Source organism: Solanum lycopersicum, chromosome 1 (genome assembly GCF_036512215.1).
Source record: "Solanum lycopersicum chromosome 1, SLM_r2.1".
Classification (NCBI taxonomy): Eukaryota; Viridiplantae; Streptophyta; class Magnoliopsida; order Solanales; family Solanaceae; genus Solanum; species Solanum lycopersicum.
The window spans coordinates 81683717-81823212 of NC_090800.1; the positions used below are offsets into that span (position 1 = coordinate 81683717).

Consider the following 139496-nt stretch of genomic DNA (forward strand, 5'->3'; position numbering starts at 1 on the left):
AAGCATCCACGTGTACAAAGTATGGATCAGCTTCAGGCATTACGACTGAGTTTGAACTCGGTGTTGCTGGTTCACCAGTGACAGGAAGCAACCAACATGAATATAAAGAGTGGAAAATTGGCCAACCATACACAGAAGATTTCTTGCAAGGATCAGACACGTCTAGCTCCAACGCCATGGAAGATTCATCTGAATCAGCATTGCAACTTCTTTTGGATTTCCCTAGTAACAATGACATGAGCTTTCTTGGACATAGTGATTCCTATAGTTTGTATCCCTTTTTGAGTGAAAGCTCATGATCTGCCCTTCACCAGAATATGCAGTGTGCTTCTTTCTCTGATATCAGTAGCTCCGAAACGTCGATTTTCAAAAAAATTCTGCTGGTTATTTTTGTAGCTCCAGCTGTGGAAAGAACACATATTCTAACTCTACTATATATTAATGTCATATTAATAGGGCTATCTCAGTTCCATCAGAGGAAAAGACAAATGCAGTTTCCCTCTATATTTTGTAATAGCAACAGTACTATAATGCATGATATTTTCTAATAGAAATTCAGGACTATGTTTTCTTTCTATATAAGTCATGCTTACATATTACAGTTCTTATTTTTTTGGCCAACCTGAATAGCAGCAAGCAAACAGTAGAAACTTCATGACACAAACTAGGAACACAAAGTGATTCTTGAAAACATTTCAAGATTGTAGTTTCCAGACATTTTATACATAATCTCAGATACAGTATGAAGTATTAGTAGAAACTTCATGACACTTGAAACTTTTCATGAGTGCTTTTCTTACACGAACTAGAAAAACTTGATATGTTTGAAACACCGAATAAAGAGCAACAAGCATGAAAATTCACAAAAGAGAATGATACATTTCATGGCTTTAACATCCAAGGCATCCAATCTTCTTAGGGGCTTGTCCCGTAGCACGATACTTGGCAGCTATCTCCTCTGCTTTAAGAAGTTCTTCTCCTCGTCTCGCTTCAACCATAGCTCTCTTTTCCTCTGCCTCCATGTGAACTGCAGCTACTTTATTTTTAATCTTCTCTGCATATTCTGCCTTCTTTTGCTCTAGTTGTTCCTGCAAAATTTGTAGGAGGTTATCAACAATCACTAAATATTTTCTTAGACAATGATAGATGTCGCATCCAATGCATTACCCATATTTTGGTCAGCATTGGATGACAAAAAACAGTTTCTAAAGTCACAAGCTACTACTAACGTTTCTCGATATGATAAAGGAAATAAGAGTCTTTAGATGACAACCTAGCTTGCAGCCAGAATGTGGAGTATCTCATAAAAGAATATCACAGAATAGTTCAAAATGAGTCATCTTCTACAATATATCATGTTTTGAAGTATTTCCCTGTTCAAAATTATTGAAGAAGCATGTATACTAGATTTCTAGCCAGGTTACCTCAAGTTTCTTCAGTTTAGCTTCAATATTTGCTTTCTTGGTGTTCTCCCATGTTCCAACTGACGAGAGCTTCTTCTCGGCCCTATTCAATAATAAAGTAAGGTTATGACTTAGGTTATTGAATTGGCAAAAGGTTTTCGAGTATAGATATATCAATGTCGGGCACAAAATTTAGAAGATTTCGTACATTTCATTCCATTAGTAAATGAATATCTATACAAATGCTTGCATTTTGAACCAAAAACGGTGGACAAGACCATAAGAACATGTTTAAGATAACAATAAAAATGATAGAGGATGCATAAAGTATCCGCAAACAAATGTTGTGCAACTTCAAAAGTGACGATATCCATATAGGGAATGAAGTTTTTGTCTGTACATTTCTCTTGAATAACACAGCAAGTTAGAAATCTTACTTGTTATTCACCTTGCTTTTCTCACTTTCTTCCCATGCCTTGATATAGGAATTCCTTTTCTCTTCTTCAAGGTGTGCGAGAGCAACATCTGGCGGAAAAAAATGAATGAACTTGTTAACTGCTGAGAGTAAGATGTGACCGACTCTAATAAACACAATCTTTTGCGGTACTTTGTCACATAACAGGATAAGCTCCAACTAAAGTCACCTAAGCCAGCTATTAAATGTAATCTTCATGAAATATTTCAAGATGCAACATAAGCACATTCCTATATACTTAGAAAAGTTTCAAGAACTAATATTGGTGCATACCTCTGTCGAAGGATCCCTTTGAACTTTTCTTTGTTGAAGAGTCAGGCTCTGCCAAAATCAGTAAATGAGAATATATCATCAGTCACAGAATATTTCCCTCGACACACAAGAAGTTCATATATGTGCTTTCTCTACAACTTTTCAATCAGAAATTAGTTACAAAAATCACAGAACATCAAGAATGTGATCAGCCAAGTTAACACCAATGATGCCCACAAGACCTAGCTCGAGTGGCAAAAGGTGGAGGATTTGCAGCTTAGGTGGGAGGTTCAAGCCCCACATCACGCAAAGCTAAACCTGATATTTAAGTGGAGAAGGGTAGAGGGGCGGGCCCGTTACCCACCGAGTTTAAAAAACTGTGATTCCGAAGGGCGGGTACAAACAGATTTCTCGGTTATAAAAAAAAAAACAAGTTAACACCAATGATCTGTTTGAAATGCATCAAATTTTCATCATAACAAGTATCAGAGATACTATTATCAACTTTCTATTTAAATGAAGGTTAGTGTCCGAATTCGTTTGTGTGCACCTCGATAATTCTATGTGGTACCTGCTACCTCCTACAAGTGCCGGTACCAAGTGACTCTACAGTAGGTATCACCTACCCGCCTTCACTACAATCATTATCTACCAACGATTCCCAGAGTACTAATTCTATTGATCAAGGTAAACCAGAGTGGCCATCCACTAATTCAATTGATTAAAGTTTAAACAAGAGTGGCCATCCACTAATTAAGCAAATATTGATTTATTTTTGCCAAAAAGTAAAGGAGAGATGTTGGACCTATTAATGATCTTTAAAAAACAGTATACCAAGTCTTTCCAATAATTCAAAAGTTGTTAGGAGTATAAAGGCATCAAAATTAATTGAGTCCAGCCAGATAGGAACAATACTAGAATTAGATACCTCAACTGAAAATAGATCAATTAATAAAGACAAACAAAAAACAACTCCATCTTCAAGAATTTCAAATAAAACGAAAAAATTTACTTGTAAATTGTAATAATATGTAGTAGCTATATATGGGATCAAAATTCAAATCTATGATTTCTAAAAATTTGACTGCATGTCTGAGGTAAATTAGTTGAGTTAGATGATTTTTCTAGTTTTTTAGAAATTGCAGAGGTATAAACCATATTTTAAAATAAAAAAGTATTAACGTCTAAATATTCTTTGCAAAAAGTATGGCAAAGCGAACTTCTAACTCCAACTACAACTTTGAAAATTCCAAATAAAGTGAAATACTTTTATTTACATATAGGCTATAACTCTATCATTTAATCATATGATTAATCAATGTTATATTTTAACCTTGATATATTACCTAACCAACCATGTTTAACTGATTATGTCTGCTGAAAAATTGACCTAAAACAGAATTGGGCAGTAAAAAAGTTTTATCTTTGGATGCTTTGTGGTCTTCATATATTCAAACAGAAACTTCAACCTTGTCCTTACTATCAAACTTCTCTAAGCATAATACATAATATTAAGTTAATATAAAGGTTTGAATAAAAAAAATTAAAAAAATCTTAGCAGTTCAATTGATTAGATACAAAAATTTAAAAAAATCTTAATAGTTCAGTTAGTTGGCTACAAGTTAGATTCTCCGCACCGTTTCCAATATAGTGTGTTAGACCAAAGATTTAACAATGAATAAACGAAATAAAAGATATCAATAGGGATATATACTACTTAGGGGATGGGAACCAACGATTAATTACCCTAAAACAATTTATACCACCGTAATTTATCTCAATCAGTATGATATAGTATAAATAATGGAATAAATTATCTCAAACATAACAATCAAACGAAACATCAATTTTTATCGCGGTCATACCAATATTTAACAGGCACAAACATCAACAATTTCGAATAATAACATACAAAAATTGAAAACCTTCATCCTCTGAATTAAAACAGAGTTTTTGAAATTTAAAGGAATAATTACTTGTTGGGGGAAGAGTAGCAATAGCTTTAGAGTCATCAGATTTGGCCATGGGAGGAGGAGTTGTTGATTCTGGTTGAGGTTGAGCTGCAACTGCAGTAGCTTCTGCCATTGTTATTGTTGAAATTAAATGTATGTATATAGTGAAAGAAGAAGGAATCAATGAACAAAAAAGCAAAATGGAAATTAGTTGTATAATATCTGGAGATTCTGTTTATGAAACTTTTTGTTGGTTAAAAAGAACGGAAGAGAAGAGTAGTAGCGAAGAAAATTGGATAATTTTGGTATCAAATGGACTCAACGGAGACAGTGTTGGGGACGTGTCCACATGTGGGACTGTCGGCAGACTTCCCTATCAATTTAAATTTCTTTAATTTAACGTATCACGTAGAGCTATCAATATGGGTTTGATTTATTCTATTTGAGTTAATTTATATAAATTTTAAAATTTTATGAATCAAATTAGGGTTAGCCTATTTTTTATGAGTCGAAAAATGATTGGTCTAGTCTATAATTACATGAGTTACAGGCTGATCGGGTTAGTTTTTTTATTTAAAAGTATTTTTTATATATTTTTAAAATTAAATTATAATTTAGAAGTATTATCATAAATATTGAAAAGACAATATTACATGATGTTTTAGTGTTATTTCTTTTTAATCAAATTCATAAATTAATTTTTTAAAAAATATTTATTAAGTTTGATTTTAAGTAAAAACCATAAATAACTAGATAGAAATATTAACATAATTGTTTTCAGATGATCATAGCAAAACACAAAAAATTATGATAATATTTCATAGGTTACGGGCTTATGGCCGATGTAATGCATATTTTATAAACGTAAATTGTATTGAAATTGTAATCATTCAAACTTTAAATTGATTTTGAGTTAAGACTCTTGTTATTTTTAATATTCTATTTTACTTTAATTTTTAATTAATTTTTATTTGGCTCACAGGCTAGCTCTATCCACATCTCTTAAGTCTCATAAATCGACAGAGTTATTCAGGTTGAGCTAAAAAATCCTTTTTCAATTGGACTTAGAAAATTATAGTTCACTCTAATCAAATTACGGGTTAGGCCAGGCTGGCCCAACGAATCTAGCACATATTGGTGACTCTATCTATTTTCATATGATCCTTGCTAAAAATAAATGCAAAAAGATCAATACATAAATAACAAACATTTCTTTTAATTTTACCTTGAGAGTTACTATTAGCTTTGAAAAATAAATTTAAACAACATAGAAAAACTAAATATAGTAATTAAATTATGTTCATTAGTTAATTTAATTAAATTTCAAATAAATTAATTTATGTTCATTTTATTGAAAATTTAATTTTAAGAGGATATGAAATAAAATAAAGTAATAAATTTATCTAAATTCCTCTAGAATTAATTACTCAGAGACACTATAGCTTACAATATTGAATATTTTATCAAATTTTGGTGTATTAAGATACATCCAAATGCATATATTACATGATATGGGTCAAATTCGTTCTAGTTACATTATATCCAAGTAGATACGCATGTATATTAAATGCGTAACAAATCCCGCTCACTCTCTCGGCTTTCTCACATCTCGTTCGTCACTCTCCTATGTATCTGATATTTCAGATACATGTGAATCACATTATATACATGCAAACACACATATTTAGTATGATTCTTTTCTATCTGCAATACATAACAAAATTTTCTCGCTTCCCTCCCTATTTTTAGCGTATCTAATTGAAAAACACATGTACTTTATTGTATAGTTCTCAATATATGATAGAAAATTCTTAATTAATGATAAGATGTATAGTATTTTGAAAATCTAAATAACAACAACAATATATATATATATATATATATATATATATATATATATATTGGCGCAGTTTAATTTTGAAAATAAAGAATAAATAAAATGGATACAGTTCTTTTTAAACTAATTATTGTATGAAACAAGGAAAAACAACAAAATTAAGTTGGACCCGATACTTTTACTTTATTAGAACACATAATCATTATTAAGTACCCTATATAGTAATTGTAATCATATTAATTTGACCAAACTGTCTACATATATATAGATTGAACCTACAAATTAGTAGGTAGACTCAGCTAATCAGTATACCCTATTATAGTGGTTAATTACTTTCATAATAAAATTAATTGTCATATTTTACATTTTGAAAATCAACGTTTTATTTTTAAAAGCTACTTTTTAAATAATTCACATAAACAAAAATAAAATGAGGTTAAATATTCAAAATCATTGAGTTATAAGCTTGGTAGACAACCTTCTTTATCGATTGGTGAAGATCAATTTTTGTTTGTCCTGATACAACATATCTTTGTGGTAATTGATTTTTAACTTTCAACGAAGTTTTTTATAAAAGTTTTCATGTTTAGTGCGTATTTTAGTTTTATATTAAAAGAACTTGTTAAATTCTAGAATATTAATTCTCGTATATTTGTGTTGTATGTATACTTTATGTTTGTTAGTACATTTTTTTTTTTAAAAAAAGAAGAAATAAAATAAAAATTGTGCAAAATATAAGAACTTCAAAATTTGAAGACTAAGCTAAATAAGTCACATAATTCATATAAAAGAAAATCTGAACATTAAAGATACAAACAATAAAAAAAAAGAGCAAAAGAGAATGAAAAATTATTAAAAGTGAAACAAAGGTTTTGCACAACTTAAAAGAAAAGTTAATTGAAAAAACTAATATAAAAAGAATATTTCTTTATCCCAAAAAATATTTTGAGCATTTTAAAGAACAAAACATTATAATAAATTGATAATAGACCAAAGTAAAAAAATATGAAAAATTTCGATGGAAACTAAAGAAAAGTAGAAGACAAAAGAGATTTGTAATGTCACAACTGAAGAATAAAAGTACTAACTCTTTGGAATACAAATTATGTAATTAAAATATTATTATTTAATTAGATATTTAATCATTTCAATTTAAGTGGAAGCGTTAAATAATAATTTAGTTTTGAGATAAGGAGCTCTTCATTTTTAATAATAGTAATAAATATAATATAAATGATGATATAATATATTTATGTTTATAAATAATATTTTGACACGTTTCAAGCTACGAAAAAAAAGAGGAGAGAGAATAAACATAAAGTGATATTTGAAGAAGTTTTAAATTTTCAAAAAATACCTAAACTATGCATGTGTCCTATTACCTTCCTTAATAATTCTGAACTGATATTATTGCATCATTTTTTGTCCATCCGGAATGAAGAGTGTATGCACTCTCTTAAAGAGTGTGAACAAACTAAAAAATAAAATTAATTTTATTTTTACAAAAAATTTTGTTGTAAAATATATTTTCTTATTTTTTATTATTATTTAAATTTTTCTCCTTATTGTGTTTTTTTCTTTTTTCTTTCTTCCTTCTTCTTCAAAATTTCATTGTCGTATTTATTAAAACTTCTCACTTTCAATGTCATTTTTTATTATAATTTCACCTCCCTTTTTTACTTACTATTATTTTATGTCCTTCAAATTTTAAGCTTATTTTGTTTATTTATGCTGATAGTTTAACATTGAATTTGTTTATTCATGTAGCTATAGTGTTGCCACCAATTGATTTTTGTACATTAAATAATTTAACAAAGTGTGGTCGTCGTTGTCAAATCATGAAGAATCCATCATTTTCTTTAATTTACTCTTTCTTTTCCCCCATTTCGCTTTAGAAAGAAAAACTATGCTAATTTTTTCAGCGTACTTTAGTCAGATTTTAATATCGATGTTCAAATAAAAAAAAGGATAGTCTTTATTTATATTATAATTAAAAATAACTTTTAGCGATAATAAATAGACACATTAATAAAGAGTGTTAAATTTTTTACCGATATTAGTTAAGTGTCATTAAATTCAACGTACTTTAGAGACATACAAAAAATGTTAATTGTCAATAAAAATATATATTTAACGACAATTAAACTATTATCATCAATTAAATGTCACTAAAAATTATTTGAGCAAAATTAATAATAGGTTGTTATAGAAGTAGGGGCCAGGGTCGGTATTTTAATTCACAATATCACCACAGCCAATGGAACATCTTTCAGTTGGGATTTATTGAAACATTATATCCATGTCATTTAAAATATTCGAAGAATTTTGTGTGTGTTTTTGAGCTCAACGAAGGGCTAGTCTGAGGGATAAATTTATGACGAAAAAACAATCGTTTACTTTTTAGATTTTTAAACTGACAAACTTCTAAAAAAACGTACACAACTATTATTTAATTTGATACGCTTCAATCTTCTCTGCCTATTGTATTGGTATACTCCAATAAATATCGTTGATACACATGCATGAATTTACCAATTACTCATATAATGTACATTATATCTATATTCTTCATGTGGAAACTGGAATTATAGAAGAAAATCTTTCACTAATTATTGATATTTTTATTTGATCAAAGACGAAAGAAGGATTTGTCATATAGTCTTAGCATTATGGGCAAAAATATCTTAAATATATTATTGGTTTGGACACTCTAAAATTCTATTATTGCCATACTACATTCAAGGGGCTTTTTCATACCATTTTCAACCCATAACATCATTCCGAAGAATTAATCTAAATAGTTGTTCCAACCCTTTAAACTATAAATTATGGTCGGATTTTGATGTATGTACAAAAATATGTATAACAACGTATATACTCGATATATAGTATATTTATACTAACTAGAAAAAATAAACAGTAAAATTGAATGTCTTTCCAACCCTTTAAACTATAAGTTATGGTCGAATGTTTGATATATGTATAATAATGAATATACTCGGTATATAGTATATCTATATCAACTAGAAAAAATAAACAGTAGATTTAATCAGTAAAGGTCCCAAAGCAAAATTCAAGTAGACCTTGTTGGGCCAAAAGTTGATTTGTGAATTTTGCAAGTTGCAATTTTGGAGTTTGAAAGTGTACATGAACATGGGCCCTATTTGAAACAGAGTTTGACATTATAAGCCCATAGAATTATTAATGTTGCGTATATTCGTGTAGTTTAAAATTGTATGGTTGTTATCATCGCCCCATCGGACTACCTTTTTGGTTCTCTAGTCAACCTTCTTACATTGCATTGTTCTGGAAGATTCCATCAGAGTGAATTTTTATAATGCGTTTCTTATGATGGAAAGTATTTTTCTAAAATGTTGGGTAAGTTTGTATTCAATAAGTAAGAAAAGAAATATCATATGAAGAGTATTTATAGGTAATCTAATAAAACACTATGTGATGCGGGATTATATAAGGGGTGAGGGTTCGGTGGGTGATAGGGTTGAGATGGTCAAGGGGTGGGGATTGCGAATGTCGGGTGAGTGGGAAGAGAAAATGAATATGGAATGTGACTAATGAATTTTTTTTTTTTTTTACTTTCATTAGAAAAGTCATTTTTTATTAGAAAAGTTATTTTCCTCATTTTAAAGAATTTTTACGGTATTTTGATTTTTAACCAATCAATGGATTATACATGTGAAAGGATGTTATAAATATTGTGATGTTGCTTAATGACAAACTTTGCATAGAATGACTTTGTCAAAGTCAAATTCTTAATTAATTTTATCTGGAGGCTTAATCACATGTTTATAGTTAAGTTTCACATTAATTGAATTGCTTAGTTTTCACTAAAAGTTAAACAGGCTAATCGGCTTCCAAATTACTTCACACAAAATCCTCCTAAATCCTAAATGGCCCTTTTAAGTAACTTCTAAATATATTGACTAAGTCCTTAATCCTCCACTTGGCTATATTTGCAATAAAATAATACTACACACATATATATTTTAATTCGAGAAGCAAATGGTTTAACATCTGTTATACATATACATTAAAAAATAATTTCGACATCGACTGTGATCCATCCCATTCACAAGTTACAACATTCTACTACATGAAACTTGCTTTTGGTTCACAATTATTTCACTTGTTTTTAAAGGATGTGCATTTTGCATTTTCATTCAATTATTTAGGTTAAAAATCGTGCTTATAATACTCACCTTCACTACAAGCATGAGTAAAAATGTAACGTTAATCACACAAAAAATTCATGGGCATTTATAATTGTGCTTTGAGGTATAATTGTCACTATGATTAATTTGAAGTTTGTAGCTTCGTTGATTAATTACTCTGATCCCCCCCGAGTATCGACCCCTAGCCTAACCAATCTTTATATCAAAAATCATACTAATTTTATCATAGTTAAGTAAAGTTAGGTGCAAAATATGTATTAATTAATTAACTATGGTTTAGTGATGGTAAAAATAAACTATGTAAAAACATGCTTCATGTACTCACAAGTCACAACGTTAATATAAACTGACCACATATAAGTAATCCCGCAAAAGAAAAATTATATATATATATATATTATATCTTGAAATCCTAAATGAAATTAAAAGAAAAATGCTAAGTTACCTTCTTTCAAAATGTATAATTTTGATGTAATAGATGAGGTTGCTCATCTCGAGCTTTTGAATGTGAAAAAATTCTTACTAGAGAGTAGGGAGCACTTCTCTCGAATGAAGCCTTATACGGTATGAATTTTCAAATATAATCAAACTATAATGTTAATATCTAACCGAGGATAGAAAAATAAAATAAAAATATATATGATTCTAATAAGGGAACTGGAACATCAAAATTTGTCAAAACATTAATTAATTACTGTTATTGTACTTTAGGCCTCATATATAATAGGGGAAGATAACTGGCCTAATTATAAGGATTGTACCAAGTGGGTAAAAATAATTACTATGGGATTTATATTATTAGTACTTATTAGTGTTCAGATTGGAGAAAAATGAAAATAAGAATTTTCAAAAGTAGCTTAATTAGTCTCCAATTTTAATTATCTTCTTTAAAAAAAAAAAAAACAGTGGCAATTAAATACATTTAATTTTCCCTTTAGAATAATAAGTAGGTCTATTGCCAAAAATTGGACTCAGTCAGATTTGGACGTATACTTCACTTCACAATCAAGACTTTTCTTAATTACTCTGTTAGCTAGGCCCTAGCAAGCACATTTTCTTTAAAGTTTGGCGTGGAATTTTCTTTTTAAATTAAAAGACGAACCTAGTAGTTAAGTAGATTTTGCTCAAATAATATATTTGTGTTAAAAAGCTTATTAAGTATATATAAAATATCAAATCTAGAATCTAGTTATTAATTGGGATATTGACGCTCATGTCGTAAAAAAATTAGAGCGCGCATATATGTCCTTCATTCTTACGAAAAACTAATTAGGAACACGTGATTCATTTGGTTCTTTTTATTCTTGCTCGAGCTGGATGATTTAAAATTATCATGTCCAGTTCCCTCGGGGGATGGATCTATAAGAATTCACCTATCCCAATAACAAAAAAAACCTGACTTGAATGATCCTGTATTAAGAGCTAAATTGGCTAAGGGTATGGGTCATAATTATTATGGCGAGCCCGCATAGCCCAATGATCTTTTATATATTTTTTCAGTAGTAATTCTAGGTACTATTGCATGTAATGTAGGTTATCCGTAGATATAATTTTCATTAAATGTTAAATCTGTGGATAAAATTATGACACACGTACGTCCGTTGATATAAATGGTATATATGCTCTAGTTTTTAGATCGCAGGACATCTTTATCCTAGAAATATGATGGAGAGTATTACATACCGTTTACGATAATTTAGGGCTATATTTATTCTTTTTTTCCTTATTTATATCATATAAAATTTAAAACCCATAAAATTAAAATTCTGACTTCGACTCTAATTGGTTACATACAATTGCAAGGAAATTAGCATAAATAAATTTGTGGGTGCTAAATAATGTGTTTGCCTTAGGTCTTCTTTCGACACTTTAAGAAAATCCAAGCTTAATTATCCAACATCCATATAATATTTGTCAGTTTCAACTTATCACAAAATTAAGTAACCCCATAACACATGTGAGGGACTAATACTTTATTCTCTCATTAATTATTGTTATTATTATTATTATTATAATTTCTCTTAGCTTGATGAATATTCCTTCAAACAAAAGCCATTAATTTTGGTAACTTACTTACTATATATTAATACATACTGATTCACTTCTCTTGTGAAGAAAACCTACACCTCTTCTCTTTTACACCTCCAAAAAAAAAAAAAAAAGTCACCCAAATTAAAAAAAAACTTATATTATATTATTAAGTGCATTGCAAATATATATATAAGTTGTGGCAAAAATCATGAAAGAAAAGAATGAATTCTGGCTAAGGCCAGCATTTCAAAACAATTCACCAAAATGGAAATATTTCAAGAAGAAAACTACAACAAAATTAACGAAATCGTTGACTATATTCTTCTTTCTGCTCGTAGTTTCTCTCTTATTTTTCGCGGGATGGTTTGATCGCGTAAGTTTCCATTCTCCTTTTCATATATGTTTTTACTTCTTTTTTTTCGTAAATATTTTTTAGATCAACTTGCGCGTACCTTCACTTTGTTTTGTTTAGTACTTTCTCCTTTTATTACCTTAAATGTCATTTTAATGCATTTGAAATAAATTGCGTTAAAAGACATGTAAGCAACTTAATAGCTACCTTCTAGTCAAGTTAATGAGTTTGATATTGAACCTCTGCCTCATACTCTCTTCGTCTCTATTTAGTTGTCAAAATTTAGAAATGACATACACATTAAGATAATAATAATTAGCATAGTAAAGTTACAATTTTACCCTTATTAATTATGGTCTCAAAAAGGATGAATTAAAATTTGAAAATTTTCAAGAAGTTTAAATGAGGGTATAATAGAAATTTTTTTTGTCCTTTCTTAATTTGTCAAAATAGACAAGTAAATAAAGACAACTAAAAGAGAAAATCTGAACAATTAAATAGGGTCAGTGGGAGTTTTTTTTTTCTATTTTAAAAATATATTAAATTTTGGAGAAAGGACTTGATAATTGATTACCTTTGATATACATAAAAAGTATGATGCAAGTCGGTCTATAAGTTCGATAAAATTCAGTAACTCTAGCTCAAATAAATAATTTATCAAGAATTCAATAACTTATCTTTTTTTCTGAAATTGTGAACTCATAAATTCAAACTCATTGACTATATCCTTTGACAAATTTAAGAATGAATTAAGCAACCTTTTTTTTCTTTTTTGTTTATGGAAATAAATGCATGACAACTCTTTTTATTTCTGCCTTTTTGTGCTTCTTTTAAGTTACATTCTTAGAGCCTGTTTGGCTCAGCTTAAAAGCTGGTCAAACTGACTTAAAAGCTGGTTTTTGACTTATTTAACTGTTTGGCAATACTCAAAATAGCTATTTTAAATTTAAAAAAACCTTATTTTAAGCCAAAAGTTAAAAGCTGGGGTAGGGGTGCTTTTTTTTTTTTAGCTTATAAGCTGTTTTAAGTTGACCACATTTTTATGTTTTTCCCCTTAATATTTTTATACAATCTCTAAATTACTCATATAATTCTAACATCTCTTTCTTCTATTTTTCCCTTTTCACGTTTGGCATAACAACTTCAGCACTTTTATCCAAACGCATAATTGCTTATTTTAAAAATAAGTTTCAACACTTTCAAAAGTACTTTTTTAAAGCTGTTTTTATTAAGCCCATCCAAACGGACCTTTAATTATAGAAATGTAGTGTTGAGTTCATTCAACTAGTTTATCAACATGACTGAAATATACACATCATATACATTTTGTTAAACTAGTTGACCAATCGAAGTGTTTAGGATCGTAATTATCCTATTTAAAATTCCCAATGAGTTTTATTAATTATTATTTCTTTAAATTTGTGCAGGCAAAATACACTAATCATTTCTACAAAAAATTAGCAACCCCAACAATCCAACCTCAAATTCTTGAATTCCCTTTGGATTGTAATGCATGGAATCAAACCAATAAATGTCCAATAAATTACCCTACTTCTTATAAACCCTTAAAACCTAATACCTCAACATGTCCTGAGTATTTTAGATGGATTCATGAAGATTTAAAGCCATGGAAAGAGACAGGAATAACTAGAGAAATGTTGGAGAAAGGGAAAAAAAATGCACATTTTAGGTTAATTATATTAGATGGAAAAATTTATGTTGAAAAATATAACACAAAGAAATTTATACAAACTAGACATTTGTACACTATGTATGGAATTGTACAACTACTAAGGTGGTACCCTGGAAAATTACCTAATTTGGAGATCATGTTTGATACCGATGACCGGCCGGTCGTCCGATCGAAAGACTACCGGAAACCTAACTCCGGCCCACCACCGCTGTTCCGATATTGTTCAGATTGGCATAGTTTAGATATTGTCTTCCCGGATTGGTCGTTCTGGGGCTGGTACTTAATTACTATCTTTCTTTATTTTTAACTATACTGAAGTTCGTTATTTTTATCTGTCTTTTAAGATTTTACACATAATTTGAATCTTTTTTTCCTTTTTTTCTTTAAAAAAAGATACGCATATTTCATGAAATTGTTTTTTTGGTCTTGCTAGAGAAATAAGACAAAACATTGTAGTGTGTTTGACGTAAACGATTGAATTTTTGGTTGAGTCTTTCGAAGTACTACTCTTTTCGTTTAAAAAAAAAGACCTAGTTTAACTTAGAAACAAATTTAAGCAAAAAAAAAAAAGAAGATTTTTTGATCTTGTGATTCTAAATTAAAGTCATAAAAAATGTACCAAAATGTCCTTTAATCTCATGGACTTAAATATGTCACATGAAAAGTTAAAGTTAAAATTTTGCCAAACAAAGAATTTGAAACACACTAAAAAGGAAATAAAGTCATTCTTTTCTGAAATTAATTATGTTTTCTATTGTCCTAACTTTGCTGGCAAAATTAATTATAAATATAAAACTCATATAGTACAAGAAATTAAACGTTGACTATTGAGGCTCTGATTAAAAAATTGTTGACTCATTAGGACATGATTATCATTATTTATGGTTAATTATTATTTTTGTAGGGCTGAGACAAATATAAGGCCATGGAGAAGTGTGATTAAGGAGATAAAAGAAGGTAACAAAAGAACAAAATGGAAGGATAGGGTACCCTTTGCTTATTGGAAGGGAAATCCACATGTTACACCCATTAGAAAAGATCTCATCAAGTGTAATATTACTGACAAACAAAACTTTAATACTCTCTTATATGTCCAGGTTTGTACTCTCAATTTGACTTCTCAAAATTTGCATCTATCGTAAAAGTTAGTCTCTGAAAATATAATTTATCTAATATCGAGTTTGGATGGATCATCATTTATTTGATTATTTATCAATTCAATGCATCTAAATATGTTTAATTAAAAGTTATGTTAATCTGGACCAGATATAAATTCCAAAAAGATCATAAGAAATCTTTGTCAAAAAATTTAAATGAAAAATCTTTTTTGTTGAAGTATTGACCAAACTAAGTCATTATATAAAACAATTCACCAAAATAATATCGTATTTCACAATATCGTTTTAGGGTATATTTTATTTTTTAAAAGCTGACGGCGTTAGGTTGATATACGTTACTCATAGTAACGTTTTACTCCTAAAACGTTACTGTGAGTAACGTTTTAGAAGTAAAACGTTACTCAAAAAAATGTTTTAGGAGTAAAACGTTACTCACAGTAACGTATATCAATCTAACGCCATTAGTTTTTTAAAAATGAAATATACCCTAAAACGTTACCGTAAATACGTGTATACTAGTTTTGTAAAATTTTAAAAAAAACATATTATCTTAATAAATTATTTTATATAATGACTTAGTTTGATAAAAAAAATCTTTTTTTTTGTTACTTCGATATGTTATATAAACTATAATAAAGAAAAATATTTTAAATTATTAGTTTTTTTTAATTAAGTAAATTTAGAAAACGACTTGAATGTATTTGGACTTGACCCATTATTTTGTCTATCTTGACGTTACTTTCAACTCATGAACTAATTTTCTAGGAATTGGACAATGACTCATTTGTTGATTCAATCCATCTTACTCTCTCCAATATTAGCCCTTAGCGACCCATTTATCAATTATTAATTTTTATTTCTTCTCTTTCTTTTTGTTTTTTATACGAAAAATAAAATAATAGATGGTGGTCTATTCTAAATCAATTTTATTACTTTTGATTCATAACTTATAATACTGAAATCTTAAATATAGTTTAACTAGTTATCTACATAAATTTTCACGTTAGCTCGATTTTCCACCTTATAATCAACCGTTCAATAACAAATCCTCAGGACTGGAATGATCAATCCAAAAAGGGTTTCAAGGAATCAGATCTTGCAAATCAATGCACCCATAGGTATTGCCATATTTCTATTTTATAGTCTCCTTTAATTAAAACAAAAAAAAAAATAGCTTTGAATTTTGTTGGGGTGTAGATTGTTATAATTGAAATATTTGTTGTGGGTTGATTGCAGATATAAAATATATGTGGAAGGATGGGCATGGTCAGTAAGTGAAAAATACATTTTGGCTTGTGATTCACCAACATTGTACATAAAACCTCGTTACCATGATTTTTTCATGAGAGGAATGATTCCTCAAAAACATTATTGGCCCATTAGAGAAAATAATAAATGTGGTTCCCTCAACTTTGCTGTTCAATGGGGCAACAATCACACTCACAAGGTACAATTACTTATTTATACTCACTTACATTATTAAATACATGTATATCGTCAGTCGATAAGACTTGAAGGGGAGCCTTGCAGCAACAATAGAGTTACATTATCTCCGAGTGACCTAGGTCACATGTTCGGACCGTAGAACAAGCAACTACTAATTATGTTTGTATTAGGATAGAGTGTCTTGCATCATACATTTTTGTTCACCAGGCTGTCCGTAGTCGATAAAACCTAAGTTCATTGAGTAAATGACTCATTCTTTTAACAAATTTTTAAAATATTATTATGTTGTCAGGCAGAGGCAATTGGAAAAGCAGGAAGTGATTTCATTCATGAAGATATGAAGATGGAATATGTATTTGATTACATATTCCATTTGTTAAATGAATATGCAAAGTTGCAAAAATTTGAACCAAAAATTCCATTAGAGGCAGTTGAAATATGTTCAGAATCATTGGCATGTACTTCACAAGGTATATGGAGAAAATTCATGGAAGAAGGGTTAGAGAAATCTCCTAGTTATACAAATCCATGTACACTTCCTCCACCTTATGAACCTCAAGAAATCAAATCATTTGTTGAACAAAAGATAAAAGCCACACAACAAGTGGAGGCATGGGAAAATGACTTTTGGAGTAACCAAAACAACAAGCAATTGTTATAGCTAGGGACCTTTTATGCAACTTATAAATACATAATATATGTTAGTTATGTTGTACTTGTATTTTAGAAAAAATATTAACTTAATGTATTGATAATTTGTTACTGTAGATCTTTTTCTACCTAGCTCTCATCTTAATAATTTATAAACTTCCAAGTAGAGTTTAGTTAGTAGCTCTCTCTCTATATATACACATACAAGCTGTGTGTGTTACATTTTCAAATATTGGTCGATTCGGATATTTTGTTCATTTTCATTTGATTCGTTTTTTATATGTTCATATTTAACTCATTATAATAAAAATAAATTTATTGGCAATAAATATGCATATTAATCAAGAGTGTTAAAATCTTTATAAGCATTAGTTAATTATTGCCACTAGATTCAATATTGACATTTACAAAGAATATTAACGGTCACTCACTACAACAAAAATAACATTTAATTAGTGGCAATAAATAGACACATTAATAAAGAGTGTTAAAGCATTTACCATCATTAGTTAAGTGTCATATACAAAAAGTGTAAGTTGAACGCTAAAGATACATATTTAGTGGCAGTTGAGTTATTGTCGTTAATTAATAGTCACTAAAGATCATTTTTTATGTAGTGACTGAAGATACATATTTAGTGACGATTAAGATGTTGTCATTAATAAATTGTCACTAAAGATCATTTTTGATATAGTGACTTGACGTGCACGTGTTTCTTTAGACTATACGTTTACGTGATTATTATTATTTTTTTTAAAAAAATAAAATTAAATTAAAAAAATCTCCAATATTTCTAAGAAATTCGAAGCAACACAATTAATTAAGAGAATCCTTATTATTCTTTTCCACCAAATGTTGCTCTTTTAATGGAGCAAACAATTATATACCTCATATTTAATTTGAAGAAATCAAGATTCACCCCACATGGGAACAAAATGCTAAAATTTCTCAACCATTAATAAAGTTTATGCAACAAGAGGGCATGTAGATATATATAGAAAAAAAACACAATCATATTTTGTTTACTAAATATAAACATTTAAGGATTGATATATCATATATATATATACACTTTTGATCTTGCTTGAATATATGAATATGAAGAATTCATATAAAGCTAAAATACTATTATTTAAAGATTTTATCTTTTTACATCCCAAACAATTAAGAATGTTTACCAGGCAGCGTATCACTTCTTCAATTAAAACAACTATTGGATTCTGTATAATTCTTTTATCCATTTTAGCTCTGACAATTCAATGGATGAATATAGTAAGTATCATCATAACTCGAACGTGTATAACGTGACACTGTTATAGTGGATAAAATTCAGTGATAGTGAAATTAACAGTGTTTTTTTTTAAAAAATTCTTTTTCAGTCTGTGGAAACAGGATCCTTGGAAAAGAGTAATAAAGTTAATATTTTCCCTGAAGTTTCTTGCTCTATAAAATGTCCGCGAGTTTCACCAAGGAAGCCTAAGTTTATGTCATCATCTGAGTCGTGCCCTGAGTATTTTAGATGGATTCATGAAGATTTAAGGCCATGGAAAGAGACAGGGATAACGCGTAAAATGGTAGAAAAAGCACGAGAAGTAGCTCATTTTAGAGTAGTTGTAGTAAATGGAAGAGTGTATTTTGAGAAGTATAAAGCAACTTTTCAAAAAAGGGATATAGTTACATTGTGGGGGATATTGCAGCTTCTTAGTTTTTATCCAGGCATGTTACCTGATTTAGATTTAGTTTTCGAGTGTGGTGATCAACCAGTAACACAAAGAAGTGATTATGGAAAATCAAAGGAATCAGTTCCACCACCATTGTTTCATTACTGTGGAAATCGATCGAGTTTTGATATTGTTTTCCCTGATTGGTCCTTTTGGGGTTGGTAAACAACATATACTTATATCTATTTCAAGTTTTTGTTTTTGAATTAGTATGTGTTGAATTGTATAAGAAATGGTTTTGTTTTTTGGTACTTGTGTAGGCCTGAACTCTCCATAAGGCCATGGGATAAGTTGGAAAAAGATTTGCAGCATAGCAATGAGATGATTAAGTGGACAGAAAGGGAGCCTTATGCTTATTGGAAAGGGAACGCAGTGTTAGGCGAAGCTAGACGTGACCTTATGAAGTGTAACGTCTCTGGGAAGCAGGACTGGAATGCTCGAATTTATGGCTTGGTAAGTGTTAACTCTGTGCATTTCATTTCAACATGCTGAAACTTGCAAGTTTAGGTTCTACGATGCTGAAAAGTCGAACATTATTTCATACTATGCTATGTTTGATAAGTTGATAATGATCTTTTTTTCAGCAATGGGCTCTCGAACGCAAACAAGGCTATAAAACCTCAGATTTGGCCGCTCAATGCACTCATAGGTATGCTGGCAATCTCTCAGAAAGATTGTTTTTTTTTCTGAATCTTTCGTTATCTTTGAGGTTTTGAATTGTTCTCAACTCATTTCTGTTGGACTAATTTTGACATGATGAAACAGATATAAGATTTATGTTGAAGGGCTAGCATGGTCAGTAAGTCAAAAGTACATTTTAGCCTGTGATTCTGTGGCTCTGCTCATAAATCCCCACTACTATGATTTCTACACAAGGAGTTTGCTGCCAACAGTCCATTATTGGCCAATAAATGAGAAAGACAAATGCAAATCCATCAAGTTTGCAGTAGACTGGGGCAATAAGAATGCAAAAAAGGTGACATTCTCTACCAATCTTGTATTACAATCATTTGATGATAATCTAACGCGTTCAAGTGCACCGACTTGCAACAGGCACAAGAAATAGGAAAAACAGGCAGCAAATTTGTACATGAGGAGCTACAAATGAAGTACATTTACGACTATATGTTTCATCTTTTAACTGAATACTCCAAGCTTTTGAAATATAAGCCCACTATACCTAAAGATGCTGTTGAAGTATGTTCCGATACATTGATTTGCTCAACGAAAGGAATAAGAAAGAAGTTTAGGGTACATTCCAGGATTAATAATGTTTCATCTTCAGAGCCATGCACCATGCCCCCTTCCTGGAGTCCTGCAGATCTCCAAAATTTTATCGATAGAAAACAGAATCTCACAAAACAAGTTGAACTATGGGAAGCAGCTCAAAGTATTTGAAACTTTCCACATCAAGGACATAGTTTTTGCTTAAGCTATCTTCCTTCCCATGTTGAAAAGTATATACTTATGAAGAAGCACTGTAAATCAGCTATCCTCAAGATATGTATGGCAGAAAATCTTTGTTCTTTATCGTCCATCTATATAGAAAAATGTTCATTTGTTACATAGATATTGTGCAATCAAAGTTCGATTAGAGTATCTGCAACTATACTAATCCTGCTACGAAGTAGTATCCCCTAATTCAATAAGAAATTGGCAAACGCTGGAGAAACATCTTTTAGTGCACCAGCACTCATCAAGTACATCACACATTTGTACCTAATCCAAGTTATAAGATTAAGCTTATCTACTCAAATCAATTATCTAGCTTTAATTTTGAGATAACAGTTATATGTTTTGAGTCTTGATCTTTATATAAATGTTCTTTGTCCTTCTGGAATACAAATCAGATAAAACGTTGAGTTGAATATTCAAAATGATTCACACTAAACAGTCTCCACCCTGGTTTCCGATATTATTTACATAATCAAAGAAGAACAAAACTTTCTTGTGATTAGTATCAACTTTACATAACCTGCACTTGGTTTAGTGAAATGAATCTTGATTAGCTCGTGAAAACGGGGTATTGTGGGAGAGCAATACAAGCGTTAGTTTCTTGAATAAAATAAATTTTGGTTTTCTGATCTCAGCTACTTTAGAACTTCCAAAACAGGATCAATGTGAAGCTTTATGCCTTAACCAATCTAGAGGAAACTTGTTTTCGATTTTTTTTTACATAATAACAAATATTTAAGAGTTTGCAGAAGCAAAAACAACACGGAAAAGGAAAGAAAAAAACATGAACAAAAATTGAACTGAATATAATTAGAAATCAGGATTACATGTCATTGTCACACATGATCATATCTATAGTGTACAAACAAAAATCTTAAACAAACGTCTTAGACAAGAAAGCGTAAATGAACAAAAATTACTCAAACCCCATCAAGAAAAAGGGCCTATAACATATGTTTTTTTTAACTAGTGCGTTGATAATAGGCCCCAACAGTGTAGAAAGAATTCAGAGAGCTCTGCAAATGAAGGTATCCAAGCTCATTTCACTTGGATCAGTAGCCTGCAACTCAACCTGAACACCATCGAATTCCCTCCTGAATCTGTCTTTCGAGCTTGCATACAACATCTTACTTCTTACCCTTGCTGTTTCTGGTGACCTACATCCTCAATAATATGTCAAATCACATCAACAAAAATTTGAAAACCATTAGTATTATCGAAAAAGAATAATAGTCGAGTAGGGGTACCAAGCAATGAAGAAGATCTTGCTCTTCTGGACATTTTCATTAGTAGTGAAATCATAGTCAAAAACAGCATAGCGGCATTCATTGGGAGGCAAGCTATTAGCAAGATCATCATGAGTTTCTGCCTGTCCACCAACCTTCTCAACAACAACTTGCTGACCATCAATCTTGAACACTATGTATCTATGGTTCCTTTTTGCTTTCAACTCCATGAATTTCAGCTTGCACTCATCACTCACTGCTATCCCTGATGCCGAATTCGCCTAATACATCCAACAGTTCACATGCACACACATCCAACCAAACACAGATTAAACCTTCATTAGTCTAACCATATACACTTCAATTTCCACATTATTCGTTCAAACAAACATTAGGCATACACTTTTTGAAAATAGATTGTAAAATTCGTATCTTGCATAGTTTACGCGATAAAATGTAACAGGACACATAGCAGCTAACCTCCCCTACTTTTCTGATCACAGTTTATAAAAATAATTTGATCATACTATTCCCTTTCAAACAATATAGTAAGTCTCATATGTTTTTGTTTGTCTGTGAAAGATTATTTGTTTCATCTCATGGGATTGTATCATAAGTCTCAACCAGTGGTGTACGCAGAATTTTTTTGTTAGCTTTATAGATTTGGACACACAAACTACAGCCTAAGGAATTCCAGAGTCAAACCAATTCAGGTACATGCAACTTTGGTTTTAGCGATGTCACCTTACATTATATATCCTAAAAAAAAATTCGACAAAGCAGTGTCACGTAACGCTTGAGCCTTCCTAAATCTGCCACAAGATGCAACATGAAATCACCACATTCAGTATTTGATCATAATATTGGATTTATCTGAAAGAGGGAGCTTTGACATAATTGTTAAAGTTGATGTCATGTGACCGACCACAAGGTCACAGATTTGAGCTGTGGAAACAGAAGAGCTTAATGCATCAGACTGTACTTTTCAGTATTGATTTTATCTTTAAATAAAAAATGAGAATAGTGATCATATCATATATGTTACAAAAAAAAATTGCATAAAATTATTAAAACAACAACAAGAGATACATATTAAATTGTGCAAAACATACCATTTTGGATAAGTGGCGAACAATGAAGCTTCAAAAACAAATGAAAAAAAAAAAGAAACAAACTTAAGATAAAAAGAGAGAAGTAGATCTGTATGGAGATAGATGTTTTGATTTGGGGAAAAAAAGCAAATGTAGAAATGTTCAAAGGGCTGAGAGCTCTTCTAGGACAATAACACAAGTGTTTGTTCTTTCTTATATTCATCCTATAATTTTGGATTAACAAATAATATACTCATAGTCGTAGAGCCAGAAATTTGTTTCGCTCACTAAAAACAATATCACATTTACTATATAAACTTATGTTAAGAATATTCAATAGTATGTATAAAATTATTTTATTTTTACTCTTTTCATATTGCATCATTTTACGCCAATGGAAATTATTGAACCTGCTACATAATTTAGAATTTTAGACTATTAATATATTTGGAATAATGGTTTTGTCATAAAAGGCTAACATCGTCTCGAACTCACCTCTATTTTACTCTCCATTTTTTTATATTTGAAGAGTAAATAGAAAATGCTCTCTCCAATCCTTCTTCATATTACTCTATATACTCCATATAGAGAGAGAGAACTACTATTTACACTCTTTATTCTATTTTATTATTATTTCCATTACTTTTCAATTAACATATTATTTTAAATATAATTTCATTAATTAAATATCTAATATTAATGATTTTTTTAAATGTAATACTATTTTAAAAAATATATTATCTAATATATACTATTTTAATTTCAACTAATATCTTTTTAATAATTTTCACCAGTAATAAAAATTTTATTTTACTATTAATTTTCCTTATAAAGAATACACAATTGAAATGATAAGATGAAAAAATTAATTTAAATACAAATAACAATACAATACATAACATAATAATTTAAATACAAAATAAAATACAATACATAACATAATAACTGATTCGCAATGAAACAAGAATCATGTCGAAAAGATGTGAAACCTGCATTCGGAGTTTTGCAATTATTGCAAGACCGTCATATTTTTGGAGAAAGGAAGTGTTAACATGATATAATGACTATGTATATTATATTACACAACGTGATAATTGAGGACGTGATCTTAATGCACTAATTCAAGATGTCGTAGAGGCTTCAACTGCAATAACAGAAATGGTGGTAGATGAAAATCTCCGATTTGAGACATAATAAAATTAAGGACAAAATGTTCATTTTGAACTCCGTAATAAATTAATAGAGCATTTATGGGAACATCGTAATAATTCAAAAATTGAGTGCTTATGTAATCGTATTTTACTTTTATTTGAATTTATTCATTAATTTATATATTATATAATATTTTTGTGCAATTAATGATATTTTAAAATTTAGAATAAAATATAATTTATATTAAATAAAAAAATTTAAAAATTCAAAATCTTATCACATGATATTAAGAAGAGAGAGAAAAATTCCTTTTTAGAGAGTAAAATAGAAAATTGAATTAGAGTTAGTTGTTGAAAAAATAGAAAAATCTATAATTGGAGAGTAAAATAGAGCGTAAAGTTTGAAGTGCCAATAATGTAATAACTCTGTATTTTTAGGGTTAAAAGTGGAACGCGACAATCTGTCACATCCTTTAAGCGACCAGACATTTGTCATTTTCAGTCAAATGGACCACTCAGGGCCCGTTTGGATGGGTTTAATAAAAGCAATTTTAAAAAAGTACTTTTAAAAGTGTTGAAACTTATTTTTAAAATAAAGCAGTTATGCGTTTGGATAAAAGTGTTGAAGTTGTTATGTCAAACGTGAAAAGGGGAAAATGGAAGAATGAAATGTTAGGGTTAATATGAGTAATTTGGAGATTGTATAAAAATATTAAGAGCAAAAAGATAAAAATGTGGTCAACTTAAAAGATCTTATAAGCTTAAAAAAAAAAATACCCCTACCCGAGCTTTTAACTTTTGGCTTAAAATAAGTTTTTTTTAACTTAAAATGAGTTACTTTGAGTATTGCCAAACAGCTAAATAAGTCAAAAACCAGCTTTTAAGCTGAGCCAAACAGGCTCTGAGTTAGGCCGATGCTACGTATTCCTTCTATTTTAATTTGTCTATTTTAATTTATGTGATATATTTCTTATTTAATAATATTATTTTCATTTTAAATTGACATATTTATTAAAAAAAATATCAATTAACATTGTCAGTTTATTATTTTATTTCTATTAATTAAGAAATAGATAAATTAAAAATAGATAAATAAAAAAAATAGATAAATAATTAATACTAAAATGACTTTAATAAGAATAATTTAATAAATATAACAATTTTATTTATTTTCTAAATTTTGTATTATGTAAATTAGGACGAAGGTCCAAGGAAATAACAGTAGTATGACTTTTTATTATTTGAAGGTTGCCCTGCCATCAAATTTCCAGAAGCGAATTAATTGTATTGCAATACGAGAAATTAGTTGCTATTATAAATATGATTAAAAGCTTCTTAAATATAAATTAGAAAATATCATTATCATTATAAGAGAAGAATAAACGATGAAATATTGAAATGAAATAAAGATATTGAAGATAAAGCTGATTATAAAATATTAGTCACATTATAAGTGTGTATTAAAGAAAAATTCTATAATTAAGCAGATATTTGACATTTCAAAATCTACTCTTAAAATTTATAACGAAATGTATCCTAAAATATCTAGATATATTATTGTCTATCCAATTATCACCATTTTAAAAAAAAAAATTGAGATTAATATAAAAATTTGTAATCCCCTCTGAATATTTATTTATTTATTGTTCTTAAATCTTATTTATGAAAAAACACATTTAATTGGTGAAAATATAGAAAACCATCAAAACCAAACCACTACTCTGAACAAACTTAAAAAGACTACTCTGTTGGTATTTCCTTCTTTTAAATTAATAAGTACTCTCCTTTTTTTTTATATGATTTTATTTAATTTGATATAAAAATTTAAAAAAAATTAAAAAAAAATATTTTTTAAAATAAATTATATATATTTTTGTGATCATTAATCACCTAGTAAAAATAAAATAAAAATTTAAAATTTTGTTATTATTAATATAAAATAAAATAAATAAGATCGACTAAAATATATATATATATAAAATTCCTTGGCAGGCCAGTCAGTCAAAATGAATGCTTTTATTTATTTAAGACATTAAATCAAGTCCACCCGCAGGATTATTAAAAATGGGGTAAGTGAACTGCTTAATTTGCCATGCGTTTCATAATAAAATCTGTCTAATCATCCTTATTTTTAGAAAATAAATAGAATAAAAAATCCCTTCAAATTTGTATATGTTAAAAAAAAGTTTGGTAAACCTTAACTCAAATGATACTACACGTACCTTATCTCAAATGATACTACATGTATTGTTTGATACAAAGATTAATAATATTAAAAATAGCAATATAAAAATTTGTAATGTAGAAATTAATAATGCGAAATTTATTTTTATAAAGTGTTCGGTTCATTATATTTTGTGATGGATTAAAATTAAATTAATTTTTTTTTATTATACCCTTGAATCGATTATTTAAGAAAATACACAAGTACCCCCTCAATCTATGTGTATCGAAATCTCAGACACACATTTATATTATACTAAGGTCCTATTACCCCCTCAATTTATTTTATAACTATTTTTCTACCCCATTTCGACCTACGAGACACTAACTTTAAAAAAAAATCAACCAGCGTTGGACCCACAAGATAGTGTCACATAGGCTCAAAAAGAATAGAAATTTATTAATAAAATAAATTTAAGGGTGATATGATATTAAGTTTGAAGGTAATCATGGATTAGTGTGGTTGAGAAAGATTATTACTAGAATTTATCTCAATTTATTATTGATATAATAACAATATGATTTAATTAAGATAAACACTCAAATCTCAATAAGTACTTGTTTGATTTGATATCTAGTGGTCGGTGTTTTACCAGGAAAAAAATTGTCCATTTTCGTTCTAACCGCGTTGACGCAAAAAAATGGAAAAGCTACAAAAAAAAAAAGATATGATTATGTTAAACACTCATATAATATGATATGATAATATGACTTAGAGCATGTTTGACACGGTGCTAAAAACGGTTTAAAAAAGTGTTTTTTTATAAAAAATAATTTGCATTTGATTAATTTATTTAAAAAAATGTTTTCATAAATAAATTATGTTCGATTAATTTCTTAAAAAATGTTTATGAGAGATAACTTACGAAAAATAACAAGTATTAATGTGCTTTTAAGATTATTTTAAATATCTTATTATAAAAATTTTAATAAAATTTTATTTTATTGAATTAAAATGTTAATATTTAAATTTTCAATCAATATTATACATTGATGAATAAAAAATATATTGCTATAATATTAACATAATGATTTAAATATAGTTAAAAATATTAAAAAATATAAATTTAAAAATCATTTCACAAACTAAATAACTGCGTACGAAGAACTCAACACAAAAATAAATAAATATAAGAAATATATTAATATATAATATGACAAGGATATTTTGATTCTACTCCCATAGTTTTTTTTCAAGAAATATAAATTTTTAGCATTTTTCTAACAATAAAAAAATTGACTTCAAACTTTACTAATCAGCCGCACACCTTATTTTATCAAAATAAGTATTTCATAAATATTTTTTTTTGTATTTTAAATTCAAGCGCATACATTCTGTACAATGAAAATTATTTACTTACAAGTTACACCCTCTTAGGAGATGTGTATCCGAAAGTAAATATATTATTAAAATATAATTATTAAAGAAAAATTACAACTTTTTATTAATAAAACATTTATTGTTCATGCATTTGATTTTTATTTTTTTTTACAAAAAAAAAACTGTTTTTGGACATTTATTGTTTGAAACTCCAAAGAAGAAATGAACAAAAAATATTTAATAAGATATAGTACGAATTGGTAACTACTAGCAATAATTTCTTGCCCCTTAAATACGTTTTTATTTAACTATATAATGTTTATCTCTTTTTTTATTATTATTATTATTATTATTATTTATCTTTCTTAGTTTAAGACTTCAGTTTTTATTTAGTCTTTCGCTTTAAATTAAATATATGAAATTTTATTTGTATAAAATGTGTCAATACTTTTTAGAAAAGTAGGAATAACATTAATTGAGGTGTAACCATGTAAAGTAAAGAATTTTCCTAATATGAGAGATATGCACACTTTTGAGCGGATGATTTTTTATCATTTGTTTTAATGTATTTACGGGCGTAGCTATATGATTTTTTTTATAAATTGGACATTATTGATATAAATTATTTCACGTATATAAATAAAATTATATATAAAGTGATTAAATAATATAATGTACACGTCTTTAACACAACAAGATGTTGCAATTTAGTGATTTAAAATGTCTTGAAAGAGCCAAATCTTTAAACGTTTGTAAGTTCAGATCTCGCTAGATTTTTTTCATGTATATTACGTAATTTAATTTTAAAATTAAGCTACAAATTATAGCTACTACGAAGAGATAGGATAAAAAATAAAATATAATTATTAAATAATAAATAAAAAAAAGAAGTTGGTAATAATGACTAAATAAGTTATTATTATATTATTGTAAAATGGTGGACCATTCATACTGCTTCATCACCTTTTACATACTTGTCCTTTTGCTTAAAGGCCTTTTGTACTTCTATTATTTATTAATATTTTTCTAATTTTGCTGGACGCTGACAGCTACACTAATATTTTTTTAATTTTCTTCCTAATACACTCAATTTTTTTTTATCTATTTTATTTAATTTTAACTATGTTTAAAATATCTTTATTTTACGGTAAATGATTAAAAAGAAGGGAAAAAAATATATACTTCTCAACTTTGTCATTAATAACTTATATATCCTTTATTATAAAAGTGATTCATATCATATATACTCTTACTTATAAACAAATGGCTCACATATATACTTTTCCTCTAACGAAAATGAATAATTTTAATCTAAATTTTTATTATTTTTTTCTAAAAAATATAATCCCATATGAATAAATATAATCCTTGTCAAACATATTTCTTTTGACTTTTTTTTGTTTCAATGACTAATTTAATCAAATTTATTTATGTTTCACTAATATTCTTGTAAAACTTATTATAGATGATTAAATTTTTTCTTTGAATACGAAATTAAATTACAATACACAAAAAAAGTTTAATTTTTTCTTTAAACTAAGGAATGAAAGAAAAAACAAAATAAAAATAAGAAACTCAAATAATTATAACAAAAGAAGTCAAAAAATAATTTATTTATGAAAAAAATTAAAATATACCTTGAATTTTGATAGAAAAATCATATATACCCCTGAATATTATTTTTTTAAAATTAGAAGTAATAAATATAAATTTAAGACATATATAAGATATAAGTTATTTAATAGCGACAGAAATATATGTAAGCCGTTTCTATAACGGGAAAAACATATATATGACCTTTTTCTCTAAAAAGAACAGTAATAAATTCAGACATAAAAGTTTTTAAAATAAAATTTAATACATTTATTAGTGTCTCATTTTCCACGACTCTGAAATATACATAATCTTTGTCTCTTTTTTCCTCTCTTTCCTTGTATCATCTTCAACCATTCCCTTCATTTTCTTCATCTCTTCCTTTTTTTTTTTTTCCATCATATAAATAAAAGGGTCTTTTATTAAGCTGAAAACCAAAGATTTTGAGAACCCATTTCAAAAGAAGATTCAGTTGAGAAGGAAAAAGGTAATTTTTTTTTTCAAAAAAGATTCTTCCTTTTGTTTTCCTGTTAAGTATTGTTCTGCTAGGATGTTTTACTATCTAATATTTTGATTTATAATTTTTTTTTTGTGGGTTTTGACTTGTTTGTGCTTACTAATATATTTGTCATACTACTGTATCTTTTCTTCTTGATAAAGATTATATTGTTGAAATTAGTGAAAAATCATATGGATTATGATGTTGTTGCTTTTGGGTTTTCAGTTCAACTTTTTGTGAGTTTGTGTCGATTAGTGTTTAGTTATACAAAAAGGGTGTCAGCTTAGTTGTCTACTTTTTAATTATTATTTTTAAATGTAAATTGAGTTATTATTTTTAATTTATGCTTGTGGGTGTTTTTTTATTCTTCAGAAAAAAATCAGTAGTTTTGTGAAACACCTTTGTGTTGTGTTTTTCAAATTCTTGAAAATTTTGTAGTTCAACTTCAAGTTGAATCCGGAAAAAAGTGAAAAAATTTCATGGCCAAAAGCCTCCTTTTAAGATTAGTATCTGTCAAAGATTCTGCATAATTCAGATTCTTTTTGTTTTTCAATCTTGAGTTTGCCTTTGTCTCTTTACTTCAAGGATATTCTGTGACATTTTCAGGAAAAGAAAAGTGTCTTTTGATACTTTTTAAGTTTATTCTATATTATCAAAGATTCCTCTGTCTAATTTTCTCCTTCAAAGATGTTAGATGTTTGATTTTCTTGCTTTGACTCTTAATTGCTTTTTTCTCTATATTACTTTTGAACGTTTAGATAAAAGATGAAAATTACAAAAGGTGAACTTCTTGACCCCTTTTAGCTTCTTGTGTTTTTACACATGTGTCTACTAAAAGGTAAAGCTTGAATGCTTTTCCGGTTGTCAAGATGCCAATCATCTCTCGTTTCTACGAACACTTGTATTATTACTGTTTTTTAGTATTACTACAGAATCTCGAATTGGTTTGCGATAAAGAGTGTCTTTTCTCTCTATCTCATGTTCCGTTGATTGGTCTGACATCCTCAAGAAAACTGTGTCATTCACAGTGGTTTATCTTTCTTTATTCATGTTATTTGGTAAAAAGGGAACTTTTTTAAAAATGTTCTGGATTTTCCCTGATGTTATCTCTGATACAAGTGCCTAAAAGTAATGTCAGGTGTTTTCTTCTAAGAAAAAGCATTAATGATTTGGCCTATGCTCCATTTGCATCTTCATTTTGCGACTGAATGGCAGTATTTATGTAGTAGTTTCTCGAAGTTGGATATGTAGTGTTCCACTGTGAGAATATTCCTTTATGATGACATTAATGTTGTTTTGCAGTTTTCACCTGCTTGCCGGATTTGCTGAATCTGTCCTATTGAATTGACTCAGAACTATACCAATCATACGCCATGAGTAACCTCAAGCTTGGGGTTGAAGTTGTTGGTGCGCATAATCTTTTGTCTAAAGATGGCCAAGGTTCATCTAGTCCCTTTGTAGAGCTTCACTTTGATGGCCAAAAATTCCGCACCACAATCAAAGAAAAAGATCTGGACCCTGCTTGGAATGAGACTTTCTATTTCAACGTTTCTGATCCTAATGACTTGTCCAGCCTCACACTTGAAGCTCTAGTTTTCAACAATAACAAATCAAGCCAATCTAAATCATCTCTTGGGAAGGTCAAGATCAATGGATCATCCTTTGTTCCATACTCTGATGCTGTTGTTTTGCATTACCCTTTGGAAAAGGCAGGTGTTTTCTCACGTGCTAGGGGAGAGCTTGGCCTGAAAGTATTTATAACTGATGATCCATCTGTTAGGGTATCAAACTCATTTCCTGCAACAGATTCTTCATCACATATTGGTTCCCTTTCAAGCCTAAATGATGAACCTACGCAACGAGTTCCGGGATTCATCTCTGAACCAGTCGCTAATGGTAAAAAAGGGACTAGACGCACATTCCACCACCTGCCAAACGTGAAGCACCAGCAACAAGAGCCTTATTCTTCCTTTGCAGAATCCAGTCAACCGATAAGATTTGGGCCTGATCAGATGAAATCTACCTCCCAGGGGCCGAAAGTAGTGCGGATGTACTCAGGTTCATCTTCACAGCCAGCTGAATATTCATTGAAAGAGACAAGCCCTGTCCTTGGAGGAGGGCGTGTAGTAGGGGGTCGAGTTGTTCGAGGTGGCAGAAAGTCCAGCACATATGACCTTGTTGAGCCTATGCAATTCCTGTTTGTAAGAGTTGTAAAAGCACAGGATTTGCCTTCTAAAGATATCACAGGAAGTCTTGACCCTTATGTTGAAGTAAGAGTTGGGAACTACAAAGGAGTCACACAACACTTTGAGAAAAATCAAAGTCCAGAATGGAATACTGTATTTGCTTTTTCCAAAGAAAGAATGCAGTCTTCTGTTTTGGATGTTGTGGTTAAGGATAAGGATATGTTGAAAGATGATTTTGTTGGGATTGTTCGAGTTGATCTGCATGATGTTCCAACCCGAGTTGCTCCAGATAGTCCATTGGCTCCAGAGTGGTACCGCCTGGAAAACAAGAAAGGGGAGAAAAAGAAGGGGGAACTGATGCTAGCTGTGTGGATTGGTACACAAGCTGACGAAGCATTTCCTGATGCTTTCCATACAGATGTAGCTAGTCCTATAGATATGTCAGTGCCGTCCACCCAAATCCGCGGAAAAGTGTACCATTCTCCTAGGCTGTGGTATGTTCGTGTCAATGTTATTGAAGCACAAGACTTGGTTGTGTCAGAGAAAAATCGTATTCCTGATGTCTTTGTAAAGGTTCGGATTGGTAGCCAGTTGCTGAGGACTAAACCAATTAGATCTCAAACTATGAATGCTATGTGGAATGAGGATCTGATGTTCGTTGCTGCTGAGCCTTTTGAAGAACATCTGATACTTTCAGTTGAAGATCATGTTGCTTCCAACAAAGATGAGGCCCTGGGAGTGGTCATTATACCATTATCCACTGTTGAAAAGCGTGCGGATGATCGATTTGTTCGATCAAGATGGTACAACCTCCAAGAACCAGGTTCAGCTGAGATTGAAGAGCCAAAGAAGAAAGAAAAGTTTTCCAGTAGGATCCATCTTCGTGTAACACTTGATGGAGGATACCATGTACTTGATGAGTCAACTCATTATAGTAGTGATCTTCGACCTACGGCGAAGCAGCTGTGGAAGCCATCAATTGGTATACTGGAATTAGGTATCCTGAATGTTGATGGACTTCACCCATCAAAAACAAGAGATGGAAGGGGTACAACAGATACATATTGTGTGGCGAAGTATGGTCATAAGTGGGTGCGGACCAGGACGGTTATCGACAGCTTAAATCCGAAGTTCAATGAGCAATACACTTGGGAAGTCTATGACCCAGCAACCGTTCTGACAGTTGGGGTGTTTGACAATGGACAGCTTGAAGAAAAAGGTTCAAATGGCAAAAGAGACATGAGAATTGGGAAGGTTCGTATACGGGTCTCAACACTTGAAACTGGTCGAGTATACACACATTCTTATCCATTGCTCATCCTTCATCCCTCGGGTGTGAAGAAGATGGGAGAATTGCATCTCGCCATACGATTTTCATGTGCATCAATGGTCAACATGATGTTTCTCTACTCTAGACCGCTATTACCAAAAATGCATTATGTGAAGCCATTGTCTGTAACACAGCAAGATATGCTGCGATATCAAGCTGTAAATATTGTGGCTGCAAGGCTAAGCCGTGCAGAACCTCCTCTCAGAAAAGAAGTGGTTGAATACATGAGTGACGCAGATGCACACCTCTGGAGCATGAGACGCAGCAAAGCAAACTTTTTCAGACTAATGTCTGTCTTTAGTGGATTATTCTCTGTTGGGAAATGGTTCGGAGATGTATGCATGTGGAAGAATCCTATCACGACATCATTAGTACATGTTCTCTTCCTTATGCTTGTCTGTTTCCCAGAATTAATCCTCCCAACAGTGTTTCTGTACATGTGTCTAATAGGTCTTTGGAACTATCAGTACCGGCCAAGGTACCCTCCTCATATGAACACAAGAATATCACATGCTGATTTAACACATCCTGATGAGCTTGATGAGGAATTCGACACCTTTCCTACATCACGGAGTTCAGATCTTGTTAGGATGCGGTATGACCGTCTTAGAAGTTTAGCTGGTCGAATTCAGACAGTAGTAGGAGATGTGGCGACACAAGGTGAGCGAATCCTGGCATTGCTTAGTTGGCGAGACCCGCGTGCCACTGTACTATTCATTATATTCTGCCTGCTTGCCGCCATTGTGTTGTATTCTACACCTTTTCAGTTGTTTGCCGGCCTGTTTGGCTTTTACGCAATGAGGCATCCCAGGTTCCGCCACAAATTGCCATCTGCACCCCTGAATTTCTTTCGCCGACTTCCAGCTCAGACTGATAGTATGCTATAGGTTGCTGGTGTTATGTTGAAAGTTTTCTGTGATATTTTCTGAAATCCGATTTCAATCATTGTCCTCAAGGAAAATTTTGTCATATTGTCATTTGTCAAGGAGTTGGAACAAAGCTCAGGGACCTGATAAATAAGACCAGGAAACCAAAGAAATGTTCAAAAGTTTGATTTGTTTCTGTATGTTGTGCAGCAACTTATTTGCATTCTTAGCACATTTTGCAGATTTGCCATGGTTCATGGAATCTAAAATGGATCAGGCAAAGATGCTGAGAACTATCTGTGTGTGTATATCAGATGTGTACTGTTTATTTTCTACAAAGTGCATAAAATCCAGTTGACATATATATAATATCTTTTTTCTGTACTTGGTGTTTAATAACATCTGATTGTTAACCATCCTGCGGTATCAAAATCAGAAATTACTGATTGTAATAAATTGAAAATATTTTTTGACCATTTGGAAGGTTGCAAACTTTCATTAAATCACAAGAAATTTTTTCATGCCTTGAGCAGAAAATTGACATTTTGTATGATCAAAACACTACATAAACTAGTTAAATCATCCCAGTCTCCATAAAACCAACAATTGGAAACAAAAAACACACAAGAGAAGTATTGATAGTATCATTTTGCATAGGATGGTCCTATTCATACTCAGATTATGTGGCACACATACTACTAATTTCTCATGTTTGTATTTGTAAAATTACAATATAATGAAATTCTCTTCATATCGACTTCTGAAATGATGGTAATATGAAATCCATGCAAATGAAAGAGACATAAAACAACTTTGTTCAGTAACTAATCTAAACCTACTACAAGTTTACCAAGATCAAGCAATAGACTAACTAGTCCTCCATCTCAAATTAGTTGCCATCAACTATATAAAATCTTTGTTTCTATCTTTAAAGCGTCATATTTTACAAACACCTTCTGAATTCGAGTATGAAGCCTATTCTACTTTATACATGCACATATTTAACTTACCTGAAGAAAAAAAACAATTGCTAATTTTTAGCATAATAATTTATACATTATAAATAATTCTTCACGAGACAAATAGAATTTAAATTATTGATTTCAGATGAAATAATGTAAAATAATTTTTTTTTTGCCTCTGTTCATGAGTCATCATAAATTATAAAGTTGAGAGAGGTAATATTTACCTTTTTTCCCCCCTAAAAGTTAATGCCTTTATTCATTTTTACTTCTCCATAATGCATTTTCCCTTTTCCTTAAACATAACAAAAGAAATATATATTTTACTAGAATATCCATTTAGTATATAGATTTAAGTCTTGTAATATAATTTGATGATTTAGTAATTCGTATTAAGATTCTTTTGTTTCCCATCCAATGCACGTGGTTCATATTGAAGCTCTAATTAAATCTTATTTCGAAATGTTACTTTCAATAAAATTTTCTCCAATTAATATTAAGATTAAAAAATATGAACAAGGATATTTTTCTTTTTGTAAACTAAAGTAATAAGTAAAAGTGAAAGTTCCTTAGGTTGGAAGAACAAGTTATTTCAGGGTTAACTATTTTGAGATTAGTCATTCCAAAATTATTATTTTAGGATTTAGAATAAAAAATGAGCAACTTACGAAAATGACTATATTTATAGAGTTATTAAAGTTCAATAGCTATAAGTATGTTATTTACGATAAATGACTATATTTATATTTTTTTATGCTGTATTTTTATATACATTTTTTATTTTTCTAGTTATACAATAATACATTTTTAAATGTAATAAACTAAAGAAGAAATTGACTCTAAATATAACCCATTATTCTTATTTACATCCATACAATGAGCAACTTCCATTATCAACATTAAAACTAATAATTACTTATTCAAAGACATACAATCGTATTCTTATCCGTTTAAATACTCAATTCTCTTGTTGACTCTATAGCAATACTAATATACATAAATATAGTTAAATAAGATACAACGAATATGCATAGAGAAATATAGTTAAAGACTAATATACATAAATACAATCAAATGAAATACAACGAATATATATACAAAAATATAATTGTATACGAATATACATAAAAATAGTTAAATAAGATACAAAGAACATGCATACAAATTGAAGCATGTCAACATTCTTAATTGCCCAGAAAGAAATTCACTCATTCATTAATTAAAATACTTTAAGCCGAACTAATTAGGCATGAAAAGAGAAAAAATTGATGATGGTAATATTAGGAAAAGATCAAGTAAAATGTATCTGTCATAATTAATTAGGCATTCAATAATAAAATTAACTTTGCTATTTATTATATAATTATATCTATATATTATGAAAAAAATAAAATATAGCTATTTTTCTTGAATATATAGAGATGTTTGTCATATTCTATAGTTTTTTTTTCCATAATAGACCACTATAATCTCAATTAAACAAATAAAAAATTTATTCTAAAATTAGTCATCTCTGATACGAGCTAAAATTAATAATCTCTTATCTATCGTATCTGACATAATTTTTTTCTTAAGTGTAGCTATTTTAATTTTTGGGCAACCACATTGGCTACTTATACTTGCTTATTATTATTATTACTCCGTACAAAGTTAACAAACAAATCGTCTTTTGTATCACTTCTCTACCGTAACCTAACCACAAACCCTTCTTCTGCTTCAATTCCGACGAAATCCTCCGTTTGATTTTAGGGCTTTGTTGAGAATGGTGGAAAAGTCGACTCGAATAGCAAGCAGGAAAAGACCGAAAATGGATCCTTTGTCTGTTTATGAATTCACTGATGATGATTTATCAGTAGAAGTTACTTCTGACTCTGTCGATTCCAAGTTGAATTCAACCTCTAAATCTGCTCCGATAAACTCCAGCGGAAGAAGGACTCGATCTCAGATGACTCCCGATGGAGCAATTGTGGGTACTGAATCTAATGCGATGAAATCCCCTAGAACGAAAGGTGAATTTTCTGGAAAAAGGAAGGATGTTAATGCTGCTGGGAAAAATAAGGGTAAATCTGTACAGGGGGATGAAGTTGTTACATCAAAAAAGAGAAAGGTGTATGATGGACTATACGAAGAAGAGCATCCAAGCTCCTCCAATTTGAAGGTACTTTTTCAACCTTTTACACTTGGAATTGTGGTGTTTAATGTGTACCGTACAATGTATACAAGCATTATATACTGTATATGAAGTGTGTGGGTGTGTTATATTGTATACAGTACAGGTGCATACACAACTATTACAGTATATATTCATTGTTCAATCAAACTTCTCTATAACACCTAGTTTGCCTGGACCTGTTGTTGTTGCCGTTTTAGAGAGATTGTTTTGATCTTCTTTTGGGTGGTTATAGATCAAAAAGACCCAAAACACACACAAAAAAAAATCAGTTTCTTTTGTTATAAAAGATAATAAAATGGTTGAAATATTCATCTCTTTAATTATAAGTTAGCTAGGCTAGATTTTAGGAAGTCCCCAACTTCATCTTAACAAGAGACTTTGACATTCCAGATTCTCATTAAAACTTAGAAAGATTATATTTCTTATAAAACAGTACTTATTACTAGATTGATTTTATATACAAGGGTTTGATTGTCCATATAAAGGGTCTGGCGTATAGAGAGGTTTGATTGTATATACAATGTTCACAATAATGAGTATATAGGCAGTACTTGATGAATGTTATAGTTTTTCGCTAACATCAATATCTTTTGAGAATGCAGACTTGGGATTTCTACATCCCACCAAACAAACATTTCCACACACGTGTAAGTTCGCACACAAATTGTAATGCTGTTACATTGTTGAAAAGCAAGTTGGATGATAGACAGCTCCAAATATTCAGGGGAACCACATTCGGATACTTTCTAGATTTGCCTCATGTAGTTGTACAGAATCAGCTTATACATGCCCTATTGCTCAGGCAGGTGGTCCCGGAAAGAGAGGATGAATTGTGGTTTAAAGTGAACGGGACCAAGTTGCGTTTCAGTCTGGCAGAATTGGGGATTATTACTGGCTTGCGATGTTGTGGTGATGCTGATAAGGGTTATGAATCTAGTGATACCAATAGGTTGATGGATATGTACTTTCCTGGACTTGAAAAGGTACCCAAGCAATCACTGATTGACTGCTTCCTCCAAAAGAAATGGAGGTCGGATGAGGATGCGGTCAAGATTGCTGTGTTGTATTTCATACACACATTCTTGATCTCAACTGCTAGTATTAACACATTCATCACAAAGGCTGATTTTTGTATTGTTGAGAGCGGGGATTATGAGACATTCCCTTGGGGTATACTTGTATTTAGAGCCATGATGGAGTCCATAAACAATAGGTTGCGTGTGGGTCTGAAGATGTATAGGCTTGGGGGTTTACCTTTGGCTTTGCAGTGTTGGTTCTACGAGTGCTGCAGTAATGCTGATGGTAAGTTGGCTCACCAGGTTGACAACAAAGTGCCTCGTATTCTTAATTGGAAAATTGAGAAGCAACCGACCTTGAATGAGTTGTCTGGTGGGTTATTCAAGATCAGAAGTGACAAGGTGAATTGCAAAGTCAATATACAATATAGATAATAATGTATACATGCAGTGTATGCAGCATGTTAACATAAATTTTTATTGTAAAAAATTAAAATTTTATGGGGCTGTTTTCGTCTTTCATCTCTACTCATTTGATTTACTTTTTATGTAGTTGAAGTTCAAGAATATTTCTCCCACGGAGTTTGAGCAACTTCACTTGGATTTGCCTGAATCATCTGGAAATCCAAATGATAACGAGGTGGCATACAGAGATCTTCCTGAAGTTCATCCTAGTGATGATGACTTTAGCTCTCCTCCTATAACAAGCAAAACTCAGCCCAAAACCAAATCGGATCCCCCAGTAAACAATTTGGAGAGGAGTGCCGAGCTCAAACGACTTTCTGATGAACAGTCAGAGTTGAAGAGTAATATTCGAGAGGTATGGGCAGTTGCAGATCTCTGTATATGTCTAGTTTAACATTTCAGTTTATCTAAACACAAACAGTTGTTTCATTTTATATTTTTTTGGGCTTTGTTAGGTCTTCAAAGCAACTGAGTTGCTCAAGAAACAAATGATGGTGTCATTTGCAGATGTCTTTAAAGCGATCGAGTCATTGTCGAAGAAACAATCAGAAAAGGATAATTCAGAAGCATTGCATGTAAAATTCCCGGCACTATTTTTTTTTTGCAGTTTCTGCATATTATTGTAATTTATGTTCCATTGTTCGACAGATTGATGGAAGAGATGGCCACCTTGACAGACATGGTGATGGTGATTCCAATGGTTTTGACGCTAACAATGGCCATGGTAGTGATGGCCCAGATTGTGGCAAGGACTCCCTTGGTGACAAGGAGAATAGCGAGAAAGTCAATATTGGAGCCTTGAGTGGAATTACAAACACATAGGGAAAATCATTTTTTCCCTGTCCTACATTTTATGAGGTTAGAATTTCCTGACTAATTTTTTGTTTAATAAATGAAGTAGTCATCTTGTTGCTTTAAAATTTTTTGTACTCTAATGGTTTGGTTTGGGACTTACTTAATGGAAGTCTCAAGTTTGAAACCTCTTACCTGCGACAACAGGGAGTTGACCTTATGGGTCTCGTATCATGGGGCTTGCCTAGTGCGAATATCTCTCCGGTGTAGTTTGTGAGCTATTGCACATGAGCGGGGTTAACCATATGTGCACCAGTTTGCAAGCTATTGCATGGGAGCCGGGTTTCCCTATGTGCACTCAAAGGGTGGCAATTGTGGGTTTCCTTGTCATAAAAAATGGAAGAATACAATATTATTTCCTTGAGTGGTTGCTCTCATGTTCCTCTATTCACTTCAATTGTCATAACTTATATTCAGCCGTAGGAATTAAATTGATTTCTCATAGCACTCCTGTCCATATCAAAAGTCAAGCCAAAAATTCTGATTGTACCTTGAATTTGTGGCCATTTTTCCTAGTAAGGTTTGTCTTCACGACACCAGATCAGTTTGGTGATGATTTGACTGAAGGTAATAACAGGTACTCCAGGTTGCAGAAACTGTTGCAGGGTTGACAAAGCAAGATAGAGTAGGCAAAGCAAGCTGTTGTATGTTCGAGTGTCTGTCTAGTTTCGGATTTTCACAATACAGTTCAAGATGAATTTGGAATCAGCAAGGAGGATGAGGTCTTCTTCCCTACTCAATCCACAAGTGTTGACTATTTCAACTGGGTGGTGTAATAGACATGTACTCAATGAGAGTGACAACCGCGGGGTGCTGATTGGCCTCCATGACCAGCTAATGTGGTTGCTGCCTCAAAGCTGTCTGTTTCCTTTCGTCAAGTTTGTTATAACTTGGTCTAAGAACTTGCTTATGTAATTTATAGTCCCCATCATTTCGATCACAACAGCATTTCTGGAGTGTATATGTGAAATTTATTGGATTCAATTCTATGCAATCATAATATTTTCATAGTAACTAGGGATGAATATAAGCTCTTCGACACTGTAATTTCTACTTATTTATATAATTGAAAAGATGATTGCTAGAAATCCAGGTTTTCATGTTTAGCGACCAGATGAAACAAGTCTGTTCTTCTCATCTAAATATCTACGGAAAGATACAAACTTGTATTCACCACTCCAATCTAGATATCTACTGATTATAGAAAAAATGGCGTGATCGTCAAGGAAAGTACAATATAGTATGTGATATGTCCATTCAATCACAAGTAGGAGTAATCTATTTGACTGCTAAACTCAGTAGTTGTATTCCTTGTTAAAAGAAAACTTCCTTGCATTGAGCAGAATATTGGCATTTTGTCTGACCAGAAATACTATATAAACCAGTTTGATCATCGCAATCTCCACACAAATAACATTTCAAAACAACACCTAACTAGAAAACAGGAACAAAAACCATGAAGTCTACTGTAGGAACATCACTTTTGGTTTTGCTGGTTTTTGCCACTCTTACTTACTGCTTAGATGCAAGACTACAGGCTTGCCAGCCGAGTGGCAAAATCAGAGGCATAAAGCCACCTCCAGGACAATGTAACACCGAAAACGACTCAGATTGTTGCAAAAAAGGCAAGATGTACACCACTTACAAACGTTTCTCTTCTATTTTTCTATCTCCTATCTATTCACCTCCAGTGACTGGTAATACCAAAGCTGTTTTAACCCTGAATAGCTTCCAAAAGGGTGGAGATGGCGGTGGACCATCAGAATGTGATAACCAATACCACTCTGATGACACTCCAGTTGTTGCTCTTTCAACAGGATGGTACAGCGTGGAGATAGATGTCTCAACTATATCACCATAAGTGCTAATGGAAGAAGTGTGAAAGCTAAAGTTGTAGATGAGTGTGATTCTACCATGGGATGTGATGACGAACACGATTATCAGCCTCCATGCTCCAATAACATTGTTGATGCCTCTAAAGCAGTGTGGGAAGCCCTGGGTATACCTAAAGATGATTGGGGAGATTATGACATTACATGGTCTGATGCTTAGTGCATCATATATAGTACTTATGGTATCTGTTTGCATATAATGGTTGTCTTTGTACTCAGATTATGTCATCTAGTTTCTCATGTGATTTGTTGTTGTAAAATTACAGTATAATTAATGAAATTCTGTTCATGACTACTTTTGAACTGATCATAATATGAAATTCATGCCAATGAAAGAGAAGAGACATTCTCTCTATCAGTGAAAGCTAAAACAGGACTTGGCTGTGTAGCTAAACTAACCTACTACAGTTAATAAAAAAAACATTTGATGATTTAAAGTTAAAAATAAGGTGGAATTCATCAGTCCCAAATGCAGTATGTTTTAACTCTAGGAGTTGTATTTCTTTGTGTTATGTTTGGTAGTTAGTTTTAATTGTAATCATTGATTTTGATAACAACAATGAAAATAAGCTCATTGAACAATATAACGTACTAATACTTCATGTGTTCATATTAGTACCCTTGAAACCTCCTTATAAACCTATGGTTCCAACTAGTACACTAATCCATTTATGAGAGAAGTTGCAAAATTAGTCAGGTGGAAAATCATAAAACAGATCAAAAACGATTTCTGATAGTTCATGAACTATCGAAATTTAATGAATTGAAGGCGTAATTCTTATGTTACTGCAGCAAATGTTCTCTTCCAACAGGCAAATGGAGCAGTATGGATGGAGAACATTAGTTGATCATTCTCACCTTTAAATTAGTCTTAGTCTCCTATATCGACCGACTATCATAACTGATGTCACATGGGAGGATGTGACAACATACACAGTTTAATCCCACAAGTGGGGTCGGAAAAGGATGATCATAACAAAATGAAGACTTTAGTCATACAGATGCTAGAATACTTCATAGTAACTTGATGAAACAATCTGTTGTTCCATGTCTATAGAAAAATACAAAACTGTTTTCAGAAACAAGAGAATCCAAGACAATAAACTAATCCATCAAGTTGACACACAAAAATCTAATTTACACATCTATGTAGAGAAAACAAATGCTTTTACCATCAAGGGAAGTAAAGCAATTATTGTCACAAATTATAAAAATACACTCATTAATCCATTTGACTGCTAAACTTCATAACATATATATACTTAATAATAAGACAATTGTCATGCCTTGAACAGAAAATTGGCATTTTGTGTGACCAATACACTATATAAACCAGCTTGATCATCTCAGTATCCACAACCAACATTACAACAACAGAATCACAAGAACAAGAACCATGAAGAACTCTATCATGGGAACATCTCTTCTAGTTTTGCTGGTTTTTGCCACTCTTACTTACTGCTTAGATGCAAGATTACAGGGTTGCCAGCCGAGTGGAAAAATCAAAGGCATAAAGCCACCTCCAGGACAATGTAACCCTGAAAATGACTCGGATTGCTGCAAACAAGGCAAGATGTACACTACTTACACATGTTCACCTCCTGTGACCGGTAATACCAAGGCTGTTTTAACTCTAAATAGCTTCCAAAAGGGTGGAGATGGTGGTGGACCATCGGAATGTGATAACCAATACCATTCTGATGACACTCCAGTTGTTGCTCTTTCAACAGGATGGTATAGTGGAGGAGATAGGTGCCTTAACTATATCACCATAAGCGCTAATGGAAGAAGTGTGAAGGCTAAAGTTGTAGATGAGTGTGACTCTACCATGGGATGTGATGACGAGCACGATTATCAGCCTCCATGCCCCAATAACATTGTTGATGCCTCTAAAGCAGTGTGGGAATCCTTGGGTATACCTGAAGGTGATTGGGGCGATTATGACATTACCTGGTCTGATGCTTAGTGCATCATATATTCATATATAGTACTTATTGTACCATTCCACATCATGTATTTGTTACTTGTAAAATTACAGTACAATGAAATTCTGTTCACATCGACTTTTCAAATATAGTAATATCAAATTCATTCCTATGAAAGAGACATGATTCGTGAAATCTAAAACAGGACTTGGTTCAGTAGCTAATCTAAACCCACTACAATTTGACCACGATCTATCAATCAACAACTAGGCCCCGATCTCAAATCAGTTGAGGTCGGGTATATACACCTACCTGGATTAGAAGCTTTAGTAGATGATGTCTACTATTACAATATTTCATCTTAGTAGGGCAGCAAAAGAGTAATCATACAGTGAAAATGAATGTGTTTGAGGTACAACAAATTCACAAATACTCAAGACAATATCTTAGGTAGCATCCTATGGGAAGTACATGGTATACAACCTCTTTTTTCCAGTTAAACTAGGTCTTAATGATACTACAGAGCAGGCTTGACGCTTATATGAGAGAAGGTAATGAGAATTTTCTTGAAGCTGCATGATCTTTCACAAGGAACAAGTAAGACATGAGCAGCTGCCACTGCAAGTTGCCGTAGTGTGTGTAGTACTTGTCCAATTTGGAATTGGCAATTACGTTTTAGGGCGATGTCTAAATCAATAACTTCTTTAGCATAAGGTTTACCTCCTACTACTGAATCATAAGCATCTAAACTTTTTTATGAACATAAACGGTGAAATCTTTGAGAGTTGCTTCCTGAATCTTAACTAAAAAGTGTAGCATACCTCATTCTAATTGGGATTCACAACGGTGGAGGAACAGAATCTGACAAAGAAGTATTCTAGCTTCAAAGAAACATGAGAGTCTACTAGATATATTTTTTAATTTTCTCTTGTTTTGTCGTAGCTTCTTCTATCCTAGCTAGTGGAGCTATGTGATGATCAAAATAAGCTAATGATAGTAATATTGACGATAATGTTTACATTCATCATGGACTTTTGCTTATGTTTCATACCTTGAGTTTCATTGTGAGCTATCAAGGTCATTTGCCATTTTTAACCAGCCTTACTAACACTTCAAGTTTACTTTATAAATGCGGAATTAGAGTCTATTTCCCCTCTCCTACATTTGATGAGGTTAAGTTGGCATGTCTTGCCTCATCTTAATTTTTTATATTTTTGCTCATTAATAAACTAAGTCATCATCTAGTTGTTTTAAGATTAAAAGAATATTGGTGCTGCTACTGAACAACAAAAATACAAAATTGTATTCAGCAACTAAAGAATCCAAGACAATAACATACTCCAAGTCAAGTTCTTGCCATATTATGTTGCTGTAGAATGCCTTTCTACAACAGGATACAGAAAATTCTAAATTAGTTATCCGCTGATAGAAACCTTCACAAGGTAAATAAACTTTAATCAAGTATGTCCAAATTTACTATAGCAAAATACTAATTAAAAGGATAAAGAAGCATTCCAACAGACAATATTGACTGCTAAAACTTAATAATTGTATATTTTATTAGAAGAAACTTTTCTTGCTTTGAGAAAAATATTGGCCATTTGTGTGACCAAAGCACTATATAAACCAGTTAGATTATCCCATCTCCACACAACCAACATTTTAAAACAAAAACCACAAAAGAAAACAGTAAGAAAAATCATGAAGAACTCTAGCTTGGGAAAATCACTTTTGGTGTTGCTGGTTTTTGCCTTTCTTACTTACTGCTTAGATGCAAGATTACAAGGTTGTCAGCCGAGTGGAAAAATCAGAGGCATAAAGCCACCTCCAGGACAATGTAACCCTGAAAATGATTCGGATTGCTGCAAACAAGGCAAGTTGTACACTACTTACACATGTTCACCTCCTGTGACCGGTAATACCAAGGCTGTTTTAACCTTAAATAGCTTCCAAAAGGGTGGAGATGGTGGTGGACCATCGGAATGTGACAACCAATACCATTCTGATGATACTCCAGTTGTTGCACTTTCAACTGGATGGTACAGTGGAGGAGATAGGTGCCTTAACTATATCACAGTAAGTGCTAATGGAAGAAGTGTGAAGGCTAAAGTTGTAGATGAGTGTGACTCTACCATGGGATGTGATGACGAGCACGATTATCAGCCTCCATGCCCAAATAACATTGTTGATGCCTCTAAAGCAGTGTGGGAAGCCTTAGGTATACCTGAAGGTGATTGGGGTGATTATGACATTACATGGTCTGATGCTTAGTGCATTATATATAGTACTTATGTACCCTTTCCAATGTACTGATTATGTGCTTACACACATCATGTGTAATATGTAGCTATAATACTAAGTACTAAATTCTCATGTTTTTTGCTTGTGAAATTACAGCATAATGAAATTCTGTTCATATCGAATTTTGAAATGTCATAACATCAAACTCATACAATGAAAGAGACATAATTCGTGAAAAAAACTAAAACAGGACTTGGTTCACTAACTCATCTAAACCTACTACAATTTGACCGACATCTATATATCAATCAATCAACTAGGCCCCGATCTTAAACTAGTTGAGGTCAGGTAGATAAGAAGCTTTAGTGAAGGATGTGTACTGTCACAGTATTGCAGCTACAGTAGACATGAATGTCTTTGAGGATGAAGTCTAAAGCGATAGAGAAGGAAGTTCTGTATTTTTCTTCTTCAGCATAAGATTTCTCCTATAACATAATCATAAACATCTAGATCTTGTTATTAATATAAACGACGAGATCTCTTATAGTTGTTTTACCAAATGAGTAAATCAAGTATGGAAATGATCAACTAATTTTTGACCCTTTGAGTGATATATCTTACTATTGCGGGGACGCGAAGGAAGGAAAAAATATTTAATTTAGACAAGAAGTATTCAAGAATACACATTGAGAGCCTCTACTGCTTTAATCATTTTGTTTCTGCTTACTCTGAAGATCATGTTGCTCCTACTTCTATCTGTTTATATTGCAAGTGGAAATGTAAGAATTATATCATACCACGAGATGAGCTATTTTGTTATTGAGCAAGGAAGAGCTGAGATGACTGGAAAACAAAATTTGAAGTCCATGGTGGGTAATATTTTGATAGGATACTCATTAAGAAGATAATAATCATAAAAAATGTTGATGAAATTATTCTAAATAATCTATATCATGTATTTGTGATCCAGCATCATTAAGGATCATGCACAAGAGAAACATTGTAGTCCACTAAATATTACTTTTGTTTTGTACTATCATCTTAATAGAGTTTCAAGCAAACCAAATCTTCTATCCTAGAGATAGTTGTCTTGATGAAAATTCAATATTTGACAAGGTTATGTTTATGTATCTGCTTCATCCTTCATCTTCTTTTTATATTTTGAAATTTCCACTGATTAAATAAACTAACCATCTAGCTGTTTTAGATAATAAGAAAACTACTATACTACAATAATACAAAATTATTTTCAGCAACTAATGAGTCCACATCAAGTCAAGTTGTGAAAATGCCTTTCTACTAAATTATTTATCCTCTGATAGAAACCTTAAAGAAAAATAAGTAAACTATAACCAAGTGTGTCCAAATTTACTATAGCAAAACACCTGTTAAAAGAAAGGATAAAGAAGCATTCCAATAGACAATTTGACTGCTCTGTTATAAAGTACTTAATTATAAGAAACTATCATACCTTGAGCAGAATATTGTCATTTTGTGTGACCAGAAGATTATACAAACCAGTTAGATCATCCAGTCTAGTCCACACAACCAACATTTGAAAACTACACAGAGAACAGAAACCATGAAGAACTCTACCTTGGGAAAATTAATTGGGGTGTTGCTGATTTTCGCCACTCTAACTTACTGCATAGATGCAAGATTACAGGCTTGTCAGCCGAGTGGCAGTATCAGAGGCATAAAGCCACCACCAGGACAATGTAACCCTGAAAACGACTCAGATTGTTGCAAACAAGGCAAGATTTACACCACATACAAATGCTCACCTCCTGTGACCGGTAATACCAAGGCTGTTTTAACCTTAAATAGCTTCCAAAAGGGTGGAGATGGTGGTGGACCATCGGAATGTGATAACCAATACCATTCTGATGACACTCCAGTTGTTGCTCTTTCAACTGGATGGTACAGTGGAGGAGATAGGTGCCTTAACTATATCACCATAAGTGCAAATGGAAGAAGTGTGAAGGCTAAAGTTGTAGATGAGTGTGACTCTACCATGGGATGTGATGACGAACACGACTATCAGCCTCCATGTCCCAATAACATTGTTGATGCTTCTAAAGCAGTGTGGAAAGCCTTGGGTATACCAGATGGTGATTGGGGCGATTATGCCATTACATGGTCTGATGCTTAGCACATCATTATAATATTGATGGTATCATATCGAATTTATTGATGGTGTGATTATATGTAGTATGTGGGCATGTGATGGGCATAGATATATACTACTGGTAAATTTGCATGTATACTATTCTGAAATTACAGTTAATGAAATTCTGTTCATAATAGACAGTAGATTAAATTTCATGCCTATCTTTCAGAATTAATAAAATCTGAAACTGGTTAATCTAGACGTTCAACATTTAACCAAGATCTATCAGTCAACTAGACCCCAACCTCAATTTAGTAAAGACTGCATCAACTAGACTACTTTTACACCGACTCCTTGTTTATCCGAGCTAGGAACTAGCTATACTTTTAACATATTCAGAGTTGAGAATTGGCCTCAAATAGAAGAGGAAGCCAAACCAGTTGATCTCTTGGTTTTCAAGTTCAATAACAGGAAACCGCAATGTCCCTGGCTGCCCTACATGCCTATTTGTTAACTACAGCATCTCAATAGGACAGTTTTGCAAAAAAAAATAAAAATCGTGTGAGTTATTTTAAGTCCACATCCCTGTGAAGTCACTGTATATAGTGTTGTCCAGTGTCAATCGATCAACTGACCTTATGTGTTCTAGATTAAATTGTGTTGTGAAATAGGTACTGTAAGTTCCAATAATCTTCATTGTCTGACATACATTATCAGGAACTAAGTTAATTCAGCATGTCAATAACTTTTCGCGAATATCTGAATTATTGAAGTTATGTACTTTTCATTCAAGATGAGATAGCAAACTTATATCTATTTGCATAGTTTGTTGTTTTTTTCAATGGAATGGTTTAAAAAACACATCCAAGAAACTCCAAGCATAGAATAATTACAGAGGATCATGTTACAAAATCAGGCAGAGATATTAGTCCAATGACCTCAAGAAATTATAAAAATATGTCATCCACAAAAAGATGAAGAAAAAATTAGCTACATTGATGGAACAGTCGGCAACTGGAAGACAAAACCACAATATGTTACACGCACAGACTAAAGCCTACAGCATAAATTGAACTACTACTGAGTGGAAAAGCAGATTCATGTTAAAGTTAAACTGCAAGAGAACTCCTATATCACTACAATCTAAGATGATTGCTGATGATTGTGAGAACGTGGTTTATGTCAAGATGGTAGGACTGGAGATATCAGAACACAATATATACAGTGCTCACTTGTCAACCTACATTTGACATAGTCATCCTCGCATTAAATCAATGTCAATATGGCCAGTTTGCAGATCTATCTGCCTAGAACTAGGCCATACTCCCATTGAAGAGGATGGTGCAAGATTCTGGTTCGAAAGAGCATCAGCTGGATTAACGGAATTGTCAGTGGTCTGAAGATCTGAAGTTCCTGCACTCTGTACACTTTCTGCTGCTCTTTTCTTTGCCTTTGAACTTGAGCATAAGAAGCTTCCCACTATTACCTAAAATTATTTCACTTTCAGTTAAAGGCTTTGAACAGGTAAGTGAAAAGTCAAGGTTCTGAATGTGCCACAAGGTAAGAAGGCCTGGCCTCCATGTCATCAAGTGAGCAAGCAGTTTTTTAAGAAGGCCAATTTTGTCATGATTTAACAATGACCACACAACTATATAAATCTAAAACCAGCCTAAGTTTTTTGAGATTCAAAGGTGCATGAAGATTAAAATGAAAACAACCTTACAAAAAATTTCATACTAATTTGCAAATGAGTTCATGATAGTATCATATGATGAAGACAGCCCAATACCGAATGGTTTCCATTCAAAGACATAAATGGAGATTTCAATAAGATGGAAGGATTAAAAACGATACCTGAATTGGACTTGCAGCAACTAGAACACCTCCAACACCACCACCTATCACGCGACCATCTGGACTAGCAAGAGAAACACTTAGACTACCAATCCTACCTCGAGATCCACCACTTTCATTGACCAAGAATGAGCCCGATAGACATAATATCTCAAACCGTCCCTGTATGGAATAAGAACATATGCTTCGAAGTTCATTTTTGCAGAAGAGGCATGGAAAATGAGGGGGTAAATTAGGTTAAATGCAATAACATACTTAAATCAGTACCTAACTAGATTACAAGCTCCTTACATAGAGAAAACTTTATCCACTTCAATAAGTGGTTCCCCCTCCCCTAGCCATCTAGATCCCCAGAAACTATACCAAGAACTGATTCATCATATGGTATACAACAGTGTAGAAGAAAACTGAGAAAAGATTAGTCAACAAATTTGTAAGAATTACAGGCACAATCCCAGAATTTGTAATTATATATAGGGATAAGAAATGTCTAGTTTCCTCACTTTTGCAATTTGAATGTCAAACCAACGAAAAATGACTAGTGAATTATAACATTTATACATGAGAATCAAGAAAACAACCTTAAAAGTCTAGGCCTCAAAACAATTAACCTATATGTTCAAATATTTTCCAATTAAGTATTAAGGACATCAGAAACTAAGTCGCAAAGTTATTTCAGGGTTACTAACAGATCCATCATCCATGTAAAGTTACTAGACCAAACAATATTGAAAACACTAATAATTTTATTTTCCTATCCATTCTGAAACAGCTCAATTTCACCATTGTGCCTCAAGAAAAGATAACTTCCTGCAGATCAGTCTAAGCTGTAGACATTTATGCTCTCCATTTAGGAGGAAGCAACTTACTGTTATCAGCCTGAAAAATTATATTTTTTGAAATTTAATGTTAGTCTTCAGACCTCATATGTAACAGTGCCACCAGAAGTTGATGGCTGACGAAGAGTTACAGTGGAGATGACACCAGTTGCCGATAAAATACATATTGATCTAGGTCCCTGTTGCGAAAACGACATTATTTTTGTAGTAATGTCCTGCAGAAAATGCAAACAAACCCTCTATTAATATTGTTAGTGGCACAATTAAAACTAAAATAGAGAAGTAATTGAATGGCTGAAAGAGTACTAATTAAAGGTAAGGCAGATGCATTTTTTCCAAATTAAAGTTGTAACAATGTTCTGTTGCGCTCAAAGGCCTTCTGTTTTATACAAATAATTTGAGAGCACCTAGCTGCCTGTAAGGAAATGGTGATAAGAGAATTTAAAAGGTCAAAACTGCTTCTAGATCAAGAATGGAATCACCTTTTATTTGTCAATCCCAAACATAATATGACTTTTCACATTCGAATTTCATCTATTAAGAGGAACCTCCTAAGCTTAACTGACTGCACATTCTCCACATATACTCAATTCATTAAGCCAACTCTAGCTAAGAAGGCACACATAAACTTATCAACATATTAAAATTGCAACCCTATAAAGAAGGATCTTGAGTTGTTTTAGTTTTTTTTGATAACCAAAAGCAAGTTTAAATTTAATTGGTTCTAGTTAATGATAAGTAAGTTCCTGTGCAATAATTAAGCATACAAGACGTGTCAACAGTTTTCTCTCTTGTCTTCCCCTTCCACAAGCAAACTCACTCCACTCCTATCACAACCCAGAAAGGATCCATCTGATTGCATATACTCACAGGTAATAATCAGTCTAAGGTCCCTAAGATTTCTTGGACCAAAACTAAATGATTATTTTCCATAGAGTACATTATGTTACTTCTTGCTCAAGTTTCTTGAAAGCCTAACTTGGAAAATAAACAGGGTGGGGGTTGGGGGAGAGAGAGAGTTCATTCCCATGCTCTAACAAATTTAATGTGTATAAGTGACCAATAAAGCTGTAATTTGCCAGCATGATAGAAGTGAGGAAAATAGATGCAATAGCAGTTTCAGTCATGCTATCTAGGAGATGCTATACAATTTAACACACTCTAAAACATGTGAATCCCATACTTCTCCTACAGCAATCATGATGACATGCGGGGTAAAACCAATTCCAGCTGTATTGGACAACCATCCACCTAGCAAAAGAATCAACCAATTACATGAAATCATATATAAGTCACAATCACAGCAAGTCAGCCACCAAAAAGCATGGCAAAGAAACATCATGGTGCAGGAAATTCGCAGAATGCTCAATGGATGAAAAGGATACTCACATTAATGATAACAATGACACTTAATAAAGGAATAGTAGAATTATCTGAAATTTCAACCTTGACTACCACATGAAGAAAGCAAGTTCAGATGCTAAAAATATCGCAACTTCTGAAGTACTTGTTTTTGGTAAATCCTGGAGAAAATTTTTATGTACTTATGGTTAAAATATTACAGTAACTAATTTGACCCAAAACTTGTACCCTTGAGGAAGGAAGTCCCAAATATTTCTCAAACCAGAGAGGAGGTCCACTAAGTTTTGTTAAACTAGAGAGAAGAAGAAACTGATCCAAAAAATAAAACAAGATGGTTCGTCCTTTTTCATTTTAAGTGTTGGTTGTCACTTAAGATGAGCACGAAGGATGCAATATTGAAAAAGTTTTGTTACAACTCCAATATTGCCTTAGCATTATTTGACCAAATTTGATATGTGAGGTCATCCTAATCCCCACATAAAACAGTGGTGGCCTAAATTGCAGCACTATGAAACCAAAATATATAGTTCTGAGGTTTTATAAACCATTTAACATGTCGTATACATTATTAAAATGCTTGAAATCTTCTTTGTATTACATGAAATAGTAGCATATTTTACTTCCTATGTGACTTTAATATGCTTTAGTGTATTTGTCAGAACAATATCTATATATCTATATGATGTATCTTTCTTGCAAGAAAAATTCATTCACCATTGAGGACGATACACGATGATAAACAACATCATCATGATGGAGATAGCCAGGTGCAAGAAAGGAACATGCTGTGGCTTAAGAGGACTGCACCGAAGTAAGTTGGTAAAACTTCGTCCATCAGATTAAGTTCTTTATAAAACAAAGAACTTAACAAACAACAACTAAGAGTAAAAGGAAACACATTAGGTCACCAACATCAAACCACTCCAATTGTCCAGGATATATACAAATGCAAATTGAAGGGAAAAATTACCAAAGGAAGTGAGTTGCTGCTTTCGTCCAGACCCTGGTGGCCTTCCTCTACCTCTCTTCTGAGTTGGGTTTAATGACAATGCCTGAGTAGATGGAGGTGGAGTCAGAGCCAACGACATCGCCCCTTGAGCTCCATACTTCCGTGGCCTACCCCTCTTTCTGCGCACAGGTTCACCTTGTGGCATTGCTGATGATGCACCAATACTACCTCTAGGTGATAAAGTTGATGAAGGATCCATTACTAGTGTTTGTGGAATCGAAGCGCCACTGCCACTAGATTGAAAGGCAATATTATTAGGAGTTAATGAAGGATTAATGCTTGGTGATCCCTGTAAACCAGGGGCATTCCCACTCCCACTCCCACTCATCCCTCTCTGCATATAGTAAGGAGAGGATCCAGGTAACATCATAGCTTCCCTTCGATCCATACATTCATTTATTTTTTCAGAACTCCGCAAACAATATATCCCCTTCGAACAATGATTTAAATCTCTAAGGAAGGGAATCAAAGTCACAACTCTTTATTCGTAAACATGGAAAGTGATCTTCACAACATCAAAACCAGTAAAAGTTGTAGCCTTTGATTAGAACATGGCACAAAAAGACTGAACTTCTTTAAATTCTCAAGGGAACTCTATTATGCACATTCAAAATCTCTTTAGAATCCAAGAATGTACTTAGCTGTGAATTTCACTTCCCAATTAGCACAAAGAATAATAACAGAAAGCTCCTTCAAGAACAAAGCCTCCCAATAAATGCAAAATCTGAAAGATTTTAAGAGTACTGTCAGTGAATGACACAAAAGTAAGTTAAGAAATAAAGTAACAAACTCAGCAAAATAGATGGGTAAAACACATTATAGTAGGAGGAGGAAAGGAAAAGAGCTCAGAGTTAAAAAGATCCACAGAAAAGCAAAACAGGAGCCTAAGATATGTTCATAGGAAGAGAAATGCAAGTTCAAAGCAAAAGGGCTAAGATTAAAGAACAAGCAAGAGTACCATAGCTTTTAACAGCTTGCTAAAACTATTTGAAAAGGAGAAGGGCTTTACAATGAAGACAAATGCAGAACAAACAGAGACTGAACCTGATCCATTACCATTCAAAACAAACCCTTAAAACACTAAATTTCTGTACATTCAACAGAAAGAGCCAAACCCCAACAGAGAAATCAATGCCATTACATCAAGAACAAGAACCCCAGTCATGAACACTTAATAAAAATCAATTCTTGCTTTGCAAACTCAATAAAGATCACACCTTTATACTATTTTTTATTAAGAAACAGACACCATATGGATTAAAATGCAAAACAGAGGTGACCCTTTTGGGAAAAAAAGAAAGTTAAAAGCTTAGAGAGGGAAAATGGTGAAGTTACTATAACCTGTGACAAGTCCTTATCTGAAATGAAAATGGAAATGTGGGGCAGAGAGAGTTGTTTCTGTTTCAGAACTAGTAGATATGTATTGTGTCATTGTGTGGTATGTGAGAGAGAAATTGAGTGATGCCAATTTGTTTGAGCAAACAGATTCAGAAGATTGAATTGAAGAGAAAAGCTAAGCACACTCTTAAACCTGAAAAAGGGCGCTGAATGGATAATGCCAATATTTATTGCGCTCAAAAATTAATTTAATAACAATTTCTCAAGCTCTGTTCATTACCACGCGCAGCTTGTCAAGCTTTGACAACCCCTTTTTTCTGTCCTCAAATAATTTGCACTTTTGACCCTAAAAGATCCTCAACATCCCACTTACATGTGCTTTGGTTTAGAAATAATTATCAAAACAACGATAACATATTTAGTAAAAAAATAGAATTTTTATAATTATCTAGAAAGGTTGAGTGATTCAAAAATAGCTATAAATAAATAATTGTAATGTAAAATTATATTTTCTATAACGACAGAATACATCATAGTATATCTTAACTTTGTCAGTAAATTTTATTTTGATACTTGAATAATGATATGTTATAATTGAGCAATTGAACACATGATAAAATATGTTTCCTTATTCCCTCTATTTAATTTATTTAGTTGTTTGAATTTTTATTTAACATGAAATTTAAAATATTAACAAAGACTTTTGAATTATATGACCTTAAATTAAAGATATATAAAATATATCAGAAATGTATAATTTTGAACATGTCATATATAAATCGGAAAATAAAGAGTAATCAAAAATAAAAAGAGACAACTTTTTTATAGATTAAGAAAAAATAAAACAGATAAATTAAAATTGATAAAGTACTAAACTCTTTTACTCAAAATTTGAAAAAATTATTGTGCGTGTTCTCGTGCTTCAAGTATGTATATAAGTTAAACTATTTAAAACATATCATTTTCTTAATTATATGCATTAGCCTCAATAAATCTCGACTTATTTGAATCAAATAATAAAATTTGCTAACAAGTTGAGCTAGAGGGCAATACGGAAAAGTGAGGCGCGTAGGGAGGTTTAGAAGGTAGGGCCTCTGGGTTGTGAAAGGGACAATTGAGATGACCACACACAGCAGCCTTCATTTTGGACTCCAAATTTCTCCTCAAACAACTTGGATTGTGCTATCGCCTATCGTACTCGTGTTTTGAAATCTTTAATAAATAAATTTTTTTCACATGAAATTATATATAGCGTAAATTTAAAATAGTCAAAACTTCAATATGAATATCTGGAAAAAAAATCAATATATATATATGGGATGGGATATATCAGGAATAAAAGAAGAGTTTTAAGATAACTTCGCCTTTACTTAAATAGATCCGTTAAGATTGTAGTGAAAGAGCGAAAGAACGTTTTCAGGCGGTTCAAAAGTATCGTGAAAACTCTCTAATATGTCTCAAAAAGCCTTTGAACATCTACCCAACCAAGATTGGCTAGCAATGGGGAATCCAAGAGAAGATAAAACACAACATAAAATAATCTTGCATTTCTTATCCTAATTATCCTTTTATCCCTCGTACCAACCTATCAGGGGTCGTTTGGTTGGGAACAAGACTTATCCTAACATGTATATGGAATAACTTATCTCATCACTGTGATATAAATAGTGGAATAAGTTATCTCAAACATGGTAACCAAAAAAGATATAAAAATTTCATTCCATCACTATTTTGTTATCTCATCTCTATTTATTTTTATCTCTCATAAGAAACGACCCCTAAATACCAAAAGGGCAAGCAAAGAAACTTATGTGTAGCATAATGCTCTAGATATTACACCAGAATTAAAACCATACATAGGCATGTAGCTACTCCAAGAAAAACATCCACAACAAAGTACAAGGTTACAAGGGTCTTCGCAGCTCCAACATAACAATATAAGCTTAAGTCATAACTAACACAAACACATTATTAAACTACAGCTACTTGGACTATCTGTTCAGGGATTCAGTGAACTTTCACAACACAGATAAATAGCTAAAACTAGAGAAGCTCACAAGTCACAACACAGTGCACAAATCTCTACTCCCTCTGCTGCCTCCTTACCCATCCTTTTTTGCAGGAACAGACCTATTTCCAGGCTCCAGCTGTGATTACCCCAAAAAAGATGTACCATTTTGAAATCAAGTAGACCACAATTACCTCTTTAGTGGACAATAAACTGCGAGAGCAAATGCTGTAATCGTTCTCTCCTTCATGTACTTACAAAGCAATGCACTGCTTGTAACATATCCAGACCAGTAACAGTTTTGTAATGCCCATAGCTAAGATCTTATTACAAGCTCTCCTGGCCTGAAAATCTAACTAGACTTGATTAAGGTATGACAACAACAACATATCCAGTGCAAACCCACAAATGGTGTCTGGGAGGGTAGAGTGCAGGCAGACCTTACCATAGATATGTGGCAAGAAAATCTAGTCTACTAATGAAAAATCTTTCTTTCTAACTGATGATTTGCAGTACAGCAACTCCGTGGTGCTTTTCAGTAACAAAAACAACTTACTCGATTTCGAAAAAGATAACATCTTTGTGAACTCATAACTGGGCAGTAATGCTTTCAAATATCAAATGACAGTAATTGATTCCTATCATTGTAAACAGAGTATAAGTTTGCTCAGGATATGAACATATCCATTGTTGTCTCCGTGTTGAACTACTCAAACTCAGTTAAACATGGTAACGCCAAGACCCAAAACAATGCAGAGTGAAAGATTAAAAGCATAAGAACACAACAAAGAAATCGCTAGCAACATGAAACATGATCAAATAGTAAGTCTTTTTTTCGCAAATTGCAGAAGAAAGACGTAAACAGCTTCAATTTCAGTTACCAAATACACCTGAATACATTACAGCAAAAATCTTATTTTTCAATCTCCATTGCTTGTGCAGCTTTAGCTTTGGCTAATGGAGTCATCCTCGTCTTCAATTTTTTCTTCCCAACTTGAAATCCATTACCACCTTTCTTCTTCTTGTCCTTACCATCCACCTAAACCACGACATCATCCAAATTACAATTGAAAAAAATCAAAGATTACCAATAAAAATCATAACTTTTCTTAACAAATTAGTGAATACAAGAGAGAAACAATCGCATAATCAGCCATTAAAGAGGGAAAATACCTTCATCTTGTTCTTTTTTGCTTGTAGCTTCTTCGCTAGTTTTTCTTTCTCTTCTTTCTCCCCTGTAATTTCAACATCAATCAAAAATTAGTATCATATCGAGACTGTAGCAACGCATAACATTCAAGAGAAAGAATTATACTCCGAAGATTGAACTCGTGCTGTTTTTTCCGGCGACCCAAATCGTTTTTCTTCGACATTCTGGCGACGGTGGCTGCTCTTTCCGATTTTTCTTCCTTCTTCTACCAACAAACAATACCTCAAACCCTAGGGACCGTTTGGTTTAGAGTGTTCTTCTACAAAATTGTGGGTCTCTTTTATTATCTCCCTTGTCCTTAGTTGGTGTAGCGCCTTTAATTAGTTTGTAATATATTAGGTTAAATCTTAGTGGACGTTTGATTTAATAAAAAAATATATTTAAATTAGTTATGATAAGATAAATTATATTGAGATTATATATTGATTGTTTAGTTTGTTATATTTAAAAAATATTTATGATATAAATTTTAAGAATAAGTTGTTTTTTTATAAAAAAAATTCTGCATTTTATTTAGTTTTTTAATAATTCTTTTTATAAATTTTAGTTATTCAATCTTAAAAATAAAAATTTCTATTATTTTGTATAGTATTTTTGTATGTGTTCTCATAATTATGTTTTGTGTTTTTAAATATAAAACATTCATCTTATTTATCTTAAATATAAAATGTTCATCTTAAATTTGATAAAATAAAATAGATTTTACTTTTCATTTCACTTCATATAAGCATATACCACTAATCATATATTGTAAAATCTTAAAGTTTTCTTCATTTTAATGATATACAAGATGCATATTTTCACGTGATTAAAAATCCACTTAATTTAAAATATGTAACTGCATAGTGATGTGAACATACAATATATTCATAAATAAAATTATATTTATATAGTGTAATTTGTTAAAAAAATATATAATCATAAAAATAACAAGTAATGAAGGTTGTGAATGTTATTATAAATGGTATTAAATATTATTTTAATATAATATATTTAAAAGTGAGGTATAATAGAGATTTAAGTGGATACTTTTGTTATTTTTATTTTTATCTCGAAATAAGTCATCTCATAATTAATATTTCATCCATAAGTAAAAAAAACTTATCTCAATCAAAATAATAAATCCTATGATAAATTATTTTATACTTTGCAACCAAACAAAGAATAAAGGAGTACTAAAAATTTATCTCAAAATTTTTTTATCTATCAAACTGAACGACCCTTAGAGTTATGCAGATATTAGTAGAAAAAGTTTATAGATTTAAATTCAAATGAGGCAACTAGCGAAAAATCCATCTAAGTTATCTTTTTTTTTTTTAATTGAAAGTATACATAAATTAATAATAATTTGAAAATGATACATTAATGGTGTGTGTGATAAATTCTTTTTTATTTATTTTTTAAAAGATCTTGTCACATGATACTTCTTATGAACAAAATATTTCACCTCACCATAAGATAAATAAACTATAAGTATTAGTTAAAAATTAAAGAGTAAAATACTACTCTCTCCAAAGAAAGATATTATTTTTTAAAATAAATTAAATTATTATTCTTATTGATCATTCATTTAATTAACAATGTAATTATGTGAAATCAAAACAAAATCTGATTGGCCGAAGCAAAACATGTTCGTAGTGAATCCCACAAATTTTGATTGGGCGAATGGAAACATGTTCCTATCACAACTTCTTTATTCACAAACTACAAAGTAGGGGTCTTCATAGTTTTAAAAAAAATACTAGAATTTTAAAAAGAAGCTAGAGAAAGTTTGATGATCAGAAAATCGTATATTTAATCACGATATTTTTAATTTATTTGGATGATTGAAGGTTATTTTTTCGAAATTTCATATAAATTTTTTATATTAAAAAAATATTTACTATTTATAACAATAATATTTTCTATTGGACTATAATATAATTTTAGTATATAGAGAACATTAATAATATATTGTGTCAATTTCTTGACAAACAAACCTAGTAAATTTTAAAACACTTATAATATATTTATATTTAATACATAATTTAATTTTAATATATATTAATATACTTTTTTATAATATTACAACGTATAATATACCTGATAAATAATATTGTTAAAATCAATAATATTAAAAATAAGATTTTTTGAACCTTTTTTCCTTCGTTATATGCAAACCGCAAAATGTTGAATTATTACTTTGCAGGGAAAAGAGTTCTATATCCCGGCCATCTCCTCCCGTCGGTACAGTACGACCTCCGGCGTCGGCAGAAGAAGTAACTCTCTTACGCGGCCTCTGTAAGGCATGCCGGGTCCAACAATGGAATCAGAATTTCCAGTGGAGCCACAATCGCTGAAGAAGCTAAGCTTCAAGTCCCTTAAACGATCTCTTGACTTATTTTCACCTATCCATGGCCATTTCCCTCTTCCTGACCCTGAAAGGTATTCCTTAAAATCTAATTGAAAGTACAATGTCAATTACCCTTTTTTGTTCTCTAGTCCCGCCGCTGTTTGGAATCCCTAATTAGTTGGGGTTGCCCTAATTTTCGTTTTCTTCAATATAATTGCTTTATCTGATTATTTACTTTTTTTTAATCCCTTTGTGCAGCAAGAAAGTTCGAACGAGCTATAAGGTCAGTAGTCATGCTGATTTTTTGTAAAGATTGTAATTTCCCTGCTAGGTTGATAAGAAAGGAAGAAGTTCAATACTAGATTAGTGGGCTTGCTTTACAAGTTGTAGGGCATTTTGTTATTCTTCAGTATCTTCTATCTTATTTCTTTTGGGATTCAAACCAAACTGACCAAACTGATGGGTTTTGAATGTTACAGCTAAATGTCGAGTATGGAGGTATAAAAGGCTCAGCGGCTGAACCTAATGCCAAAGCGGGTGTGCAGCATCAGGCTCAACCAGCTTCTGCACCTTCCAATACCCTTGCTCTTCCAGGTATTCCATATATCCAAAATACTTTCTTGTCACAGATTGAATAGGAGAGCTAACCCAAAAAACTGACTATTTGATGGGTGAGTCATTCAGTCTATAAGACCTTCAATTCATTCATTATACTTCCATCGTGACACACTTATCATCAAGAATTTTCACAATGACCTGCAATCCTCTTTTACCTTCCATATTGTGAATGGATTACTGAAATTCTTCCTGTAATTAACCTGCTTGCCAGTTTCTTCGAGTAGAAGGGAGAAATAGAAATCATGAAGGAAAATGTATAATTGTAGCAATATATGTGCAAAACTTGATCAGCAGTATCTTCTCGTGAAAATTCTCACGAGTTCACATTGTGCATTGCTACTTGTTAGCATTATGAATTTGTAGTTGAGTAAAGAAAGATTGCTAGAATTATTAAAGTATGCATTTTGGAGCGTGTTAACGAGAGAGAAACATATTATGAGAAACCACAACTTTGAACTTTGGGGCATCATCATAGCTTTGGTTTGTTGAGGACTATTTGATCTGAGATTGAATGGGTTGGTGTGAATTTCTGCAAATTGACAATATAGTCTTTGTTTTCTAATGGACAAATAATGCTGGAATTTTGAACCTGCCATAGTGAATTATATTTCTGAATTATCGGTTTCTTTTCCCTCTCAGTTGTGATATACATTTAGCTTTTCTTGCCAGGTCCTGAAAATACAAGAGACGAGAAAACCGGAAATGAACTGGCTCTTGGTCCATCCATACCAGGGAATGGCCCGTAAGTACTTTATGTTCCTTCTTTAGACACTCACATGCAACCCACATAAATCTTGGTGGGTTTTTTCATTTGGAGGATATGATGTTGGCAGGGACGGATTGGCTTTTCAATACTTAATTTATGCTTGCAATATTATGGGATTGTTTTGCAGGACTGATGTTAGGTTCTCAGGGAAAAGCAATGCTGTTGTTCCTTCTCACAGTTCATCTGAAAGGTAGTTAAGCATGTCTTTCTTTAGTATTATATTTCTCTATATTAAATGAAATATTGGCTGTTTTTTTAAATGTCATAGCTATTTTTGTGGTGTAATGACTTTGTCTACTAGGCCTTTTTTCACATCACCCCCCAACATAGGACTCTGGTAGTTTACAAATTTGGGTAATAAACTTGGACATGGTATAATATAGCCCTCTTGGGAACTTATTCGGACCCTGTAAATAGCTATGGGGAAGTGTTTAGAAACCACTCAATTAGTTATTTTGCTATTTCCTGTGCCAAAGCAAGAGACTAGGAGTATCAAGATTCAATACGAGAGTGGATGTAGTAAACATGATATGATTTTGTTTGTTATTTAGCTCTATTGGCTTTTTCTCTTTCAGAAAAGTAGCATTCTTTTGTAATTTATTCAGATATGGTGCATCTTAAACGCAATATTCTGTGAAGTGGATAAACTTCTGCCATGGGTATTTACAAGGCTTCATGTTTTAAGCTCAGACCCCTCCAAAAAGAAGGCTTCAAACTTATAAGCAATCTTATAGAGTTTACCCATAAACTTGAGTTCAGGGGTTAGTTTCATGTGATGTCCGGCTATCGTCATTAATAATTAGTCGTCATGTTATGAGATGTTATAGACACTTAAGTGGTGCCCTGTAACTATCTGATGTTGTGCTTATAATATTTTAGGATGGCCAATTTCCAGTATAAAGTATCATTTCAAAACATATTATGTATGAATATATGGTCATGCCCGAATAATGTGTTTGTCGAAATACTAGAGGAAGAGAACTACATAAAACTAGATGAATGAATGTGTCAAACGTTAACAGTGCCTCAACAACATCCATGCATGTGTTTTTTCTTTTTCTTTTTCTTTTCTTAACAAAGTCGGCTCTCTAATCAATCAACCAAGACCACACCCTTGGTTGTGTGTTTTTTCTTCTTAACAAAATTGGCTTTCTAATCAATCTACCAAGTCAAAACTGCAAAAGATTTTTTTTTTGAGAATTAACTGCAAAAGAATTTTCTTCCTAAAGCCAATCATATGCAGTGCTTATGCAATGAATTCTTTACTTTTGATTCCCTCCAGAAATTTGTCAACTGCTGCAATCATGGAAAGAATTCCAAGCAGATGGCCTCGTCCAATATGGCGTGCTCCATGGAAAAATTACCGGGTAAGACAATTCTGTTGTTTTAGTAACTCGGCATTATTGTACACCGAATAAAGCCTAGGGCTGTGTGTCTATGTTTTGGTTTCTAGTAAATTTATTATCATTCCAAGTTTTCATGTAGTGGTTTCAATTATTCTTTAGCACCTGACTCCAGTTAATATAATCTCCCCCTCTGAGAAGGTCAGTGTGTGTGGATCAATTTTACCTTCTTACTATTATCATTTAGTTATTGTTTTAGACTTTTAGTCCTCAAATATGGTTGTAACCATGTCAAATATCTAGTGGAGGGTATGAAGCTACACTTAACATCTTAAATTTTACCTCCCTTACGTTTTGTACTTATGACCTGCTTTTAGATTACAAAATTTCTTCGCTTATAAGTTCAATATTTTTACTTTTCTGTAAATTTTGAGTGTTTAAAACTGTAGAGCCTCTTTACTGGGATTAATTTGTCAACTTATTAAATGTTGATCTCTAGGAAGATTTGTCTTCCAGGTTCCGATACTCTGCAGTCTGGTCAAAAGAGCAAGATAGTGGGTGGCTTCATAACAATTAAACATATATTAATTTAAATCACGAGACCTCTTTTTATGTACTAGTCCCATAAAGGATAAACTCTACATATGGGTTTATTTCATTCAAAAGACTGTCAATAATTCATTTTATTATTTTATACTTCACCTGGACTATTTTTGTTGTTCAGTCTTCAATGTGTCATGGCATATCATAGGTCTAACTTCTAACTTCTAACTTCTAATGCATGACTTTTTAAAATTGTGTAGGTTATCAGTGGCCATTTGGGATGGGTGAGGTCTGTCGCAGTGGATCCTAGTAATACTTGGTTTTGTACAGGATCAGCAGATCGCACTATCAAGGTATAACATTGTATCCGGAAAATTCTATTACCAAAAAGGGAATAAACCTGTTAGTGTGTCTTTGGAAGTGTCTTTCTTTTTTGGGTGTGTGTGTGGGTGGGTGGGTGGAAGTGGTCAAGAATCCAGTTTTTGCAGATATGAAACTATTCTCTTTTTTTTTCCTGTGGACCATAATTTTTAATTTAAAAGCTGCTGTAATATTGGATTTAAGGTGTATATGCCAGAACATACTGCTGATATTTTGAACTGTTGGAAGGGGGTGGGGGGGCAAGACCCGAAACAGATGGTGTCTGTAGTGTGTCTGGTGGGCTATTTGGAGATAAAGGAAGCTCAGGTGTCATGAGAATATTATTAACACTATTCAGAAAGTTGAACAAAATTGCATTAACATGTTGCATTTTTTGGTGTAAAGAAACTGATATAGAAAAAGTAGAACAGTTGGTATATTCCTAGGATCTATGTAATTATGGATATAGCTTGTAACTTTTTGGAGGTAGCCAGCATACCCTTAATGCTTTATAATACAACTTTATCTTTATCAAAAAAATAATAATATTGGATTTAAGGTGTAATGGCTCCTGGATTGTAGCCCACACCATTTCAGCTTGTGCACCTTTGACTAGTTCTAGTTCTACCAGCTCCAATCTAAAATAGAAAAAGAAAATTGAAACATTATTGCTGGTACCAGAATTTTATTCTGAGAGTGATAACTGTACTGTTTGTTCTCTCCAAGTTCAGGTGAAACTTAATGTATATTTATGCAGTTTTTATTTGAATGCGGCCTGGATTTTGACTTTGCATAAAAAAGAATTATGGTATGCACAGCCAGCAATGAAGATGATTTAGTTGTGATTATATACTATCTACCTATTACTACCATTTCTGATCACGAGTCTTGAAAATCTTGGAGGTTAGTTGGAATATCTGTGTGTGACTTGATATAAGGCTCTAGAGTTGGTACTCGAGCCAAAGTTGCATTACTACAGTCCTATGTTATTGAAAGCATTAATTTAGTTAAATAATGGCAGTTGATGAGAACACCTCTGCTCTTTGCCTGTGTCTTTGTTAGAGTGGTGGAAATTTTGTACCAGTTTTCATTTTCATATATAGATGGCTACGCATACATTAGGCATTTGTAATCGGTTGTCCATCATGCACTAAGTATATCTTCTTTTTTTCTGCGATGGTACAAGATATGGGATTTAGCAAGTGGAAGACTGAAGCTCACTTTAACAGGGCACATTGAACAAGTCCGAGGTTTGTTGTCCAGAACTTCTATTTGTTCAGAAATATGATCAAATATTATAACATGCCTGAGGATTTGAGTTCTAACCTAAGATATAGACCAGTGACCATAGGAGTCTCCTTGCAGGCCTTGCTGTTAGTAATAAACACACATACATGTTCTCTGCTGGTGATGATAAGCTAGTTAAATGCTGGGACCTGGAACAAAATAAGGTAATTATGACAGTGCTGAATGCCATTCACAACTCAGGTCAATGTTTCTTTTTGGGTACATTTGGCTTATCTGTATTTTCAGGTGATCCGCTCCTATCATGGCCACCTCAGCGGTGTTTATTGCTTGGCTCTTCATCCAACCATTGACATCTTGTTCACCGGGGGTCGTGATTCTGTCTGCCGGGTACAATATTGATGCATTTTCTCTTGAGGAATAGCAGATCCTAGTACTGAAGCTTTTAGTAGTTTTCTCATTTTGTACTTCCTATGTCAACACTGGTTTACTTCTGACTTCTATTAAAATTTTATCACGATTTCAGGTTTGGGATATTCGTAGCAAAATGCAAATTCATGCTTTATCTGGACATGACAATACTGTTTGTTCTGTTTTTACCAGGCCGATGGTAAGGATTCCTTTACAGTTGGGTCTAATGTTAACTCTGTCTTATTATTTTAAGCATGAGATAATACTGCTTCTTAAGAGGTACAATAGTGTGGAGATTAATTCACGACTGGAAGCTTAAAAAATCTAGATGTAGTAGCAATTTGATCCTGATTTGAAACCATAGTTTGGTTAAAGAAAATCCTAAATTAGTGGAGTCTTATCTAAAGATTGGACTACCAGACAATCTGATCAAAAAGTAAAAAAAATGGATTACCAGATTACTACTCTACTCACACACTCACTAGTGGATCAATTGACTGACTAGACTGAGACAATAACAATAACTAAAGGAAGTAGCACAAATCACAAGAGTGAACTTCATACAACATTGGAAAATAGAACTCAAAGCTCCTACCAGTGCAGGAACCAATCATACTCAAAGAGGAGCTTGATTCTAGTATTTGGGTATTTAGGTCATTTGCCAAAAATATTTGTCAAATAATGACAAATTGTATGGACAAATACTATTTGCCAAATTTTACTGGGGAAATCTATGGCCAAATGGGTCCTAAGTTGTCTACACCACTACCTAATGTTTTTCTTATAAGAGAACATCTCATTAACTTTTTGTTTGAAGAAAAAATAAAGAGATTAAATTTGTGTTGTCTAAAAATGGGGAAAAAGGAGGGTAGGGCTGCAATTTGTAAAATCCAAGGGAAACATATAGAAGTTAAAAACACTTTGGCTGACCTTTTGTTGGAAACAAAAAAACATGTCTTGGGTTGTTATTTTTTTTTGGTGCTATTTAAACAATAAAACAATATGGGTTTCTGGATCAAAATACTTTGTTTGAAAATAAAAAATGCTCAACTGTAATGGTGGTGGGCTGTTAATCATATGGAATGTCTGAAGTGTTTCATTAAAAGATTTATGTGATTTTATGCTAAAATCTGTACGAGTACAAGATTCAAATGACCTATTCTGGATACTTTCTATTTTAACCCCTAATTTGGCAGCCGAATATTTCTTGATATGGAGATTCACATAGTATTAACAGGGTACAGACTGCCCATGCAAATGGATGCACCTTCATGAGACAGTTAAACCTTAGCAACTACTACTGCATCCATGTATCTGTTCTTTGTAGAAGTGGTTTTTGTATGATTAGAACAATTAGGGTATGAAGCAAAGAACTCCCGGGTCTACTAAAAACATTACACAAGGTGTCTCATTTTTATGATGTCTTAATCATATGTTAACAACTCTTTCATAGTTGCATTATTGCCTATACTTAACAATCAGATTTCATGATGGGGAATTTTGTTTCAGGATCCACAGGTTATAACTGGCTCTCATGACAGTACCATTAAGTTCTGGGACCTTAGATATGGTAACGAGGATTTCTTTACTGGATTTTATGGTCTATTTATTATTACAATGGTTTCAGTTTCTAATTTCCTATGATTATTAATTTTCCTTGTCTGGCAGGTAAGACAATGGCAACTCTCACACATCACAAGAAATCTGTTCGAGCTATGGCTCAGCATCCTACAGAGTATGTTTACACGACAGATGCTCTGTTATTTTCTTGATTCCCTAACTTCTCCTCGGAGTACACTATTAATTGTTACTTTCATTTTCTTGCAGGGATTGTTTTGCTTCTGCATCAGCAGACAACATAAAAAAGTTCAGTCTTCCAAAAGGAGAATTTATGCACAACATGCTGTAAGTCTCATGATATGCCATAAAACCTTGACATCATCCACATCTTAATATATCTTTAATCATATTGAGTTATACCATTTTCATAGTAAATTTGAATCTAAAGTAATGTCGACATATTTTTCCCAGTTCCCAACAGAAAACCATAGTCAACGCGATGGCAATTAATAATGACGGTGTAATGGTCACTGGAGGTGAGAAGTAGTTAATGTCACCACCCCATTCACCCATTCCACTCATTTTTTGTTCTGCCTCTTCTCCACTTCCCTCCCTTTTGTTCTTAAGCTGGAGGTCAATGATGTACTGCTGATGCATTGTGCATCTCCTTGTGTAGGTGACAATGGAAGCATGTGGTTTTGGGATTGGAAAAGCGGTCACAATTTCCAGCAATCTCAAACTATTGTTCAACCTGGTATGTGTATTGATAAGTTGATGTTTACTTTTACCAAGAGGAGCAAAAGGTTTATTCTATTCCTTGCTATGTTTCAGGGTCACTGGACAGTGAGGCTGGCATTTATGCCCTCACCTACGATGTAACCGGCTCAAGGCTGATCAGCTGTGAAGCTGATAAGACCATCAAGATGTGGAAAGAAGACGAAACTGCTACCCCAGAAACTCATCCTCTTCACTTTAAGCCTCCAAAAGACATTAGGCGTTTCTAGTTGTAATCGTAATTCAGAAAGCAACCCTTTGTAATACATACAAATCGAACTTCTTCTGTGCGTCGTTTCGGAGTAAGACTGACCCGATAAAAGCACCATGTCCAGAGTAGTTCACTTGCCTCTTTGTATCCATCATTTACTTGTGTTTTTTATTTAGTGAAGGAGATTGATCTTTGATCCGCTTTGGCTGCTTTGCAAAGAGGTAACTCTTTATCCTTTTTCCTAATCAAAATACTTTTCTTTTTCGAAAAACAAAAATTATTTTTCTCGCATAAAAGGGAAAAAATTCAACATATTTTTCCAAAGTGATAAACTTAATATTTGTAAGTTTCCTTATTGTTTAATTACAAAAATAAAATGATATTTAACTCTATATAATATTTAATTCTTCGAATTTACCATAAATAGAAGGTTCTATTTTTTTCTTTAATATTTTGAATTTGAATTATTTGATAAGTAAGCTAATCAGGTAAGTTTTAGATTATACAAATCCTTTTTTGTTTCCAAAAAAAAACTATTTTTCTTACGTAGAAGGAAAAAGAATTTTTTTTTCAAAATCTCTATAAGTTACCAAAATTGGTAAGCTTAATATTCCATTTCCATGCAGGATACAAATTAGGATTATGACTATTATCAACCTATTTTTATCGATTTCTATCTTATACAACTTAATTAGTTACTAGAACATTCTTTTAACTCGATTTCCTTTCATAAAAGGGTAGAACAAAAAAATCAAAATATCTCTGCCATTATAATATCAAATTCTTTTATCGATCATACATTACTAGGGTTTTTCTTTCAGCTTGATCCATCCATTATTATACTTAATTGTTAAAATATAATGGTTGTTCTTGATCATCATCAACGTAAGAGGCAATCAGACTATTGTTTTTACCCAAATGAGAGGGAGGTTCTCAAGTATCTAGTTGGTTTTGTGACAGACGAGCCACTTCCTGGGCAACATCGATACATGCAGCGAGTTGATCTTTATGCGGAGAAGGAACCATGGGAGATTCTTGAGGGCAGTAACACCAACACAGGTTACTTCATTACACCATTGAAGAAAGAGAAGTCTCATCATACAAGATTTAAGAGAATTGTTGGGGAGGGTGGTACATGGAAGATACAAGACCCAGCCAAGAAAGTGTTGGATGAAAAAGGTAGACTTATGGGGTACGTACACCGTATGAAGTACACTCCAGCCACTAACAAAAAGGCAATAATCAAGGAGTTATTCGGGGAGTGGTTGATGATGGAATACTCTTTATATGATCGGTACGTTACTAATATGAAGAAGAAAGTTGTACATAAGGATTTCGTAATTTGTATGATTAAGAAGAAGAAGAAGAAGAAGAAGAAACAAGGATGTGATGATGGTAAGAAAAAAGATGAGAATATCATGAATGAGGTTGAAGTTAATGAATTAATCGATTCGGTTATGGAAGAACTAGAAGAGATTGATGATGATAATAGAGAGGTGGATGTTGGGGATGATTTTCTTGCTGCATTGGAGGATGACCGTTTGAATTCAGAAGAAAATGAAATATCAAAGATTGATGCAAACAATATCAATCTTGATGAATATGACTTTGTGATATAGTTAGCTACTTAAAATTTTTTGATACAGTACTCTTATATGATAGTTTATAATCAAGCACTATGTGACATTTTATATTTCTCTCTCAAATTGTGCTAGCTTGTTAAATAAGATCTTTTAGCTCATAACTTTTTTTCAATTGTTGGATGTACAAAATTTATTTATTTTGGTGAAATAGTCTGGTGGACTCTTATACTTGTATCAGTTCGTATTTTGAATCCTTATACTTACCCTTTTGTCATCTGGGCCCTTAAACTCATTAAACCACAATTTAACAAATCGCTCTAAAAAAATTGTTCACTCGCCTTAAGGTGTGTGAAGCCACACACCTTCGTCATCTTAAAGACACATAAGTTTGGTCAATGGTCAGGGAGATTTGTTAAATTGTGATTTATTGAGTTAAGGGTCCAAATGACAAAAGGGGTAAGTAAAAAGATTCAGAATACAAACGGATACAAGTGCAAAGGTTCACTAGACACTGGGTGTGAACCTTGAAAGCATTGCATGATTGTGTTCCAATATTCACGAGTTCATAAACTCTTACTACAATTTAAAAAGAAAAGAATTAAAACTGAAACCAGTGTTTGAATGAACCTAATAACTTTTTCGTAGATCATGTATTTATATTAGAAAATTAAATAAATATACGTATATTAACTTGTGAATGCACTAACAAAATTGAATGATGGCTTAGTGATAACCTGTAAGGAAGGGGTTGTGGAGTTGTGGTTTCAAACTCCACTATCATCAAATTTTGTTGTGATTTGTACTGCACATAACCATGTTAGGTTACCTGGTTCAAGAGGTAAAGGATGAAAGAATAAAACATGAGAAAAAATGATAATGTATATATATTAATAAAAGATAATTATGCACAAAATTTACAAACTTAATAGCATCTTCAAAGCCACAAGCAAAACAAGAGCAGTTTGCATATCATGGGTATTCTGGGCACATCACCATTATGTCCTCTTTCATGAATATGAACTAACAGAAATAGTGTATCAATGTATAGACTACACCCCACAGAAACCAAGGCAACCATGATTCTTTCTCTTCCAGTTTTGAAGACAGAGAACAAAGATACCGAACAAGAAGAGGTATTCGGTATTCATATCACCACTTTTGGTTGCTGAAAAGCACAACTGACACAGATCATACAGAGATATTTGTCTGTTAAGATATTTGCAATGCTAATGTGATAGTTTCCTGCTACAACATATGTAATGTCAAAGAACCATGAAAAGTAAAATGCAAATTTGAATAACGGAATCACATAAATTTAAAAAATGAAATCGCAAAACGGAATCTATTTGGCAAACCAGACATTAAACAAAATAACAGAAAGAACTATAATTTTCTAATGTACCTTGATAGTTTGATGACATAATGTCAAAGTTCTCCAACACACATTGCTCTTGTAATGAGGGAAAATCTGCAACTGGGCAATGTCAGGATAAGTCTTTTTCTTCTGAAGAGGCTAAGTTGTTGGGGAGAAGGAAGAAGAGGGACATTTCGGGTTGTAGGTGTGGCAGCTTTAGACTCTTCTATGGATTCTCTGAACTTGCAACCTCAAGAACAGTGGATTCTTGGATATTAAAGTATAACTTAGTTACGCTATTTGAAAATCCACAAACATTATCTCAACTTCAGCTTCAGCTTCAAATGATCTTTTCATTTGACTCAAATATTGTCCATCATTTTCCCAAATATTTGAGTCAAGGAAGGAACTGTCAAAGCAATCATAAAACAAAGCCCTTTGGTCTTTCTCGCCGGAGTTTGTGCATGTGTAGTAACATTCCCTCATCTCAGGAGATATTAGAAGGCATGGTTCTTCAGTAGGGATTAGAGAGAAGTGTAATTTTTGTTGGTTCTTTCAAATTCCTGATTTGGAACTTGATGAACTCATTGAAAATGGTGCTTGGATCCACCATTTGTGACACCTTAGTTAAAGTACTGGATTAGCAATTAACAAGTTCATCACATGATCAAACGGAAGTGGAGATCATAATGCAGACATCTTTATTGTCAATTGAAATGCAACAACGGAAAGCAACATTATGTGTTTATCTTAAACATTTTCTAAAAAAACTTGAATGGATAAGACTCTAGTACAAAGCACAGTTAGTTCTACAACGTTGATAAGAGAAGCTTGATCTCACCATGGACCTTTCAGTATAGTTTGAAGTGGCATGAATAAAGTAGGACCGGTTCAGAAATCTAGTTCCCTCATTTAGGTGCAGGAATATAACTTTGATATGCTTGTAGACTTGTTGCAGCTTTCAGTGATAAGTGGAAAATAACCTTGTATGATCACCATCATCATAAAATCTTCCATCAACTTAGAAATATCCTTCCAGAAGAATACTTTCTCCTAAGTTCCTCGATGTTAAATTCTTCAGCTTTCGGTTTTGCTGCATATATTTGAAAGCCTCTTTATAACCTGCACCTAAAATTGGCAACACTTCCACAATAACCTTCTGAAACAAATTTTGTTCAAAACCCTCTTGCAGGATTTCCTCAAATTCTGCAGAGTTTCCTCTCAAATCCAGCATCACATTGCACAGTCCTTGACGCTTGCAATGTTCAAGGATAGCTGTTAAATTCATCCTATCGAAAACTACTGTCTCTATTCCTCTTTGACTTGCTTCAAGCTCCATAACAATATCCTCATCACTAAAGATTATAGTTTTAGATGATATCGCTGTAACGGCAGGGAGTTGTAGTGAACCTGAACTTTTTGCTAATACTATCTGAAGAGGTTGCTTTGCTCCTGGTTCTTTAGATGAAAGAACAGAATGCTTTGTTGACAGCAAGAAAGAAGAAACCACAACTGCATCATATTCTTGTAACAATTTTGAATAGTATCCACCAGACTCCGTGACTTCTGCACCCAGCTGATCCGAGAGACCACCATCAACTGAAAGAGAGTACCTGTTGTTAAAGATTAATTATTGGGTAATCGAGAAACTGATATACACACACTGAATGATGTGATCCTGAATCATGGTGTCACAATTTGCAATATTTGTGGAAAGATCAAATTTATACCTGAGTGTGACAAATGGCTTTCCGGTCAACATTTGATGTATATAAGCTTCATTAAGCTTCCTGCAGAGTTCTTCTTCAACACCTGTGATCACTTCAATACCTGCATCTCTTAATCTACTTACACCAGTTGAAGCTACAATAGGATTTGGATCCACCATCCCGACAACCACCTTTTTCACTTTGGCCTTGATTAATGCCTCAGTGCAAGGTGGAGTTCTTCCATAATGATTACATGGCTCCAAGCTCACAAAGGCTGTTGCTTTTTCTGCTAAATCACCAGCATCTCGGAGTGCATAAACCTACATTTACACTTCGTGTTTTAAGCATTTAGCACAATAAATTTTGCATACTCACTATATACAGCTCCTCATCAAACTAAAGTTACTTATAAAAGAGTTCCAACTCTTAGAAAACTCAGCACAGAAAAACTGCCAAGCTCCCTTCCCACTTCATGGGATCGAAGACGTGCCTTGTCACATATACATATTAATTTAATACTCTAATATTCAGGTTAAATATATTTGTTACCTCAAATCCCTAGTCTAATCGTTTATGTTCTTTGTGTTGTCAATTTGTATTTAAAGAATCTTAGTGATTTTAACAACCAGAATATGAAAAAACAGAAAGAAGATCAAGCCCACTGAATGCACAGTGTCCCTCTCTAGTATTCGAGGCTCCCATGATAGAATGATCTCAATCACCAGTGTATTGATACCTAAAACACTGGTGTCAGCGAGCCACTCAACGGCAATAAAGTACACTTAGAATACTAGATTTAGTAATAGCAGAAGAAGTCCAGAAATTGGTTCCTATTTAAAAATGAGAGGAAATCCCTCATTTTTATTGTGCCTTACCGGAAAGGTCACAAACCTTTAGAAAAGTCACAATCTTTCGGAAAGATCACAACCTTTCGTAAAAGATACAATTTCTCATAAAAGTCGCAACTCTTCATTTTTGATTCACACCTTTTAAAACCCAACACTTTCCTTATTAGAAAATTTACAACGAAATGGAGAAAGGCCAAAATATTGAGCTTAACTTGCAATCTAAGAGTAGTTGAACCATTTGAATTGTGCTTCCAAACCAAGAATTTTAACTTCAAAACTACTACCCAAACATGATTATAGTTGTCTCAGTTATATAATAAGTCATAAGCGCAAAATATCAATTCAAGAATGAAATCGAACAATAGCCAAATGAACCTCATTGTCAACTCACCTCAGCATGTGGCTGGCCAGCCTTAGGGTGAAAACCTTCACCTACAATCTTCCCATCCTTAACAATTACACACCCAACCATAGGATTAGGACTGGTATGCCCAACTGCTTTCCTTGCAATCTCCACACACCTTCTTATATAAAACCCATCATCATGCTCCACAGCCAACTCTCCACACCTGACATTAACCAAACGATCACCATTTCCCGAACTAGTCAGTGAAATAGACACCCTTTTGGTTGCAAGACGGAACCCATAATTTAGTCTCGAAGTAGTAACCGATTGCTCTGATTCATTTCCCAAATTAATTAGAGATATGGACAGCCTTTTGCTTGCATTACAAATCCCAAAATATGTCGCTGAAGGAGAAAGAAAATGAGCAGTTGAATAAGGTCTCTGTTTTGAAGGTGAGAGTGGGCAGCAGTACATTTTCACAAAAAAAAAATACCCAATTGGACAGTGATGCTTCTCAGTTGATAGAAGGAGGGACACTATACTCAAATCTGTATAAACAAATCACAAATATGACTTTTGAATCTTAGATTCTCAATGGCTCATACAAAGCAAACTGACCGTAAGTCCACTGGCAGCAATTGGCTGCAAAATCTGCTCCGGCGACTGGAGGAGTGAAGAAGCCACACAGATTCAGTCAAGAAAGAGAAATCCTCTCTGAGACATAAAATTCAATAAAGTAAACACATATCTATCATATTTTATGTGTATTATTACGATTATTACATGTAGAACATATGATTATATATTTATTTGAGTTTTATATAAATTTAAATATTTATTTATATGTATTTGAAGTTAAATAACATAAATATCTGATAAAATTAAGTTAAAAGACACATATACCATATCTATTATATCAATAATATAAAATAAAAGAGGCACGGTATAATATTAAAATTTTAATATCGTAATTTTGTTACAGATATACGTATCTATTATATCAAAAATATAAAATAAAAGAGGCACGAAGAAGTAGGGGTAGGCATGGTACAATATTAAAATTTTTAATTTCGATATTTTATAATATTATATTCGATAACCATAATTTGTTTGACTTCAACTTACCTAAATTTACAACTCTTCATGCAATTTATTTAGGCAAAAGAAAATGTCTGAGCCCGGGTTCGAACCGGGGACCTCTAGTGTGTGAGACTAGCGTGATAACCGACTACACCACCCAGACCTGCTTGTCAATATACAAATTTTTACTGTATATACTTTGTATTAAATAATGTGCTGCAAAATCAAAATTTTGCAAAGTCGATTTTTATTTTTGTATTTTGCTTTCCAATTTAAATACTTCCTCCGTTTAAAAAAGAATGACCTTATTTTTTTTTTTAGTCTGTTTAAAAAAGAATGATTCTTTTTGTTTTTGGCAACACTTTAACTTTAACTTTTCACGTGACATGTTTAATACCACAAGATCAAAGGATATTTTGGTACATTTGACATAACTTTAATTTAGAAGCACAAGATAAAAAAATCTTTTTTCTTTTTTTAAACTCCATTCCTAATCAAATTAGATCATGCTTTTCTAAACGGAAGGAATATCAAAGTTTGTTCACAACAAATTTGCGACTTGTAACGTGCTTAAAAGGGTGTGACATTGCAATTAATAAAGTGGATGTAAGATTTCCCAAAGTAAAAAAAATATAGTAAATATTAAATATATTTCTTTTATTTATATAACTTGTATATCGTTGATATGTATAGTAATAGATGAGATGAATATGATGATATGTTCTATTATTAACTTTGATCTCAAATTATCATAATGCATAAATAGACACTTTAACTATTCTATCTTTCAATAAATAAACATGCGATTTTGGAGCCAAGTTGTGTGAAATGCAAACATTTCCATGTGTATTAGTGAGCCAATCAGTGGCTGCCAACTAATTAAACATTTTACACGTATTTTTTTATAAAAAAATATCTTATACGTCATTATTGAAACTAAAAAAATTTAAAATTAATTTTAATTAATATAAAAGATATTCACTAAGGGTAAAATTGTCATTCAATATTTTTTTACCCACTGTGGGCCTCAAAAATTACCCCACTCGCGCAGAATGCGTGCATTTCACGCATTTTGCCAGGTAAAAATCACGTGTTTATTTATCGAAAAATAGGATAATTAAAGTACCTATTTATGTACTATAAAAGTTTGAGGTCAAGTTTAGAATTATATATATTATGTCATTATTATTTCTGTTTATTCTAACATCTGCTTATGCAAGAACATCATCAATTGATCATCATCATGTGTGAAATTTATTCAAAGACAAATAAATTTTTTGGTTTTAAATTAGTTTAAACTCAATTCAAATCTTCACAAAATTTATTGAGGTTTGAATTGTGATAACTTAAAATTTCGTACAAAGTGATGGTCGCTTTAAAAAAAAAAAAAGATAAGAGCAACAGAGTTATTGTAATTCGAATGAATTATTTCTTTTTTCAATTCAATTGATGGTTAAACATCTCGTTAAGAATATGGTAATATTAAAAAATATTTAAAAGGTATCCTCAACTTCTTTTCAAATTTTCAAACTTCCCCAATTTTCCGCTCCTCCAGTTCTTCACCGGGACAACCATCACCACCGCCGGAAAACACACGAACACCAATACTGTGAGTTATGCAAACGAGTCAAGATGAAATGCTGAGTCAACCTCAGCAGCAAATTCTAGAGCGAAACGATTACGTGTCGGAGCTGGAAGAAATAGAGGAAGAAGTGAACCAAATGGCCGAGAGAATAGCGGAGTACCGGGGAACAATTTCGGTTCAGCTCAAAACTACTGTCTCTTCCGTTCTTACCGCTCAAAGACCCGTTTTGGGCACCCATTTTGACGATGGGTCCGAATCTCAATCTGGGTCCTCCGGCGATCTAAGCTCCGGTACGTTTCTTGGGTTTTCTCATTTATTTTCTTTTCAATTGATCAGATGCATAATGTTTTAACTCCATATATTTGCGCTGGAATGTTGGAAAAGGTGTCTCCTGTTCCTGGAACAGAGTTAGTATAGAAAAGAACGGTGCCCAATTTGATTGATTAATATTTTGACTAAACCCAAGAACATAAATTTCTGATTTCAAGTCATTTTGTGATGTTTGAATGGATATAAATTTGGTGAATATTATGCATTCAACTATGATAAGTGAAGGTGTCAGAAGAAGGTAGACCGAAAGTTATGTCTCTGAACATCTATAATTTCTTGGATTCCATGAAGACTTGGCAAAAAAATAAGACAAAATGATCTATACAGACCGCTCAGCCACTCTATTCTTCTCCACTTATATATCAGGTTTTTATCTGTTGCAGAGTTCGAGCTAAGAGTTGTTCCATGAGTGTTTAATATTTGACATTAGTAGAAGCATCAAACCACAGTGTACAAAGTTTTATCGCGACAGTCCATAGATAGTCTACCACCATATGTTACAGGAACCTTTTGTTTTGTTTGAAATTGTTACCTTGATCTCTTTATAGATGTTGAAGGTCCAATTGAATCTGGTCATATTGCCATTTTAGCTGGAGAGGAGCAAAAAGAACAGCTCCTTAAACAGAAGATTTCGGAGAATGCCTCTGCCATACCTGTTGTATTGACTAGGATGAAGGAATGTATGAAAAGGATTGATAAATTACAATCGTGCAACGGAGTCATCCATCCTGCCTTTAAAAGAAAACGAACTTATTGAGAGTTGTCAGTAAGATATTGTAGATGTAGCCTAGGTTATGCTAAACAGGGCAGACGATGGCAAAGTTCACACTTAGTCCATGTAAGTTTCATGAAGCAAAGTCGTAATAAAACAGATTGCAGTATATTTGATTGATTGTGATATTCATGAAGCTCATCACAGTCTGTAGCTCTGCTAAATGCTACAAAGTTAATGTCACCAGTCAGATTCTTTCAGTCAATAGCTAAAGCATTTTAGAGAAGAAGTATGATACAAGTGGAGATATAATTACCCACCATATCTGAATGCTCTAAATGGAAATTCTACAGTATGTGTACAAGGTATGAAATCATTGAATACAAAAATACTAACGGATTTTGCTTGTATAATCCCAACCATGACGCCAGCTGAATAGGAACCCTTTGAACCATACGCAAAACAGATGTGTCACTGACGGTAGTAAAGGACATTAACAAGTCACAGCAAGCTGTTACACTTTGATATTCCCACACTTAGATTGTGATTGCTTTACAACTTATTACATCATCATCAGATATTGACTTTGGAATGGAAGTGCTCACTAACACACCATTCATGTTCCTTGCGTTTTCAACATTAAAAACGACGGTGCTAAGGCCCTTTCCAATAATGAAGATATTGTTCCCCACGGCCACAAGCCGACAGGGAGGCTTTGTCAATAGGGGTGACAATCTCCCAACTGCCACCCATTCCCTAATATCCTTTTGCCACATCATCAACCTGGTACCTGAAGACTGATCTAACACATAAAGCGTTCCATCTACGACAACTGCTGGACCATACCAACCTGATACTAACTCAGAAGCTGCCGGCTGCCATGTGCTGCTTGATGGTTCATAAACAAATGCAGACACTGAAGAAGATTGAGGCGAAGAACCCCCACGAATGTAAATCTTCCCACCCAAGACTATAGAATCTTCAATATCAGGGAAAATGTTAGGGTTTTCATGCAAAGTCCAACTTCTTATTTCCGTGTTGTAAGTTTCCCAGGAAGGTAAATTATTGGAATTTGGCCCTATGCCCCCAATTGCATAGATTTTTTCATCCAACACTTCAGATACACAGTAGCACCTGGAAGAAAAGGATTCAGATAAGCTATGGTGTACCCCAATCAAACAATGAAGTTTAAGAAGGCTAACTTGAATGACTATAATAATTAACTGGTAGACTCTTCTCATCAGTAAGTGAAGGGTGGAACTGCATGGTAGTAACCGAGAAAAACTTATACAACAACATGCATTCACCAACTGCTAGGAGGAAACACAATAATCACAGCACATAAAATCCCAATAAGCAAAGGAGCCAAAGGGTTTGTCATGCAACTAAGCAATCAACTCATGCCTGCTCTAAAGGGCTTCCGAAGCCTAACCTATAAGTTCCATAACAAAACTGATCTTTGTAAAGATTAATGATCCTAAAAGGAAATAACAAAATGTGGAAGATAGAGGTTTTGTGACAATAACAATGATATCTCAAAAATAAAAACCAAACAAGCATTTGGAGATTGAGTACACTGAAAAAAAAATTGGCAAGTGAATATTAGTTATAGGTTGAGACACAACCGTTAGAGTCAAAAACTCAAAATGCTTCCACAAAAGCAAGTTGGAAAAATACCTTGGAACCACCAAGGAAGTAGCTTGATTCCACTTATTCATGGCAGCATCATAGCAATAGACTTCGTTAGTAGCATCTTCAATCCAGCCACATCCACCGAATAGGAATAGTTTCTTCCCTAACACTTCAAAGCCTACACCTTTTCTCCTTATGCAGCGTTGTGGAAGTCCTAGAATGGGCTTCCATCCCCTTTTTAATCGAGTTGGGTCCAAAACATAACAACACAGCTGTTCAGACTTATCTCTACCTAAGGCACAAATCCAACTCTCCTGGAGATCATGTTTTTTTCTATAGGAGTGCCACTCTTCACCACTAACCAAGTCTCTCCATTTTCTTGACACACATTTCAGAAGCACGTGATGCCTTCGAGGAACCCTTGCCAAGCAGAAAAGTGCAATGTCATCAGGAAGCCCAGGAATTAATCGTGATGCCTCTGGATCCAACTCACTATTATCCCCCGAACCACTGTCCTCGACATCCACAGACTGGTCATTATTCAAACTATTTTCTGTCACAACAAAATTCTCCAATTCAGAATACACCTGTTCCGTGTTTGTTCCTGTACCCTACAAAGCAGAGATCCACAAGCTAATCAATATCAGTAAAGCTGCTCTGTCTTGTATACGAGCCAAAACCAACATTACATTAGGAAGAATGTTAAGATTTAACACTAAATAAATATAAAGTTTTCCTTTTCATCTGGTGATCAAGAACTCGAAAAATATTCGCTATATCGAATCCCTTAATATTGATCAAATTTTAGGCGCATTTCACTCCAATACTCAATAATTCATACACTAAGCATTCTCTAAAACTACAAGTTCTCTAACAATCTCACACTTCTCTTTAAGTTAACAACCCAACAAAAAAGATTAGGAGGAATTAAGATACTGGAAATTAAGATGTGGTAAATTCTGTGGTACCAATTTAGCTAAAATTCAGAAAACAAAGATCACAATGTTCCTTATAACTTTATCATCAGCGCTAAAACAAACAAAAATTCAAAGTTCAGATCCCTGAAATACAGAGATCCATTAACTATACAAAACAAAACCCAATTCAATAAAAAAGTATACAAATTCTACGACCCTTCTTGAGAGAAATTGAATACAAACCAACAGATCAGATGACGAGATTCCATTCTTCCACAATTCACCCCTTAAATCAAATCAATTCAATTTTTTATAAAAAAATTTAGCAAAAACTGACCTGTGGGTTACTGGGAGCGGCTTTGAAGGACTGCATTTGACGATCTCAGACGAAAACAGGAAGGATGAAAGTATGAGAAGTCCAAAGGAACAATTTACAGTTTGTTGATGAGGAAGATGCGTAATTTGTAATTCTTTTGGGGTTGAAACTATAAAATTGTAGGAGTTCGTGTGTTGATTGGGCATTTGGGCTGAACCATCTTTATTTGCAGACATAAGTAGTGTCGTATTTAATCCACCGTACATAAATTACACTCTTCGTTTAAAAAATAATAATTCTATTTTTTTTTGTTTAAAAAATAATAATTTATTTTTTTATAACATTTTAACTTTTAACTTTTCACGTGGCATGTTTAATACCACAAGATTAAAGGGTATTTTGGTACATTTAACGTAACTTTAAATTAGAACCACAAGATTAAAAAGTTTTGTTTCTTTTTTTAAACTCCGTTCTAAGTCAAACTAGATCAATATTTTAAACGGAGAAAGTAAGAAATAATTTTTTTTTTAATTCTTGAAAATTGAATTTACATATGATGTAGTTCCGAAAAAACTAATTTATGTTTTATAAGACATAATTTAAAATGTTATCAAGTTTTTCAAGGTATAACATTTTGAAATTGAATTTATGTTTCTATCTTTACTGAGTTATTATAGCTTGCAAGACACAATTGGAAAGTTATGATGTCTCTAACGGTATAAGTTCCATAGGAATAAAGTGCATAACTTATTATATTTTATAAAAATATAATTTTTTGTTATACATTTTTTTTTTTACGTTCCAGATATTTTTGACTACTTTTTTATTATTTAAAATATTCACAAGAAAAAAAAAACCCATCAATTTGATGGATAAAACTGAGGGAAAAGAAAATGTGTATTGCCCCCTTTATTTTAATACTCGTTTATTTTTAATATATGTATATACTTTGATGGTATCAAAGAGGAAGAAGTAGTGCTTGAGTAAAAAAAAAATTACTCAGTTACTCCTTGATATCATACTCTGATGGCATCAAGGAGGAAGAGTCGGCGTTTCAGTGAAAAGAAAAGATTGTTTAATTACTGATACTATCAAAGTATATAGATACCATCAAAGTATATAAATAGTTAAATATCATAGTAGCATATGATATCAACCGTGGTTTAGTGAATAGAACAAAGACAGCAACCAGGTAATTAGTTTGGCTTGTAGGTCCAATCAGGATAAATATATTAAGTTTGATCCAATTTGAATAAATACTTTACCCAATGAGACTAATTTGCGTAATTTTCCCTAAAATTAAATATCATCCCAAATAGAGCCATTCTTACAAATAACACTTTGGTTTTGATTTTTGCAAAATAATTTTGAAAGATATCTTTGTGCTTTTGGATTAGTTTCGAAAAACTTCTTTTGAAAATAGTTTTACTTAGAATTATGTTATCTAAAGAAATACAATTGCAACCCATGGACTGAGTTATTATTTCAAAAATCAAGATAATTTGATGAGTCAATAAACATGAGCTCTTCACTTTTGCTGGATAGTGAACTAAAGAAATTCAAACCCATGGCATTTCAAAATCAAAGCATTATTTGCAACATTTTAAAACAATCATAGATTGATCAATGCAACAATAGCAATGCCTCTTCTGGTGGGGTTATATATAAAGGTGAGATGAGAGTTACAGAGAGAATGGTGGGGTAGTTCTGTATAATGGTTGTAAAATATAGATACATCATACTCTTCCACTATTAAAACAGCTATGTTAATTGTATATCGCGACCTCTACAGGACTTATTTGAGCTTTTCTGCAGTTTTACCTAGTCCTCTTTTTCCAATGGACCTGACATGGATTAGAGCTTTGGTTGGAATGCAGGTTGTTTTCTGGCTGGCCTCAATAAGGCCTCTTGAGTCAATGACACTACAAGCTGGAGATCAGAAAGCATTAAAAATAAGCACATTGACAAAGCAAGAACATATAAAACACTTTGGTAGCTCAGACATCAACACTTCTCAGGTCTAGTACTTTACCTCTCCCTTCCTATTAAACATTTGGCCCGTCACAAAGCCACGTGCATTATAAGCAGTCGGACTGTGCATCTATAAAATGATAAATAGTTAGAACGAAGGCTGCTAGTAATGGAAACCACTAATAAAAGGGAGACAATCATAAGTTTTTTGACTTTTCCTTCTTACCACAAACAATATCCAATCATCAGCTCTCAAAGATCTGTGGAACCAAATCCTGAAAAAGGTAAACAAAAGTGGAACTATAAGTCCAGTTGCCTGTCTAAAGATAAAGGACACTAGGGATTTGTTGATAACATGGAAAGGGTTTTGGAACCATTTTATAAGAAATTATATTAACTGCTTTGGCAAACATTGACATATTCCCCATAATATAAAGCTGGTACATTAAAGGAAAAAAAAAATGGTCTAAGAGTTGTTGGAACTCACGAATGATCCAGACTAACTTTAGCTATCTTGAAACCCTTCCTTCGATGAGGATTCAGACTGACAGTATTAAAGATTAGATCTGATGCATATGCTGCAACACAACTGCAACCAGCATAAATATTGCATTAAAAGATGCAGACTGCAATATGGCATCATTCTGCATAAGTATAAAAAATTCTGTATGCTAAGATATTACAAGTTCCTGATTTTGATTTCTTTTATGTTTCTTTTTGATGGAAAATATGCACCTACAAGGAAGAAACATGATTTTGAAGAACAAACATACAATTTTGAGGCACTCATATTAGTCATACATGGCCTCAAGTGGGATTATGGGAGTATACCCAAAGAAGTGGCGATAACAAACTTGTGTTCATTTCGAACCCCAAGTCCCCAAGTGTCCACTAGAACTCCTTCTCTAGCTCAATAACAAATCTACTCATGAGAGCTCTCGCTGAGATAAGATGAGGCTGCTAAACTGCCTGCTTTGCTCCTCTTAATTATGAGCTCAGCAAATTAAATGAAAAAAACTGATAGCTTACCTATGTAAAGCCTGGTCATCTGAAAGTTTTCCTTTTGCTCTGAACCAATATCTCAAACTGTGTAGGAAAGAGATGACACAAACAAGATGAGGATACTACTAATATACAAGCTTACATAAACTTTAAGTTTGGTTAATTACAGTTGCAACCTCAGAAGGGAAACAGATAGCTGAAAGCATGACTAACCTTGGAGGAGACTTGGTGTGACTAGTGGCATTATTAGGTTCACAAAACCTTATTTCTATTGGCCAAGGTACAAAATTTGCAGTAGCAACCTTATTTCGGTATGTCCTGTCAAAATTCAGTGTTAGTATCACCAAAACCAAGGGTCCCAAAAATAAGTAACCACAAACAGAATAAAAAGGCTTTATGCATCTTCTAATTTTCAGATCTCAGAACATATGATATTTCTGAAAAGTCAGGCTTGCCGAGGGAATTATTTAATGAGACTCAGGACTAAGCAAAAATGTGTACTATTGCATCCACTTTGAAGCCAAAGTATTCAAGAGATATAAGACGGCTCATGCTGGAGAAGTTATACTTCCAAAGGCACAAGTTCATAATACAAATGGTTTCCACAAGGCAAATACTTTAAAGCTTATGCATTACACTATTTACAATACATTATCCGATAGTATACTTGTCACCAAACTATAAAAAATTTAAAACATCATAGCATGAAGGGCATAACAGTGGGCAGAGTCTGACCTGGGAAGCCGAGGATCAGTCTTGCGCATTTCTCTCAAATCTTCCAGTGATAAAAGCTGTAATTGGATTTCAACAAAAGCGTAAGGAGAAGAGGCTCGGAGCACAGTTGCAGATATAGCAGAGCTCATGCAATTGTAAGAAGGTTACCGTTTCTGGATCAGGCACATTAGGCATTTTTGCTTCCTGGTGATCAAATCCATCTTCATCTTTCTGTCACGTTATATACCAATAATAAATGTAGTTTTAAGAAAAATATTACGAACATATCAGCCAGTATAAAGATAATGGTGTAATGAAAATAGTGTCACATAAAGTTGTATCTCACTAAAAAGTTACTGCAGTATTCCAGGCAAAAACAAGTGTCCATCAAAGTCACAATCATCATTATAAGTCAAGGGTTTTTGTGGGGGTAGCAGTTGAAGCCCGAAAAGTTCAGAATACAGAATAGGGTATTCCATGGTAGGATCAAAACGAGCAGAACAAAGCATTTCACAAATGACTGAAAGTTGATGAGCCGATCCAATTGTCTTCACTAGTGAAGCTTGCTAACTTTCAACTTTCTTCATAGTTTTGTGAGATTTGAAGGTTAAAAATTAATATCAATATGTCATGCCAACATGATATTCGCAGATGAAGAAGGTGAACACTAGTTTAAAAGAAATCCAAGTTATGTTGAATTCATTCAAAACTATGCTTTCGATGCTTATCCTTCCTCCTCGTTGCTTTTTTTCACAATTTGTATTCTACCACAAATACTCATTACATAGCATGCAAGTTCATGCTTTCGCGTGAATCCAATCAACTTGCTAAAGAAAATCATATAAATCTAGGAAAAATATTTACGCTGAATTACTAAAAAGAGCCATAAAAAAAGGTATTGCTAAGATGTGACCATCTTGATGAAAGGCTGATAATCACCTGAAATGAAGCTACCAATGTGAATACAATATTCCCTTTCTGAATTGCATCCACCCTTCGTGTAGCAAAGCTCTTTCCATCACGTACACGGTAAACTTGATATATGATTGGAACTACAATCATAAGTATGGGACTGGGTAAGATACGAGTTTTTAGTCAACTGGATTTACATTGGTACATGACGAAGAGGTTTTTATAGATAATTCTGACTAGGATTTAACACTCTTTACCCCAGTGAACTGATACCTCAGTCTGGAATATATGAGAAAGTAACAGAGTAACTAAGCGATATTAGCAAACTGTCCTCAATCGGCAATCATTTAGTAAGGCAATAAACAAAATGTATGTCATACATCAACTTCCAGACAGGGAAACACTTCAGTCCAATACATGTTAGCCAATTATATACTCATAATTTGAGGAGAGCAATGGCTACATGGAAAACATCTAGAATCTAATATTTAAGGACAGCTTGTGGAGGATGATGCTTCTTGTAGGATTACACTGGGTATATTGTTGTTGTTTTTGTGAAGAGTGCTGATTCTTATATCTTGGCAAAAACCAGAAAGAGCCATAAAAGAAAAGAAAGCAAGGAATGCATGTAGTAAGTAGAGCTCAGCAAGCTGATACATACTAGAACTAGCAGACCCCAAAGCTTAATATTACTGTTGCATCCACACACCCACAATGAAAAGACTGGATGTGATAATTATCTTAAGCAAACATACCAACACACAAATTAGTCTCATCAAATCATAAAGTTGTCCGCTCTGGCATAGGACTCCAAAGAACTCATAGATAGGAGAATTAGCTACTTATTTCAGCTATAGCATAGGCAGTTATGCATCATTTATCACGAGAAAGGTAAAAATAAAAAAGTGCTTAAAGCAACAAATGACAAAGGAAAGCCAATTACTGTCAGAATCTCCAATAAGAAGGAAGTAAGCATGCAAACTATGAACAATTTTGAGAAAATCGACAGTTTTTGATGCTGCAGCCAATGCCTGCATAGTAGAGTATAGAGAATGAAGTAATTATTCACAAAGAGTACCCAAGTCATCTGAAGTTAACTCCAATAAAAGTGAATGGTGTAGAAAGAGGATATTTCAATTTTACCTGCCCAAGAAACTGACCTCCAAACACATTATTATTTACAGGGGCATCTGGCAATGTTATACCTTGGAAAATATTCACCTTCAACAGAACATTTATGTCAGAACTCCCAAATATTCCTCTTTTATAAGGGGACATTGAACTGGGAATATAATGAAACATCAATGTTAAAGAAATGTTCCAAAGGAAAATAATCTGCTAGTGCATGGTGATAGGAGAGCAATTATCCTGCTCTACCAAGATTATGTTGAAAAAATTCAAAGATTCATAAGAACAGGTGTCTTATTTCTTAAGCAAATCGAACCTTTAAAAGAACTAACAGAGCTTCCTATAAAAAGCATATAAAATAAATGGAATCGTGATCCCACAAAAGAAAGACAAGTGACTCGGAGTTCAATGTGCAATAATAAAGAATGAAACATTATCACCAGCTATGCACCAAGAAGTTCCTCTTTTGTATAGATTTAGCAGAAACAACTGATGCTTTGAGGGGAAAGCAAACATATTTCTAGCATTGGACTACATTGATTCCTTGGTCGCATAGAAGAGTCAAGTCCAGTGAGTTTTTCTGTATACACTCATTACCTCCTTAGTGCTGCAGCTTATTAAATAAGATAGTTTCTTGGCAAAAAAGAAATACAAACAGAAACTCACTAGTAGATTTTTCCTAGTAATTAGAGAAAGTATCATTTCTTAGCCTAAATAATTAAGAATGTCAATACCACTTATTAGCAGTATATTCCTGATGCAAGTCAATAAAGTCTCTACACAATAACAAGAAGCAAAACCCATTCGTCTTACAAACCGAACTACTCACTAGTTAACACCATCGGCTATCAGGTCCAACCCATCTCTCTCAATGGGGAGGAGGAGAAGGCGAGAGAATGTTCAAGTGTTGAGAATCAGTGTTACAGGTTTCAAAGCCAGAAATATGATGGAGATTAAACTCCAAGTGCTTACACTGGCATAGATGACTGAGTATAATTAACATAAAGAAGGAAAGAACAGAAACTTTACAGCCAACATATGAAGTAAATGGAATGGGAGGTCAACAAATAGGTTACAAAGGCATAAATAGCATACCTCTCTAGGCTCCAAGTGCAATATGTGCTCCACAAGGGCGCATGTATCTCTTTCTTTGTCTGCATTCCAAATTGATTTGGGCTGGAGCAGATTATTATGCTCATGAGGCAGCACTAAGCAAGTCAGCTGCCATTAGAGAAAGTTAGAACATAACTACAAAATTGGATGCAGAAAAATAACTACGGAAAAGAGAAGCAGTACCTTAGACAATGCGATCACCTCAGCAGGCTGTGTAGATGTTGTCAAACCTGCCATAACATATTGAACTTTGTAAGCACCCAACACATAAGACTGAAAGCCCAAAAGCAGTAGCACATGACTGTGCTACTAATGTAATAGATGCCAAGAAGAGCCTACAGAGAGGCAATGACTGAATCTAGACACTGAAACAACATACTATAAAATATTTATAGAGCAAAAGGTGATAACACTGAGTAGAGGCCATAAAAGGACAGAGTCAATTCAAAAGATTCCTTAATTTATGAAGTTGGGATCAAGAGAAAATCAAAAGACAAAAAATTTTACGAAGATGAAAAGGATCACCTCACCATGACCAAAATAATCAAATTTTTTCAGCTGGAACTCAAGACGATTTTCATCATCAGCTTGGCTGAAACCGCAGACTTCTGCCTGAAAATAAGTTTACCGCAACAACAGAAAAACTCAATCTTATAATTTTTGTTCACACAAACTCAACACAACAAAGCAAAAACAATACTCAGAATTACCTCCCCATCCCATATGAAGTAAATTCCATCCCCAGCTTCTCCTTCGCGGATAACATAATCTCCACGATCTGCAACGGTATCAAACATTAACAACCTAGAAAAAAAGAGCTATACCTGAAAATCTGATGTAATCCCTCTATACTCATTGACTATAAACTGATTAATCAAATGATGAATCTCCATAGTTATGTTAATCCAACAACAACAACAACACACCCACAGTAACTCCACCAGTGGGATCTCGAGAGGGTAATGTATACTCAGAACTTACAACTACACTAAAAATCTGAGGTAGAGCAGTTGTTTCCGATTAATCCAAACATTAAAACTTCTGAAACTCATAACACTTACATAGAACCTAAAAAGAAAAACTAGCAGCTAAAAATTAATGGGAAATAAGGAAAATTAAGAAAATGAATTTTACCATAACGTTTAACCTTGACAAGTTGAGCAATTTTTATGAGGGAAGAACTAGGTAGCCTCTGCAACAATGGCACTTCACCCAAGAACTCAATCACTACAAAAACATTCAAACAAACAAAAAAACAGTATAATTCCTAAGAAAAAACAATCAAATTCAAAACCCAACTAGCTCGGAATTTCATTTCGATTCTGAAACTTCACCGATAGAAGTAAAAGATTAAACCTGATTCAGCATCCATTGATTGCAGAGCAAAATGAGTCAAAATGATACTTCAAGGTCTTACAAATGAAATAAATGTGACAAACTACTGAACAAAGGACGTTTGGTAATCTTCTATTAATAAAAAATTTTAATATGTCTTAAATAACTTATTTAAGACTAATAATATTTAGATAAGTTATTTTTGTCTTTGGTTTTGGAATATTAGTTCCTAATAACTTGTTTTGGGATAAAATATTTACTCTCTGTCTACTAATATTATTTTGAAATGTTTAATTTATTGTTTTGTATCTATTTTCTCCTTATTATTAAATACTATTATTTATTCTTCAATTATTTAGATAAGTATTATTTAATAAGGGTAATTTGATGAAGTTATCTCTATCATTTATTGTTTCTTAATTCTTCTATTAAGTAAAAGTAGAGAACTATGGTTATGGACAAACTTTTATATTTTTTAAACAAAGGAGGAATTTTTGCGAATAATCACTATGATAAGCTTAGTTATATTTCATATTTATAATTTAGATTATAGCTACAGTTTTTGTTGCTTCGGTGGTATAATTGACGAATTTGCATAATTTGCGATTCATTTGTATAATTTAGTTATTTTTGTATAAACTCGAAACAATGAATTTATACAATTATAAACATTAGAAGTGTAAACGATTATACAAATTATATTATACATATTTTAAATTGTACAAGCGTGTGAATTATACAACAAAAAAGTTAAACCGCATGATTACAGTTAAAAATAGATCGTTAATTGTAATTAAGACAAAATATTACTATGTTAACTGATTTCCAAAGAAAATACCCCATCAAATTCCTTTTTATACATCACCTTTCCACACACTTTACACTTCTAAGAGAATATGTAGGTAAACAAACAAATTTTTAGAGATTATTTTATCCGTATTATTTTCAATACAATTAAGTGAAACGTTGTTACAGTAATGTCACAGCACTTCAATTTAGCATAGTGACGTAGTAACTCAACTAACTAGTAAAGTTGTTCATATAATTGTTGCAATAAAAGGATGGCCGATAGATACAATAAGGGAGGAGATAGCGGCCATGGCCAAGGAGGAGGGGATGGTAGTGACGGTGGAGGAGATGGTGATCGCGGCGGAGGAGGAGAAGGAGGTGGTGATGGCAATGGTGGTTGGGGAGGAGTTGGGTCTATACGTGAGTAATTGAACTTATTAACTTTCAAAAATAAGTTCAGCAACATTAATCTTAAAATTATCACTATTAGATGCACAAAATAATCCAAACGTAACTAAATGTAACATGAAGTTCAAGAATTATGTGCCATCTACAGAAAGATCAACAGAGGACATGAGGTGCATATACAGCACTCTTTACCACAACTGAAAGTCCTCCCTTCAGTCAATATCAAATAATCACAGTTCTAATATAGAAAAGGAAAGAAAGATATTATAAAGTACATCGATTTGAAGAATCCCATCTCGCGAATTTTACAAAACTCTAGCAAAAAAGGATGAATGTTGGGTGCATACAGCATGAAGATCGATCACCTGACCACCTGTCCACATAGCTGAAATAGCCGTAAGCCCAGTGATTCTTTGCAACACCGCCACTCAGGCATGCAGGAGAAGATATGACACAGTTTACCTTTACAGGAACTCTACACTGTTCACAGAAAAAACAATACAAATGAGCTTACTATCATTCAAGCTGGACGACTGGGGACACAGCCAAGGGAGGGAGGACGCAAAGAAAAAATATTTTTTTGAAGGTTAACGTTAAAAGGTAATTTATTGACAATCCAGCAGCAAGGACATGCTGCAAAAAAGTTATCAAAGTTCTTGGTATTGCAAGTGTAAAGAGCTCAAAAAGTCTATTATGGCTTCTACTATATCAATTGTGATATGTTGCACCAAAAAAAGTAGAAGAAATGCATCGGTAATAATTCTTCATTAAATGACTTGGGAGTTGTTGGGGATTCTTATACAACTGTTCTTTTCCCAGCTATGCAAGAAAAGGATTCATACACATTCTTTATCATGGTAGGGTAGTAGATCCATCAAATATTTGGTGGCTATCCTTTCCATTGGGAGTACACAATTTATTTTCTTTGTATTTATAATACTCACAGGACGATGTGCGATCTCTAGACTGAAGTATTTGGTTCTTCGAAGAATTTCATTTGAAGAATAGTCTATGGAAGTTGATGTGTTTGGTGGTGGTAGTAGTTTTTCTATTGTTCCCGAGAATTTAGTGAGAGGAATAAGAGGTAGACACTTCTTCAAATTTGAAAAAATTTAACACTCTTTTTACTTAATTTTTTTTTTAATTAAAAAAACTCTACTTTTTACATAAAGGCTTACAAAAACAAACGCCAACCTAGATTCTTTGATACTAAAGGTCAATTGTGGCACTGACTGAAGAATGTTTGTTCGATAAACAAGTAACTTCAGACAAGGTGGAAGAACGCATCCAAAAATGATGAACCTAACAACGACAGTACATGTTCAAGTACGGGTTCTATGACCATAAAGGTGGAAGATCCTCCCTCATTCATCCCTGAATGAAGAGTAGGTGAAAATGTTTTTAACGTTGTAGAGTTCAATTTATTTTTCAAAGAGGACATGCTAAACCAAACATAAATCCATCAAAATAAATAGGCCTACTATATACACATCAGACCTAGATTTCATGTCTGATATGCTTGCAGTGTAACATAAAACGAAAACCCAAAAGAAGAGGTCTGTTAGATGGCATAGAACAAATCTTATGCAGACCACACAACTACTGAAAAACAGAAGAGAAACTATATAAACACAACTACAGCAAGGATTTGATAAAATAACATCTTACCGAAAGATGTTAATCACTAACATTAGATTGTGGTCAAGCATATGTCCAAAAATAACATCCAAAAAGAAAATGTCCTTAAATAACGTGATGTAAGAATTCATAAACATGTCTGTTCTCAATATGATACCAAAGAAGCTCAACCTAAAACCTTCGAAAGAATCATGTACATGAGAGCTAGTTAAACCAATCATGTAGATTCTAGTTTTCTAGACCAATCTATAAGATGAGAAGTACATTAACAAATATAATATTTGCAACAAAAATTTAAGGAGCCTCAAATCAAACAACTTTTGATGCTTGAGCTAACTGCACACTATAACTATAATAGTAGTAACTAAATGAGGCTCCAAATCTATAATTGTTCCTAGTGCTTGATCTAAAATTAGCCTTAAGAGGATTGTATTCCCTTTGAAGTTGTATACAAAAACAAAAATGCTCGAGACAAAAAATTTTCTCCATGAATTTCTAGAATTTGAGCTAAAGTAGGGATTATACATTATAATTCTTCCAATACAATTATACATGGCATTACCTCCTGAAGTGTTGCCATTGTTCCGTTATTATAATCTCATATTATATACAAAGCTCTACAATTCCCAAGCATTCTAATCCATTAAGCTTTTTAACTTAGAAGGTAGATTTACTTCTATATCACCTGAACTATCAATATTAACGCGATAATATAATAGTAACTCAAATTAACATATCAAAACCTAGAAAAAAAAATAGTATAAACTGAAGCAGTACGAACCATTTCTACTATTGCTGCTGGTTCTGTGGAGGAGCATTGGGCGGTGGAGGCATACCAGGACGAGGAGGTCCATAAACAGGAACCTGACCACTGGGAGGTGGGGGTGGCATACCTGGGTGAGGCGGTTGACCAGGCATTCCTGGTCTAGGAGGAGGTGGACCCCTCATCATGGGAGGTGGAGGAACCATGGGACGCTGACCAAACTGCGGTGGAAACTGTGGTGGACCACCACCAGGCCGGAACTGTGGTGGTGGTGCCATAGGCGGAGGGCCCCCAGGTCTTTGCATCTGCATACCTTGCGGTGGCATTGGTGGCCCACCAGGCGGTCTCATCATTGGAGGCGGCTGCTGTGGGTAATTAATCGGTGGAGCAGAAACTTGAGGCATCGGAGGCCGAGAAAGTTGAGGCTGCATCATACCCGGAGCAGGCCCACCAACCCCACGAACAGGTCCAGCAAGTCCCGGTTGAGCATGAACCAACGGCCCAGTAGGAACACCACGACCAGCAGCCCGACCAATTCCCGGGCCGGTAACTGCAGAACCGGCAGTAGTAGCCTTGACTCGTGAATCATCAGGAGGAGGTGGTCCCTCAACAGTCATGGAAATAACCTCCTCACCACGGAGAAGCACAAGACCAAGTGTACGGCGATCTTCACGTTCTTCTTTCGACCCTTTCGTCGGAGGAAGTTTACGGAACTCTTCACAGTCTCCAAGCACGAGATTCATGTGCCGGTCGAAAGCCATGAATTTCCCGATCAATTGACGACCATCTTGTATTGTAACACGCATACGGTAATTGATATATTGAAGCATCTTGGAACTCTTTGACATCGACATTTCGGATGAATTTTGAAGCAAAACGAAAAATGGAGTTTTGGGGGGGTTTAGTAAATTTGAGAAGCGGAGATACGCCGGCTAGAGCGGTGGCACAGAGAGGCCCCGCCGCGCGCCGGGGGGAAGTGTAGCTTTGAAGGGGTTTTGAAGATTAGGGTTTTTTGGGGTATACGTTGAAAATAGCGGGCCTTAAATTATTAGTAGCAAATATCAATTTTGGTCCTTATACTATTGACAAACATTAAAATTCCGTCAACAAAATTTTCTCTACTCATAACACCATATATAATAATTTGAATAGTTCCAAATTAAATCGGATAATTACATTATCAAAACAATTTTTTAAAATTATATATATTTTGAGTTATTGACTTCATTATTGATAAATAAAATAAAATTTGTAATTAACGATTTATCAGTATGAAAATAATTTTTTGAGTATATTGTTAAAATATTTCAAGTACCTTCGATTTATTTTATGTGACATTTATTTAGAGATGACTTTGTAAATTTATAACTTAAAAATCATAAATTATGATCTCTAACTCGTGGATTTTGATTTGTTTTTGCTATTTTGATTTTAAAATGAATGTTTAGAACTATTGTTTTATTTTACCAAACTTTATAAAAAATATTTAAAATAAATCAATTCAAACAATTTTTTTTTCTCTTCAGAATAATGTTACGGTATTTCATGTTGTAATGTCATCTATAGGATCATACCAAAAATGACTTGTAGCAGACTAAGTAAAGCAATCAATCATATAGTAGCAACAAATCAATCTGCATTAGTGGAAGGCAGATCTATGATGCATAATGTGTTTATTTACCATGACCTATTAAGACACTATAATAGGAAAAGTGCTTCTCCAAGATGCCTAATGAAAATAAATTTGAGGAAAGCTTATGACATGGTTAGTTGGGAGTTCTTAGAGGAGATGTTGATCGGATTTAGGTTTCCTGGGGAGTTTGTCAAATGGATTATGATCTGTGTAACAACTCTAAATTTTTCAGTCAAAGTGAATGGTGAAAACCATGGGTTTTTGTTGGTAACAGGGGGCTTAGGCAAGGGGACCCTGTTTCACCATTACTATTTGTGCTAGTGATGATGGAATATTTGTCTAGAATTCTGAACAGTATGAGAAATTTACCAGACTTTAGATTTCACCCCATGTGTAAGAAATTGAAGCTTACTCATCTTATATATTGCGGATGACTTGATGATTTTTGCAAAAGTAATATTGAGTTTGTGAATAGAGTTATGAAGGCATTAACACACTTCACAAAGGTGTTTGGGTTGGAAGCAAATATGGAGTAGTCAAGCTTGTTTCTAGCTGGAGTAGACGATGGCATTAGAAATCAACTGTTAATAAGGACTGGGTTCACTATCAGGGAATTTCCTATTAAATATTTGGGTCTACCTCTCTCCCAAGAAATAGAAGTTGATGGATTGTCATGCACTCATTACTAAAATCACGCAAAGGATCACTGTTACTTATTCTGAGCATCTGTCATATGCAGGTAGCCTACAACTGACAAATACGATTTTATTTTCTATACAGAATTTTTAGGGGGCAGCTTTTATCCTTCCAAAGAGTGTATTGGAAGAAGTGGACAAAATCTGTAGAACCTATCTATGGGGAGGGTCTGAGGATAAAAGAAAGATTGCACTGGTATCATAGAAACAAGTATGCTTTCCAAAGAGTCAAGGAGGATTAAACATTAAAAGGTAGTAGTAATTGGAATATTGCCTCTGTGGGACAACTTATTTGGCAACTAACAGTTAACTAGGAGTCATTATGGGTAAAGTGGGGACATGACATATATATAAAAGAGGATATCTCTATTTGGCAACACACAGCCCCAGTGGACAGTAGTTGGTATTGGCATAAACTAACTTCTCTCAAGGCACAAATGCATGAATAATATATTTAAGACATATATCAACTTCCAAAGGATGAGGAGTATTCTATTACAAGTAGCTACTTGGCAATTATAGGTTAGAGACCAAAATTGTAGAATGCAGATTTAATATGGACCTCTATGGCCTTGCCTAGACATAGATTTTTGGTATGGTTGGCTGTACATGCTAGGCTTCTAACACAAGAGATGAAAATGAGGCTCCACATTCAAGATGATGAGAATGATTGTTGCCTATGCGATGAACAGGTGGAGACTAATTCTCACTTGTTTGAGCATTGTAGATGGACTAAAAAATTATGGCTAGAGATACAGAAATGGACAGGGGTAAGTGTTTATGCTGGAGGTATACAACAGGTCTTGAAAAACATCAAGAAGAAGCATTGGAGGAAATTTCAGAAGGAGGTTATAGCAGCTTGCTATGGAGCTATGCTTTATCATACTTGGCATGCTAGAAATTAGAAGAAATTTAGAAATAAGAATGTAGATATTGTAGAGGCTGTCGCACAGATAAAAAAGGAGATAGGGGAGAGAACACGTTTACTTTGTAAAACTAACAGAGCACAGAATTGTAGAAGTTTTATTAGAGAACTAGAGCTGTAATTAGTTGTTTGTTTTGTTGGAGGCCTCATTTCTACCAATAGAAATAAGGTGCTCTTTAGTTGTAATTATTTTTTGATGGTTATGATAATCTTTTATGGTTGTTACCAGAACGAATGTCTTAAAGAAGATATTTTGGAGGCACAATTTCAAATAGAACTCAAGGTAGAGGAAGCTCTTCGTTCGATACGATTTCTAACAAGCTATGAGAAACTACACTAAAAAAATTAATTTTTATACAATAATCTTATCAACTGAGCAGAACACAGTTCATAAATAAGATATCAAAATATTCTAAATTATCAAATTGATAAATTACACAGCTACATATTACTTTTATAAATAAATATTTATTATCACATAATTTTATAAAAATTCACTAACTAACAATACAATAAATTACTATTTCTTTGAAATAACCTTTTCACGTGCCAAGAACAATCCATTTTAATAATAATTCCAAACACAAATCTAAAGGCACATGTCTAACTCACTAGTCATGTGAAGTACTTTTTTATATCACAAAAGAAGAATAGACCCCCAATATTACAATATTGAATAATGCCTCATACGCAATTGTTATATCAGCGTCAGTTTGACCATAAATATTATTTATAATCAAACTTAATTTTATTCAAACTTTATTTTTTTTGAATAAATTATTTTCATGATTAAAAATAAAAAGCCTCCTCCAAAAGAAAACAAGGGCACAATATATATTTAATCTATTTAATTTATAATTTCATATTTCAATATAAAAAATTATATGTTCGAACGCTTGCAAAATAAATCGAAACATTCAAATTTGACACTATTATCGTAAAAGTAAACGATTGTCTAAATTTGACACGTTTAAGAAATACTCTAATTAAGAAAAACGTGTGGCCCTTCCTACGTTTCTCATTGAAATTTGAGTACATATAACATTGTAACTGTAGCCTTTTTCGACTGAAATTATTGAATTCTTTCCACTGTCGATTTCTTGGTTTAATTTTCTGTTCATACAAATATATGGATACTGAATCAGGTAAATCTTTCAGAATTGGAATGAAAATCTGTTTGGGGTTTTGAATTTTGTTCTAATTTGAGTTATTTTGTTTCGTGATTCTGTAGTGATTGAGTTCTTGGGTGATGTGCCATTGTTGCAGAGGCTACCTAGTTCTTCCCTCAAGAAAATTGCCCAACTCGTCAAGGTTAAACATTATGGTAATTTCTTTATTATGTTACCAAGAATTCAAGATTCATTATTTGATTAGTAAGGTTATATATTTAATGCTATTTCTTATAAGTTTGATAAAGTTTAATAATTTGTCTTATTTAATAGTCTATATGCTTTGTTATAACTATATCAAGAAAATCAAGATTCATCATTTGATTAATGGAGTTATATTTTTTTTTTCTGAAGAAATTGTGTATATACCCCGCCCTTATTGGCTTATTCTACCACTTAGAAGTAGGCATGGGTTTGCTTTTACTTGAAAAGCTTAAGTTGTTTCTTTTAGTTTATGGTCATAGTTCTTACATAGTTTTCATTTGATGGTAGATCTGTATAGCAAAATATTTGTAGAGGTGAGAGTTACAGTATTTGACGCATTTATCATTTGATAGTAAACCCTAATATTATTGATTGTTTGGTCACCTTTTTTTTTTCAATTTACTGTGTGTTACCGTTGCAGATCGTGGAGATTATGTTATCCGCGAAGGAGAAGCTGTGGATGGAATTTACTTTATATGGGATGGAGAGGTAATTCTGAGTTTTTTGTTTCCTTTGTTGTCTGAGTGTACGTGAACATAAATCATGAGATTGAATATTTCTATTGTTATGGCAATCTTATTTCCAGGCAGAAGTATGCGGTTTCTGCCAAGCTGATGATGAAAATCGTCCTGAATTCCAGCTGAAAAAATTTGATTATTTTGGTCATGGTAAGGTGCTCCTTGTCATCTTCGTATAATTTTTTGCCTTTTGGATTTCTCTTGATCCCAAATTCCTAAATTAAGGAATCTTTGAATTGACTATCTTGTCCTGTTATGTCCTCTAATCAGTGTTATCACCTTTTACTGTATAAATATTTTGTATGTCGCTTCAGATTCCAGATTCAGTTATGGCCTCTCTGTTGGTCTCTTTTTGGCCTCTATTAAATTAGTACCACAGTCATGTTCAATCACTTCTAGACTTTCAATCTTAAATGTTGGGTGATTACAAGGTTCGAGCTGTTATGGCAGGTTTGGCGACATCTAGACAGACTGCCGAGGTGATCGCATTGTCTAAGGTACTGCCTCTTTCCAACCATCGAATAGTTTCTTTTCCCAAGTTATTTCATGATGTCCAGGGGATTCTGCATCTATTTTTGTAGTTATGTTCTAACTTTCTCTAACGACAGCTGACCTGCTTAGTGTTGCCTCATGAGCATAATAATCTGCTCCAGCCCAAATCAATTTGGAACGCAGATCAAGAAAGAGATCTGTGTCCACTTGTGGAGCACATATTGCTCTTGGAGCCTATTGAGGTATGTTATTTATGCCTTCTGTAACCTAATCATTGACCCCCCCCCCCCCCCCCCCTCATTCCTTTAATTTTGTAGGTTGGCTATAAATTTCTGTTCTTTCCTTCTTAAATTTGTTAGTCTCAGCCATCTTTGCCAGTTTATGTACCAATAGTCGGGTATGTTCCCGCCTATGACATACTATGTCCTTTAACAAAATTTAAGAGTTTAATCTCCATTATATTTCTGTCTTTGAAACCCGTATCACTAATTCTCAACACTAAAGCATTCTCTTGTCTTTCCTCCTCCCAAATTAGAGACATGGGTTGCACCTGATAGCTGATGCTAGTGAGGAGTTCAGTTTGTAAGCCAAATGGGTTTCGCTTCATGTTAGAGAATAGAGACTTAATTGACTTGCATCGGGAATATACTGCTAATAAGTGATGTTGATATTCTTAACTACTTAGGCTAAGAAAGAAATGGTCCCTTTTCTAGTTACTAGTGAGTTTCTATTTATATTTCTGTTTTGCCATGAAATAATTTAATCCAATAAACTGCAGCACAAGGAGGTAATGAGTGTATTCAGAAAAACTCACTGGACTTGACTCCTTTAGGCTCTATGTGGCCAAGGAGTCAATGAGGTCCAATGCAAAAAAATATCTTTGATTTCCATTCAAAGCATTGGTTATTTCTTCTAAACCTATTGTCGGCAGTATGCAAAAGAGGAATTTCTTGGTACATAGCTGGTGATAGTATTTCATTCTTTACCATTGCACTTTGAACTCCGAGTCACTTGTCTTTCTTTTGTGGGATCATGGTTCCATCTATTTCATATACTTTCTTTAGCAAGCTTTTAGATCTTTGAAGGTTGATTTGCTTAAGAAATAAGATACTTGTTCTTATGAATGCTTGAATTGTTCAAGATAATTTGGTAGATCAGGATAATTGCTATATCCAATCAAATGCGCTTTCAGATTGTTTTCCTTTGGAACATTTCTCTTTTGGAGGATTGATGTTTCATTGTATCACCAGTTCAATGTCCCCTTATAAAATAGGATTATTTGGGAGTTCTAACATAAATATTGTGTTGAAGGTGAACATTTTCCAAGGTATAACATTGCCAGATGCCCCTAGATTTGGGAAAGTATTTGGAGGTCAGTTTATTGGGCAGGTAAAATTAAAATGTTCTCTTTCCCCGCCACGCCGTGAGCCACTCACTTTAATTGGAGTTTAACTTCAGATGACTTGAGACCTCTTTGTCAATAATTTTTTCGTTCTCTATGCTCTAATATGCAGGCATTGGCTGCAGCATCAAAAACTGTTGATTTTCTCAAAATTGTTCATAGTTTGCATGCCTACTTCCTTCTTGTTGGGGATCTTGAAAGTAAGTAGCTTTCTTTATTATTTTTTGCCTTAAGCACTTTTTTTTTAAAAACCTTTTAGTGATTACTTATTCTCTAGGCCTACTGCCAATGCTATGTCTGAAATAAAATAGCCAATATAAGCTAATGCACATATCTTTGAATTCTTTGGAATCCTATGTCAGAGCGCACAGCTGTATGATTTATCTAGTGTTGTTTTGGAGAAGCAGACATTCTTCCCTTTTAGTGAGTTGCAATGCGTGAAATAATTTATGTCTGCTTGTGTTCAATTTCCAAGAGGTACAACGTGTGCGCAATTACGGGTATGCATAATGCTGAGCAGAGAAAAAAGAGATTTGTTTATGTTAATAACCTTAACCTTCTTTTGAATTTTGATTAGTAAATATAAACATATTATGACTTTCAGTTTGTTAGTATTCTTAAAATTGTAACACCCTAAACATTTGGAACAGAGGTTGAATCAAAGCTACTGATGAAAAGAATCAATTTGCAATGGTAAAGCTCTTTAGTTCCCTCGATAACTACATCCAGTTTCTTATCCAGTTAAAATTTCTAGCTGGTTTTGGTTTCCTTTCTAAGGTGGAGTTTAGAACGTAGAATGATTTCTCTGCAACCACCACCAACGAGAAAAGACACAGAAAGAGGATGAGAGGCCCAGTGTGGGCTCTGTGTTACTGTTGGCATGTTGCTTCGGTGTGGTATTGGACTAATTGGCTTTTAATTGAGGGGGCATCAGGTAGGTACAACTAGTGAACTGCCTTTGCCAATCATTAATCCACATAGCCAACTGATCCTTGGATGCTGGTAAGATATATAGCAAGCTGGCTAGGGTTGAAAACTTTTTTCAGGAATCTTTCCTCCCTACACAACAGCAATTCTTGACCTCTTCGCTACCCCATATGGGAGCCTTCTTCTATATCGTAGAAAGTGGCTTGTTGGGGTTGAGGCCTATTATCTCAGCAAAAGGAAAGGTGGGGTATTCTGGAGCCTCTACAGTTTCAAACACCCTACTATTATTCTTGAAGTTTGGCTTTCTACTACATTCTTCACCTCAGTTCTCTCTCCACCTTATTCCGCAAGGCACTTATAATTATTATCAATTATCTTCTTACATATATAGGTTAAGATCATGGAATACTTTGTCATAGTTAGGAATGCCGGTAATTAGGGAAGTTCCTTGATCTGAACTTTTCTTCATGGAATCTGAATTTACCTTATTTCTAGTAGCCTAAACTTCAGATTAGGAGCTCCAAAGGGCTAATATCTTCTTTTTTTATGTTCTTTTACTTCTATAAAAAAAACACTACTATTTTTATTTCACATGGCATCAGACCTTTCACAATGTTGGTAAAGGGGCCTCTTGTATACTGTCTACAAAACCAATTCAAGACAAGTTCACTTTTCTTTTATCCTCAAATTCCACTTCATATATTTCTATATCAGTATATGTACATATATATATGTTTTTCAATAAACTAGAAAGAAAACAGACTTGGTAGTAGTGCTGCTAACTTAGTTTAGATGCTTAATGGAGCCTAAATCATTGTTTACTGTGTATAATTATAGCCAAAAGTTCTCCACCCTGATTATGTCTGTCATAGAAATACCAGTGCTGAAGAATGAAAACATCCAACCTGTAGGATTTAGGCATTTTCAGTAGCTCAATTTCTTCTTTTCATTGGATTGCGACTTTCTTTTACTGAAGGCATCAACCACCTTGCTAACCGTTCTTAGAATGCTGAAGGCTTTTTGATAAAAGCTCATTTCTTTTTCCGTGATTCTTCATGTTGTGCCCTGTTTGGGTTGTGCGGAGGAATCAAACAAACCTCTTCTGTTGCTAACTTGCTGTATGTGCTGTCAGTTAAGGAAGTATAACGCCCTCAAATTGATTTTATTTTTATTCTATAGCCAGAGTTATTGAAGTAATACAAATCTAGAGGAATTAAAAGGTATTTACTAGTATTTTTGTGGTTTGAACTAACAAGAAAAAAATTCCAATAAACCAGTATGTTCATGTTGGGGTCTGCTAGTTCTAGTATGTATCAGCTTGCTGAGCTCTGCTAACAATATGAGTTTCTTACTTTTCTTCTCTGCTCTGGCTCTTTGGTCAGTTGCCAAGATAGAAGAATCATCATCCTTCACAAGCTGTCCTTAAATTTTAGATGGTTCCCATCTCACCGTTGCTCTCCTCAAATTATGAGTAAATAATTGGCTAACATGTATAGGACTAAAGTGTTTCCCTGTCTGGCTATTGATGGTTTTTTTAGCCTTTCATGATTTTTGAAATACATTTTGTTTATTGACTTACTAAATGATTGCTGTTAGATTGAAGAAAGTTTGCTGATATGGCTTAGTTACTCTGTTACTTTCTCATGTGTTCCAGACTGAGGAAGTCAGTTCACTGGGGCATAGAGTGTTTAATCCCAGTCAGAATTATCTGTATAAACCTCTTCTTCATGTACCAATGTAAATCTGGTGAGTAAAAACTTGTATCTTACCTAGTCCCACACTTGTGATTGTAGTTCCAATCATATATCAAGTTTACCGTGTACGTGATGGAAAGAGCTTTGCTACACGGAGGGTGGATGCAATTCAGAAAGGGAATGTCGTATTCACATTGCTAGCTTCATTTCAGGTGATTTATCAGCCTTTCATCAAGTTGGTGACATCTTAGCATACCCTTTTTTGTGGCTCACTTTTGCAATTCAGCATAAATAGGTTTGCTTAATTAATATTTTTGTGGCAAGTTGATTAGATTTATGCGAAGGCATGAACTTTGCATACTATGTAATGAGAATGTGCTAGAAATAAAAATTGTGAAGAAAATGCATTGGAAGTATCAGCACAGAAAGTGTTGCTATGAATGAATTCAACTTAACTTAATTCTATTAAATTGTCCTTCATATTCTCCAGCTGTGGATATCATGTTTGCATCACATGTTGATATTAACTTTTAATCTTCTAATTTCACAAAATAACGAAGAAAGTTGAAAGTTAGCTTGGTTCACTAGGGAAGACAATTGGATCGGCTGATCAACTTTCAGTCATTTCTAAAATGCTTTGTTCTTCTCGTTTTGAAGTCCTACATGGAATACCGTATTCTGATCTTTTCCTGATTCAACTACACGAAAAACCCTAGGGCCTAGACTCACAATGATGATTGGGACTTCAATGGGTCACTTGTTTTTGCCTGGAATATTGCAGTAACTTTTTGGTTAGATTATGTGACACACTTTTATGTGTTCATTACACCATTATCTTTTTACTGGTTGTTATGTTTGTAATATTTTTCTTAAAACTAAACTGCATTTGTTATATAACGTGACAGAAAGATGAAGATGGATTTGATCACCAAGAAGCAAAAATGCCTGATGTGCCTGATCCAGAAACGGTAACCTTCTTACAGTTCAATGATTTCTGCTGTATCTGCAACTGCGCTCTGAGCCTCTTCTCCTTATGCTTTTGTTTAAATCCAATCACAGCTTTTATCAATGGAAGATTTGAGAGAAATGCGCAAGACTGATCCCCGGCTTCCCAGGTCAGACTCTGCCCGCTGTTATGCCATCATACTATAATGTTTTTAATTTGAAATTGTATGGTGTACACATATATTATCTGGTAATGTATTGTAAATGTAATGGTGTGGTCCATAGGCTTAAAAGTATTTTCCTTGACAAAACCATTTAAAATAATCAGAGGGGAAGTAATTTAGCAAATATGTGATACACTACTGAACTTGTGCCTTTGGAAGTGTAACTTCTCCAGCATGAATTGTCTTATATCTCTTGAATACTTTGGCTTCAAAGTGGATATAGTAGTACACGTTTTTGCTAGTCATGAGTTTCATTAAACAATTTTCATGGTAAGCCTGATTAACCATATCTTCACTTGTAAGACTTCCTTTTAGCAGAAAAAGAACATGAGATTATGTAGATTCTTTTGCACTCTGGAAGATCTAAGGTTCATTAGAACTTGTGAGTCTTTAAATAGATTTGAATACCAAATTATGAATGATATGATGGAGCAGAGCTGTTGCACTTTAGATAGAAGAAAGAACTGATGCAGAAAGACCTGGAAAAATCTGTTGTGAAAACTGGAAATAAGTAAATAATGCAGAACTATTTGGAGCTGGAGAGATACAGAAAGAGGTGCAGAAAAGATGCAGAGAGATACAGGAAGAGGGCAGGGCACAAGCAGAGAGAAGGAAGAAGTGAAACTGCACGTGTGACAGAAAAGAAATAACAGGGAAAAGGAGAATGAGATGAAATAAGAGGTTTAGAATAGATGCTGTTGCATTGGAAGGATAGCTCAAGCGGGATGACGGAGAGAGATAGAGAGACAATGGAGATATTTGCGACACGGTTTTACACATTAGACCCATTAGTATAGATGCTGCAGTTAGTATGAAAACAGAGTGAAGAGTGAAGAAGATATCTGAGAGAAGGGAATAAGTAGACAGGAAGAAGGAACTCAAGTCGAAGAAGGAAAGAGAGTGAAGAAGATATCTGGTACACGGTATGGCATGACAAAATTTGTTCCCTGACACTGTTCATATCACCCTTCAAGAGGCAGTTTTAACTCTCATTATGGAGGAAAATGCCATAAGCTCCAAATATGATGGAACACCTATATATTGTTTTTCACCGATGGAAACATATGACTGGTGGTGATGACTGATGACAATGAAACCAAGTATACACAACAGCATAGGGATTAGTAAGATCCTTAATATAATAAAATGGTTCTTCTTGATAAATACTTCCTAGCTAAACCTTTTTTTGATGTTATAAAAATACCTCCTAGTTACACTTATAAATCCTTTCTGATCTAATTTTCTCTCAAGCTACTTACACTAGGAATTCCAACTGTAGCACCTAGGAAACAATTTTAACCAAACAAGTCACTACGAAGTATAAACAAGCCAATGACAAAGCACAAAAATTATGCTATAAGAACTACATCTCTATCCGAAGCAAGTTGGGTTTGGCTATATGAATCTTAGATGACATTAGCAAAAACTCTTCATTATCCCAAAAAATAAGAAAAAGAACAATCATAAGAGAAGGTAAGTTGTGAGAATGTTGGAAAATGCTAACCCTGCGCACTCAATTTAGCAATAGGAGTAAGGATGGTGGAAGCTTCTTGTTAATATGAGCATCCTTTTGTGGTTACAATTGGTTACAATCTGGTTCCCACGTCCAACTACTGAGCTGTGACTTATTTAGCTGTTAAAGCCTGTAATTCAACTGTCTGACATGTGAACACAGGAATGCTTTGTTTTGTTTTAATTTTAGGTTTATTATTATGTTTTCCGGGAGCATTTAGATTTGGGTCTAAAGGGATGTCGGATTTTTCTTTTTGATTCGTCTGTCAGAAAACACAAGTAGTTTTAAGTTGACATCTTTTTGTTTGAATTCAGAACATTTCATCAGCTGCCATCTTATGAAAGGCATGGTGATGTAGTCAATTAATGAAATTTAAATTTAGGCCTTGACACGGTACATAATTATTGTTTCCTTTAGCAAGGTTTAATTGAGAAATAAAGGTCATTCTTGATCTTAGCACACTAACTTAAGCCTCAAATGATTTTTGACAACTCTGAATTTAATTAATGTGAAGGAAAACATTATCAAGATTAATTGATTGCAAATTTTCCTACCTTGTCCTGAGATCTGAAAATTGAAGCTGCATAAAGCTTTTTCATTCTGTTTGTGGTTACTTGTTTTTGGGATCCTTCGTTAGGTGATGCTAACAGAGAATTTTGACAGGACATACCGAAATAAGGTTTCTACTGCAAAATTTGTTCCATGGCCAATAGAGATAAGGTTTTGTGAACCTAACAATGCCACTAATTACACCAAGTCTCCTCCAAGGTTGGTCGTGCTTTCAGTTATTTATTTCCCTTCTGAGGTAGCAACTGTAATTAACTAAACTGACAGTCCAAGGTTTTCATCATCTCTTTCCCACACAGCTTGAGATATTGGTTCAGAGCAAAAGGAAAACTTTCAGATGACCAGGCCTTACATAGGTAATCTATCAGTTCTTTTATCTAATTAGCTGAGCTCATACTTAAAAGGAGCAAAGCAGTCTGTTTAGTAGCCTTGTCTGATCTCAGCAAGAGACTGTCATAAGGTGATTTGTTATTGATAGAGAAAGAGTTCCAAAAAGAACTTGCGGACTGGGGGTACACAAGTGAATACAACTTTGTTATCTGCACTTCTTTGGGTATACTCCCACTTGGGACCGTGTATAGCTAATATTAGTGCTTCAAAAGTTGTATATTTTTTTTCTTCAAAGTCATCTTTCTTCCTTGTAAGTTGTAGGTTTATATTTACCATCAAAAAGGGAACATAAAAGAAATTAAAATCAGGAACATATTATTTTAGCATACAAATTTTTTTTACATTTATTGCAGAATGAGTCCATATAACAGTCTGCATCTTTTCATGCAATATTTATGCTTGTTGCAGATGTGTTGCAGCATATACATCAGATCTAATCTTTCTTTCAGTCAGTCTGAATCCTCACCGAAAGATGGGTTTCGAGACAAGTTCTGTTAGTCTGGATCATTCGTGAGTTCCAACAACTTTTAGACTATTTTGTTTTATTTCTTTAAATGTGCCATCTTTATATTTATTATGAATATGTCGATGTTTGCCTGAGCAGCTTATCATCAAATTTTTGCTTGTATTGCCTTTCAAACTCTTGAATATTCACTTCTAACAACACAACATCACAGATTTGCCTACGCATGCCTTCATCTATTGATTCTTCAGCCATGAACTATGGTCCCTTGAAGAAATTGCCACTGGGCCTCTCTGATGGTTAAGTGGCATCATACAGGGTGGGGAAACCTACAACCTGTAGTCCCTACAAACTTATACAGAGCCTTCCTTACCTGACTTAAGGCTGCTCATAACACACCTGTGTGGGTCCGATCCCTGCCTTTGGTTGGGAAAATAAATAGAAAGGTAAAAGAACAATATAAGGTGGCAATGAAGAAGGGATATGGTGGAGTGATGTTGGTAATTGAAGTCCAAGCCTAGGTTTTACTTCCACTACTGGTGAAGGAGTTACTGGAGGGCATTGAAGTGGTGTTGAGTCATTCAGAATGTGTTAAACCTGTCCCAGATGGTCTCAGTTGGACCTCTTTTTACTAATTACAAGTTTACAACTTCTTGTAGCAATAGTCTCTTATAGGATGGGAAATTAATGTCTCCAACTTAGAAATTTTTGTGTTGTTGACATGAAAGAGAGGAAATCCGAACTTTCCAGATTCTGATAGGTCTTTGATGAGATTCCCCCATAACGTTACACATGGAATTTAAAGCTCAAAATAGTGTTCCCTGGAATATCTTACTTGAATCACGAGTGTCTTTTATTGCTTGTTAAAGGAAAACATTTGGCATGCAAATGTACTTATATTTTCACTTCCGCCCTTTTCCCAGGATGTGGTTCCACAGACCTGTGAGAGCTGATGATTGGATATTGTTTGTGGTAAGAAAGAAAAGCTAAAGTACTCGTGATGTTTTTAAGAGCCATCATCTCTTTACTCGTGGTTTCCATTACTTGCAGCCTTCGCTCTAACTGTTTATCATTTTATAGATCAACAGTCCGACTGCTTATAATGCACGTGGCTTTGTGTGGGGGCAAATGTTTAATAGGAAGGGAGAGGTAAAGTACTAGTTCTGAAATGTGAATTCTGTGAGCTGCCTAAGCGTGTTTCGTTCGTTTTATTTTCTTGCTTTGTTTATGTGCCTATTTTTAATGCTTGTTAAATCTCCAGCTCGTAGCGTCAATTACTCAAGAGGGCTTATTGAGGCCAGCCAGAAAACTACCTCCATTTCGACCAATGCTCTAATCCATGCCAGGTCGAATGAGAAAAGAGGACTAGTCACTACAGGTTCATTAGCAGTAACACTGCTGTAGAGCTCAAATAAACACTACAGAGGTTGCGAGTCGAGCTATGACCATATCTTTGTTCTATCATTCAGAACTGGCCTGCCATTGTCACCTTTATATATTCCTAGCCCCCGCGAAAAGAGGCATTGAAGTTGTTACATAGATCGACCTATGATAGTTCAAGTCAAAAGTTATTGTTCTGTTTTTTTCAAGTTTCATCTTCTATTAGGATATGATTTGATCTCAAGATGTCATTTGTTTAATGTCTTTAGTTGACTAACACTCGCTCTTTATTCAGGAAGAAATAAATCCAATGTAATTTCATGAACGTTGTGACTACTCAAGGAAGATTTGCATGTATCAATCTGTCTTTCTTGCTCGCCTCTCCTTTTAAGTATGTACATTACAAAATGTATCTGGTATTCCAGATACAAGACTTGGTACAGTTTTAATTCACATACAAATGAGTTGCAAAATCGAAATGTCAAAAAAGAATTGAACAATTCTCGTACTGAAACAAAAGCGATAAAAGGCTAAGTGTTACGTGTTCAACAATAAAAATGATCAAAAATCAAATAGATACTAAAAAGTAGATCTTGGCAAAGCAGTTTCAGAACCTAACATTTCATATTGAGGGGTTAGCATACAACTCATTTCTTCTTTTCACCACCTCCAGTAGCCCTGGATCACACAAAGACAAGAGATAAGCGCCTAGTAAAAAACAATAGTCATAAAAGTATAACATTCAAGTTGAAATGCTGTCAATTACCTCATTTTACGGAGAACACTGGACATCTCTTCACGCTTCTTCTTTGCTCTCTTGTGAGTACCCAGCTTCCTCTTGGCTACCTTAAGAGCACGTTTGTCCTTTCCAACTTTAAGAAGCTCAGTAATTCTCTTCTCATAAGGTGCAAAACCAGCTACTTCCCTGATAAGGCTTCTAACAAAATGTATTCTCTTACTGGTTTTCTAAACAAGAGACAAAGAGAAGCAAACCTATTAGAAGTCCTGATAAAGTTAGATTTTAAGAGTAACTTTTTTGTGTGTGGATGAGTTTAGATATTGGTTAGATAACCGAAATGGTTAACATCCGAAACAATAAAAAACAAAGAGATCAAAAGCATGGAAACAAGAAAACAACTTACCCCTTTTCTATCAGAAGGGCGGGGAGCCAACTCTTTCTTAGTAACAACATGTCCTTTGTTAAGACCCACAGAAAGGCCTGTATTTGGCTGCTTTGGAGCCATCCCTACAAATAACCAAGGCACATAAGAACCAGGAAAGTGATTATAAGCAGCTATTATTCAACTATAGTAGGCTTAAACGCCACATGTCTGGTTCTGGTCATACAAACTACAATTAACACGCATGCATCAACGACCATACTGAATTTGTTAGTTAGGTAAGGATGCATTAGAAAAAATAATGCATGCATTAGCTTTGTGTATTAATACCTTGTTTGGTATACTTTTTTAGTCTATGTTAGACTAATCCAAGCCTTAGTTATTCACTCTATTTGGTATTATGCTATGTGTAACTAATACGTGGTATTAGCAATGCAAGGGTTCATAATGCATGCATTAGCATGTTAAAGACACAATTGCCCTTCAAAACCTCATCCACATCCTTACCACCATATTTATGGAAGGTACTTTTGAGAACAAATAATTTTTTTTAGAAATTATGCAATGCAAGTTATTTTTAATATACCAAACCAAATCGAGCATAAAAAATAATCTAAGCATAACTAATGTTAGTATAACTATTATCAACATTACCAAAACACCCTATTCCACACTACAATTATACACTCTACCAAAAAACCCCATAGAGTAGAAAATGTATGCGTCTATACCAAAATGGGCCGTTAGGATGTTACGCAGTCACAAGTACTGTTATGTGAATAGTGTCTGTGAGATGCTCTTTTTTCAAAACCGGCCAAAAATAGATAAAAGGAAATGGAGAGAGGAACATAAACTAATCCACTTCACAAGTTGGTTTTGACACTTCGTACACTTACTACACTTAGAAGCCAATCAAGAAAATAGTTTATACTCTCAAAATAGTCTTAGACCAAAAGGGCACACTATAGTTTTTTTTTTTTTTTTGAAAATGTTTATGGTGGGCACACTATCGTTTATATTCTCAAAATAATCTAAACTAACAGCCTATACCAATAGACAAAATTAAGATACCATGCCAAAAACCAAGACCATGTCTAACTTAATTTCTTCCCGCAGTGCTGTTTAAGCAAACATAACCAAGTGATAAAATCACCAAAATGGAGATCCAACTACTCTTTTGTGTCAAACACATTTAAAAGGTAAAATAAATCTATATTCATCAAAACAATCCATAGCTTAACAAAAATAAGCTGTGTCATTTCATTCCCAATCAAAACAATCAAAACACCCTTAATGCAAAATAACTTAATACTACACCAAAGTAGCATATCTCTTCATCAAGTACTCCCTAACTTAACTTTCCGAAATGCGGAAGAAGCTGAACAAGCTCGTTTTCAGAGGGATCACTTTATCAAAATAGTAAATGCAATTCTAGCTTAAGTCACCGGATTCGAAATATAAATGCATTGATCACCCCTCCGCGACGACAAATTCAGCTCACTATAAAATCATTTTTTATACATATAACACTCGGTTTAAAACAATGGATACACCTGCACACACGTATATGTAACTATCTATTACTAAATGTCTATTTTTAATCTAGACGAAGCATATAATACTGATTAAGCATATAAATCGCACACTAACCTAATCAGCTCCAACAGAACTTCGTTACTCGAAGAATTTTCACCAAGTACCTGCAGAAGTTGCAAAAACAAAGGGCAAAATATCAGTGAAATAACAAATTACAGAGAATTTAGATATTCAGTTTGATTTAGCTAGGGTTTTGACCTTTGACGGAAATAGTCGCCGGAAGCGCTGAGGACAGAGCTAGGGTTTTTTTTTCTGATTGCAATACAGAATTTATATTCTGCATATTGACGGGGAAGAAGGGTAGTTTTGGTAATGACCTAAAGTATGGTAATGTTTAACGTTTTGATGATAAAGCCCATGTATTTCTTCTAAATTATAGAATTAGCACCTTCAAATTTATAAATGTTGCAATTACCCCCTTTCAAATAAATATTTTGATGATTCCTTTTTTTTTTTTAGTGCTAGACTAGATTACCTTTTTGTTCGTTAAGAAAAAAAAACGTATTTAATAATTTTGGTCCAAGTAAATATCTTGATGTTCGAATTTCATATTAAAAGTTAAATAGGTTTAGACTTTTTCAAATATGATTGTGTTTTTCTTTTAATAAAATAGAGTCACGTAAGAAACATTGTTTTGGTCACATTAATAAAATAATGGATATTTTATGTGCTACCGTAATTATCTGGATTAAAAATAATATATTTTGAATAAAATAGTTATCCTACGTAATTAAAAAAATCCAACACAAAAAGAATGATGATCATGAGAAATAAGCTACTTTTAATATGCTAAGAATTGATTAGTCTTAATTTGTAACTTACAAAACTAGAAAAGTATTTAATATAACATTTTTTACAAATAAAATATCTACTCTTTCCGTTTTTAAAAGACTGTTTCTATTTCCTTTTTAGTTTGTATATTTTAATTTTAACTTTTCACGTGGCATGTTTAAGATCGGGATATTTTGATACATTTGACATAACTTTAATTTAGAATCACAATATTAAAAAAACTTTTTTCTTTTCTTAAATTTCGTTTTAAGATAAACTAAATCATTTTTTTTTAAACGAAGGGAGTATTAATACGCTCAATGTGATAATGTTGGATAGGATTGTGGTCCTTTAGAAGCCTGTTTATATTTACTTTGACACTTAATTTGAGAAATAACTATATCAAAGAAAAAAGACGTATTTGAAAAGTGCATGAATCATATTATGGCATGTGGTTGAGTCGATATTAAAGAGACGCTTGTCATTTTTTTTTTGTCAAGAAAATATTGAATCGATATTTTTTTATAATCGAGGCTGCTTTGATAATTTATTAGATGACATGATCTCTTTTCGAAAACAAATTACTTTACAGTTATAATATTTTAGCGTTTTAAGCAGTTTAATAACGTACGATTTTCGAATCTACCTCCGACCTAATATCAAAGTACAGACATGTGTTAGTAGGACCTTCACTATTCTCTCTCTTGCATTTTTTTTTTACATTCAACAATTTATATTCTTGTACTTGATTCCTACTTTATTAATTTAATCAAAAGAAAACTCACGTAGCCCCCTTTTTTTATTTTTAATTTACAAATTCTACTTTTAAAAAAATTATTTTTTTCCGATAAACAATATCACCCTATATTTTAGGAGAACCATAAAATGAATTAGTAAAAAAAAAATGTATATATATTTGTCCAATTAGAATGATAAGTGATAGGATAATCAATTCAGTTCATATTGGTATATCACACGTTATATCATGCAAAATACATGCATTTACCTTTTTCAATAATTTTAAGTATCTATATTGAAAACATAAAATATCAATTGAAATTTAATTAAAAATCTCGTTATAATATATAATACTATTCTACTTTTCATCATATTTACAAATATAGTGAATGAATTATATTTAGCAATATGACAAAATGAAAAAAAATATCTATAGTATTTTTTGATATCTTATCTGTCGTTCAGAATTCATATTAAAATTTCGATTAAATATAAAATTACCGAAAAGATTGGAAAAAAAAAGAATAAGCAGAGTTCTATCCAAACTAGTAAAGACATGTTTGCTAGGATACAAAAGTAGAAGTATGACAAAAATTAACAAATGACAAATAATTCACAAGAAACTATCTTTTTTCCTTTTTTTTTTCTTTTTCCTTATCACACTTCAAAGGAAACTTCTACCAACCTGAGAGAATTTATACAAACTGTTTTCTCCACACAAATCACAACTAAGCAGAAGCAGAGACCTGATATCATCATCATCATAAGTAATCTTTCTTGCAAAAACCAATTAAAAAAGTACTAGTATTAGTTGTAATTAAACAGTATCATTACAGAAGGGATCTTGGCATAATCCCAAAATATTCTCTCACTCAATTGTAAAGGACCCCACAAAAAAAAATGGTGAGTTTGAAGAGTAGTTGCAGGTGTGAGTTACTGCTTTTTTCCCCCATTATTCCCTTCAATTTTCAGTGATTTCTCTCTTTTCATGTTTTAAAAGCAACCCCTTTTCTTCAAGTTCCATTCTTGAAGTCTGTATTGATGATTACAGCTGTTGTTTGCTCAGTTGTTGTAGTTGTTAATTTAATGCCCTCTTTCTCTTATTTTACTAATAAAGATCCAATCTTTATTACTGAGTTAGCTCAACTGCTTAACAAAGCCTTGATATCTGCTCTAGACAGGGAATATTGGTACCCCATTATTTGAACTTCAGCAATATTGTTGCCTGATTGAGATATGACCCATTTGTTGAATTGATTTTGTCATTCTTGAATTGGTAGAAGATGACTGTTTGGTAGAGCCAATGTCAGTTGCCTGTTGTATTCCAGTTGTTGAATGTGTATACTGCTTAGGTTGTATACGTTGGGTGTGGAAGAAGTTCCTTTATACTGCTGGCCGTGAAAGTGAGAATTGGGGACTTGCAATTGCCAGTGAGTTTGAGCCTGTGCCAAGGTTCTGTCGATATATTATGGCAGTATATGAGGATGATATTAGAAATCCCATATCGACTCCACCTGGTGGATATGGCATTGATCCAGATTGGGTTATTGTAAAGAGAAGTCATGAAGATACTCAAGGAAAGGTGTCTCCTTATTTGATTTATGTTGATCATCAAAATGCTGATATAGTTATAGCAATTAGGGGTCTTAATATGGCTAAGGATACTGATTTTTTAGTCCTACTTGATGATAAACTTGGGCAAGCAGAATTTGATGGGGGGTATGTTCATAATGGTCTACTGAAAGCAGCTGAATGGGTTTGGGAAGCTGAATCACAACTTTTAAGGGAATTGGTGGAGAGATATCCAGATTATACCTTGACATTTGCTGGGCATTCTTTAGGGGCAGGGGTGGTAACGCTGTTGACGATGTTGACTGTGAAGAACAGAGAAAAGTTGGGGTTCTTAGACAGAAAAAGGATCAGGTGCTTTGCGATTGCTCCTACAAGGTGTGTCTCGCTAAATTTGGCTGTGAGATATGCGGACATCATAAACTCTGTTGTACTTCAGGTAAGCATGTAGGTTCTCTTTGTTGTCTGATACAAATCTTCTTTGATTTGACTTGTAATATTGGACTTATCTTAACAAAAAGGTCAACCAGATATGCAAGGTCGATCATGTTTTTTTTTTTTTTTTTGAAATTAGACTATGTAATTATTCTACCAAAGAACCTTCCATAAGGGAAGTTCTTTTTTTGTCTACTTAAATTTGATCCTAAGTGGCATATAGTTTATCTTTTGGAATTAATGCTTCATATTTGAAGTGCAATGTTAAATAGCTTGATCTTATTGCATGGTGTGAATGTATCTGTCGTATTGAGGTAGTTTAACGTCATATAAGTTGTTTCTGTTCAGACAGATGTAACACGAGAAGCATTTATAAGTTGTTTCTCTTCAGACAGATGTAACACGAAAAACATTTGAATGGTGCTTATATTTTAGTAAGTAGTGTGTCTTATCCTTACTGTTGTGGGATGAAGTGACGCTTATTTTTAGCAGATAGTTGTTCCCTGCAATTAGTGAATCAAATGTTGTTAGTTTGAAGGAACTGTTATTTGGAAGCAAAATCTATGGATTGCATGTAGATCTACACTTACACAAACATATGAAGGAAGGTAGACATTACATTCTGTTTTTGTGAAGCAATTCCTACACGAAAGGTAGGTCTAATTCACAATTTAGGAACATGCCTTTTTAAATAATCGATAAGGTCTAATATCTCGTGTATATTTTGTTTTCTTGTTGGATGCTCTATGCCCAAGATTTACCTGTTCGTCTAGAATATATTGTCACATTTTGACACATCTTTGCCATGGACCAATCAGGATGATTTCTTACCTCGGACCACTGTAGCACTGGAACATGCTTTCAAGTCACTTCTCTGGTAAAAGATTGCAGGTCTTCTCTTCTTTTAGCATGACCTTTGATGTCTATGTTGTTTCTGAATTTAAAGTAAATATGCGGATCAAAATACAACAGTTACATTGAGTAATTAATAGCTTAGTTCAAGTGCCATAGACCAAATCGGATATGTAATTATTGGAATAATTGTTGGAGACTCAAATGATGGATAGGCCCCTCATCTACTAACATTCCATTTTTACAGTATTTAAATTAGAAACAAAAGATTCAAGTTTGAATATTACCAAAAAAGAAGGGAGCTATGTCAGAGTTAAACTTCGAGATGAAAGTCTTCTATCCTTTCTTGACGGTGAAGTAAGACCAAGCTCATAAAAAAGGGTCAAACTTCTTTGTTTCTTGGTCAGTTCAATAAATTTACGAGATTCTTTGTTTTTGACTCTTTATAAAATAATGGATATATCTCAACCAATACATGATTCCACAAAAACGTGAAATCATAGGCGATAAATTAGCTGGAAAAAACGAGAATCAAGGTATCATTTCCAAAAATTTGCCTAGACAAGTCCTGAGAGCCGCTTATGCTAAAACTCGAGCAGTTTCTTGGAAACTCGCTTTAGGTATGAACTTTTAATATTGAGAGATGCTATACAATTTCAATTTTCCGATCTTATAATGTGACTCTGTCCATTGCTCGTTATCATTTTTTGTGTTATTGTCACCTGTTCACCTTTTATTGGATATGGGGAAACCCACATCATAAGTTTTGATTGCCCAGCTGCTAGAACCCCCAAGCTCTTGATTGGAGGTGAAGGTTCTTTGCAGTATCACTCTGTGATCACAAAATAGAGAATATTGCAGAACTCTTAGCGTGATAAAATCAATGACAGTCTATGACAAAAGCTCCGCTTACTCACAGCAAAATAAGAATTTCTTGCCAACTTGATGTTTGCGACTTGTACAAACAGGCATTTCCTAGTAAATCAAATATACTTCCTTTACTATAGGAAGCCCAAAATTTCTTGTTAACTTATAGTGGGAAGCTTAATGAATGGGATTATTATCACTGTTAGGAAGAATGAGTAATGCCACATCTTTTTCCTTCATTTTTTGATACTTGAATATTTGGTTCATCATTGTATCAGGTCATACGTTCATGATACCAAGAGACTAGTATGACAGACCCATAAGCTGACAAGTGTTGTTTTTCTATAGTTTCCCATGCTTGATGTGCATAATGTGCCTAAAGGATACATTCACCATGGAGGAGAAGATGCTAAAAGATCCAAGACGCCTTTATGCTCCAGGTCGTCTTTATCATATTATTGTCAGGAAGCCCTTCAGGTATATGAAATTCCATTTCCACATACAGATTAGTAAAATAAAATTGTAAAACTTTGGCAGGATTTCATGTTCTAGCTTTTCACTAGTATACATTAGAATTTTGGTACCATTTAAGGACCTAGCTTGGCTACAAATATTTAAACTTGGTGGAGCCAAGTTGAAGAGCAATAACTAGCAGTCCGCAGGGAGGGGTTCTTCTCCCTGAAGGGCATTGGTCTCTGCAGTGTTAATGCTTTTTGCTGGTTGGTTTCATTATCATAAAGTGGCGCCAAAATTCCTTCCCTTTAATTACTTGTGTACATTCTTTTTCTCAAATACAGCTGTTTCAATAACTAAGCCTTAACTTCTTTTTACCATTTCGAAGCAATGATTTAGGTGCATAAGTGCGAGTCTTTGAACCTTTTTACCAGGAATGTGCTGATGCATAAGCTTTTTCTTCTCTTCTATTTGCCTCTGCTGCAGCTCTGCTAATATTAAACCCATTGTGAGGACTGCTATACCTGTTGATGGACGGTTTGAGCACATAGTTCTTTCATGCAACATGACATCTGATCATGGCATTCTTCGGATACTGACAGAATCACAAAGAACAATTGATGTAAGTTCTCCACAGCTCCATTCTTTTGTAGATCTTGCTGTTGGTGCAAAGTTAAAAAATGCTTAAGATTTTTTGGCTTCAGGAAGTTTAATTTGTTAGAGGACCTTGTTAGGAAAAATATATGGGTAAAATCAGTTTCCCGAAAGTGGATCCTTTAGATTTTTTTGGTTTAGAAATCATGGTATGGACTCAGAGCGTTGTTGTGGTTGATGTCTTGGTAAATGCATAAGAAATTTGATGTGTAAATATTGCTTTATTAGCCTGAGGAGGAATCTCTGCCTACAGCATCTGAAAAACAAATTCTTGCCCCGTCAGATTTGTTCAAATGTGAAACTTTTTTGGAAAATGATCAGTTAAAGCTAACATTCATCTTGTTATTCATGAAATTGTTCCCATTTTCTTTATACACAGTTGATGTTGGAGAGGCATCAGAGTACAGATTCTATGAATATCCCCGAGCAGCAGAGAATGGAGAGACGGGACTCTCTCGCTAAGGAGCACATGGAGGAACACAAGGCTGCTTTGCAAAGGGCAGTAGCACTGGATGTCCCCCAAGCATATTCTCCTTCTGCATATGGAACTTTCCGCAACATAGAGCAAGGTCCGGATTTCGGACAACCAGGGGAGTCCTCTCTCCCCATTTCCCAAAAAAGGAGAGAAATCTGGGATGAGTTAGCAGGGCGTCTTTTTTTAGACAGATGAGTCAGGGTGAACTGGGTTGAAGAAGTCATATATTGGTCAGTGTCATATTCATATTTTTTTTCCTTTAGGGTGTCTTGGAATATATTTAATGCCCCTGTACAGGTTAGTAGGATGGATTTTAGTAAAGAACAGGTAAACAAGTTTCTTGTTAGTTCACTAGTTGGCATAATTACTATGAAGGATAGCATGTTCCCTGATCACATCAGTTATTAGCTCAGAGGGACAAAATTTTGGGTGCCTAAACATTCAGTTACAGTAATATAGATGAATGGAAGTTCAGGTCTTGCCCTCTCTCGATTACACAGTTGACAGATGTTAGTAATTGTTCATTTTCATCTGGTATACTTTCACCAGGTAGTTGCTGTTGACATATTATCTTGGAACACAGTTGCTGGATAATATTTACACTTTTAATTGTCAATTCACCTTGAAAGTAATAGCACACCTTTCAGGTTAACAAAAAGGCTACTGATTAATATAGATGTCATGTTAACATACAATAATGGTAGGGGATGGTGGCCAACATTCAGACCCTAATTGCCAATACATCTTGAAAATAACTTGCCACTGCATGATGACTATTGGTGCTCACTTCATATTTTGACTGTAAAATTGCACAACATATTTTGCAGTTTCAAAGATTATTGAGCTGAATATATGCTTATTGAAGGCACATGTAACATAATTCTTACACCTTGCTATCGGATTGAATAATCCATATGACAAGTACATCACTGTTTTAAGATCTAGTTTCTTCATTACTTCTTACTAGTAATCCCATCCTTCCAGCAACTTAAGCTAGTTTTGCTTTCTACAAGACGGTATGTGGTCATCTTCAACACGAGTAATATATCTTAGGTCACGTCGAGCTACAACACCAAACCAGAGGATACACAGATAGCACTGCGGCTTCATCATATTTCCTTCAGAAGTGTATCCTTACACTGTACTAACGAAATATAACCACACATGTGCACGAGCTGAAGATTGCCTGCTCTCCTGAATTAGATCTGCATTATACTATAAAAATAAATATAATCCTGCTTTCCCAAAGGAAGATGAAACTTTGCTTGCTCTCCCAAACTACGATGGGAACTCAAGGACTGCTTCCCCTGCAAAACAGACAAGAACCAACCACAAAGTCACCAGAATTGTGTTATATGATATGATCTTGAGGATGATGGGTCAATAAATAGCTGGCTCAATAATAACCTTCATTAGAACACAAGTTATTTGAACTAAATGAGATAAATAACATGCTTTATAATCAATTAATACACACGACGAATCTTAGACGATGAAGGCAATGAGCTAACTTATCGATATGATGTCCATCAGCCATGATTTCACTCAGCATCTCCCACGGTTAACTAGTTATCAATTATTATCTTGCAAGACAACGCTAGTGATGTGAAGAATATTCACAATAGCACTGATCCTAAGTTCAATTCATACTGATATTAAAGTTTTGTAGACATGTATTGAACTCTCGAGTACTGATCCAACTTTAGTTTTGTAGACATGTATTGAACTCTCGAGTATTGATCCAACTAATTCTACCCAATTTAATCGGAAACTAGTCAACCACAAATCTAACCAAAAAATTGATTGAAGAGTTGAAATATTTCAAATCCTTTACCATGCATTCGCTTAACAAATCGTTCAAATTCCATGTAGTTCTGTCCGTCCATGAGAAGGGGACTGAGCCTAAGGTAGGTAAAAGCAAAAATATGTTTCCCATCCGGATCATTCAGGGGTTTCGCTTTTTCCAGCAAACAATTGTAGCCTCCTCTATCATGACACAGAAGTGCGTTTTCACTGCAAACTGGCAGAGAAACATCCCAAGCCGCATTCAGCACCTGTTATGAGATACAAAGGCAAAATAAATTAAAATGCAGTTAACATAATGGTTCGACTATGCAATAGGGACAGAAAATTGTCTATTTAGTAGACAATTATCCTATAGCAGAGGTGAAACTCTAGTTTTAGTGCATGAAGCTTACTTGCCAGGCTAATCCTTCAGGATCACCTAGTGCGTCACAGAAGTCCACTGGCTCCTCTAACATCCTCATTTCAGCACACTTGAAGTTCAATGCAGCTCCATGCTTCTTCAGCATTGCAGCAATCACAACATAACCATCTCGATTGCTCGGGTTATAAAAACCAGCTGTTAATTCAGCAGCATGGCTAGCTGTCTTATACCACCAATGAATTCCTGATAGCTGCTTAGATTTAAAATATGGTAGAAATTGGATCAACTATACCTATAATAAGAAAACCTTCTTTGCTTCTAGCGAACTTCAAATAATAGACAAAGCAAGGATGATCTACTTTCCATTCAAGAGCATGAATTTCAAGAAAATGGTAATTTGCAAGAAAACCTGAATGACTACATTTAACAAAAACAGATTTGTGAGACCTAGAACACAAAACAGTATCAGAAAGTTAGACTATAGAACCTCCAGAAGGAAAAAAAAACGTACTCAGTTCTCTTTTATGGAATTATTTTCAGAGTGTTTGGACTTGAATTTTTGATTGTTATTTTTTGGAGACTTAATGTTGGGCTTGTCATCTGCAAGAATACCATTAAAGCTCTAAACTATTTTTAAGGAAAACAACTCTTCTGAGTGTATGGGTTTGAATCTGAGAAACTTGGTATTGTTTTTGACTTTAGCAGATATCCACTATGGCCTTGGAAAAATGGAAGTGCAGAACTAGTCTGGATTTGTGACCAACATTTGTTCCTTGAATGTTTTAGTCAGTCTGAGACTACAGCTGTGCATACGGAAAACCCTAAAGTCATTAATGGCAGTTTTTGGACCAGTGAATTAATCAACTACGCCTCAATTCCGGACTAGCTGGGTCAGCTATATAAATTTTTCCATATTCATCAATCTGATCATAGGCGGAACGTTCAAAGTGTAAAGCTGAAAACTTTACACTCCGAAGTCCAGGAGGTAGAATCAGGTCTTGGAATTCTTTAATCACTTAGAAGTAGTTGTTCACATTATCATTTTAAGGATAAGCTTTATGGAAACCCTGCTTGGTAAATAATGCAAGTTAGTTTGCAACGGCTTGGTGGATTGCCACCCCTGAGTCATTTCTCAGTTCTAACTACCAAATTGCTTTCCATAGGCAAAGGTTACCAAGGTTGGACAAGAGGACAAGATGGAGAGAGAATAAATAAGGTCCCAGCAATGTGAACATGACAGAACAGAAGTTGGTTATTCCTTTTCAGTTTTCAAGTAATAGTAAGAGCTAAATTGCCTCTAATAGTACATTGTTGGTTGAACATGGCTGCAGGCTGTTCCACTATAATTTCGTTAGGAAACATCATTTTTTCATTCTTTTCTTATGAGGTCATGTACATCTGTCCCTTGATTCAAGCTTCTTGAAATTTGTTAAGAAAATAACTTTTTGTTACTTAAAAGAACGTCAACGCAAACAAAACAGTTCTCTGATGAGCATAATGACAGTTACAGGAAAGCTCAAAACACGCCATGAACCTATTTATTTAAATCAGTGTAAGGGTAATTTTTTGGATAAAGAAAACCAGAAGTAAATGGTATAAAAATGAAGTGGGATTTCACTAGGTATGTTGTTATTGGTATAAAACTGAAAATCAAAGGAAGTCACTTATAGACAGAAGAAAAGGAACTTTTGTCATATTATAGCAACAATCCAAATTGCCACTGCTTTTTGTAGAGAGAAGAATATAGCAACTGGTAATGTATCATAAATTAAAATCATTTCCTTAAAGATGACTAACCTTTGCAGCAATGCATGTCCCATCAAAAGCTAACTTGGCCAAAGAAAGCACGCGATCTGCATGGTCAATCAGAACATGAGAGTACCAATTCAGGAAAAACCTACCATAATACCCATCATAATCACCCCCGTCACAAAAAAATCCAGTCTCTTGTGGCCGTGAATTGTAAGAACCAGCATTATCGGGTCCTCGTGCCCAGAATGAGTGTCCTCTTGCTTCAGCTGCCTTCCGCAGGTTTTTCAGCAGATACTGGTCATAACACTATGGGAGACAAGAATCAATTGTCAAAAAAAAAAACTATGGGAGACAAGAAAGTCATATTGATGCCATAAATGGTCACACACATGTGACTGTAATAAATCTTCGGCTCTACTTTTTTACAGACCCTAATATAGTGTAATCACTTCGACAAACCTTTGCTTTTAAAGTCTGACCTCAGACAGGAATATAGTGATGTATAAACAGAGATTTGACAATCAAATTCTTTTGCATGTCATTCAAAGATATGTCAACTACTAACGACAACTTCAAAGAGCGTTAAAAAGAAATTACCTGGAATTCACCAACTCCAGGATACCTCCACCCATGCTTTACAGGATTAGAGGGATATCTTAGCTCCCCACATGGTCCTAGTCCAACTTCAACCATGGAAATAATACCATCTTCAAAGAACTCATCAAATTCAACTCGAAAGCTTCTCATATAATCAAAGTAGACCTACATTACTCAAAAAGATAAACATCTAGGTAAGATATCACTATTATCCTTTTTTACGAGTATCTGGGTATGATAAAATCTTTGACAAAGGTAGTCAAATATAGAAGAAAATTGGATTTCTGTGAATCGTAAAACCTCTTACAAGCAAAATTAATATGATGAGTACAGCCGGTGTTGTGAAAGGTGCTCGCCTTATCGCCTTTGGCGGCGAGAGGCGAGGCCCTGTCGCCTACTACTAGCAAGGCGAGGCATCTCACAAAGGCGAGTGGTTAAAAGGCAATATTAGGGTTTATTGCACAAAGCCACAAACCATAACTTTCTTCTCCAAAGTTCAGACTTCAACGACTCCTCTTCAGACTCAAGTACGCTTCTATGTTCTTCTTCTCTCTTCTTCTTCTTCTTCTTCTTCTTTCTCCTCTGCTTCGCGACAGTCAGCACTTTTTTCTTCTTCTTCATCCTCTTTTTCTCCTCTACTTCGCAACAGTCAGCACTTTTTCTTCTTGGTCTTCTTTCTTCTTCTGCTATTCTTTCACGACTCTTAACCATATGCCACTGTGCACAGCTTCTCATTCCTCTGTTTTTAATACTCTGTTTTCTATTTTCTGCAGTCTGCCCTTTTTATTAAAAAAAAATAATCTAGTCCTCCTATTTTTATTTATACCTAATTCAATTTAGTTATATACTATTAATATAGTAATTATTTGCCCAGAAACAACAATTTCAGTGGCATCTAATTAATATGAATTATTGATTCATTCAAGCTCTAGACTAGTATCTGCCATCTACTTTTAGTTTTTGAATTGAAATATTTGCTAATATGTTATTGCTATTGAGATTTTGGTTATTTATATATGCAATTAAATATTTCAGTTTTTGAAATTAATTGGCACATCACTTGAGGAAGACCCTTGTCGCCTTTCCAATACACAGAGTACAGCACGGAAAGCAAATCTTCTACAAAGAACATACCACCATTTCAATTGCTGTGATTTTTATTTTTCTTGGTAACCCCTTGACAATTTAGCAACAGTAACGCCCAACCAATTATTGCTGCTAAGCATAACATATACTGAGAACAATAGAGAATCTCCAAAATATACAAACTAAAATGGCAAAAACACATTCGGCGATCACTTAACCCATGTTAGATATCCTGTTCATTACAATCACTAATTTTTTTTTAATAATGGTATAGAATCATTACAACCACTAGTTAAGTATACATAACTCTGAATCTTCTTTTGCTAGATAACAAAATTGCCATTACTTTTTTCCAACCCTTTCATAGGATCTCCCCCACCTTGCTCCCTTGGTGACTCGAACCCACAACCTCAAGGTTTGAGGTGGAGGATGTTTACCGCTTGAGCAAGCCTCTCTTGTCCAAAATTGTCATTACTTACCCAAAAAAAAAATACATATTGTGCTAGCGTTAGAGGTCAGTAAGGCTTTCAACATGAAAAATACATCAACTACTCAGAATATTTCACTTCTCTGGCACATTTGATCGTCTGGGAACTTGGAAGTTTTTGTGGTCAATAGAGGTTTTTCTTCTTCAACCCCATCCTCGATCCAAAAAAAAAAGAAAGAAAGATGGAAAATGATCTCTTAACCTCAAAACAACTAGAAGACATTCACTACACAAATATTCCTGTTATCATTACAGCACTAGGTCATAACATAAGCGTACATGCAGTCTGACCGAGGTCACATAACATACCTCTACAGCAGTGCGGCCTCGCAAAACTCGTTCTTTGTCTATTCCCCATGAGAGACATTCAGGGTTCCGTCGTCCTGCTCTGTCTGTAAAGTATATATCAGGATTGCTTCGACCGACTTCGGAGACCCAGTGAGGCAGTGGAATGCAAACATCATCACCAATGTTACCTCCACATTCGTGGAAAGACATCACAACCTGATTACAGTTAAAACCTCAAAACATTGCAATCTAAATTGATGCAATAACTATAGTGACAATCACAAGTTCCAAATGAACATTTTGTTTATGAATTATGTACTTACCTTTAACAGTTGATAGTAAAAAAACCATCCTCTTTCCCCATTATTGCATTAACTCACGTAAAAAGAATTAGATGAAGTGGAAGAAAAATGGAGTCACAACAAAATGCATGTCAATCTCACCTTTATTTTGAGTTTATGCTCCCTCACAACTTGAAAAAGCCGTTTATATCCATTCCAGTTATAATCCTGTGGAGCATTTGCCTCTACTATGCCCCACCAGCAATCCACCATCACACCATCAACATTTATTGATTTCAGCACTCTCAACTGCTTTACTAGACCATCCGCATCAACAAGCTCAGACTTCATATTAATAACTCCTAACTGCCAATATAACACCATGCAAAAAAGCATCAGATTATCCACATATGACTTGCGGAAAGCTGTAAAATAACAGCCCTTGACTGCTAAAGTTTATAAGAATGGAAGTAGATTGAAGACACAATTCCATGTCAAAAGGATCCAGTTGCTAGGGAAATGGAGAAAAGATACTGGAGACTGAGAACTGGGAAGAACAATGAAGAATTTACAAGGTCTAAGTTCAGAAGCCTCACAGGTAGCATAACATAAACAGGAATGTAGGGTGTCCCAGCAAAATCACGCTCCTGTAGTTTTGTGTGGATGTCAACAACCTAACAAAGTATTTCAGAAACAGTAACATTATCAAATGCTCTTACAGGTCCATTGAAACAGCAAAACTACGGCTTGAAAAGGTATTCAAACAAAAATGTCGACTTCACACATATGATACACCATATATACAGGATTGTAAAAGTATTATTTTCTTGCTTTGACACTTCAACAGATTTATACACAAATGAATTGGCAAAGTGAAAATGTGTTCGTACTAATTTACATGTTCTACAACAGATTGAAGCTCTACCCATTTCACCTGCTTGTCGATTGAATCCGCAGACCCTACAAGAAATGGGTCATTTTGTGTGTCTAGTCCATCTGCCACCATGGCTGAAGTTTGTGATCGCGCAGTGGATGATGAATCATAAGGGGATGAAGTAGGAACAAGAACACTTTTCATTTGACAGGCACTCTGATCATCTGTGTTCTGAAACCCAGAAGGCACACCTTTCAACGAACCAGGTGGAATATGTTGTGTAGGTATATGTGAAGATGATGAAGTCACCATTGTGGTGGGTGTTCCACCAGCAGAACCTGTGCCCTGTAGATATTTGAAAAACAACACCACAATTGGGTTTTCTCAAGATCTACTAGAAACAAAACAAGATTGATGCACAAGTATCAGTAGACAAAAATTCTCCAAATCGATGATCTTTCATCTTGCCTCACTTAAAAACGGTGAGAATGTATGTGAACTTTGTTATCAGGAAAAAAAGACTAGAACATTGCTTAAAATGGAGGAGAGTTACCTGTGGTTGTGATCTTGAGGGAAAGGTGGTTCCATCTGGAAGAACAACCCAACCTGCTTCCCTTGCCAAAGCAGAAATTACATCATTGATATCGGCCCTAACTCTAAGGTTATAGTTCCCATGCCTTCGGAGTCCAGCCAAGATCTTTGCAGTAATAGCTCTTCGCTGTCGCTCCCTAAGCTTTGTTCTTTCCTTCTCTTCTAATGGCCTACATCTACGGGATCCCCCTGGGGTTGGTTGCTCCTGATATTGCTGATGGTGTTGAAACCTACTACTGCTGTTAGATCCATGTACCCCATCAAAACCTGCTATTGCATGCATGGCAGTGTTCTTCTCTTCATCGTCCTCATCCTCATCATCTTCTTCTTTCACATCCATTCCCATCTCTTCGTCATCTTCGTTTGTATCATATCTCTGCATCTCTGATGCCATTCCAGCTTTCTTCCACTTCTTTTACTCGAGTTTTACAAACCTCAGATATAGATGACATTGCTTACACTTACCATGCTTCAGCATAATAATTGGACTAAAGTATTCCAGAAGACATTTTTGATATGATTAGTGAAGCTTGGTTCTTCAGCTCCCTGATTTCAACAAAAGAACTTCAAAAGCAAAATATCAATATGTTTAGATCTCAAAAGGCATTTCAAAGAAGACATGAAGAGTGGAGCCACTACTTAAGATATTGGCCATTTAACTAGAAAACTTAATACCAATAGCCAACTTATACCAAATAGGAATATTACTCTTCCAAATTGCAAGTCAATATGTGTAAAGTTTTACATATTATAAACAGCCATATCACAATTACACCCTGAGATTAGCTAACAACCGAATGCAGATAGTCTAGAATAAGCTTGAACAAGTTTCTTTGAAAAGCGGAAGTAACTCATGGATACTGGTAAAAATACACTACTTGGTGTGTAGAACTTTACTGTCATGCACAAAATGAAAGAAAATGTCGTGCAGTCTTCCCAAATCCATCTAGAAACTACCAACAATTCATCTACTTCAACTATCTGAGCTAACAAATAAAGCATGATTTTTGGCACCGTCCAAACAAAGACATTAATTTTGCTTATATTACCACCTTCTTTTCAATCTGGCTACATCCCAATCTCAATCCCAGTTCAGTTGGGCTTGTCTACAAGATTCTTATGCTCAATTCAGGTCCATTAATATATATTTTTTCAACAAAGGTACATTTATATGACCACTCCTGTTTGTTTGGTCATCCAAAAAAAAATCATCAAATTTCACTTAAAAAAAGATGTAGATGACTTACACCGGTCTATCTAATTGTTGTAAGACATGCACCGAAGCCGACGGTTATCTCTGAGTAACCAGATTCATATCTATACAAGAATAAATATTCCGGCGAATTAGCCGGAGCAGAGTGAAGGAAGTATATTTCCAACAGACAGAACCAGAAGGAGAGGAGAGGAGAGTTATGTGTTCCGGAAGATTTTCCGGCGAAGATCCGGCGGAGGAGGGAGAGATCGATGGTGGTGGACGGCGAGCATGCGAAGGCTAGGTTTCTCACGCGTGTGAAGGAAGCCAAGCGTGTCTAAGCATATGCTTGGCACGGATGAAGTGTTTTCTGACCTTATCTTTGGAGCGTGCGATTCACACGTACTGCACGTGCCAAAATAAGCAAAAGTATTGAAGTTCCACAAGAGATGGGTGGAATCTGCAACTACTTTTTAATAGCTTTTAGTATACATTTGTATATTGTTAAGCTTATATAACTTAAAATTATAATTTAAGAAACATTTGATAAAATTGTTAGCCCATATACCATTTATTTTTTCATCGGATAATTTAAACGTCTTTTTTTAAAATAAAGTACTAGTTTAAGAGACTTTATGTAATCTATTCGATTTCTATAATATTATGTGTACATAAAATTTGTTTACTCTGTGTATAAACTACATTGTATATATTTTTGTCATTTGTATATCAATATCGATATTTAAGACCACGAAAGGATGTAGTGCGCGAATGTGGTTGTTCCTCTGTTAACTAGATGTCTCGGGCTCAAGTCTAAGATTGAAAAAAATTCTTGATAGAGAGCTTTGAATGGGATCCTAGGTCATGCTATAACTTACATATATTTCATTTGTACACCATGTGTTTCCTTACAGATACAAATGCCACTAGTTGCTTCACATACATTTTTCAAATCTCTATAAAGAAATGAAGATTTCACGTCAATATGCTCCACTTCAAGATCTAAGCTGGCTACTAGGCTCAAAATAGATTGAATAAAAGTCATTTTGACAATAGGTTAAAAGATTTTATCAAAATCAATACCTATCTTTTGTTCGAAATCTTTTACAATTAATTTAGTTTTGTAACTAACTAACTTGTCATTTCTATCTTTCTTGAGTTTAAAGATCCACTTGCACTTGAGCTGTCGTTTGCCTTTTGAAAGTTCAATTAGCTTGTATGTGTCATTTTTCTCTAAAGATTATATTTCTTCTTGCATGGTTTCTAGGTGAGATAAAATCACTTGAAAACTTTCTGGCTCTCTTTCATTATTGATGAGGACATACTTTGAGGAAGGGTACTTGGATGACTCTACCCTTTGCCTTTCTGATCTCTTTAGATATTGAGATTGTTCTTCTTCTTTTGAGTACTCCATTTTCTCGATATAATCACCAAGTTGCTATCATGCTCAACAATTGTTTTTTTCAACTTCATCGATCGTACTTTATGCAGTTATGTGATGGTTAGAAGTAAAAGGAACGGTTATAAGATTAGGCATTATACCTTTCTTTTTCTTAGCCATCTCGGACAAATCATCACTAGTTTCAACATAACTTTCTTGGAAGATTACATCTCTACATCTAATGACTTTCTTTAAAGGATCTCACAGTATGTATCTGAACTATTCATCTCTTTATCCAATGAATATGTAGAGAACTGATTTATCATCTAGCTTGGTTCTTTATTTCTTCGATAGATATGTAAAAGCTTTGCAACTGAACACCTTCAAATGCGAGTAGGACATCTCCTTATTGGTCAAAACTCTCTTCGGAATATCAAACTGCAATGTAACTAACATACTACAATTGATATATAAGGTAACATGTTGTTCGAACTACTTCACCCAGAGTGTCTTAGGCAATTTATCCATTTTGAGCATGCCTACCACATTCTTAACAATGGAGTGATTCATTCTCTCAGTTACACCATTATATTTAGAGTTATCAAAATGAACTGACACAATCCAATCCTAACTAGACAGATAAATGGGTTAAGACGATCTGACCCTTTTAAGTTAAAGGCCTATGAAATAGCAGTCAACCAACCATAAGTAGGCCACAACTTGTGATAGGTCAATCCTTCAACTAAAAAATGAACATTAATTTCTTAGAAAGAGTATATAAGAGTATCGAATGTTGATAACCTTTATTAGAGATACTCATTAAAAGTAAGAATGATTCCAAAAAGCAAAGCTTATTCCTCATACTGAAATAATCCACTATTAAAAAAACATTATATGATACACATGATATTATACATCAAGAAAATAGTTTTAAAAAAAGATGATATATATGAAACTATCACAAAAGATGAACTCAATTAGAACAAATTTTAACTCGTTTTTCTTTAGAAGAAAAATAATCAAAAAATGATTGATTCTTACCTGTATCAATATGAATCTTCAAATTAAACTTCGAATAAGTTTGAAAAGATTTGTTGAACTCGAATTTGTATTGTTATACATTAAAACTTCAAAACTGTAATGTCTAAAATGAAAGAGAAAGACTGCTCAGTTAAGAACAAAACAAAATATATAATTTTATATACTTATAATTAAAATTAAAAATGAATCAAAACCCTAGTGGAATAATAGGCTTGGGCTAAAAAGAAAATTTAGTGGGCTAATGACCCTAAATTATAAAAGATCTACAAATGAGTTAAACTTGATTTTATATTTTATAAATATTTATTGACCACTACTTAAAATATATATAGTAAATATTTTCGACATTCATGGCCCACGTACTAGCCTCTGATGCTCGCGGGTTGGGCTTACGAGGCTAGCAGGCCAAATAAGGTTGGCTAGAAATCATTGATCCTCAATGAGCTAAAAAAATTAGGCCCAACCTCACCTAATTCAAGGATTGAATTGGGTCGAATTAAAAGACTACACCCATTTTGACAACTCTAATTGTGTTGTGAGGTTTCAGGAACTGTCTTTTCATATTTGATTTCATGGTCTGAATCTCTTGAAGTGTACTTTATCTCCATTTTCAGTTCAAAGACGTTTTAGCTTTTGACTCATCTATTTTTCTACCAGAGCATGAAACTTTAAAATATTTCAAATATCTAATCTTTGATTTTCAATATAAACCTACAATTTTTGTGAATCATCATCAGTAAAAGTAATGAAGCATTTATTGTCGTCCATCGATTCTATCTCTATTGAACCAAAAAAAATTAGAATATACCAAATCAAGTGTATTCAACTTTCTTTTCGATGATGTTTCAAATGAGGACACTACATTTCGCATCAAATTAAAAGTAGTTACAAGGTTTTATCTTTGTACCTTCGCTAAAAGAGAGGAGTGCTTTTTTTGGCAAGAATTCTCAATCCTTTCTCGCTCATATGACTTATTCTTTTACGCTAAAAATCTGTAAAAATATCTTCGTAAGTCGCATTCAATTCACCTTGACATGTTTTTGCATTTGTCTTGTACAAGGTGCCACAAACAACTTCTTTTGCAAGTAGCAATGCCCTCTTGGTGAGTCTTTATTTTTATTTGCAAAGTAGTTATCACATCTCTCTCGTCCAAAACAACTTTTGAGATCAAGCTCATTTGCGAATCAGGTTTGTGGCACACATCTTTCAAAATCAATATGCATCCGACATTTGTCTTTATGCAAATGTTTTCAATCCCCACAATTTTTTAGTAATGTAACTAGTGTTCACATTACCAAAATCACCTGCTATAAATTTGCAAAAAATATCTCTCACTAGTGAAGCATGGTAAGATGATGTTTTGTCAACCACCAATTTTAACGCTAGACCCACCAAGTGTATGCATTCTTTTTCCTTATTTATGAAAAGAACAATATTGTCATTATCTTGCACCAAGACAACTATGTTGTTATTGTTCTTATGGCCACGACTTTCTCATTTGCTTCTTTTTAAAATTTGGACAATCTCTTTTTAAGTGACCCAGTTGATCGCAATTGTACCAATTTCAGACTTTTGATTTTGATCGGACTTTGGACTTTATATGAATTTTAGATCTATTGTAGTTACTTAAACTTCTTTGGTAACTCATACCTTTACTTTCTGTAATAAGAGTCTATCCATGGCTTTCAGAGTTTTTTTTCTCATCTTCTCATTCAGTAGAACAACTAAAGTGATATCCTTCAGCTTAAAGATTTCTTACCATGTAAGATGGTTGTAGCCAAATTATCGTAGGAAGATGGCAATGAATTTAGGAGCATTATGACTTTTTCTTCCTCCTTAATTTTTACTCTGAGGTTTGCTAGTTGTGTAATTAGTTCGTTAAGCATATTTAAATGAGACAAAAAAGTTACTTTCATCCATATGTAATTCGTGTAACTGTTTCTTTAGGTACAATTGATTTGTCCGCTTTTTGAACATATATAGACTTTCTAACTTTGTTCAAATGCCGCATGCACTTTCTTCATCGATGATGTTCTACATCATAAATTAAGTGCAACTTGATTACGCTAGCAATATTTATCCATTTCATCCCAATCCTCAAGTTTCATGGATTTGAGCTTTTGAATTTCCGCTAGTGCCTTGTGCAAATCCTGTTTGATGAGAAAATATCTCATCCTTCTATGTCACGTTTAGAAATCACTATCATCGTTTAATTTTCTTACATCGTACTTTACTCAAAATATTTTTTTGTCACTAAGTATAGTACAACAAATTGCAAAAAAAATATTTCTATAAATGGGCAGAACTTGTGCTCTGATATCAATCATTGAAAATAAATACGACATAGAAATAATATTTGGGGTAATTAAAGCAGTAAAAGTGGAGCAACACTATACGGCTAATCAACAAGAATAAAAAAAGCAATAATGACACCAAGATTTTACGTGAAAATCCTTTTGAATAAAGAGAAAAGAACGACCATAGAGGAGCAACATATATCACTATAATAAGAATTTTTACACTTGTAGATCATGTGAAAACTTCAAAGATCGCTACACACTAAAAAAAAATCTCTTTTGATTTTTCCATCGCACTACAACATCGCTCACACTTTCTATTTTTCCTCGCAAACTATTTCCCTATGTAATGTCTCACTCTTCTTTTCTCTCAGTTTTTGGTGTATTTGAGAATAAAGAATGATCATTCCTTTTTTAGAGGACAAATGCAGTAGCCTCCAAATATGCTACGGAAGAAAAATATTTTTTTTCCTTCTTCACAACTTACCAACATTTTGACTTTAAAGAAGAGAAAGTACAACAAATCCATCAAAACTTGGCTGCAAAACTTACTTTATTACTTTATGTCACGCACCGAGCCTACACTCTGGCGGAACTGACACTCGGTGACCATTGTTGGCCTCGTGTGAACCCTTGTCCTGACTTACTTAACTCAGCGAAAGACAATCATCACACTCATAATGATAAAAGAATTTAACTGAACTGAATAATAATACTATTTAAAATGTTTTAAAAGTTTAAACATTTAACTTGGCCAAAATGGCAACCCAAGTCTTTAACATTAGAATGAAAATGTAAAGAGTACTGAACTAATAACTGTCTATGAAGCCTCTAAACCAATTGAGATAAATGTTGGTACAAACACCGCAACATTATATTGATCTAACTAGAAGCAATAAAGATGTCCTTCAGAATGTAAGGAGACTCACCAACTGAATCTGGATGGTCAACAGGATCAACGGTGCGCTGGATGTCGATCCTCGTTACCTGCTATGTATCATGATACCATACAGACCAACTGGCATCAGTACATTGAATGTACGTGTATGCGAGTTGTAATGTTAAACAACACTTAAGCTTGAAAAGGAGTAAGAAAAGACACTTACCTTAACTCTTACCTTAAATCTGTTCAACTCATGATTTACTAACTCTTACTCAATATATGCAGTTTAAAGGTAAATGCACTATAAAGAAAAACTGATTGAAACATGTAGTAAACTCTGAATGTATATAAGTATACAAATAATATCTGAGATGTACGTAAATATACAAATAACTGATGTATATCAAAATAAACTGCTTCTCTGGGAGCTTCTCTAACCGACAACCATCACTTAAGAGCTATAATAATGATACAACGTTACTCCGCCCATGCTGCCGGACCATCCTAACCTTGCCAGAGTATAGGACCTGAAATGCCTAATGAATCTACTAGCATACTATGAAAAGGGTTCATCTAAAAACTGTGACCCTCTTCTACCATGATAGCTACATGGTTTACATGGATACTTGAGTTAATATGAACTCGCATTCCTACTTCGGTGCTCAATACTACTCCCAAAAATATATATTGGCTCTTATGTTTTTAAAACATATTGATTTTGTGATTTAAGATTAGTGATCAAAACTTAGCATTAAAAAGCTTTCTTGGAAATCATAGTTTCCCTGCATGTTTAAATGTGAAAACATTCCTACTTCTCTTTGGAGATACTTAGTCCCATATACTCTTAAAGAAAGGAATTTCAACTTAACTCTTTACTCTTTGCTCAACTTATAGCTTGAGCCTTAAAACAAAGTTAAAATATTTGTTTAAGACTCTAGAAATCTTTAAGAACTTACTTTGACTTGCTTCTTAATTTTTAGACTAGACTCTTAACATTTTTGACTTTGATCTTAACTTTCTTTGAATAGGATTATGAATTCAAGGATCATGATCTCATATTTATGGATGATTTCATGATGTTTAGATGTACTTAGATCGCTAGAATCAACTCGGAGTGATAGGTACATCAATTAGGAACTAGTACAAAAAGATGAGGGAGGAATGGAAACTCCGGGTGACCCTGGCGCTCTGAGAGGCGCGGGGCACCAGAGCCTGACGAACAGACACTGTCCTCAGGCGCTCTGGCTAGCGTGGCGTGTCAGGGCCTGTCAGACGGGTTTTCTGACTTTTCTTCTCCGGTTTTCAACTCTAAACCTCCCAAACTTCCATGGATCTTCTGCAAACACTTAGGATCACTAATATCCTCAATACCCAATAGTTTAGACTCGTAAAACCGCCTAAAAACACGAATTAGAACCACTAAAGGTACACTACAATTATACCAACAAGATTTGAACAATTTTTCATCAAGAACTTCAAATTTATCATTCAGTCAATACAAAACCTGCTGAATTAAACATATTGGTGTGTGGATGAACGAACCAACACAGAAAAATCTCACATACCTCGATAGGGATCACCCCCGACGAATTCCACTAGCGAAACCTTAGTGTTCTTGAAGAATTCCTCTTCTCTTCTTTTTTGTCCCAAGCCCAAAGTGTTCTGCACTTTTCTAAAACTGAATTGGAACTTGGTTTTACTCCTAATAAACCCTTAAAATGAATTAGGCTATACTAGGTGAAAAGACTACTTTACCCTTACTAGAATTCTTATTGGACTTTCCTCAGTCCAACTGCCCAACTTCTGAAAGACATATTTCCCTCATACCACATCGAGTGCTCAAACTTGGCGCCATTGGAAATATCTTTCCAAGATCTTTCTGACCATATAAAGAACTCACCCTAAATCCTCATGAGCTGAGAGTTATGGCCGTTTAAAAATGGACAAAACTCATTCTTTAAAATTTAGGAATTTTTTCAGATTTTCCTATTTATTTCCAAAAATGATTATTCTTGGTTTCTTACCTTATTCTTAGTTATTTAAAATTACGAGATGTTACACTTTAATTACACGGGCGTTCAAATATCGCCCTAAACAACTTTGAAGTGAATTAAATACCCCTTTAATGGCTAATGTGGCAAATAGAAAAAAGAATAGCGCGTAAAAAATTAAACAAAAAAGAGAAAAAACTAATAATTAGGCTACTTTTATTTTCTTTTTAGCCAATAAGAATTTTTCTCTTCATCTTCCTCACACCCCACCACCTCTATCCACCAACAATCCTAGTCATTTTTCTTCCTAACACCCCATCACCCCTGCCACCCTTAGCCACCACATGCGCCACTTCCTTATTTTCTTTTTTGAACTCCTCACGTTCTAATTTTTTCTTAGACTCTTCAACTTCACCCTATTTTCTTTTATCGAATCCTCCATCCGCACCCCTTTTTCTCTTTTTTTTCAAACACCACTCATCCCTTTCTTCTTCTTCTTCTTCTTCTTCTTCTTCTTCTTCTTCTTCTTCTTCTTCTTCTTCTATGAACCTCTTCCTCCCCTTTTTTTCTCCTTCTTCGAAACACTCCTACCTCTATTTAATTTCCATCACTAAATGAGAATAATTTCAATTTATTCTCAATTATTATTCTTAAATGTGACGAATAACGAAAAAAATGAAAAAAAAATTAATAACTTATTCTTGCTTCAAGATATAGGTGTTTATTGATTTGATGAAGTTAAAGCTCTTATTAGTGCACAAATTATAATTTTTTCATCTCAAATTGAATTTTTAGTTGTAACTATGTATTCACTTTGATGATGTGCCTTAAAGATTGAATGTTTTTAGTGAAAATAGTCTTGAAAATTTTGTATATGTGGAGCTTGATTTTTTCTGTGGAGGCCTGGAGGGTAAATAATTATCTGTAAAATTAAAGTTTTAAGTAAGTTGTCAACCTATAAGATTTATCAAAGTTTGACACATGGAAATGAACTCCATACATTCAACAAATTTGTAAGTGTATACAATAAATGTATACAAGTTTTGATTAAGGTAAAACAACCTACATAAGTGTATACAATAAATGTATACAAGTTTTGATTAAGGTAAAACAACCTACATGCAACAAATTTCAGGTGCATAGTAAACTGGCACATGTATATTAACAAATCTTGCCAACCTTTAAAATTATAAGATTTATCAAAGTTTGGCACATGGAAATTGACACCATACATTAAACAAATTTGTAGGTGTATACGATAAATGTATACAAGTTTTGATTGAGGTAAAACAACCTACATGCAACAAATTTCAGGTGTATACAAATTTGCAAGTGTTAAAATTCACCAACTTTATCTTATTAATAAATAATCAAAGAATTTAAACAAAAGTCTCACAAAAACATATCGAGGCATCTAATAATCCAATTTTTTTTGACAGGACTGAAGAATTTACAAACAATCTACATAAATACAAAATCATTATTCAATAACAAAACTGTAAAAATCAAAATACTCAAGGACCTTGAAAAAAATTCCTAGAATTTGCATATTAAAAATATTAATATGAATATAACAAATATTTAATTTTAACACTAAATTAAATATTTATATTAACATTTTAACACTAAAATTAAATTAAATTATGTACTTACATTTTTTTTTTCTTAATAGAGTTGGTTGGCTCGGCTTGACCCGCAACCCACTTAGTGATATGTGGAGCTTGATGCGGCTCAACACATTGGATAAATCAAAACTTTAGATAAGAATTCTTATGTTTAAATTTTTTTGTATTTTTTATTTTCATTACTTCTTAAAATACATTATATTAATAAATATTTGATATATAATTTTTATATTGATTTGATAATCTAATTAGTTTGAATTTGAAATAATTTTTTAAAAAAAGAAACACCTCAGAAAATTTAAGACAATCGATTAATTCAAATTAAAGTAATTTAGACAAATTAAGAAGTAGAAATTAACTACGAATTTTGATTGTCTTGTCATTTTTATTCATAATTAAATTAAGCATATTCTTAAACTGTAAAAATTTGAAAACATCCGCCCTATAATTGATTTTGAAAAAATTAAGAGCAAACTATTAAAAAAAATTAATTCATACCAACAATAAAAACATAATTATTTATATTTATTTATATTGAATAACTTTAAGGCTTTATTTATATATTGACAGATTTGAGAAAACATTTGGTAAATAATATTTGTTTATACAATTTGCCATTATTTAATAATTATTTTAGCAAATAATCTATATTCCTAATATACATTCTAAACAAATAACATGTCATTTTAGTTTACAATAAAAATACAACATAAGAAATAAAAGAATTTAACTTGGAGTCTGAGATCGAGTTTTCGAATCATATCAAAAAAATTGTTTATATATGTTCCCCAATTACAATTACAGACTACTTTTACTATTTACATCAATAATAGAATATCATAAACTTATGTAACATCAACAATGAATGTGATCCATCTTAATACACTTAATATATTAAGTTGAATGTCATCCATCTTCATACACTTCAATATATTAGGTTGATATAAACAAATATTTATATCTATAATAACCTGATCAATTAAGAATAAAATAAAATGAGAGATAAAAAATATAATATCCCAGGAAACATTATCGACATACCAAACTTTAATTTAAAGTCTTAACTATATATGCATACATAGAAAATTTTTAGTGTTATCTTCTTTTTTTCTTCTCATAATAATTATTTCAATGTATTATTCTCTCTGACTTCATAGAGTAATTACAATATAATAATTGTGACAATCAATTCAAGTTAATAAGATATATTAGCCATGTGTTCTCAATATATTGCTTCGGATGTTATCATAAAAAAACTTTATTTTTTAATACGAAGTTTCAAATAGTTTAGTATAAAGATACCTTAACTTTCAAAGTGTACTATCACCCTACGGAACTATTTAATATTTTTGTAAATGAACCATTTTGATACATTTCTTCGTCTGAGCTGTTACCACGCACATGAGGCGTGTCATATAGTGTTTTCACTGCCATGGACCAGTTTCAAAGTGCCACGTGTCATTTTCTTTCTTAATTATTAATGATTTAATTAATTTATATCATCTTCCCCAAAATTTAATCTCAAAATAGCAGTTGGTAGTCCTAATTTTTCGATTTCATGGTTTTTTCCATATCAAAATCAATGTTGGTGCTCTCTTTTGTCGATTTCATCATCTTACGTCGTCCCTAATCATTAAAATAAAATAGTTGAATGATCATTGAGTAATAGACTTCGAAAAGGTTTGGCGAAATGGTCTGGTGAACTCTTATACTTATATCAATTTATATTCTAAGCTCTTCTACTTACCAATTTGTCATTTGGACTCTTCTATTTAACATTTACAAAAATATTAAATAGTTTTATGGGATGATAGAACACTTTGAAAATTAAGGTGTCTTTATGCAAATATAAGACAACTTTAATTTGATGATGTCTTCATATATTTTTGGGAAAAGGATCAAATATGCCCCTAAACTATTCGAAAAGGTCTAGATATACCCTCCGTTTAAAGTTTGGTTCACTGATGCCCTCGCCGTCCAACTTTTGGTCCAAATATGCCCTTATGAGCGTTAGTTGTCATGTTGGACATATCCAACTCATTTTTCATTTTTCTAAATGCCACATGGAATTATCATGTCATTTTGGCCTTACCACATAACATTTATATGAAAATGGAAAGTTATTCAGACTCATAAACACCTAATCCGACCCAAAAATGAGTAATTGATTAATAAAAAATATGAAGAAATATAAAATTCACAAATTAATATAGTAACTTAAATCTAACATTTCAATTTTTTTTAAATTTTTTTTATTTTTCGATAAATCTCGAAAATGAGTAATTGATTAATAAAAAATATGAAAAGTATGAAAAAAAAATATAAATTTATGAAAAAAAAATATAAATTAACGCCAAAAGTTCACAAATAAATACAGTAACATTTCAATCTACAATTTTTTTTAAAATTTTTATATTTTTCGGCAAATCCCGAAAATGAGTAATTTTTTAATAAAAAGGGAAAATATAAAGAAAAAAAATATACGTCAAAACTCACAAATAAATATAGTAAACTTAAATTCAATAATTTCAACAATTTTTTTTTATTTTATATATTTTTTCATATTTTGATATTTTTTATTTCTCAATTTTTTGCGTAATTTTATATTTTTTGTTAATAAACTCATTTTTGGGATTTGTCGAAAAAATTAAAAATTTAAAAAATGTTGAAATTGTTGAATGTAAGGTTACTATATTTATTTTTTAATTTTTTGGCATTAATTTTATATTTTTCATACTTTTTATTAATCAATTACTCATTTCGGGATTTATCGAAAAAAATAAAAAAATTTAAAAAAAGTGTTTAAATTGAATTTAAGATTACTATAATTATTTATGAATTTTTGGCGTTAATTTTATACTTTTTTCATATTTTGCTATTTTTTTATTAATCAATTACTCATTTTCGAAATTTATCAAAAAAATAAAAATTAAATAAAATTGTTGAAAATTGGTCGGATAATTTATTTAAAAGGGGGTTGGATTAGATGTTTATGAGTCCGAATATCTTTCCATTTTCATATAAATGTTATGTGGTAAGGCCAAAATGACATAGCAATTCCATGTGGTATTTAAAGAAATAAAAAATGAGTTGGATATGTCCAACATGGCAACTAACGCCCATAAGGGCATATTTGGACCAAAAGTTGGACGGCGAGGGCATCAGTGAACCAAACTTTAAACGGAGGGTATATCTAGACCTTTTTGAATAGTTTAGGGACATATTTGACCTTTTTCCCTATATTTTTTTTATTACGATTATTATGGTATTGTATTCTAATGTTTAAAGAAAATTTCCAGGTGATAAAGTCATTCCATAAATGTGAATGAAACTTCAAATATGATAAAAATAGATGTCGCATGGTTTATATAATCACTAAATTCCTATTTTATCATTATTATTAACTATTTTCATTTTTCAAATCATTAATTTTTTTTTTGTTAAAAGGTACAATAATGAAATTGTGATTTTATATTATTTCTTGAGGAGCGTATGTGTATCAAAGTCAATATCTAGTCATAGGTGTTGGTTTAGTTTGTCATTCTATACGATTATCCCTATTTAAAATCACTCTTTCAAGTTTCAGCTCGTATTTGATGAGCAATTTGAGCAGGCCGGTGAAAAGTGAGCCTAAATGCCAACACTAATCAGGTGGTAGTTAACATCAAGCCTTAACGATGAGACATGCGATACTTTATTCGAGGTAGAGATCGGTGAGTACTAAAAATAGATGTTCGTTTTACATGTGAAGATTTTTGGAGAAAGCATAAGTGCTTGGCCAAAGTTGACAAGTATTTACTATGTTAAGAGTCACTTTGAGCTGGGGCAAATGCAGCCTAATATCACCAAGTTCATCTAAATTTAATATTTATGATAGTAGAATATCTATGTATAAGAATTCACTGAAATTGTAATTGTAAAAAGTTAGAGCCATAATTTTATAATTTTTATAAGTTCAATGCTAATAAACTTAAAAAGTTTGAACCCATAAAACTCAAAACCTGAATCTACCTCCGAAAATGAAGGCACTCACTCTTGCTCACAACACACCTTGAGGTGGAGGTTTGAGCGGAAAAAAACCACACATATTAAAGGGCAACCCAATGCACTAAAGCTTCTGATATATACAGAGGGTCCGCGGAAGGGCCCGACCACAAAATGGAAGTGCACTAAAACCCACACATATTGAGAAAACAAAATGGTTGTTACAAGTAAGAACATAAATATGCTTATCTATTCCAACTGGATTCTAACATGGACATTCTCCAGCATCACTTTGCCCATGCTTCCAACATTTCCCTACTTGAAATATAATGTAAGTCTTCCTCTAGATTTGAGATTTCCATTATGATTGACATTACCATAACTACACAAACACATGCCATTTGACTCCCTTAATTATTTAAAAAGAATTGACTTTTGCAACAAAAAAAAAGGTCATCAACAATGTAGATACATAGATTTAAACTGCATCAAAGTATAGTTCCACTTCCAACATCAGAAAAAAACTTAGTCTTTTGGAGATAAGACATCTCACAGATAGCCAAATCTAAGGGGTAGCTGAATTAGTCTCAGACACACCTTTTGGAAAAAAAAGGTAAAGCCCACAAAAGTCCAGCCAAAGA

At 33.2% G+C, this 139496-nt stretch overlaps 24 protein-coding genes, 1 non-coding gene and 1 pseudogene across 41 annotated transcripts in view; 14 read left to right on the forward strand and 12 right to left on the reverse strand.

Annotated features, from left to right (window-relative positions):
- The window catches only part of LOC101264462 (transcription factor MYB17-like), a 2426-nt gene extending 1844 nt beyond the window's left edge, over window positions 1–582 (forward strand). Inside the window, exon 3 of the mRNA XM_004229893.5 lies at window positions 1–582. This exon is cut by the window's left edge and continues 368 nt beyond it. Within this exon, the coding sequence (XP_004229941.1) occupies window positions 1–299 (299 nt within the window). The 3' untranslated portion in view covers window positions 300–582.
- An 86-nt stretch (window positions 583–668) lies between these two features.
- Window positions 669–4447, reverse strand: rem-2 (remorin 2). The gene is given in 5 exon segments (NM_001247309.2): window positions 669–1088; window positions 1425–1506; window positions 1841–1928; window positions 2152–2199; window positions 4107–4447. Coding segments are annotated over 5 exon segments (525 nt in total). The 5' UTR covers window positions 4216–4447; the 3' UTR covers window positions 669–890.
- A 7600-nt stretch (window positions 4448–12047) lies between these two features.
- On the forward strand, window positions 12048–17516 carry LOC101261174 (uncharacterized). The gene is made up of 6 exons (XM_010327952.4): window positions 12048–12513; window positions 13920–14461; window positions 15090–15282; window positions 16357–16421; window positions 16540–16750; window positions 17042–17516. Exons 1-6 carry the CDS (start codon window positions 12349–12351, stop codon window positions 17408–17410), a joined length of 1545 nt encoding a protein of 514 aa, XP_010326254.2. The 5' UTR covers window positions 12048–12348; the 3' UTR covers window positions 17411–17516.
- Window positions 17517–18439: 923 nt separating this feature from the next.
- On the forward strand, window positions 18440–20685 carry LOC104644316 (uncharacterized). Its single transcript, XM_010317149.4, has 6 exons — window positions 18440–18672; window positions 18780–19282; window positions 19382–19574; window positions 19706–19770; window positions 19887–20097; window positions 20175–20685. The coding sequence occupies exons 1-6, from the start codon at window positions 18493–18495 to the stop codon at window positions 20517–20519; spliced, it is 1497 nt and encodes a 498-aa protein (XP_010315451.2). The 5' UTR covers window positions 18440–18492; the 3' UTR covers window positions 20520–20685.
- Window positions 20686–21361: 676 nt separating this feature from the next.
- Window positions 21362–23056, reverse strand: LOC101268141 (actin-depolymerizing factor 12-like). The gene is made up of 3 exons (XM_019213277.3): window positions 22915–23056; window positions 21824–22083; window positions 21362–21733 (listed from the first exon to the last, which is right to left on the reverse strand). Exons 1-3 carry the CDS (start codon window positions 22915–22917, stop codon window positions 21583–21585), a joined length of 414 nt encoding a protein of 137 aa, XP_019068822.1. The 5' UTR covers window positions 22918–23056; the 3' UTR covers window positions 21362–21582.
- A 6349-nt stretch (window positions 23057–29405) lies between these two features.
- LOC101249303 (FT-interacting protein 3-like) lies at window positions 29406–34446 on the forward strand. Its single transcript, XM_004229841.5, has 2 exons — window positions 29406–29668; window positions 30983–34446. Exon 2 carries the CDS (start codon window positions 31054–31056, stop codon window positions 34081–34083), a length of 3030 nt encoding a protein of 1009 aa, XP_004229889.1. The 5' UTR covers window positions 29406–29668; window positions 30983–31053; the 3' UTR covers window positions 34084–34446.
- Window positions 34447–36654: 2208 nt separating this feature from the next.
- Window positions 36655–40618, forward strand: LOC101250448 (uncharacterized). Its single transcript, XM_004229845.5, has 6 exons — window positions 36655–37182; window positions 37800–38615; window positions 38767–39033; window positions 39134–39253; window positions 39327–39536; window positions 40108–40618. The coding sequence occupies exons 1-5, from the start codon at window positions 36787–36789 to the stop codon at window positions 39498–39500; spliced, it is 1773 nt and encodes a 590-aa protein (XP_004229893.2). The 5' UTR covers window positions 36655–36786; the 3' UTR covers window positions 39501–39536; window positions 40108–40618.
- A 237-nt stretch (window positions 40619–40855) lies between these two features.
- LOC101261469 (uncharacterized) lies at window positions 40856–44277 on the forward strand (annotated as a pseudogene).
- Window positions 44278–44460: 183 nt separating this feature from the next.
- Window positions 44461–45722, forward strand: LOC101261762 (putative ripening-related protein 1). The gene has a single exon (XM_069287601.1). It carries the CDS (start codon window positions 45049–45051, stop codon window positions 45616–45618), a length of 570 nt encoding a protein of 189 aa, XP_069143702.1. The 5' UTR covers window positions 44461–45048; the 3' UTR covers window positions 45619–45722.
- Window positions 45723–45903: 181 nt separating this feature from the next.
- Window positions 45904–48255, forward strand: LOC138337616 (putative ripening-related protein 1). The gene has a single exon (XM_069287602.1). The coding sequence runs from the start codon at window positions 47171–47173 to the stop codon at window positions 47738–47740; it is 570 nt and encodes a 189-aa protein (XP_069143703.1). The 5' UTR covers window positions 45904–47170; the 3' UTR covers window positions 47741–48255.
- Window positions 48256–48623: 368 nt separating this feature from the next.
- On the reverse strand, window positions 48624–54327 carry LOC101253830 (AT-hook motif nuclear-localized protein 9). Of its 5 annotated transcripts, none has more exons than XM_004229857.5 (6): window positions 54104–54327; window positions 52724–53486; window positions 51575–51642; window positions 50475–50606; window positions 49553–49714; window positions 48624–49184 (listed from the first exon to the last, which is right to left on the reverse strand). In XM_004229857.5, the coding sequence occupies exons 2-6, from the start codon at window positions 53148–53150 to the stop codon at window positions 48954–48956; spliced, it is 1020 nt and encodes a 339-aa protein (XP_004229905.1). In that variant the 5' UTR covers window positions 53151–53486; window positions 54104–54327; the 3' UTR covers window positions 48624–48953. The 5 variants fall into 5 exon arrangements, with proteins under 5 accessions (XP_004229905.1, XP_010326267.1, XP_010326271.1 ...); XM_010327965.4 differs by having other exon boundaries at window positions 53819–54110; XM_010327969.4 differs by lacking the exon at window positions 54104–54327 and adding an exon at window positions 53980–54096.
- A 2593-nt stretch (window positions 54328–56920) lies between these two features.
- Window positions 56921–57610, reverse strand: LOC101244033 (uncharacterized). The gene is made up of 3 exons (NM_001321840.1): window positions 57424–57610; window positions 57282–57343; window positions 56921–57147 (listed from the first exon to the last, which is right to left on the reverse strand). Exons 1-3 carry the CDS (start codon window positions 57479–57481, stop codon window positions 57022–57024), a joined length of 246 nt encoding a protein of 81 aa, NP_001308769.1. The 5' UTR covers window positions 57482–57610; the 3' UTR covers window positions 56921–57021.
- Window positions 57611–59286: 1676 nt separating this feature from the next.
- On the forward strand, window positions 59287–67677 carry LOC101250160 (protein pleiotropic regulatory locus 1). Its single transcript, XM_004229844.5, has 17 exons — window positions 59287–59742; window positions 59909–59933; window positions 60130–60244; window positions 60938–61010; window positions 61162–61224; window positions 62317–62401; window positions 63181–63273; window positions 64467–64530; window positions 64646–64731; window positions 64814–64915; window positions 65052–65135; window positions 66446–66506; window positions 66605–66671; window positions 66764–66841; window positions 66968–67032; window positions 67173–67250; window positions 67328–67677. Exons 1-17 carry the CDS (start codon window positions 59606–59608, stop codon window positions 67498–67500), a joined length of 1449 nt encoding a protein of 482 aa, XP_004229892.2. The 5' UTR covers window positions 59287–59605; the 3' UTR covers window positions 67501–67677.
- Window positions 67678–68341: 664 nt separating this feature from the next.
- Window positions 68342–69100, forward strand: LOC101262060 (uncharacterized). The gene has a single exon (XM_019212759.2). The coding sequence runs from the start codon at window positions 68342–68344 to the stop codon at window positions 69098–69100; it is 759 nt and encodes a 252-aa protein (XP_019068304.1).
- A 1996-nt stretch (window positions 69101–71096) lies between these two features.
- LOC101263546 (riboflavin biosynthesis protein PYRD, chloroplastic) lies at window positions 71097–74123 on the reverse strand. Its single transcript, XM_004229890.5, has 3 exons — window positions 73367–74123; window positions 72149–72447; window positions 71097–72031 (listed from the first exon to the last, which is right to left on the reverse strand). Exons 1-3 carry the CDS (start codon window positions 73793–73795, stop codon window positions 71440–71442), a joined length of 1320 nt encoding a protein of 439 aa, XP_004229938.1. The 5' UTR covers window positions 73796–74123; the 3' UTR covers window positions 71097–71439.
- A 367-nt stretch (window positions 74124–74490) lies between these two features.
- On the reverse strand, window positions 74491–74564 carry TRNAV-CAC (transfer RNA valine (anticodon CAC)). Its single transcript has one exon. It is a non-coding gene; the product is annotated as a tRNA-Val (tRNA).
- Window positions 74565–75823: 1259 nt separating this feature from the next.
- On the forward strand, window positions 75824–77306 carry LOC101262364 (uncharacterized). Its single transcript, XM_004231136.5, has 2 exons — window positions 75824–76276; window positions 76865–77306. The coding sequence occupies exons 1-2, from the start codon at window positions 76018–76020 to the stop codon at window positions 77071–77073; spliced, it is 468 nt and encodes a 155-aa protein (XP_004231184.4). The 5' UTR covers window positions 75824–76017; the 3' UTR covers window positions 77074–77306.
- On the reverse strand, window positions 77281–80133 carry LOC101264155 (F-box/kelch-repeat protein SKIP4). Its single transcript, XM_004229892.5, has 3 exons — window positions 79915–80133; window positions 78706–79271; window positions 77281–78162 (listed from the first exon to the last, which is right to left on the reverse strand). Exons 1-3 carry the CDS (start codon window positions 79948–79950, stop codon window positions 77565–77567), a joined length of 1200 nt encoding a protein of 399 aa, XP_004229940.1. The 5' UTR covers window positions 79951–80133; the 3' UTR covers window positions 77281–77564.
- Window positions 80134–81443: 1310 nt separating this feature from the next.
- Window positions 81444–88243, reverse strand: LOC101251817 (acyl-CoA hydrolase 2). The gene is made up of 17 exons (XM_004229850.5): window positions 88090–88243; window positions 87868–87960; window positions 87444–87511; window positions 87264–87345; window positions 86917–86963; window positions 86716–86841; window positions 85636–85713; window positions 85436–85523; window positions 84520–84632; window positions 83749–83811; window positions 83602–83657; window positions 83080–83184; window positions 82894–82950; window positions 82352–82453; window positions 82091–82139; window positions 81926–81994; window positions 81444–81822 (listed from the first exon to the last, which is right to left on the reverse strand). Exons 1-17 carry the CDS (start codon window positions 88103–88105, stop codon window positions 81748–81750), a joined length of 1287 nt encoding a protein of 428 aa, XP_004229898.2. The 5' UTR covers window positions 88106–88243; the 3' UTR covers window positions 81444–81747.
- Window positions 88244–89322: 1079 nt separating this feature from the next.
- LOC101262959 (uncharacterized) lies at window positions 89323–92774 on the reverse strand. Its single transcript, XM_004229888.5, has 2 exons — window positions 91685–92774; window positions 89323–89745 (listed from the first exon to the last, which is right to left on the reverse strand). Exon 1 carries the CDS (start codon window positions 92518–92520, stop codon window positions 91693–91695), a length of 828 nt encoding a protein of 275 aa, XP_004229936.2. The 5' UTR covers window positions 92521–92774; the 3' UTR covers window positions 89323–89745; window positions 91685–91692.
- A 1786-nt stretch (window positions 92775–94560) lies between these two features.
- Window positions 94561–94899, forward strand: LOC138347240 (uncharacterized). The gene has a single exon (XM_069295014.1). It carries the CDS (start codon window positions 94561–94563, stop codon window positions 94897–94899), a length of 339 nt encoding a protein of 112 aa, XP_069151115.1.
- An 882-nt stretch (window positions 94900–95781) lies between these two features.
- LOC101252120 (acyl-CoA hydrolase 2) lies at window positions 95782–107168 on the forward strand. Its single transcript, XM_004229851.5, has 17 exons — window positions 95782–96064; window positions 96151–96243; window positions 96714–96781; window positions 96879–96960; window positions 97261–97307; window positions 97419–97544; window positions 98614–98691; window positions 98817–98904; window positions 101425–101537; window positions 102231–102293; window positions 102385–102440; window positions 104671–104775; window positions 104874–104930; window positions 105373–105474; window positions 106351–106399; window positions 106508–106576; window positions 106689–107168. The coding sequence occupies exons 1-17, from the start codon at window positions 96049–96051 to the stop codon at window positions 106761–106763; spliced, it is 1287 nt and encodes a 428-aa protein (XP_004229899.1). The 5' UTR covers window positions 95782–96048; the 3' UTR covers window positions 106764–107168.
- LOC101268719 (large ribosomal subunit protein eL36y) lies at window positions 107155–109847 on the reverse strand. Its single transcript, XM_004229907.5, has 5 exons — window positions 109723–109847; window positions 109579–109628; window positions 107950–108053; window positions 107574–107773; window positions 107155–107485 (listed from the first exon to the last, which is right to left on the reverse strand). The coding sequence occupies exons 3-5, from the start codon at window positions 108049–108051 to the stop codon at window positions 107455–107457; spliced, it is 333 nt and encodes a 110-aa protein (XP_004229955.1). The 5' UTR covers window positions 108052–108053; window positions 109579–109628; window positions 109723–109847; the 3' UTR covers window positions 107155–107454.
- A 1751-nt stretch (window positions 109848–111598) lies between these two features.
- Window positions 111599–116833, forward strand: LOC101260669 (uncharacterized). Its single transcript, XM_004229880.5, has 5 exons — window positions 111599–113041; window positions 113856–113914; window positions 115105–115233; window positions 115696–115831; window positions 116243–116833. Exons 1-5 carry the CDS (start codon window positions 112337–112339, stop codon window positions 116531–116533), a joined length of 1320 nt encoding a protein of 439 aa, XP_004229928.1. The 5' UTR covers window positions 111599–112336; the 3' UTR covers window positions 116534–116833.
- Window positions 116834–117157: 324 nt separating this feature from the next.
- LOC101248715 (beta-amylase 7) lies at window positions 117158–126134 on the reverse strand. 10 transcript variants are annotated; one of them, XR_011210986.1, is made up of 11 exons: window positions 125709–126097; window positions 124424–125025; window positions 123931–124215; window positions 123593–123670; window positions 123159–123362; window positions 122737–122931; window positions 120855–121019; window positions 120303–120563; window positions 118541–118755; window positions 118173–118392; window positions 117158–117645 (listed from the first exon to the last, which is right to left on the reverse strand). XR_011210986.1 is itself a non-coding variant. In XM_004229839.5 (11 exons), exons 2-11 carry the CDS (start codon window positions 124853–124855, stop codon window positions 117617–117619), a joined length of 2088 nt encoding a protein of 695 aa, XP_004229887.2. In that variant the 5' UTR covers window positions 124856–125025; window positions 125709–126134; the 3' UTR covers window positions 117158–117616. The 10 variants fall into 10 exon arrangements, 7 of the variants coding, with proteins under 7 accessions (XP_004229887.2, XP_010326331.2, XP_010326322.2 ...); XR_003247406.2 differs by having other exon boundaries at window positions 118537–118748; window positions 123895–124215; XR_011210985.1 differs by having other exon boundaries at window positions 123895–124215.
- Window positions 126135–138813: 12679 nt separating this feature from the next.
- LOC101265584 (gibberellin 20-oxidase-like protein) overlaps window positions 138814–139496 on the reverse strand; it is a 6688-nt gene continuing 6005 nt past the window's right edge. Inside the window, exon 5 of one of the 4 annotated variants that reach the window (XM_069287730.1) lies at window positions 138814–139170. In XM_069287730.1, the coding sequence (XP_069143831.1) occupies window positions 139121–139170 (50 nt within the window). In that variant the 3' untranslated portion in view covers window positions 138814–139120. Of the gene's footprint in view, window positions 139238–139332 lie in introns of those variants that run through there. The other 3 variants (XM_069287735.1, XM_069287724.1, XM_069287733.1) reach the window with 3 other exon arrangements.

Bases quoted from the DNA above. Each gene is read 5' to 3' on its own strand.
- LOC101261174 (XM_010327952.4), top strand. From the start codon at position 12,349: ATGAAAGAAAAGAATGAATTCTGGCTAAGGCCAGCATTTCAAAACAAT. The intron at 14,462-15,089 runs GTACTTAATTAC...TTATTTTTGTAG, and splicing joins GATTGGTCGTTCTGGGGCTG to GGCTGAGACAAATATAAGGC. The intron at 15,283-16,356 runs GTTTGTACTCTC...ACAAATCCTCAG, and splicing joins ATACTCTCTTATATGTCCAG to GACTGGAATGATCAATCCAA.
- LOC104644316 (XM_010317149.4), top strand. From the start codon at position 18,493: ATGAATATGAAGAATTCATATAAAGCTAAAATACTATTATTTAAAGAT. The intron at 18,673-18,779 runs GTAAGTATCATC...ATTCTTTTTCAG, and splicing joins CAATTCAATGGATGAATATA to TCTGTGGAAACAGGATCCTT. The intron at 19,771-19,886 runs GTATGCTGGCAA...ATGATGAAACAG, and splicing joins GCCGCTCAATGCACTCATAG to ATATAAGATTTATGTTGAAG.
- LOC101268141 (XM_019213277.3), bottom strand. The intron at 21,734-21,823 runs GTACCCCTACTC...TTGAGGATGTAG, and splicing joins AAGATCTTCTTCATTGCTTG to GTCACCAGAAACAGCAAGGG.
- LOC101249303 (XM_004229841.5), top strand. From the start codon at position 31,054: ATGAGTAACCTCAAGCTTGGGGTTGAAGTTGTTGGTGCGCATAATCTT.
- LOC101250448 (XM_004229845.5), top strand. From the start codon at position 36,787: ATGGTGGAAAAGTCGACTCGAATAGCAAGCAGGAAAAGACCGAAAATG. The intron at 37,183-37,799 runs GTACTTTTTCAA...TTGAGAATGCAG, and splicing joins CAAGCTCCTCCAATTTGAAG to ACTTGGGATTTCTACATCCC. The intron at 38,616-38,766 runs GTGAATTGCAAA...CTTTTTATGTAG, and splicing joins TCAAGATCAGAAGTGACAAG to TTGAAGTTCAAGAATATTTC.
- LOC101261762 (XM_069287601.1), top strand. From the start codon at position 45,049: ATGAAGAACTCTAGCTTGGGAAAATCACTTTTGGTGTTGCTGGTTTTT.
- LOC138337616 (XM_069287602.1), top strand. From the start codon at position 47,171: ATGAAGAACTCTACCTTGGGAAAATTAATTGGGGTGTTGCTGATTTTC.
- LOC101253830 (XM_004229857.5), bottom strand. From the start codon at position 53,150: ATGGATCGAAGGGAAGCTATGATGTTACCTGGATCCTCTCCTTACTAT. The intron at 51,643-52,723 runs GTAATTTTTCCC...TTCTTTTGCTAG, and splicing joins GCAGCAACTCACTTCCTTTG to GTGGATGGTTGTCCAATACA. The intron at 49,715-50,474 runs GTCTGAAGACTA...TATTCCATACAG, and splicing joins GTGGCACTGTTACATATGAG to GGACGGTTTGAGATATTATG.
- LOC101244033 (NM_001321840.1), bottom strand. From the start codon at position 57,481: ATGTCGAAGAAAAACGATTTGGGTCGCCGGAAAAAACAGCACGAGTTC. The intron at 57,344-57,423 runs GTATAATTCTTT...TTGAAATTACAG, and splicing joins GCACGAGTTCAATCTTCGGA to GGGAGAAAGAAGAGAAAGAA. The intron at 57,148-57,281 runs GTATTTTCCCTC...GTCGTGGTTTAG, and splicing joins CAAAAAAGAACAAGATGAAG to GTGGATGGTAAGGACAAGAA.
- LOC101250160 (XM_004229844.5), top strand. From the start codon at position 59,606: ATGCCGGGTCCAACAATGGAATCAGAATTTCCAGTGGAGCCACAATCG. The intron at 61,011-61,161 runs GTAAGTACTTTA...ATTGTTTTGCAG, and splicing joins TCCATACCAGGGAATGGCCC to GACTGATGTTAGGTTCTCAG. The intron at 66,507-66,604 runs GTAACGAGGATT...CTTGTCTGGCAG, and splicing joins GTTCTGGGACCTTAGATATG to GTAAGACAATGGCAACTCTC.
- LOC101262060 (XM_019212759.2), top strand. From the start codon at position 68,342: ATGGTTGTTCTTGATCATCATCAACGTAAGAGGCAATCAGACTATTGT.
- LOC101263546 (XM_004229890.5), bottom strand. From the start codon at position 73,795: ATGTACTGCTGCCCACTCTCACCTTCAAAACAGAGACCTTATTCAACT. The intron at 72,448-73,366 runs GTGAGTTGACAA...GTGTAAATGTAG, and splicing joins CTGGCCAGCCACATGCTGAG to GTTTATGCACTCCGAGATGC. The intron at 72,032-72,148 runs GTATAAATTTGA...CTTTAACAACAG, and splicing joins AAGCCATTTGTCACACTCAG to GTACTCTCTTTCAGTTGATG.
- LOC101262364 (XM_004231136.5), top strand. From the start codon at position 76,018: ATGCAAACGAGTCAAGATGAAATGCTGAGTCAACCTCAGCAGCAAATT. The intron at 76,277-76,864 runs GTACGTTTCTTG...ATCTCTTTATAG, and splicing joins CTCCGGCGATCTAAGCTCCG to ATGTTGAAGGTCCAATTGAA.
- LOC101264155 (XM_004229892.5), bottom strand. From the start codon at position 79,950: ATGCAGTCCTTCAAAGCCGCTCCCAGTAACCCACAG. The intron at 79,272-79,914 runs GTCAGTTTTTGC...TCTGCTTTGTAG, and splicing joins CCGCTCCCAGTAACCCACAG to GGTACAGGAACAAACACGGA. The intron at 78,163-78,705 runs GTATTTTTCCAA...CTTTTCTTCCAG, and splicing joins ACTTCCTTGGTGGTTCCAAG to GTGCTACTGTGTATCTGAAG.
- LOC101251817 (XM_004229850.5), bottom strand. The intron at 85,714-86,715 runs GTATGCTATTTA...GTTCTGTTGAAG, and splicing joins TGCACTTGGAGCCTAGAGAG to GTGAATATTTTCCAAGGTAT. The intron at 83,185-83,601 runs GTCAGACTCTGC...GAATTTTGACAG, and splicing joins ACTGATCCTCGGCTTCCCAG to GACATACCGAAATAAGGTTG.
- LOC101262959 (XM_004229888.5), bottom strand. From the start codon at position 92,520: ATGTCGATGTCAAAGAGTTCCAAGATGCTTCAATATATCAATTACCGT.
- LOC138347240 (XM_069295014.1), top strand. From the start codon at position 94,561: ATGGCCTTGCCTAGACATAGATTTTTGGTATGGTTGGCTGTACATGCT.
- LOC101252120 (XM_004229851.5), top strand. The intron at 104,776-104,873 runs GTTGGTCGTGCT...TTTCCCACACAG, and splicing joins TACACCAAGTCTCCTCCAAG to CTTGAGATATTGGTTCAGAG. The intron at 106,400-106,507 runs GTAAGAAAGAAA...ATCATTTTATAG, and splicing joins ATGATTGGATATTGTTTGTG to ATCAACAGTCCGACTGCTTA.
- LOC101268719 (XM_004229907.5), bottom strand. From the start codon at position 108,051: ATGGCTCCAAAGCAGCCAAATACAGGCCTTTCTGTGGGTCTTAACAAA. The intron at 107,774-107,949 runs GTAAGTTGTTTT...TCTCTTGTTTAG, and splicing joins GCCCTTCTGATAGAAAAGGG to AAAACCAGTAAGAGAATACA. The intron at 107,486-107,573 runs GTAATTGACAGC...TGTGTGATCCAG, and splicing joins AGTGTTCTCCGTAAAATGAG to GGCTACTGGAGGTGGTGAAA.
- LOC101260669 (XM_004229880.5), top strand. From the start codon at position 112,337: ATGTCAGTTGCCTGTTGTATTCCAGTTGTTGAATGTGTATACTGCTTA. The intron at 113,915-115,104 runs GTAAAAGATTGC...GTTTTTCTATAG, and splicing joins GCTTTCAAGTCACTTCTCTG to TTTCCCATGCTTGATGTGCA. The intron at 115,832-116,242 runs GTAAGTTCTCCA...CTTTATACACAG, and splicing joins AATCACAAAGAACAATTGAT to TTGATGTTGGAGAGGCATCA.
- LOC101248715 (XM_010328020.4), bottom strand. From the start codon at position 124,855: ATGGCATCAGAGATGCAGAGATATGATACAAACGAAGATGACGAAGAG. The intron at 123,671-123,894 runs GTAAATTAGTAC...ATACTTTGTTAG, and splicing joins TTCAATCTGTTGTAGAACAT to GTTGTTGACATCCACACAAA. The intron at 120,564-120,854 runs GTAATTTCTTTT...TGTCTCCCATAG, and splicing joins CTGGAGTTGGTGAATTCCAG to TGTTATGACCAGTATCTGCT.